At 45.3% G+C, this 143012-nt stretch overlaps 4 protein-coding genes across 6 annotated transcripts; 3 read left to right on the top strand and 1 right to left on the bottom strand.

Moving 5' to 3' along the window:
- Positions 1-12710: 12710 nt before the first annotated feature.
- PTDSS1 (phosphatidylserine synthase 1) lies at positions 12711-47762 on the bottom strand. 2 transcript variants are annotated; one of them, XM_068395950.1, is made up of 13 exons: positions 47420-47762; positions 42013-42104; positions 40401-40445; positions 38011-38135; positions 34785-34943; positions 31134-31285; positions 29001-29142; positions 27981-28093; positions 26394-26459; positions 19085-19184; positions 17926-17994; positions 17330-17399; positions 12711-16135 (listed from the first exon to the last, which is right to left on the bottom strand). In XM_068395950.1, the coding sequence occupies exons 1-13, from the start codon at positions 47596-47598 to the stop codon at positions 16026-16028; spliced, it is 1422 nt and encodes a 473-aa protein (XP_068252051.1). In that variant the 5' UTR covers positions 47599-47762; the 3' UTR covers positions 12711-16025. The 2 variants fall into 2 exon arrangements, with proteins under 2 accessions (XP_068252051.1, XP_068252050.1); XM_068395949.1 differs by having other exon boundaries at positions 12711-16138.
- Positions 47736-66977, top strand: MTERF3 (mitochondrial transcription termination factor 3). Of its 2 annotated transcripts, none has more exons than XM_068395953.1 (8): positions 47736-47886; positions 48537-48888; positions 51823-51975; positions 52999-53188; positions 58006-58153; positions 59420-59491; positions 64302-64463; positions 66721-66977. In XM_068395953.1, exons 2-8 carry the CDS (start codon positions 48558-48560, stop codon positions 66913-66915), a joined length of 1251 nt encoding a protein of 416 aa, XP_068252054.1. In that variant the 5' UTR covers positions 47736-47886; positions 48537-48557; the 3' UTR covers positions 66916-66977. The 2 variants fall into 2 exon arrangements, with proteins under 2 accessions (XP_068252054.1, XP_068252053.1); XM_068395952.1 differs by lacking the exon at positions 47736-47886 and adding an exon at positions 47962-48014.
- A 3261-nt stretch (positions 66978-70238) lies between these two features.
- Positions 70239-78704, top strand: UQCRB (ubiquinol-cytochrome c reductase binding protein). Its single transcript, XM_068396443.1, has 4 exons — positions 70239-70323; positions 71599-71670; positions 77147-77313; positions 78467-78704. Exons 1-4 carry the CDS (start codon positions 70305-70307, stop codon positions 78542-78544), a joined length of 336 nt encoding a protein of 111 aa, XP_068252544.1. The 5' UTR covers positions 70239-70304; the 3' UTR covers positions 78545-78704.
- A 37303-nt stretch (positions 78705-116007) lies between these two features.
- GDF6 (growth differentiation factor 6) lies at positions 116008-127232 on the top strand. Its single transcript, XM_068396981.1, has 2 exons — positions 116008-116344; positions 126364-127232. Exons 1-2 carry the CDS (start codon positions 116008-116010, stop codon positions 127230-127232), a joined length of 1206 nt encoding a protein of 401 aa, XP_068253082.1.
- The last annotated feature ends 15780 nt before the right edge of the window (positions 127233-143012 follow it).

Genomic DNA, 143012 nt, shown 5'->3' on the forward strand with positions numbered 1-143012 from the left:
CTGTCTATCCTCTCACTGGAGGATGTCTTCCCTTTGTGCTCAACAGTTTAGAAGAACAATTTTTTTCCTCATTTGCATTTCACCATATTAAATGAGCAAAACTTGCACAAGAGTTGAGAGGAAAAGAGGATACCCCATATCCCAGGCACTCACTCTTTCCCACACAGCCTGGCCACCCTCCTGCACTGTCCATCTGCCAAGCAAAATTTAACATCTCAGAGACAAATGGCAAGGGGAAAGATTTTGCATGAGAAATGGTGACTTTTCAGAGCAAATACCATATTCATATTTATCAGGAACAAAAAGTACAGTTTACAGCCACGTGTGGCTGAATATAAATCAGTTTGCACAGCTGAGTTAACCTTTATCCCTGCTGGGGAGGAGGAGATTTACCTTAAATGAGAAACACCTGGTCAGATTTCTCCACCTGTAGCCCCACGCAGTCCTGTGATAGCCCTTTCGGTCACACTACTGCAACCTGCCACTGGCCACCTTCATAACAGAGGGGTTTGTAAAGAAAACACCATACTTCAGGATCAGGGGAAAGAAATACAGTTGAGGACTTTTCATAGAATCATAGAATGGTTTGGGTTGGAAAGGACCTTAAAGATCATCTAGTTCCAACCCCCCTGCCACAGGCAGGGACACCTTTCCTCTAGACCAGGTTGCTCAAAGCCCCATCCAACCTGGCCTTAAACACTGCCAGGGAGGGGGCAGCCACAGCTTCTCTGGGCAAATTCCACCACATTGTTCTCCAGACCCGAATCCAAGCCCGGCTGCATCTGCAAACCTACCAGGAAAGCTCTCTGTGCTCTTACTTATCCAGGCTTCATCGTGATTCCATGAAATTCAAAAACATTGTCCGAAAAGTAGGTCAGGGTGACCCATTTGAAACAGGAAGGGTGAAGTCAGAGGGTGAGGCAGATCTTTACAATGATAAACAAACACAATTGCGACCTTTTGTCCCATTTCCGAGTCAGTCTCTCAAGGTCTGTAGCTTCTTGTCTGGAAATGTGGCTTAAAGATCCTGCTTCATCCCAACTGTTCATGTAGGCATTTCTGCTGTCCTTTTTGGTGGAGCTGGTGTCCTCTCTGGCTACTCTTAGCTGTACTCATCCAGCGCTCACAGCATCACTGTACATCCCTAGAGGTAGCTGGCTCTATACTTGGTGGACACAAGACCCTGTTTCTTTCCTGCAGCCTCTGGCAGGTTTGGAGAACTCAGCTCTGGTTTGGGGCTGCCCGGTAGGAGTTCCCATCGCTGACAGGCTGGGGAGAGACTGTCTGCCTGCGACAGCGGCTGAGCGTGCTGCTCGCTGCCACCCTCCCCTTGCGGGGAAGGTGAGGGAAGCCCAGGGGTCTCTCTGATGAGGTCCAAGCACCGCAACTTCCTTCATCATTTGGCGAGGACCAGCTGGAGATACTCAGGGCACACTGTGAGAGGTGGTTAGCTGATGTGGACTTGCTAGCAGTCAAACAGAGGCTGCCAGAGGAAAGATTAGGGGATAGAAAAGAGGGGGAATGCTGTATGTCTGGGATTTGTCCTCTTTCCACCCCATGCATGTTGCTCAAGTTGAATTTCAAGGCTCAGTAAGTGTGCCTGGCCACCAGCTGAGAGCAGGAGCGGCAGCTGAGCCATGACATCCCACAGTGCCGGTGGCGTGTGAGCTCCACAGCAGCGCGGGAAGAGCAGGTCCTGAAATTTCCCGGCATGGCTGGCTCCTGCGCTCCAGATGGGCCGTCTCAGGAACGCAGCGGCTGCTCTGCAAGGAAAAGGCATTTACGTGGATGTAGGCTGGGGGAGCTGATTTAGTCATAGAATCATAGAATCATAGAATCGTTTTGGTTGGAAAAGACCTTTAAGATCATCAGGTCCAACCATTAACCTAACACTGCCAAGTCCACCACTAAACCATGTCCCTAAGCACCACATCTACACGTCTTTTAAATACCTTCAGGGATGGTGACTCCACCACTTCCCCGGGCAGCCTGTTCCAATGCTTGATAACTCTTTCTGTGAATAAATTTTTCCTGATATCCAATCTAAGCCTCCCCTGGCACAACTTGAGGCCGTTTCCTCTCATCCTATTGCTTTTTACCTGGGAGAAGAGACCAACACTCACCTCGCTACAACTTCCTTTCAGGTAGTTGTAGAGAGTGATAAGGTCTCCCCTCAGCCTCCTTTTCTCCAGACTAAACAACCCCAGTTCCCTCAGCTGCTCCTCATAAGACTTGTGCTCTAGACCCTTCACCAGCTTCATTGCCCTTCTCTGGACTCGCTCCAGCACCTCAGGGTCTGTCTTGCAGTGAGGGGCCCAAAACTGCACACAGTATTCGAGGTGTGGCCTCACCAGTGCTGAGTACAGGGGGACGATCACTTCCCTAGTCCTGCTGGCCACACTATTTCTGATACAAGCCAGGATGCTCTTGGCCTTCTTGGCCACCTGGGCACACTGCTGGCTCATGTTCAACCGGCCATCGATCCACACCCCCATGTCCTTTTCTGCTGGGCAGCTTTCCAGCCACTCTTCCCCAAGGCTGTAGCGCTGCATGGGGTTGTTGTGCCCCAAGTGCAGGACTCAACACTTGGCCTTGCTGAACCTCACACAGTTGGCCTCAGCCCATCGATCCAACCCTGTTGTAGTCATCCCTGTTGAGCTGGTAGGTTTGATATTGCTGGAGATACTGAGCTGCGATATCAGTCAAGTGTCACAGGGGCCAGGTGCCAGCCTTGCGTTAAGCAACTCCCCTGCAGTGAGAAATTGGTGTTTAAAAGATTTGGGTACCCAGACTGTCTCCAGTATAAGGCAATGTTCTAGGTCATTGTTTGAATCACACCTAGTAAATCATAAGCATAAATAGGTAACCTGAGTAACGTGGCCTTAGATTCACTTAAATGGATGCATGGATCCATCTCTGGTAAAACTCCCCCAGCTTTGGTGGCCTTAGCCTCGATCAGCAGCTGCCTGCATCTCATTCCAGCTCAGTGACAGTGGGAAAGACTGAAACAGGCTGGGACAGAGGAGCTTCTCAGGATCTTCAGTCTACCCACGGCCACTGGAATATCAACCAGTTGCTGAAAGTATGTGCAGTTCCTGGAGGGAAGCGGGAGCCCTGGGCTTGGCAGGGGAGCTGGAAGGCAAGTGTTTAGTCCTCAGTCCCTAAGCAAGAGAGTAAATACAGGAAGGCAAAGAAAAGTTTTCCACAGGAAAAAAAAAAACGGGGAAAAAAAAAGTCGACTTGCACACGATTTTTATATTGAGATGCACTTGTCAGGACCTATGAAACCAACACTTCACTAAAAAAGCAAAAGCCATGAAGGGCTCATTTGCTGACAGGCTCAGCCTCCTGTGGCTGTTGAACTCAAGACCTACAGGGAAGTACAATCATTTATACTGTGCAAAAAACCACTGGGCTTTATCACAGCCTGCCACGGGAATACAGACGTCTACAGATCTGGGGGTGTAGCTCGAATCAGTGGGCAAGATTAGAAAGGTGGGAAAACTTCCCCAGGGGAACTGAAAGCAAAACAACCCCCCAACCTTCAAAGGCAGCTTAGCAAGAGGAACAGATCCCTCAAGCTGATTTCTGTAGGCACTGCTTATCATGCTGGAGGTTTCACACTTTAAAGGCTCACTTCCTCTACAGTGCTCATACAACATCAGTATAATAATATTTCCCCCTCCTCCCCAGTGTTAGTCATTATCTTCCAGCCTCCCATATGTCTTACCCAGTTCATAAATGCTGTTTGTGGGCTCTTCTGCAGTGTCATCCATTCACACGTAACATCCAAACAATAAATAATTGCAAATCAAGGTTTGTTTTCCCAGTGCTGTCAGATTTTTTTAAGACTCTTTACAAATACCAAGTGCAATGAATGGTCCTGAACCATGGGCAGTGATGCCCATAGCTCACGGCGAGGGAGCTGCTAACTGCAGCCTGTGCCTGCTGTTCTCTCCTCTCCCCTTCCATCTGCTCAGGCCTCTGGCTGTCTGTCCGTCTGTCCTGCCATGGTTTGTCAAGCCGCATCCTCTGGCTTTCGGGCAGCCAGTGGGCTGGCAGAGCTGGCATATGAAACCAGGCAAAAATCATGCTCTTCACCCCTTCACACGCGTCCCCGTGCATTCGCACAAGCAAAACAGGACCAAACACAAATACTAAGTGAACCCTTATAATTTAAGGCTGTTTTTTATCTGGTGGTGCATGTAGTAGCACTGATATGTTCCCTCTTTTCAAAATGTCCACATGGAAGTGTGCAGTTCTGCATGTCTGTAAGTCACTCTTCCATTAAAGAAAGTAGAAAACCCACGGCTTTGTGTGTTATGTGCAGAGACAGGCAGAGCAGACTGGGTCCTCTGCAGAAAAAAAAAAAACACAAGAAAAATGGTAATGTTTGGGGTGATTTTACTTAACCTATTAAGAACTGTACTTCTGACAAAAGATAAATTGCCAGCACCTGCAGGTGGCATAACAAAGAGGACCTGAAATGTCCTGTATTAGCATGTACGTTGGCTCAGTAAATTGTCTTTTTTCTATTTTTCTATCTTTGGTCCCAGCCTATTCACTACGTTACCTTATACAACAACAAAATATTTTCTAAATAAAGCTCCAAGCCCAAAGACCCCCCACTAGATAAATTAACTGAAGTAAACAAGCAAAAGCACCTAAGTGGAGCTAATTATATATCTGCCAGCAGCCTTGCTTTAAAGCACCTTAAAGGTGAACATTTTAATTACTTAATGTGCTCTATTGTTCTTGAATTAGATACGAGAAAAATAACATTGATCCAATCCTTTTTTTATTTTTACGCACCAGAGTTGGAAGGCGAGTGGCTTTGTAAGGGGATTATGCATGCATTAATCCTCCTTAGCTATGATAAAGTTCTCTGCTTCCTAGTGAGATTGTTTAACCCTCTTCTAACAGCTGCAGCTAGCTCCTAAAGAAAGAAGCTGGGGAAGATGAATTACAGCTTGGGAGAGTTGAGAAAAGAAAGAAAGAAAGGTTTGTCTCTTATCTTTTCCCATGCGGAATATTGCTCTCATACTAGCAGGAAAACAGCCTTAAATTTAGCGGGTCCTGTAAGAAAGCAGGTGAACAGGTTCATTTGGCCATGGATCCCTTTGTTTCCTTTTTGACCCTGTAACGGGCTCAGAGTATCAACAGCACCCTAAAAGCACACTGTGCCATCAGGAAGAGGGGTGACTGAAATAATTGCCATCCATTCAGATGGGAATTATCTGTGGCTGGAGTACAGCATTTCTGCATTTGGAAAAGAACATCACACTGTAAGGACTAACAGGGAAAAGAGATGAATGGCTCCAATCAACAGAGCAACACGGGGCAAGGGCCTGGACTCACCCCTTGTAATTTAGGTGCTTCCAGGAGGTGCTGTGATGAGAAGGCTGGTGTAGCTACATGCCTGCTGCCAGCAGTGGAGGCTCCTTCGGAGGTCACCTATGACTCCAGAGGGTGACTAAACCATCTACAACCTGCCTTGCTCTTTGAAGGTGCCTACTGAATATTATTGACTGGCAAGGAAGCCTACGGGGCCTCTGCACCTAATTTGGGCTCTCCCATCGGTCGTCTCATGTGGAAATGAACACAGGCGTCCTGTCCCGCTGCTGGAAGGCGAGAGGCTGGCCGCTGTGTGAGGGAAAGCAATATGGCTGCTGTGGGAGTGGGGTAAAAAATAACTGCGAGTGAAGCAGCACAGAGGCTGAACCAGACTGTCACCAGGACACCTCTGTCACCCTCTGAAAGCTGAAGCCTTGTGGGATCATATTAGATGTAAGGATAGAGATGAGCCAGGAACCCAGCTCAGAAACAAAAGCCGTATTTTGATTCCTTTTTCTTTTCACATTAAAATGGTTGGCATCCTCCTATTGAGTTCAAGAAGTAATTAGTCCTTGATGAAAGATGTCTGACATGTCAAGGCAGAAGAGCATGGCTGATGGAAGCAAACACCAGGGCCTGGACAGGATTGAGAACAATATTTAAAGAGCAGAAATTAAAACTCTTTAGTCTGGTACAAACTCACTTGGGTCATCAGCTCCTTTGCTCTTGCTTTAACAAAGCAGGGAAAACAGCATGAGGCAAAGGAGATCAGCCCACCCAGCAATTTTAATAAATGCAAACCCAAAACCACAAGGGCCTTAAGGTCCTGCTATTAGTGGCAGGACTGTGCCAAATCACCCACTTCTGCAACTTACAGAGTTTCCTCATGCAGGTGCAAGAAGGCAACGCGTGCCTGGGCACACAAACCCCCAGCAAACAGGTTTCTCTACAACAACGTGTTGTTGTTCATTAGAAAAGAAGAAAAAGTCTAAATGTAAGTGGTGGCCAAACTCCCACCTTATCCCAGCTCTAGGCTCTGCAGACATCGAGGTCTTCAGAGAGGTGACTGATGTTTCAGTGGTTGGTGCTCCAAGTGATTTATAGCAGTGTATTTTTGAGTCAGCAGTTGCTTGGAAAAACCGTGCTGATTTGGCATGGAGTTGTGGCCCAGGTACGTAGCCTGGGTTTCATGCCAGTTTTAGCAGCCAGTGGTGCACAAGGAGTATGCATAGCCATCTCCATTACCAAGATAACGGTAGCTAAATTTGAAAGATTCACTGCTGAGAGAGGCACAGGACTGTGCTCGCAGCTAATCACAGCAGCTTTTCTCAGAAAGATCCTCTGGAAACTTGCTAGGGGCCGGATGGTCAGATAAGCAAGCAGTGAGTGATGGTCACTGTGGAGTCTCACAATAAGGACAACCTTGCAGTAAGCTGAGAGACAGAAGTGATTCTGGCCCGTGAGAAATGGACACATGTGAGAGAAGTAAAAGGTCCAAAATAATCTCACACCTCAAGACAGATGTGGAGCATCTCAGTGGAGAGTGCAGCTCTGCAGGGAGAATGGTTACAGCACCTGCCTGTGCCCAAACAAGCAGCAAGGAGACCATGAGACCAAAACATTGTTTGTAATGTTATTTATTTTAGAACAGTTCCAGCTGTTATTTTTTCATGTATGTGGGGGAACAGTCTTCCAAATTACTAAGAATTCCCTTTGAAATCGGTTCTGAATCAAACACAGGACAAGAACTCCACTCCCAACCTCTGGCTGTTGTCCCTTTTGCAGCCCTGAGTCAACCAGGATCACGGGACTTGGTGAACTGTGAAGGTGACAAAACAGCCTGCCTGTGTCATCCCATGGGAAGTCAAATGTATTGGGCTACAAGCATTATCGAGAAGAGCAGAGAGCTGCCAGGTTGGTTCAGAACCGTGGTGCTCCAGCATGCCTTGGAGATCTGAAGATCTCCTACTTTGCCCTACACGTGTTGACCTGCCTTTAGCAAACACTAGTTTTAAATCAACAGATGAGGTATTGGTCATGAAAGCTCACTGGAAAAGGTAGGTAAATTGAAGTAAGCCAGAAAAATAAAATGAAGACCAGAATATATGAATGGAGGAGGTGCGTCACCTCACTCCCGTTCCCTCTTTGCGTAACACAGCATGTTTTCGATTTTAGGGATTAAGAGACGCGGATAACATTCTCAGATTTACTACAAAAGTCCTTTTTTAGCAAGTTCCACGATAATTTTCTGGTAAGAGCATGGGAACTGAAGGTCTGGGATCTTACTCTTCTCTTTGTCTTCAGCTTCCTGAGGAAATGTAGACAAGTCACTTACACTTAGTCCCCATTTCTAATCTTTAACATGAACTTTTTGTTCCCTCCCACCCCCAAATCAAGTTTGCCATGTCCTATGCATTGTTTCAAAGAAATTCCTTCTACATGGAAGCGGTGCGAGAAGAAAACTCTACAGCATGAAAGATCATTACTGATAATCATGTTACCGGCCCTGTGAGAAGCACTGGGACTGAATGAACGGCATGTGCTGCCGAAACCTGAAGTCAACAATTGGAACACCTCAGCCTGAGAGATGTTTTGGCATGTTTAGAGAGCATGTCACCAGGAAATGGTAATTCAGCTCTATCTGGTTGCTCCACCCCAATCTCTGTCCTGCTGTTCCAAATGCATTTTAAATGTGGGCAAGTGGAATGCGCAGATCCAGATTTGGGATCCAAATATGGCAAAGTCAGCAAACGGGCAGAAATGAGAATATTTAAAAAATTGTAAGCATCATTATGCATCACCTACTGCTCTTACACCACATACACAAGGGAAAAAAAACCCCCAAACCTAAATGTCTGAGTTAATTTAATAGAAGGCCTTGGTTTTCTTCCAGATTATTTATTTGATTAATGGAAATATGTTTCCTTTAGTGGTATTTTTCACTGTTTTTTTTTCTCTCCAGTAATAGTTTTGTGAGAGCAAGTACTGAAGTCAGGCTACAACAAAACCAATACAGGTTTCTACTGGTGGTGACCCTGTACAGAACTGGATTGAGAAAACCAAGGACACCGTGTTTCCTCCTGCAAGGAATGAGGGTTGCAATTTCTTCTCTCAGCTGGCCACATACAAGTTAAATGATCTGGAGGTTTTTTTCCTAAGCCAATAGGAACATCTCAGTGTTAAGAGACAGAAGTCATAGTAATTGGTACAGATCAGGTGCCCTGTTGAGGTTTGTGAATAACAGGATTTTCCAAATCTTAAAAAAAAAAAATGCTCAGTGTCTCTTATTGGAAAAATGGGAATTCTTTGCAAATGGTATGAAGCTCTGAACACTTAATGAAACATACCGAACCATCCTAAACTTTGAGCCATATAAAGACATGAAGCAATAAGAATCCACACATGGTGGCTTTCCTTTCTGAAATGGGACAGCAGGGATGAGGGACAGGCTCATCTGAGCACGCACATAAACTCACAGCTTCACTGCTACAGCCAGAAACTCAGGCGAGCGTGCAGCGCTGGAGACCGTGGCCTGCTCCAGCTGAGTTCCTGGGAGCAAAAACCAAACAACCTTTTCAAACAGCGGTCACCGTGTCCCATCCTGATGTCCTACACAAAGAGCAGTGGGAACAGGAGGAAAGCCAGAAGGACCCTGCCCAGAGCTTCATCCCAAAGGTCTCCTGGATAGAGTAGTGCTCCCTTCAAACGGGGAAGGTACTTAAACAACAAATTGGTAGTCTGTGTGTTTGGTAGGAACCAAAATAGAAGTCTTTCACTCTTGCTCTCCAAAGACTAGAGCTATCATTTCAGATTTTAATTAAAAGCCTCCTCAAAGCTACTCATTTGATTTTATTTTGCTTTGGTTGTTCTGCAGCAAGTTTGACAACACGGGCACTTTGCAGGCCTGTGTGTACAGCACATGTAATTAAAGTCAAGAGGAGTTATGAAGTCTTTAAAACCAAGCCAGGGTGGCTAAAGCCAGTAGCCCAAAATTAGAAGCAACATTTGAAAATCCAGGTCACGTTCTCCGTGTGTTTGTGTTACAGCATCACCTAGGGGCTGCAGTGAGCTTCATGCCTGCTGTCCTGGACATTATAGACATACACACAGACTTGGGTGCTTCCCAATGTCCAGGCGCACAGAAGTCATTGTCATAGAGACCACAGTCAACCAGGCCCTGAGCATTTTGATGAGAAAGTTCATCTGGTAGATATATATGTGTATATATATATACATACACACAAGTATTTGATGCGTTTTTTTAAGCAAGAACCACCGAAATACTGAATTGGAGGGTACAGCAGTTGTAAGACATACTTTGGATCATGGCCATAGGAATGCTACTGCTGCAAATTCCCCTACTCTAAAAAACATTAAATAAGCCATCCAGTTATTTCATGATCATCTGCAAACTGAGATCCATGAAAACTATGAAAATTAAACCCATGTGTATGCTTAGTATAGTCTGGCACTTACATTGTTGCTGATTATAGGAATTCAATGTTTACAATTTACATTCTTTCCCAGACTTTCTTTTTTTTTCTGAATTGAAGTTAAAACTCACTTGGTTTTACCATAATATAATTTAGACTGTTGAGGGCAGCAGGACTGCTCCTTTGTGAGGCAAGCCTGCAGCTACAGCATCGATAGATGAGTGATCAGATAACAGACCGTGCATCTTGTTGGGCACAAGCCAGCAATCGTGTTGTCCTTGTGCTTTCAACACAGTGTATGAAGAGCTTGTGGCTTTCTAGCCCCACTTTCTCTGAATAACAATGTATGTTCTCAATTCCTGACCAGCCATGCTAAACCAAAAGCAAGTGAGCAATGTGGGGGATGTCTTTGTCCAAAACATGTTTCCACCCAATTGTGAAACTGCCCCTGGAGGGAACTACCTTAATTTGTTAAAGCAGGACCAGTCCCTGCCAGGGCTCCAGAGACCAAAACTGTGCGGTGGCAACAGGTAGATAAGGCAGCAGAGCAGACCTTGAGGAGAGGGAAACAGAATACTGCAGGAGGCATTTTGAGTGTACAAGGCTTAAAATCAGCTCAGAAACCTCCAGTTAAACCCCAGCCCATGATTGTATAGCCCTTAGTGCTCCAGCATGGTAGGATGAAGAAATACCAGTGGGAAAAGAGTGGCTCAGGAGGGTAGTGCCAAGGCCTATGGGGATGTTATCCGGATGTAGCTGAATATGAGTGCTCAGACATCTGAAAAAAGGAGCACTGTGCTCCTCTCCCTTTTCCAAGGGGAAAAGTAAGCTGAAGCAGCAGTTCCTCAAGCACACCATACAGGGGAGAACTGGTTTAGTGCTTCCAGGGTGAATTTCCATACCAGTGACAAAAACTGAATGAACTGCAGGTATCAAAGTAGGCATGGACACCAATACCTGTTTCAGTCAGTACCATACCAGCTTTTGGTTCTAGCTTCCAGTCTGTGCCAAATCACATTATCAAAATAGTGCGCAACTTGCACTACAGGACGATGGAGCAGAAATGTGGCTGTCCAGGTCACTTGCTACCCTGACACTGCTGCACGCACAGAAGCAACTACCAAGACACAAAATAAGGAGTGATCCTTCAAAAGTAGCAGAGCCTCGTGCTTACAAAGGAGCACATTTTTCAAGTGTTGCTTCTTAAAGGAAGTTTCTTCTAACACTTCAGTTTTTTCCAGTATTTTTAACTACAACCTCAGAATTTATGGGCTGTCTATAAATTAGTATTCAAATAGATAAGTCACATTGGAGAAAAGCCCTTCCCAGCAAGGCAGAAAGTCCCAGTATTCACTGTCTGTAGAGAGAAGGAACTGAGGAAAAAAGGGACTGCCATGCTTCTTTACACACTAGACATCAGACCAGTGCCAACAGCAGCAGAAGAGGAATCAACAGCTCACAATCAGTTTTTAGTATAAAAACAACTGGAAACTGCCATTTGGAAACTATGGCAGCAGTGGAAGCCAAAGTGCTTCTGATAGTCGACACCTTTTTACTGACAGAAGTTCACTTGCTAATAGCGCATCTTACAGTTCTTCTACAGGAAGTCTCATTTCTTCCTTCAAGGTCTGTCATGAGACCATCTTGCAACTCAGTGTATTGGGTTTGCGTGGCAAGGTTTTGGTAGCAGGGGGGCTACAGGGGTGGCTTTCTGTGGGAAGCTGATAGAAGCTTCCCCTATGTCCAAGAGCCAACGCCAGCCAGCTCCAAGACGGACCCACTGCTGGCCAAGGCTGAGACCATCAGGGACGGTGGTAGCACCTCTGGGGTAACATTTAAGAAGGGGAAAAAAAGCCCTGGGCAACAGCAACTGCAGCTAGAGAGAGGAGTGAGAATTTGAGAGGAACAACTCTGCAGACACCAAGGTCAGTGAAGAAGGAGGGGGAGGAGATGCTCCAGGCACCAGAGCAGAGATGGCCCCGCAACCCATGGTGAAGACTACGGTGAGGCAGGCTGTCCCCCTGCAGCCCATGGAGTACCCCACACCAGAGCAGGTGGATGCCTGAAGGAGGCTGTGACCCTGTGGGAAGCCCATGCTGGAACAGGCTCCTGGCAGGACCTGTGGCCCCGTGGAGAGAGGAGCCCATGCTGGAGCACAGCCGCTGGCAGGACTTGTGACCCCGTGGGGGGACCCATGCTGGAGCAGTCTGTTCCTGAAGCACTGCACCCTGTGGAAAGGACCCACATGGGAAGAGAGTGAGGAGCCCTCCCCCTGAGCCCTCCCCCTGAGGAGGAAGGAGCAGCAGAGACAACATGTGATGAACTGACTGCAACCCCTATTTCCCCTCCCCCTCCGCCACTGGTGGGGAGGAAGTAGAGAAATCAGAAGCCCGGGAAGAAGGAAGAGGGGGGGTGGGAAGGTGTTTTAATATTTAGTTTTATTTCTCATTATCCTACTCTAATTTTGATAGGCAATAAACTAATTTCCCTGAGCCAAGTCTGTTTTGCCTGTGATGGTAATTGGTGAGTGATCTCCCTGCCCTTATCTCAACCCACAAGCCTTTCATTATATTTTCTCTCCCCTGTCCAGTTGAGGAGGGGGAGTGATAGAGCAGCTTGGTGGGCACCTGGTGTCCAGCCAGGGTCAACCCACCACACTCAGTTCTCCCATCCAATAGTAAAATAAATCCAAAAAGAATAATTAAGTCTAAGGCAAGACTTCTCCTGTACACTAGGGAAACTTCGGAAGGCACAATATAACTGTTCATATTATCAGATCTGCTGCTCTGAAATAATAAACTACAGCAAAACCTTAGTGTGCACTGCTGGCTGCTCGTGAACCGCTGCATTTGTCAGCATGCAATTACATAGAATAAAATGCAATAGCTTCTAAATGCAGTATGTAATGATTTCCTATGCCTTGCAGGTAGAGACAAACACACATACTGGTGACATGGGTTGATTTACTGAGTTATTGCAAAATACAATACTTTGCAATCAATACAGAGCAAGTCTATTCAAAAACTATTAAATACATGGTAACATCTGTGTCCTCTTGTGATAACAAAGTAAAATATTCTGAAGTTTTAACAGGTGGAACATCAAATGATCTTCACAGAAGAGTAACAAAAGCACTGGTTGAAATCACACTCCAAATATTTAATTAGATGCAGTGTATGATCTATGCAGCAACTTCAATACTGGAATCCAGTACTCAAGGCTAGCTCTGGTTCACTGTATACCTGTATTTTAAAACTTTCCATTTTTATTTAATCCACTACTTAAAGTTCTTGCCACTACGCTCTGCTTACACCATTCTGCCCCAAATTAGCCTCCCTTCAATGACTGACATCATTGATGGGCAGCCTCTGGAAGGCCAATTCAGATCTCTCCATAGCAGCAGGGGAGATCACTAGAGGACAGAGAAAGGAAAGAACATCAGAAGCAGGAAAGTAGGAATGAGAGGCTGTGACAGAACAAGTAGTTAAAAACAGCACAGTGCATCCATGACTGTTACAAAATACTGTTCAAGCAGCAGAATTCACACGTGGATGCTTGTTGCTAAACAACTCAGTGATTTGTCATTGTAGGTGTTACACACATACAGAATTCAGCAATAGCACAGTAAATGACACAGCTGGGATCACTAATTTTACAGCAGTGATCAAAAGCACCTTTCCAATGCCTGCCAGTGCAAAGCTCACGTCCAAAGACAATGGCGCTGAAAATACAGTTGTCAGTGGAGGGCTTGTGAGAACACATGTGAATTCCAGCCAGAACTGCTGACAGAGAACACAAAGTGCCATTTTCCAAGCAGCACTTGAATAGTTTACTTAAGTTTCCCCTCTCCCTAGCCATCTCTCTTTTAAAGTAGTTAAAAAAAACAAAAAACAAAAAAACAAACAAAAAACAAAAACAAACACAAAACCCACAACCCAAACAAACACAAAAAAATTGAAGCAAAAAGACTTCATGGGAAAGGCTTTTAAAGGTGTTGTCAGACAACGTTTCTTCAAGGCCTAGCTGTTGTAACAGCATACAGAAGTCAGCTTCCAACAAGATGACACTTCATATTTGCCTTTCCAATATTTTTAGGGTGCAATTCTGCAGTGTGAGCACCAGGTCTGCATTTACAAAATGTGTGCTTGTCCCCACAGGCAAGTAGACCTTGTACTTCAGCATCTGCTTACACACATAAGCTTTGCATATGTAGTTGGTGTGTACACACCTGACAAGTACAAAACAGGCTCTCACCTTTGAAAACCACAGTACTTAAAGCCATTAGACTTCCAACCTCTTGCTTTGGTATTGAATCAATAGAAAGTTTACAATGCAATTCTTCAGTCTTACACAGACTGAGTTATTAATGAAGAAAATAAAAAAGTAACAAATCTGAGTATCCAAAGAAATCCACAAGTACATTCAACATGTAGTACATTACAAATAAGGAGACAATACATGGAATTGCTATAGTATGAATGAAAACCAAGTAGTTGTAGGAAAGCCTGGAAGTCTTCCCAATGTTTCTCATGTAACATTTAACGTCACTGTAGCAATAATGATATAGCAGCTTCTACTACATTACTTCCCAAGTTGTATACTTTATGTTTGATTGAAAAGGGGGAGGAAATGAAGGGCCTCTGAGGAGTTCAGCAGCAACACTTAAGTGCATTGAAAACACTGATAATCTGTGGCACATAGAAATTAATGGATAACAGGATACTTTTTTCTGTTTACAGTATCATACGCTTGTATAAAGTCTCTGCTGCATTTTTTTTTAGCACTTAGTCTGTGGCAAATCACAGTAACATTATGCATAGAAAAAGGAAATCCCATTTTCTTATGAAGACTAAGTGACTAATGGGTATTACTTATCCTTGCTTAAGCTATCTACCCCTCTGAACCCCATGAATCCCAAAATCTAATTGGCACAAAAACATTTTGATAACTTAATATAGAAACTGATTGCTCTTGATTGTTTACCTCTTGACTTGATCATTACGTTCACTGCTGGAGAATTATCCACTTTGCTAGAGGTCAGAGTTAATACATTAAAAAAAAACCAACCAACCAACACCCGCCCCCCCAAAACCTGCAAGAAAGAGTGACTTTGCTGTCCTGTATCTGACTGCATGATAGGAAATACCAAAGCAATGGTGTACATCACAGTAATACCATGCTGCCTCTCATACACCAAAGAGTACAGCAAGTTTTCACAAATAATTAGGTTTATGGAAGTAGTAAGCAACTCAGCTTCAGCAAAAAACTGCCTTATCACCAGGCTTCTTAGGGCATCCAAGCCTTCAAAGCAGTTTCTGATATCAGTCTGAAGACACTGGCATTTCTGGTTCCAGCTGAGACAGAGGCAAATTAGAGGGGAGTGGGAAGGAACATTGTACACAATGTGACACGGCTGAAAAAATGACATATTTGCACTTGAAGATGCAGAATACACTGCAGTAAAGGAGAAAAACAACTAGATGACATGACACCTGCCTCTGAGGGCAGGAGGCATGGCCCTCTACTTTGCAACATGTTTATATATAAGTATTTTAAAAACTCAAAAGAAATCAGATATGTAACAATCATGCAGAAGGACAACGCAGAACAAAAGAACCATGTTTGAAAGTCAATTTTGCATCCTTTACAAGAAACCTGGACCCACTTCTTCACTGGTAAAACCCTGTCAACAGGTCTAAAGAGCCTTTACATAAAAGCAAGCAGACAAATACAAGTATGGAAATTCTAAATACTTACTAACTGTTGTATAGAAAAGTTTAGTTGTGAAACTGAGGGGCAGAGTTGCTCTTAGTCAAAGGATTGCATACTCTTTAGAAAAGAACAAAAACACAGTAAAACAAAGCAAAAAAAAAAATCCAACCAACTATGTCAACTGATTATCAGTTTACTAACCTTTATGTTTAAGTCCTCAACTAAGACATTAAAAATGCACTTGCAACATCTGAACAAAAAACAGGGTGTACCTGCTATGTCAAAATCATTTTTCTTTCCAGCATACTCTCCATTAGCTTTTGGTGCCACATGCTGAAGAAACTAGATTTAAATCAGTGAATGGCAAGTGTCAGCAGGCAATGATTTGCACTACACTGGTGGCTCCATCTTGATCATCCTTTTCTTCAACACCTCCTTTTTTAACTTTTAAATTTAAAAATCAATCTTCCATTTGGAAATTCAGAGCCAGGTCTGGTTTTCTTTGTCATCTCTGGTCACACTGTAGGATATCTTCAGAGACCATTCCTACTTCTTGCCGATTCCATTCGTTACTTTTGATTTGGAGTGCCGATTCCTCCTTCTAGATGAATGGCTTTCACTATTGACTGAATGTTTTGGTGGACTATTGTCAGCACCTGCTGAGAAATAAGTATTTTTTTTACGTATATACATACTTGACATTGTCAAGCTCTTATCTAAAAGACAGTAAGGGTTTCTAGAGCTACAACGTTTACAGCAGATTATTTCAGGCCAATACAAACTGGCTGATACTCATACCCCATCTAGTGGCCTGTTTTGTAAAAACAGCAATTCTTAAGACTTCTGTAAAATTCTCCCTCCTCCAAAAAAATTCAGGAGTTTGCTATAGCAGAATATAGTGGTGAAACATCCTCCATTTTAAATGACTCTGAGAAAGCAAAGGGAGACAATGGGGACTGAAATAAGAATTCAAGAGCAAAACATGAAAGAGGCTGAACTTCATAATTAATGAAGTAACAGAAAGACAAAGATTTGCTTGGCCAGATTTCTCCAGCATATATAAATGGGAAAAACATTTTGAGTGCAAGAAATTTTTCTCCAAAATATAAAAATCCACAAATTTACTAAACTGAGAATAAATTAATGTCAGCATGACGAAGAATCATGTATCAAATATAAAGGAGCTTTGCTGTAGATGCTTTTCAAGCATATGATAAATAAATATTTTTAATGGTACAAACCTCTAGAGCATAAACTCTGACAGAGACAACTTCCAGGTGTGAATCTTGATATTTGTTCAATAAGCAAAACCACACTAAAGAGTTAACAGAGGAGGCAGGTAACTTAACTGACCTCTAGTGTAGGGAAAAAGAAGTCAGAGAAGGAGGCTGCCTTTGCTTAGGACAGAGAAAGCTGTCTATGACCATCAGCACTGCACTGACTAGGCAAGTGTCAACAAGAACACAAGCTCCAGGGCACATTTTTGACTGTTTCTTAACAAAGCAGGAATAAAAGCACAAGTCATATGTTTCAAATCAAACATGCAATGTTCAGAGAGAAAACCTGTCCACAACAGTTATGAAATGCACAATGCCCTAAAACTACAAGAATAGCCTGAAATAACGGCAGAAAAATTCAGTTGCTTCATTAAAAAGATAAATACATTTCCAAGAGTTAGAAGAAAAAAGGCAGTAAAGCCAAACAGCTTTGCAGATGATTCATCTGTATAGCTCCTGCAGGGATGTTTAAATAAGTCCAGTTGTCTCCAAGGTAAGTTTCTCAAGCCTCATTTCCTAGTGCTGAGCCTTAATGCTACCACTTTGAGAACATATGTGCAGAAGTGCCAATACCTCTACTGAATTTAGAATGAAGCCAGGAAGCATCTGGACTGTACGGGCTGTCTTCGCTTTCTGATAAGGTCTGCAAAAACAAGGACACAAGTCATTGGGATGCTAGTTCTTGAGATCAGCACTTCTCCTGTTTGCAATTAGACCTGTAAATTTAAACTGTGGCAGAAGTCCTCATAAAACATCCAGCCAGTGCTTAGGTCTTTTCCCTTCCTAGTTAGGAGGTACAACATAGATGATACAATAACAACTCACCACTTGCCACGTGATCTGTTGTGTAACCAAGTATTCTTAATATTCCCCTAACATTCCACCTGTACAATGGGAACATTAGCTAACCATTCATCCCTGAATGCTTTGCTAAAATTATGGCCTCATTCTGAGTAACTAAGAGGGCAGCATTCTTTAGAAACCACAGTGTAATTTGGGAACTGTCCAAGGCCCGCTGAATTCAGAGTTCTTTCTACTGACTTCAGTTAGACTCTGGACCATCCCCCCTCACCCCCATTTATACCAGCTCTGGTAAAGAATTCTAATATCTAGGAGCTTTGCAGTTGTAACTCAGGTATAAAACAAAAACAAGCCTCCTAATAAAGTACCTTTTCTCGGTGGCCGTAGTATTCTGCATACCAAACCATACCGTATAAACACAGGAAAGTTGTAAAGGCCTAAACAAGAGAGAAGAAGAAAAAGAAAAAATAATATGTAAAAACTTTTACCAAATTCCTTGCTGGTTCAAGCTCTCAGAGTCCCTGGAGATTCTGCATTCAGAGACTTTCCTGTACATATATGTTCTGCTACGATGGGGTATGCAGACCAGTTCTCAATGGGAGCATGAGAATACATATAGATCACCCACATACATGCAGGATACACTGTCAGGACAATTTTTGTCCTCGCCCTGTACAGTCATCATACAAAGGCAGTTGGTAGGCACTTGTAGGTGTATTATTCAGAACAACCAGTCTGGGAGAAAAAGAATTCTCCTTCTCCCTGCCCCATGCTTCAGGCAGGGTTACGCTCTGATCCGGGAAGCAATTCAATACTTTAGTCTCTAAAGTTTCAGGAATAAAATTGTAATGCAAAATAAGAGAACAATAAATTCAGACTCCCTATCACCTGTTCAAACTGCGTTCCCAACTAAAGGGAGAAGTATTTATCTGTCAGCCTATTATAAATGCCTTACTTTTCACTGACCATTAAAAAATGTGTTTGGCATCAGAGTTAGAAGTCTGGCAAGACAAACATCCATTTACTGTTGTAAAACGGGCATTTCATTCTGCATTTGCAGCAATCACACTGAAGTACAGAAAGTTGCAGGCTGAGTGAGAATGATTTGCCTGATAAAGCAGGGTTGTTTATGTAGTTGTAAGACTTCAGTGTGAAACAAATGCATTACTTATTAATGCTATTCATTAACTCCCATTCCTTTCCAGTGGGCACTACAGGTAGCACCTCCAAAGTTAGCCTCAATCGAACTGACATTTTCTCTCATAAAGATAAAATATTTCATTGTTAAGCACTGGTGAAGTGGCTATATTCTGCTATGTCAAGAAATAAGAAAAAAAAAGTTATTCCAGTCCTTTCAAAGTGTGTTCTAAATGATCTCGCATTTGCTTTTCCTAGGACGTGCACAAAGCTTTTTACCAGCATTTCCCCACAGTGATCCCCTGATGCCAATGTTCCAGAGAGGAAGCTATTTAGATGCTTTAAATGCTTTTGCCATGTTTTATGTTTCACATGAGAAATCCCACTTACCACACAGAGAAGCCAAAACACAACATACAGTATTTGTGTTTTGGAAAAAAGATCCTGTCCAAACTTTATGCACACAATAGCTTCAAGGAAAGCAATAACTCTGTGGGTAAATGAAAGAAAGAAGGGGGGGGAAAAGTGGTTACAAACACTGAGGATTTAACTCACACATTCACAACCCAGATCCCAGACTGTCAGCTCTAAACAAGCACTACTCTCTAGTGAGCACACACCTCCCCAACACCACCATTAACTAAAATTCTTTGGGAAACTTATTTTTCTTTCTATACTTTTCTTCATCACAAACAGCATCCAAAAAGTGATGAATTGGCAGTTCACAATTCCACGAGCCTCTGCTTGTCCAGAGAACAAGCAGGAGTGTGTGCCAATAGCAGAGAATTTCTGTTTATACCTACCACTGTGATTCAGCCCTCACCAGATATAAATTTCTTTTCCATGCTGAACAACCAATAGGCTCCCTGTTGGGTAAACTAGAAATGTGCTTTTGGTATTTCTCTACTGGGTATAAATTCACTACAATTCTAAATAGGCTACTTTGATTGCTTCAGATGAATTTTAATGTGAAAATTAACATGCAACAGCATTTCAAAGTCTCTGAGAAACCACGCATTTACTCCAGTTTATGTGTAAACTCAGGTCCACGTTACAGTATCAGAGGATTTGGGAAGAAATGTGAGAGGAAAAATTGCAATATTTACTTTCCTCTATGGCATTATAAGAATCAAAACAAGTATCTCCAGCTCTCTACCCGTTACCAGGTGTTTACATATTTTCAGGCTCAAAGCTATGGAGGCTTGTCCACCACTTGGTGTGGAACAAGAGGTTATGAATCCAATGCTTCCATCACCTGCCATGGAAATATATTAAGTTTGTGTAGGTCCTGGACACAAAATTACACCTTTTTAAGAAATACAAGTGTAGAAACGTCACTGGTGCAGCAAAAGTGTAGAAAATTGAGTCTTCTCAAGCTGAAGCAAATCATGAAAAAAACTATTAAATTTACAAAGGTTTAATACTTAACATGTTCAATAGTGACTTTGAGGTTGTACATGAGCACATGCATGAACACTCCTCTTCAAACACATGCAGGCACACTTAACATCAGGTCAAGCATTCCGGTCTCCCAAGCTCGACACTGCAGGACACATTCCCTACCGGCACTCTCCACAACCAGGGAGCTGCCAAAAACAGCTCTACTGCCTGGCAGACAGGACTCAGCTCCCTCCGTGAAAGAGGGAGGAAAGATGTGTGCATGACTTAACCACTGGTATTGCAGAGATGGTCCTGGTGCAAATAATAAATTACAGCTTTCTCTGTACCATCTAATGTGACTTGCAGCATGGTGAGTGGAGCCAAAACTTAGAATTGTGGAAGTAACACCTAACTGACCAATACTGCAAATTAATGAGGTGCATATTAGTAAAAACTTGAGAGCAGTGCTACTCTGTTGGGTCACCAACTATTTCTCTCTCTTGGTTTTATATTATTCTTACTGATCCAGCTGCAGATTAAAAAACAGTTAAACTGTAACTACAGCAGTGGGAACAGAAAGACCACCATCAGGAAACAAACATATGAGGGTATGATATACTCGAAGGTATAAACAAAACAAAAGGCTATTTTCAACAAGGACTCAAAAAATGATACAGCTGTTTGTGCTGCATTTATATATTCTTTCCATTACTCTTGTCAAGAATACTTGGGTTAAGCGCATTGTACAAGAGGACAGCTATTACAGTTAAAGTGGTAAATCAAAAGACAGAAGAATGCTAACAGTGAAGGGTGCTAGTGTCCTACTCAAGGGTGATGAGAACACTCAATAGAACTAAAGACACTTAAGTTTTTATTAAATCAAAATGGTCTTGTAATGTCCTAACAGATATTCCTTTTTGAAAGGCTTCATCTTAATGAAAATGGTGCAATTTCCAGCAGATCTGTTTTACTGGCCTTGTTCATGCCTTACATCACTTAGTGTCCATCTGTTCAAAGTGATGCTACAGTGTATGTCAAGTCACAGAGAACACAGTTTCATACTAAAGCAAGGCACTAATTTTAATTATTCCCATGGTTAGGCTGTTACAAATTCTCTTTGTGCCTTTAGAAGTGTGTCTTGATCATCATAGATATGAATATTCTGTATACTTGCTTTTAATTGCCTCAGAAATTATATTCTGTAAAGTTAAATTACTGGAAGAGTGCTTCTTTTCCAACAAGCAACAGGAACTCCTAGTGTTGCTCTGTTTTTTCTAGCATACTACAGAAGCAAGCAGTCTCAAGGAGAATACTTACTCCATGCACATTTCCCACAATTAGATCAGACTATAGATGAATGTTCTATTGCAGTTCTTGCTATGCGATCATAAAGAGGTATTTGGGCATCTGTTTATTGACATATACTACATTAATGTGTTCAGTGAGAGCTTTGAACCAAGGACGATGGTTTCGGTAAACCTTAACAATTTTTCAGAGCCAGAAGGCAAACATTCAGCATCTTATTACCCTTCAGTTTGCAAAAGAATATGGTTACATTCTTTCTCTCAGATGAAGTTCATCTTTCTTTCTTCATAATGCAGAACTTGAAAATTCTTCCCCCAAAATTATAAAATTGTTTAAAATGTCTCTTCTATAAGACTGTAAAATTACCATCTATAGTTGAGAAAATTTCCTTTTTCATATAAAAATCTCAATTCCTAAATCATTTAAATACAGATTTCAGTAACATGTCTGTATTAAAATACACGTCTCCAAAATATTAATACAGTTGATCTGTAACTACGAAGATGTTCATGCACAGAGCAAGGTTATTTGATTCTAACTGTACATTAAGTAGTCATATTAACTGTATGATTAATTAGTTATCTTCAGTACTAAAGCACCATCCACACCAAACCCAGAGGGACAGGTTACTCTGCTATGATCATTAAAAAAATCCAATGCCTTTTTAAAGACTGTGTATGTTACAGATTCCCTTTAGGAATCATAATGCATGTTTTGAGGAGTGAGATCCTCCCTAAGTAAGGAGGTTTAGGCTTACAGAAAATATTATCAACTCCTACTCAGCACCAGTAAAACTAAACAAGAACAGAGTTACTACCTTTTGTATGTCCATTGGATGTTACACTCATGAGTTGAAGACAGTAATAGATCCATCCAGGAATCACAGAAAGTTAGGGATTGGAAGGAACCTCGGAAGATCATCTAGTCCAACCCCCCTGCCGGAGCAGGATTGCCTAGATCATATCACACAGGAACGCGTCCAGGCGGGTTTTGAATGTCTCCAGAGAAGGAGACTCCACCACCTCTCTGGGCAGCCTGTTCCAGTGTTCAGTTACCCTCACTGTAAAGAAGTTTTTCCTCATATTTATGTGGAACCTCCTGTGTTCCACCTTGCACCCGTTGCCCCTTGTCCTGTCAAGGGATGTCACTGAGAAGAGCCTGGCTCCATCCTCATGACACTTGCCCTTTACGTATTTATAAACATTAATGAGGTCATCCCTCAGTCTCCTCTTCTCTAAGCTAAAGAGACCCAGCTCCCTCAGCCTCTCCTCATAAGGGAGATGTTCCACTCCCTTAATCATCTTCGTGGCTCTGCGCTGGACTCTCTCTAGCAGTTCCCTGTCCTTCTTGAACTGAGGGGCCCAGAACTGGATACAATATTCCAGATGCGGCCTCACCAGGGCAGAGTAGAGGGGGAGGAGAACCTCTCTTGACCTGCTAACCATACCCCTTCTAATACACCCCAGGATGCCATTGGCCTTCTTGGCCACAAGGGCACACTGCTGGCTCATGGTCATCCTGCTGTCCACTAGGACCCCCAGGTCCCTTTCCCCTACGCTGGTCTCCAACAAGTCTGTCCCCAACTTGTACTCATACATGGGGTTGTTCTTGCCCAGATGCAGGACTCTACACTTGCCCTTGTTATATTTCATTAAATTTCTCCCCGCCCAACTCTCCAGCCTGTCCAGGTCCCTCTGAATGGCTGCGCAGCCTTCCGGTGTGTCAGCCACTCCTCCCAGTTTTGTGTCATCAGCGAACTTGCTGACAGTGCACTCTATTCCCTCATCCAAGTCATTAATGAATATATTGAATAGTACTGGTCCCAGTACCGACCCTTGAGGGACTCCACTAGACACAGACCTCCAACTGAACTCTATCCCATCGACCACCATTCTCTGGCTTCTTTCCTTCAGCCAGTTCACAATCCACCTCACTACCCGATCATCCAGACCACACTTCCTCAGTTTAGCTGCGAGGATGCTGTGGGAGACCGTGTCAAACGCTTTACTGAAATCGAGATAGACCACATCCACAGCTTTACCATCATCTATCCACCGGGTTGTGTCCTCATAAAAGGCTATCAAGATGGTTAAACATGACTTCCCCTTGGTGAAGCCATGCTGAGTGCCCCTAATGATCCTTGATATGCCTAGAGACAGCACCAAGGACAAGTTGTTCCATCACCTTTCCGGGGATGGAGGTGAGGCTGACCGGTCTATAGTTACCCGGGTCCTCCTTCCTGCCCTTTTTGAAGACTGGAGTGACATTTGCTTTCCTCCAGTCCTCAGGCACCTCTCCCGTTGCCCACGACTTAGAAAAGATGATGGAGAGTGGCCTAGCAATGACTTCCACCAGCTCCCTCAGCACTCACGGGTGCATCCCATCAGGGCCCATGGATTTATGGATGTCCAGATTGCTTAATTGGTCCCTGACCCAGCCCTCAGCAACCAAGACAGATTCCTCCTCTATCCTGACTTCCTCTGGGGCCTCAGGGGTCCAGGGCTCCTCAGGACAGCCTCCAGCAGTATAGACAGGGGCAAAGAAGGCATTCAGTAACTCCGCCTTCTTTTTATCCTCTGTCTCCAGGGCCCCCACCTCACTCATCAGTGGGCCTACATTGCCTCTAGTGTTGGCTTTACCTGCAATGTATTTGAAGAAGCCCTTTCTGTTGTCCTTGACCTCTCTTGCAAGGTTTAATTCCAAGGAGGCCTTAGCTTTCCTAGTTGCCTCCCTACATCCTCTGACAACAGACTTATATTCCTCCCAAGTGGCCAGCCCCTCCTTCCATGATCTGTACACTCTCTTCTTCCACTTGAGTTTGCCCAGCAGTTCCCTGTTTAACCATGCAGGTCTCCTGGTACCCTTTCTTGACTTCCTACCTGTTGGGATGCTCTGATCTTGAGCTCGGAAGAAGCAGTCCTTGAATGCTAACCAACTATCTTGGGCCCCCTTACCTTCTAGTACCCTGTCCCATGGGATTTCCCCTAGCAATTGCTTGAAAAGGCCAAAGTTGGCCCTCCTGAAGTCCAGGGTTGTGATTCTGCTAGCTATTCTGGTCCTGCCACATGAGATCCTGAACTCCAGCATCTCAAGGTCACTACAACCAAGGCTGCCCTCAACCTTCACCACTTCAACCAGACCCTCCTTGTTAGCGAGAACAAGATCCAGCAACGCTCCTCTCCTAGTTGGCTCATCCACCATTTGCATCAGTAAGTTATCATCAATGCACTGGAGGAACCTCCTGGACTGAGGATGGCTGGCTGAGTAGGCCTTCCAGCAAATATCAGGGTAGTTGAAATGCCCCACGACAACCAGGCCCTGTAATTGCGAGACTGCTCTCAGCTGCCTGTAGAAGGCCTCATCACCCTCCTCATCCTGATCCGGTGGCCTGTAATAGACACCCTCAACAGTATCACCCCTGCCAGCCTGCCCCTTAATTCGCACCCACAAACTCTCAACTCGCTCCTGATCCGCCCCTGGACAGAACTCAATACATTCTAGCTGCTCACTCACATAAAGAGCAACTCCACCACCTCTCCTTAGCGGCCTGTCTTTCCTGAACAGGACATAGCCATCCATGACCACATTCCAGTCATGCGAGTTGTCCCACCAAGTCTCTGTAATTGCCACTAAATCATAGCCCCCCGACCGAACACGGATTTCTAATTCCTCCTGTTTATTCCCCATGCTGCGTGCATTGGTGTACAGGCATTTCAGGGAGCGAGCTGAGCACACCGATTTCACCCTAGGGGGATGGGATGGTGATAAGTCAGCGAAAGAGGTGAATATCTAAGCCCAGCGAAACCCAAGGAGACATGTGTCATGTTCTCCAGGGTACATTTAAAACAAGAGTAGAAATCCCTTCAGTTACATTGCAGCATGCTCTGCTCTCATCTCAATTAAACGTTGAGAAAGGCGTATTCTTTGTGGTGGGGAAGTGCACCTGGAAACATGACTTCCAGTCCAGCACTGTTCCTAAAACTCTGCAACATCCCTGAGACTTAACAGTAAACATGAGATAAGTTTGCCAGAGCACTGTCTCTAAATTAGATCTGAGTATTTTACAGCTCATTGAATGCTACTCCAATTTAAAACAGTAATAGATTCTTCTATTAAACACAAAAATGGTTCAGACAATTCTGGAAATAAGACTTACACTAATCTTGACAAAGAGAATGAAATCGCTGTTTTAATTTAAAACCATTGCCATAAGAAATTAGCTTCTTGAATAGTTTCTTAAAACATATATTTTTTTCCTTTAAGACATGATTTAGGATCTTTTATGTTTTCTCATTTGTAAGCTTCAAAGTCATCAATCAAAAGGGACACTACTACGCTGCTTATTTACAAGAAGCTTTTACAACACTACAATAGCACATGCTTTAGGTTTCCAGAACAGCACATTTCAGTCAAGCCATCTAGAGAAGGAAGTTCTCACCAGAAGCAATCATGCAAACTCTTCATTTAAAGGTCTCCTCCAACAGACACGTTGAAAGAGATTGTAGCCAAGGGAACCATTGTTCATAGCGTTAGTCTTTTCCCTCTTTGATAACAGAACAGAAATAGTTGGTAACTGGTTTGTTTCACTGTCTTCTGTTGTGATACCGCTAACAGCAGCAATGCCCACCTTGACAGCCAGGCAAACGCTGCTCCAATGACAGGCAAGTGGTAGAGGCAAAAATATTTATCCTTCTCATCTGACTGAGAATATGGTTAGCAAGGCCAACGGTACTTTGAAGGAGACTAGTTTTATCCAGCAGTTTCTAGTTCTTCTAGAAACTTCTGGTTCTTCTGTTCTTCTCCTTACTCATTGCATCACTTCCCATGTTCTACCTCCAAACCCAGAATTTTTCTTTCCTCTGAACTTGCAAAAAAGAGGAAAATCTCTCCATACTGTTCTTTATACCTAAACCAACACAAGATAAGGACTGGCTTCATGCAAAGCCTGTTCCTGTGCTGGACTCATAGTTAACACTTGTCCAAGTGCTTCAAGAATGCAGCAAGCAACACTTACCCGAACACCCAGCACTGAGTTCCCACCCTCTTGCACTGCGTATCTGTGAGGTACGCATAGTATTGCCTGAGAAGGGAAACAAGAAAATTCTTCAGTGAAGTTGAAAGTTCCCAGAGTATTTACATTTAGAGAACAAGTTTACGTTACCAATGTATCTGTACTGAAAATGAAGTGTTGATGGTTAAAATCACATGCAGTCATGCTGGATGTCTACCAGGTGGTTTCAATTTCAGTAGGACAGATTATCAAATAGATTGAACACTTGAAACAACACAGAAAACAATCCTGCGAGCAAGGACTGGGAAAGTACCCAAACTAGTAGGCTAACAAAGCTACGTATTTGTCTCTTGCCTCTCCACTGAATCTCCAATTCTTTTAGGCAAAGTGCAACAGCCTCAAAAGAATTAGAGAATCCCCCACTTCTTCCACAGTTTATCTTTAATTTATTAACAATTGCATTTTCTTGAGACGTGTGGGTTTGAATCTTGAAAGAAACTGAATATGGCTATTCCATATCCTGGGTGAGTGCTCTAACCACTGACATGTTTTCCTCTCAAGAACAGAGTAGCTTTTCTCACTATTTTGAAAACAGTCTGGAGACCATTCTGCTCTGCTCTTTATGCTTCTAAATTTTAAGAGTTTAGAGAGTGGAATTCCAAAGAAGTGGGACCAAAGTTCCTTTTCTCAGTCTCTGATTTCCACTGATAGATGCGGAAGGCAAGTGTTATTAATTCAACAATACTAGGATTGTTTGAGAATAAAGACTTCTACAGGTTGGCAAGTGTCATAAAAATACTTAAAAGCTCACCTATACAGGAGCTTATAGGATGTTTAAGGTGATTTAGTTAACTGTGAAATCACTGCACATAACTTGAGACACTAACAGCTGTATTTTAGGAATAAACCAACGCACAGCTGCCATTTAACTGTCCAAAGTAATGTCACTTTACTCATGAATAGGAAATTCCCTGCCTCTAACTTCGAAACCGTAAGCATTCTCTCTACCTCCAGCTATGTCACAGGAAAAAAAAAGGGGGCTCTGCTAACAAGGTGAAATACTGTGCATGACTAAAAGCAGGTTAATGCTTCTACACAACTGTTAACACTGTGTATATATACTGTTCTGTTACTCAGAATACGGTAATGCTCTATCTTTTCTTACGACATGCTAGTATTTCCTGTAGACAAACAGAATAAGGAGCTCAGTTAGAAAAACCAACAGCTCTATTTTTCCTCATCTACACTTTTGTGAGCATCTGACGCATCAACTTGGATACTTTCACATGCAGTCCTCAAGTATAACATATGCAGCTAACTCACAGGCAGATGCTATACAAATAGAAGATGGAACAGACTGGTTCTGCATCCCTATGGAAACACAGATGTTTATACACATTTTACCTTATTAGCTTACTTGGCAGGAAATACACTTTATTGAAAAGTGATGATTGTTTTGCTTTTCATGGTAGCAAAAGCCTAAATTTCTTGAAATGTGCTGTAGTTATTCACAAACTATATGCAGTTCTTGGGTGCCTAGAAGTCAAGCTACTTTAAACATAAGAAAAAACACCATGGCAACAAAATTACCTTACAGTGGGTGCTGTAATGATTCCTATGAAGAGAATTCTTCCCCAGCTTAAAGGGTGGCTTGCTTGGAACACAAAGATATGTTTCAAAAAGAATGTGTTCAGCTCAGTCAGCTTAAAAAAAAAGAAAAATTAGTTAATAGTGTTCAACTTATGTAACTCTTAATGGGCTACTACAGAAAATGTACAAAGATTAATATAGAAACTAAAACACAGAAGGAAAACTACTTATGTTCTACTATAGCCCTTCTGGTTAGCTTGAGGATTTAAAGAGTCTAAGATTCACACTCTAGGACAAGCAAGGAATATACTAGTAAAACAGAGAATTCTCCCCTAGACACCTCTATGAAAGTATTTGCTCTCTTTGCAGAGACCCATTAAGGGACCAGACAGTAATTCACACTGAAGAGGTCTTCTGACAACTTTCATACCCTAAATCGGGCATGAATGACTAAGGCAAATTTGGTAGAGAAGTAGAAGAGATCATATTAAAAATATATATATATATCAAACACTTCTGGTTCTCCTTTTAAAGACTAAATTCAGCAAATTAAAAAATAACCCCCCCAAAAAAGGTTTAAGTTTTAGTGAAGTCTGCTAGCATTTGCATGATGAAATACCAAAGCAGTTTGGACATACTACAGAGTCTTGCTGGGTCAAGGCCAGAATTCTGAGTATCAGTGATCCATCCAACAGTCATTGGGAAAGAAAAAAAAAAATCCCAACAAAACCCACCCAAAATCCCACTGTCTAGCAGTTTTTAAAACTGTATCAATTGCAAAGAGCAATCTGATGGCCAGTACAGCAATCTGCATCATTTGTATTTTCCCACAGATTCTGTAATTACACTCCTGAACTATCACGTAACTCCCGTGAACAATGCCCTGACCAATTCCGTATTATCAATTAACTGTGTATTTCAATGACAGACGTACATTGCGTTAGAATATCTTCTAGCCAAACACAGCCAATAAGTAACTGAGCTGATGGCAGCTTTGATTTCACAGAATTTATTTCTTACCTGCCAAATGATCATGAAAAGGTAGATTCCAGCCACTCTTTGAAATGAAGACTTAGGGTCAAACCAGCGGACATAGGTCCAGCTGGCTGGGGTGAACTGTAATACAGCTCTTTTGATTTTCCCTGTGGTCGTGTGAATGTCTCTAGAAAAAAAGAGAATGGCTGGAGTAAATACAAGGAATGTGCAAGGAAAAAAAAAAAGCAACAGCCATGTTACTGATGTTTCAGAACAATCACAGTTTTTTGCTGGGCAGCAAAGATCTTCCCAGACACAACTGTGTACCAGGCAAGGGTGAATTAAGAAATATAATCTATTAAGCATTTCAGTCAGGGTGCATTCTGCTATTAAAGCCCATCCTCCTCTATCCTCAGTCAGTAACTAACTACAACACACATCTATCATTCTCTCCACAAAGGAAAGAAACAAGGACTGCGATTCTGCAACCACCTTGGAAAATCTAGAGGATACTTCTACCTAGTTGTATGCTGCCACTGCTCTTATCTCAAAGACTCCTTGTTCTAGAGCTCACTGACATCAATCCTTCAAGAATCTGTTAGATTCATTATTCATTAATTGTATACGGGGCTGGCTCCACAGGTTTGAAAATACTGTACTTAACAGCATATACAACCCCTGCTGTTCTGATATTAGATGCATGCGAATCTTCTGGAGAGATGTGACAGCACTGTTAAAAGCTAGAAGGCTTTTAAATTCCCTTTTGAAAGGGGATGTGAATGGAGGTTCATCTGACAGATGTGTTACTGGTTCTTGCTTTTGATAACATTAATTCAGATGAGCAACAGTATCCAAAGGACAGTAAATTGAAGAAAAACTCAGTTTCCTTTTCTGAAGGAGGACTAGCAGGGCTAGAAGTCAGTTTGCACCCTGTTATTTCCCTGGCCCTTCTGGACAAAAAAGAGGAGATTCAGAGTTGACGTTCCTGATACTTGTGTTCTTTTAGGCTAGTGGAATCTTAAGTCAGGGGAAACCTTCTAATCTTTAAGATCCATGTTTATTCAACAAAAAAAAGAAAAAGGGCACAAGCAAAAGCTTCTCCTTCTATGCAGCTCCTCTTCATATTAAAGGTCAAAAAAAATCTACTCATGCATTTAAAAGAACGTGAGGAAAAATTATTCCACAAAGAAAGTAAAGACTAGTCCTGCCATAGATATTCTTCTGTTTTAACTTTCAGAGAACTCTCTAAAAACAGAGGGACCATCAATTCTATAATGTTCATTATTCCTCCTGAATTGAAATGCAGGAAAATTAAATTGAGACTAAGGGCTGGATGGTTCTCAGAGCAATTAACAAATTTGTGAGTAAGAAGAGAAAGCAGCACAGGGTACAAATTTTAAAATCAAGATTTGAGGTCCTTTTCCATCTCTCAAGGCAATTTGGCAATTTATTGTACTTGATCCTGTTTCATCTATACCATTGTTAACGTGCACATAACCGTGCCTACCACCAACTGGCAGTGAAGAAGGCAGAAGAAGGGCAAAATGCTATGGTAGAAACCGTACCTGGACAGCTAGTAACTGACACTTACTAGGCCGCAAGCTGTTGCCCTTTTACACAACAAATGCTAATTTATTTTGCAATTACTTTATTTATTTTAGAGGTGCAGCAATGGGGTAAGGCAACTCACAGCACAGGCACAATCAGCCTGATTCCTCTTCTGCAACTGCAACTAGTGCTGACAGACTGCCACACTAACGCCTCATCAAGCTGAGCCCAAATCTAGTTTAAAAACATTGTATGATTACATTATACAATTACAATTCATTTTGTTCACTGCCTTCTTCAAAGTTTAAATTGTATAAAATAAACTGAAAATGCAAACAGCTTTACTACTTTGTATTTTCATTTGGCATCAATGCTTGTAACTTAGATTGCAAAGGAACATGATAGATACATCATCATATTTACAAATATATGATGTACAGTAGCATTACTATGAGGTGGACTTTTAGCATTTATAATAAATTTACAGCATTGTTAGCATATTCAGATGAGATGCTATTTCTATACCACATGTGTTCCACATATCCAGAAAAGAAGGTCTAGTTTCCAAGGAAATGAATTTAGTATTATAACATCAAACATAATGTTTATCAAGCTTTAATTTCGACCTACTTGAAGCTTGCCCAGTGATAGGTCCTCATCTCCAAGAAACGACAAACTACCATGCCCAACCAGATGCCACCCCCGTTACAAAGCAAGATGTCCAAAATAACTTGATCCCACCAGCATTCAGCAAAATTAGGCAGAAGGTGCATGAAGAAGAGCTACAGAATACAGCAAAAAGATTCTGGGTGAGAAACAGCACAGAATTCATACAAATTCACTTTTTAAGTACACATTCAAAAATCAGCTTTTCAGTACATGTCATACTTCAAGAACATGAGCCCCAGTCACTGAAATCCTTCCATTAACTTCAGAAGGCCTTGGACAGAACCACACAAGACAGCAGAGGTTTCTTTCTCACCGTTCCCTGCTGGGGCTATGCTGTATATAAAGATGTCATGCAGCTCTTGGCCTCTCAACGACAATACACAGAAATGCACGAAACAAGCAAAACTACTGCATTTCTTGGAGGAAAAAAGGTGTTTTGTGCTTTAAAAAATAAATTGAAGAGAATGTTTTATTTTTGCTAAATAGTTTTAAGAAGTATGTTTTCTAAACCAGCAACAAAATGCAGTAAGTAGAATGGATGCATTTGTAACAACTGTCAGTACTAAAGCATGTTGGACTTCAGGACTTAATACTTGTTCTATTTCAAAACTATCTTTAGGAAATTTAGTGACTGTAGTGACTGTAAAAATATTAAGAGGTCACCAGTATTTCAGATACCACAAGCTTTGCTGCTATACTTGATCCAGAAAGGCTCAGGAAGTTAAGAGGATATTCCACTCTCCCTTCCTACTTGGTCTCTGGTAAGCACTAATGATGAAGGTATGTTTACAATGAAGATACTGTAAAATAGGCCAGAAACAAACCAATATCAGACTGAAATGCTGACATCATCTGGAAATATCAAAACATACTCAGACCCTTAAAGATTTGCCCTGGAAAGCATGCAGATCATTTACATCTGAAGCAATCTGTTCCTTTCTGAATCTTCAACTTAACTGAAGACCACTTGCATTAGTAAGGCAATTAAATGTATTTACACATACATTTGGTGAGTTTACACTTTTGATAAGAGTGAAAGAGGACAACTGGTGAGAGTTAAGGCAAAATATAAACATACTTTACTGAGAGCTAGAAATGGATTCAGTGCCTCTCATTCTCCTTTAAGATAAAATAATTGAATTCTTTATTCTACAAGAAAAATCACAGCAACACAAAAAACAGACTGAAAAAGTTATGTGTGGACTGGAAATCAAGACAGCCATGTGTTAACCAGTCCATTTGGAATACTCAAGGAGATGCTTAACAAAACACATAACTAAATAATATTCTTACCTCCACAAAAACAGTACATTTTTTGTCAGTTAATACACCATGTCTGTGGAAGATTATTGGTATGATTTTGTAATGAAGTACTTTTTGTTAACAAATGCATAAATAAAATATTGAAAATATCAGATGTGGGAAAAGGAAAAAGAAGAACGTTTTCTGTATACAGCAAGAATGAATACTAGTCTATTTATAATAAATTACAGTGACTGATATTGACAATGACAGTTCCTTTGAAAACTCTTGCAAAAGTATATCAAAGCAACTTGTTTTTCTTTGACAAGGCTATGGGAATTTCAACCTATAGAAAAGAAAACTTGAATTTCTCTTCAGGACCCAAGTTATACCATGTTGCTCGTTATCCCGCTACAGTTTCCCTTTCGCATTTTAAATTAATTTAAGCTGAAAGGGGCACTAGGCTACAAATCTCAATCTGCAATAATCCAGCCAAAGACACCGAAGTTACAAATATAGTAAGGCAGCAAAAACCAGAGCACAGGTGTTAGCCAGACCATCTCTGAGGTGCTAGCTGTTTTCTCAGGACAAGAGACCAAGGGCTGAGTGCATCCCAACTTTAATCCGATAGTACAGAGCATGAGCCAAGTGTTCCATTTCAGAACAGGGAGCCAGCTGAAATCCATTAATGCTAATAGGAGATGCACAGCTAAATCCCTATGTAACTGGCCTGATAACTTCTGTAGGTTTCTAATGACTCTCCTGAATTAACTAATTCATTAAAAATCCATTTCAGTAGTGATAACCTCTCTATATGTTGAACCTTACCCAACAGATCATCTGTTCCAATAACCTGCCTTTCAACAGCAGGGAATACTAGACACCCCATGCAGTGTCAAATTGAAGAAGATGGTTGTGTGATGATCAACTGAACGATAAGAGCGTATGTGAAACAAATCCAAATTTCTTCTTTTCCAGAGGGAATAAATTACTGCAATAACTAGCAAATTTGTTTTTTGTGGATGGGTACTTGTGAAATCGCAATCTTAAGTGGTTTCAAAATAGCTTAGAAAACAGCATATCCTTCAAAGCCACAGAAAAAAACATGTTTTCAAAAGGAACTCATAGCATCAGTATTTTCAAACTGAGAAGTTTAATTTTAGACAATTAAATCCTTATCTACGTTTCTGAATTACAAATGCCTTGTCAGATGAGCTAAGCATTCTCAAGATAGCAAGCTCTACAGAGAACTATGATTTAAAAGACTAAATTCAGGTGTTTACATCTACAGTTAGTATTTTAAGTGTGACAGGTTAGACTATGCTGTCCCAAAAGCTGATAAAAATTGGATTTTTCTTTCTTTGTTCTGAATCATCTAATCAAATAATAAAATGAGATTAAACTCATTTTTATAGACACACATCCTTGGATTTTAGGTGACACATATTCTACGAATCAAGCTCTAAGTTACATGCAAATGAAAATATTTAGCGTGCCAACCGATCAGCTTGAATTCTTAAAATAGATCTAACAATAAGGACCACTAGTCCAAGCAACAGTCAACTGACTGAATCAAGTTAAGTATCTGTATTTTTTTTTTCAGCCAAAATAGGATTTGAATGTGCCAACAGTCAAATGACTTAAGCATGTGCTTGGGAGAACTGTTGTAAAGTTGGATAACAAAAACGAGTCAGTGGTCCTCCAAACCATTGAGCTGGGAACTAGCTTAGATTCAGGTCTAGTAAAAATCACATTTTTGTGTCAGTGAACATGAATAAACTAGGCTTGTGGGGTATGATTTAACAAAAGAAGTAGCTATGCACTCAGGCCTCACGACAGAAAACACCACACTGAATGGTGTCTTGCCATTCCGTATAGACTTCTCCTCATGGGTCCTCACACCTTCCTCGGGGATACCTCAACTCCGTTTCACTGTACAGTACGCACGACTATACACAACGTGTAATACTGTTTTATTTGGGGTAAGGGGATCATGACAGTAGATCACAGATATTGCAAGGTGAAAAAGGAGAAAAATTGCTCTGAATCGGGGAATATTAGTCAACATCTGAAGTAGAATGAGTGTTGACTCCCACAACAGCAGAAAAACAAAGTATGTGTGGCACCAACAGGCTGACCTAGGCTTTCCTCCTATTCAAGTAGTAGTAAGTCACTTACCTAAAACCCCATCTTGCTGTTGTCCACTAATGCAACTGCACCAATTGCTCAGCATCTGGCTTATAAGGCTTAAAATGTAAATCTATACTGAGAACTAGCGAGTCATCCTTCTAGTAACATTCACACTTCCTCCCCCAAGAACAATTCAAGTCTCATACATTTGTTTACAATTAAGATAAATGGGTGGCCTACCTCAGTGAGCTCCCAGGTGATGCTAATAGTCCAGCACAGCCCATAGCTGCGGATCAGCAAAGCCTTCATAGCCCAGCCCCAGAAATGCCCAAAAGCAAATATATCAAAGTGGCTGAGGATTCTCTCCCAGGTGATAACATGACAGTTCACAGCATACTCCTGTTAATGAAAAAAAATAAAACCAATAAAAAACCTCAATGAACAGGCAGCTTCAGAAACATTAGAATGAAGAAACTTCTTTCTAACCAGTATGACAAGACTGAAATGATAAGGATATCAAAGTATGCATTATTCCACTTTCTTGTCCTTCTGAACACTGCAGAAAAACTTTCAGTACTAAGACTCAGTGTCAGCACAGTACAACTGTAATTTAAAGGGAGGCAGAATAGACCTTGGTGCCTGAAGCAGCATGTATTTCTTATGTGACAGAGGAACAGCAGGAGCAATAAAATCAATAATAATAAAACTAGCAAACAATACTCCAGAAAATAGTTATTTGCTTTTCTTTGGGGTCTTGATTTGAAATAACCACCTTTCTGCATTTTCACACTGTCTGGTGTTCAGATGTGGCTCATCAGTGGCTAATCCTCACTAGTTTGTGATGTTATGTTACTCATCTCAATGTTCATTTGAGTATCTTTAGTGTCTTATTTTCCTCACAAAAGCAATTTCCCAGAACATATTCATATTGAGAAAGTTCAATCACAGGACTGAATTTAAAAAAAAAAAAAAAAACCACAAAGGGAACTTGCAACTGTTCTGTCACAGACAAGTGGCAGATTCCTTAAGAATATTAATTAATATTCTAGTTGTCAATAACAAAGGAAATGTGTTCTCTCATCATGTTCTACAGCAAGTGCTAGAAAACACTGCCCAACTAAAAAAAAAATCTGTATGCCATCAGGAGTCTGCATCTGTGGGGTTCTGTCTCCTCACTGGGCACAAACCAAACTATTACCGACTGGAAACACATTTACAAAAATCTCTGCTCTCCAATCCTCCTCAAATATACATTGCCACCTGCAGGTGACAACACAGCACTGCTCAGTGCTGCTGAATTAAGAAAGGATTCTTTTTTAGGCCAGAACTATTGCTATTCCTGCACAACTTGAAAAGGGGATGGCAGAGAAAGGTTTAAATCCTCGTCTCCATAAAGAGAAGAACACAGAATTTCACACAAATACTTCTATCAGAAGGCAGTTAAGTCCCACTATGAAACTGTAAGTAACCCTTACTGTTTGTGCTCGTTGAAGTGAAAGCATTGTATTGCTTCTCGCACATGCCAGTGGTGCTGGTCATTCAGAGAAAGGCGCACCACCTGTCCTAAGGACAGCAAAGCTGCAGCTTCAGTGCATGTATCCAGAGAGATCTGAAACTGGCTCATTTGCCAGCATGAGAAGCACTGAATGCACAAGGGAATGTACAGGCTCCTAACTACACCATCATATCTGAAATTCTGTGATGAGTGAACACAATAAGGTTACTCCAAAAGTAAGCTTTTTTTACAGGGCTCTTGCTTTTTTGCTCTTATTTTTACCGGGGCTTTTTCCCCCTCTCTCTCATCTTTCCAGCTGCAGCTCTGCCAGTCATACAGTGAAATGTGTTGAACTTCCTTTTATACTCAAGGAACTTTGCCAGTCTTGTGCAAGAGACCAAGCTGCAGCCTTCATTATAGTTCCACTTCAAAAATTTACTTCAACTTTAAGTGACAGTATCAGGACTGCAAAGCAGTACAGAGTAAGTTTCTGCTGACTGCTACAGTCAGGGAATCTGCTGTACTGTGATTCTGTGCCAGTAGTAATACTAGTCCTCCCCTGACTTGAATCTATTTATTTCTAATTTAAATGACAGGAGAGCCAGGTGAATCTGACTTACCAAGAGACTCCTCATCTCAGCTCCCTTTTGTTGCTCAGCAACACCACTAACCCTCATGCTCCATTTAGCAATGTGCCCTCCCACCACCCTAATGGCAGACTGTCCACGCCTCACCACCACCACACATCTGCAGAACAGAAAGTCACAGACCTACTCTGGATGCTGGAGTTGCACTGGTCAACAGCCCTACTCTGGATGCTGGTCAGCTGGGATGCAACACCTGAAGCATCCAGTTTTCCATGTAAGGAGCCTGTATGCAGCCCTCGAGATCAATCAACTAATGTAAACTTACTGCAAAGATTTCCACTCCCTCTTATGTGCTACAGGGCAGGAGATTGCAGCCACTGCTGATTAGGTGCTTTGCAGCAGTTTGCATATGCAGTAAATTGCTATTTACCAAAGACAATCAGTGCATTTCCTTACTATTGAGGCATGAGTCAGATAACAGCACCTACTACACAACAGGTGACCATGGTGCGCTGATGCACAACCCAAGGGCAAGGAAGCATGATGATCAGGCGGTGGGCAGTAATTTGTTGCGATAGTGAAGAGAACAAGACTGGCAACTTGCGCCTCTCCATGCAGTAACTACTTGGTGCTCAACGGCTCACACCCTCTTCTGCCTGCCTCCCAACACACCTCACATGCTTCTCCCAGGCCTCCTTTTACTACCTCAGCTCCCTCTGCTAGTGTCCTCACCTGGAGGGGAATGCGCTCTGTACTGAATACTCTTTGCAAGCTGCTTAACAGGCAGAACAAGAAGCCTGGCTTTCCATGACACTCCAGATCATGGTCTACGGAAGTAATTTCTCAGTGGTAACAGCACCAGTGCTTAGCTGTGTGACTGGAAGGCAGCAGAGCCCTGCAGTTGCTGTTCCTGGATTTCCATATACTCAGTAGCATGCCAGTCATGGCATGGCATACTAAGCTCAGAACAATAAGACAAGAGCAAAGTTCTTTGAGCGCAGCATTGTAGCAACAAAAAAAAAAAACCCTGATCTGGGGGACACACACTATGCAGGCCTCATTTAGATTCTACCTTGCTAAGTCTATTTTCAGTATCCAGGCTCATATCTATCATGTAAAGGAATCCAAAGCCACCCCAGTGCAAACATATCTCACACTTCCGACTGTATGCTCATCTGAACATCTGCATTAGAAAAAACACACAGAAAAGACATTGATTTTGATGGAAAGAAATAGTAGTTGATACAAAAGGCTTGCTGACTCGGTCAAGTATAGGCACAAACTTGCACTGCTCAAGCCAGTAAATTCAGATTTATCCCTTCCCACTCATGTGAAACATGCCTAAAGTAGCCAAAATGTACAATAAAGTGCCATGGATACATACCATAATATCTGCTTCCCTTGTGGCATATCGAAGATTAGGATCCAGCCAGTACATCACTGCTTTTACCTGCTCAAAGTTAAGGAAGAGCACGAACACCAGGAACAGAAAATAGAGCACACTGAGACCTGCAAAAAGACTCAGCTTTAAAATCATGTTCACTCACAAAACTCCTTGGGACACAGACAGTCCAAAAAGCTGCTTTCACACCGTTGCTCCATAGATGCCCAGTTTGAACAAATGAGTTTTCTACATACAGTGGCTACATGCAAAAAAGCTTGAGAGACACAAGTCAGATGGCAATCTCTGAGCACTCAGCCCTTCCTACCACTTCCTGTTTCACGTGATACAATATGTGCTCATCTGCATGTACCCAATCAAAACAAAATCAGTCTAATCACTTTAGACACAAGTAGTCCAAGGCTGTGATCAGGAAGCTCTTTAGTAAGAGATACCTTAGGACCCCAGGATTGGATTAGGTCTGTCCCTTTGCTTTAAATATTCTTGGTCTCACTAATGCAGGTCCCTGAACCTATATGCAGATTTCAACACAAAGATCAATTTAATAATCCCACCTGGCAATTCTGAGCTATGCTGGCAATAAAGAATAGTTATAAATATAAACTAATACCTGCTTGAGTTACTTTTGTGAGCTGGAATATTTGCTCTTTGAAACTTTAAAGATAAAGATGATTATGATTTGTTTTCACACTATTATAAATTATGAAACACTACTGCATTTGGGACTACCGCCTCTCTCCTCCCAATGTCTGAATACGGATTTTTTAAAAAAATTAAAACTTGTAAGAAGTTAGGGGTCCTAGGTATAGATCTGTGGGTAGATGAAGCTGCTGCTGGGAGCATATCTTTACATTATTCACAAGTTCACAGGTATCTAAGCCCACGTTTGGAAGATGCATATAAATATTAACACCGTTCCCATAGCCTAGCACTCAAACTTGCTTGTGTCCTGCAGCAATGTCATGGAAGGCAGAAAGATTAACATGCATAAACTTAGTATCTGCCATCCCAAATAAACTACAGCAATTCTAAAAAGACATTTTAAACTATAACCAGAACTCATGTGTTATTAATCCCCAGTGTATGCTGGAGAACAACTTCCATTCAAGTACACACACACGAACAGAAAGCATACATACTGTCCTCCGCAGTACATCTTAAAAACACATCAGGTAAACAGATACCGAACTACTACAAGAAGTAGAGCCTGCAGGCAAGGGTGCATCCTGAAATCTTGAGAACACACTACTCCTGCCTTTCAACTACTGTACAGGTCTGAGACCTCAAGCGTGGCTAAATAAGCCATGCCAGAAGAAGAAGAATTACACAGGGAAAAATGTTGCTCTTGATTGTGCGTGCAGCCTTTTCCCAAAAGTACAGGAGGTCAATCTCTGACAGCATCAACACTGAGAAAGACCTTTTAATTTACATTTGCTGAAACCTGAAATGAGCAGTAGGACCTGTGTTTCCCAAACTTCAGAAGGAGCAGGATTCTTTAACAAGTACTATCTAATCAGCAGTATCCTCTCAATGTCAACAGATGAGTAATCAGCTACTTTGGGAGGCTACTTATTTTTAGCTATATAAAGTGGCAGGAGAGAGAAACATTCAGTCCCCTTAAAAAGAAACAGACCAGCTTTTAAATCAAATGTGCCTAATTCTCTGCAAATGTGCTTAAAGTCTAGGATACGCTCTGTGAACCCTGAATTATTTCAAAATAAAATTCCTTATGTTTTTGCCATGTAATTCAGATATTTAAGGAGCAGGATTTCACTCAGTAAGTTTTGTAGTTAATAGAATTATTTTCCAAACTATGAATGCAACTAATATTTACGGGTATTTTTGCTGAAATTACAAGTTAAGGATATGAATATATACATGTTATGAATATTAATAAATGTATGTTAAGCTATACAATGATACAATTTAATAAACATATAAAGTAATAGCATATTTTGCCAATAATGAAAAAAAACACTCTACTAAACTGGATTTAGTTAGAAGTTAGATAGTATATGCAGTAGCTATAAAAAACCCAAACCTTTTTGGGGTGGGACTAGATGGCAGTAGGAAGGGTGTGGGGGAAGGAGATCAGGAAGCACAAACACAAAACAGGATTAGAACAGAATATCAGAATGAATTATCCCTTTCTGATGATTTAATTTACACCATCCTGACACAGAGTAACTATGACGACATTCCCAAACGTAATTAAGAACAGATTATAAGCAACTGCTCAGAAGTTGGAAGGAAGAGACATTCACACAACTTTGAAGCACAATTATGTTTCATGACAATTCCATTCATTTGAAAGTTAAAATGGCTGGTCCTGCAGAAGCACCGAAAAAGTCAGAAACACAACTTAAACTTACCAAAAACCATTCTCCATATTGCAGGGTGGGGACGTGTAAAGGGTCCTGTGGACAGTAAATGAAAAGCCTATTAGAAGACACATCAATAAGAACCACATAATCTATTTTTGAGGATATCTCACGTGAGGATTTGGCACGAGCATGGATCAGTTCTCCTCCAAACTATGTAATATACCTGAATGTTGGGGCTCTATGTTAAAAAAAATGGCACCAGCAGATTTCAGAGAGGAAAAGACGATTGCCAATTAGTAGGGCATAGACAAAATTTTAAATTATTTTAATGGAGTTGTTTCCAGAACAGTAACATGCTGTTTGCTCAGCAGACACCCTATCTCAGGTGTCACCTGAGGAACTCTTGATCTGTTTTCTAAACCGCAGCTCACAAATGGTTTGCTCCCAATGAAGTAATCAAATACAAATTTCTGTGTGTTAGCAAAGAAACATGGTGTTTAGCCTTCAAATGACCATGAAATTTTAGCAAACCAGCCTCCTAAAACTTCCAAACTGAGTAGCATATATCTGACAAGTAAGATACCCATGCTCTTTACCAGTGTCAATAGTATTTACTGTAGAGCCAGTGATTAAACTGACTTTATTAGATTAAAAACCTCTCATTTAATGTGAAAAGCAGAGAAGGTAAGTCTAGTGAAACTGGAAAACCTCTAAACATGAATCATACATTCAGGTAGCAAGAAGTGGCTGAACAAGTATTTTCAGCACACACTGCAGACTGCTCTTTCACCACTGTATGCATAAAGCTCATTTTTCTTTGGCACTCAGTTTTTCAGGGAGTCCTTTGTGAAAAGCATGGATTAATGATTTTTAAAATACAAGAAAAATACATCCCAACTCTGAACTACAAAGCTGCCCTGAGCACAATCACTGTTCTTTCCTGAACACTGCCAGTCCTGAGACAGGTTAGACTTGACCCAAGAATCATGCTCTTGCTGACAGAAATAAGTAAAAACTAAAAATAAATAAATAATATATAAATTAAAAAAAAAAAAACACTGAACTAAAACCAAACAGTAAGACTGCATTTCCTCCACAGAATTGTCACACCAGGGTTTTTACCTTTTTGCACTTTCTGCTCCTCACACATTTACCAAAACTTTTGTCCAACTAAATTTCTACTCCGCAACTGTGGTTTTACATTGTAATGTGACTTAGATAATTTCTAACTATCACTAGCTTCTCGTAAGGTGATTTATGTAAGGTGTTATATCTCTGACGATTTGTAAAACGACGCTTCTGTTAAAACACACTGAGGCAGACTCCTTTTAAACTTTATTTAAGGATCTGGCAGCACCATTACTTAGCAATCTGAGCTGCAATTGCACACCTGCAAATAGAGACACCGATTCTGAAAACCTGATTTCCTTGTTAGATACAGGCAAGCTATAAATAACTTGCATTTTACCATTACCTCCGCTCAGTATGATTGCAACCCATTTTTAGACTGTTCTTTAACATAAAGGAATTCAAAAGAGTAAATCAAAAAAAATACATTTAAAAGTGGTACTTTAATGAAAACCAAAATACATATAGTGGCAATAAAGAGAAATCCACATGCTACGAAAAGCCAACTATAAACAGTATAAAACTTACTCACCATTAGGAAAAGCTAGAACACTGATGATTAGAAAGAAGAAAATCACAGATAGGATACCCCTCCAAATATTATCCTCTGGGACAGAATCATCCCTGAAGAGACAGACAACATCAAAATGTTAAAGTGCATTACAAGGACGAAGTCGAAAGGCTCTGAAGATATCATATTATTTAAATAATGACTACATGGAAATAAGTATAAGAAATAAGCATCCTGGTTACATAAGTCAAGATAGCAACTGCGCTGAATGATTTTCACTCTGCAATTCTGGGTATCCCTTTCTTACAAGACAGTTAAACATATAATCAATACATGTGAGCCACAGGCAGTTAGAAGTCAATGCAGAAGCAATGACTAAATTTAATACAAGGTGAAAACATTTTCCTGCTTTAATGTTCATGGAAACATCACCAAAAGTACTTTCCACAGCAAACAGAGACCTAGACCAAAAACTGTGAAAGCCTGGATGCAATTCCTAGCTTTCCCTCTGCTGGTTTGGTGCTGCTCACAATCCCCTTCGCCTCCCTTGGCCTGTTCCCAATGTCAAATGCCTGAGGCGAGTGCAGAGAGGGGGGAAATAATGATTACAATCAGCCTTTGGAAATAAAGATTATACAGCTTAGAATCCGTGTACAACAGAGACAGCAAAACTTAAAAGAATCAGGGAAAAATATCAACTTGCTTATAGCTCTATTAAACTAAAGCTCTGAATAAAATACCATGCATTATTTGTGCTGCTGTCCTATTATGGCCAGAAGAGAGACCTAAGAATTCAGTTTGGAATGCCAAGGCAAACTTGACTGAGCTCTTCTTTCTTTTCAGGCAGGTAGAACATAGTGAACAGCACTGAGATTAACTAAAAAAAAAAAAAAAAGCCTACCCAACTCTTCTAACCAGCAGTCAGCTTCTTGGATACTTCAATAATACAAACAGAAACAAACTTCAGACTATCATAATACGCACAGCTAATATTTCATAATGTATCACCCACTACAGCTCAAATTTAAGTTTTACTGTCTGGGTAATTTCATGTACTTAGGATCAGTTTACCTATTTAAATCCATTCCTTTATTTATTCCCAACCCATGATACCCCAAAATTCCCAGCAAACTTCAGTGGGATAAAGCTCCTCCTGGCAGAGCATCTGTCACATTTCTGGATGGTTCAGCAAAGAATCTGTGACAGCACAAACTCACTCCACATTAGATATTACCTGCAGTTATAAAATATTTCTCACTTTGCCAAATTATTTCCCTTTCCTTCAAAATTGAACCTTAACAGCTCCACAGCAGACTTTCATCATTGTGAGGCATTTAAGCACTGTGTTAGTTTAACTGTATGGCAGGAAAAAGTACATTAAACGCAAATGGTTTCTCTGCAGGCCTCAGTGACTCCCCACAGTATTTTTTTTAAACTGGCTCAGTCCACATTTACCAGTCATTTTCCAGCAGCCACGCTGCAGAGGCTGACACTTTACACCAGCTATGAACCCCAAGTTCAAGAGCTTAACTCTGGCTCCCTCGGCAATCTCAAGAGCCTCACACCATCCAGCACGCTTCCCAGCCAGAGCCTCGGGCTCTGATGGCTCAGACAGCAAAGCCATATTCCTGTTTCAACATCTGCAAATAACACACGCGCACATGCTATCACAGGTGCCACCAAGTAGGGGAATTTCGTTTTTTTTTTTTTGAAGAGAGAACAGATTCCTAGTGTAACATCACTGTACCATTCAGCCTGGCCAAGAAAGAAGTGAAAGACACTGTGATCCCATCACTTAATTGTCACGCCAGCTGGGCTAAAGGGTCCTCACCTTTGTATATCAGGATTCTGAGTACTACAACTCAGCTTCAGGAAAGCTGTCCTAGTCACGTTGGCACAGCTTCCCCCAAAGATCAATAACAGTGTTGTATGCAGTGTTAAACTGCCTTTCATTCCAAGTGAGTGGTAGAGGCATTTCATTTTGGCTTGCAGATAACCTCTCAAAAGGGATAGACACACAACCTTCTTGCCAGAAGCAGGTAAAAACAGGTGGGAGCAAGAGACTTGCTAATGTGCACTGGTTAGGATAAGAATTATAGTGTTTGCCTGGAAGAACTATTTTGGGGAACGCCAAAAGAACCAGGGAAGCAAAATAACTGTTGTAGGAAAGACACAATCACAACAAGCTGCAATCAGGAAAATGTGCTAAATCATCTCCTCACTTAGCCTTAGGAACTTCGATGCTGACTTTGAAATATAAGCATTCATGCAGCAAAAATAAGATTTCTAATCCTCGCGTGGGAGGACAGATGAAAATTTTCACAATTTAAACCCACTTTACCAGTGCATTTTTCAATTCTGTGACTTTTTTTTTTTGGAGAACACATAATTAAAAAAACAAAGCGCATAATAACTGCATAACCTTTTTCTCTCTACTGCTCTTCTCCCTGCTCCAGAGCACTACATCACACTGGCACATAACAAAAATGTAAACTAGTAAGTTATTACACCATGAATTTAAAAAAATGAGGATACTCAACTGAGGAAAAAATAGCTAGGACACTAAATTTAGAGTGTGTTTGGGGGGAAAAAAAAAAAAAAACACAACTTCCACAAACTCTCCAAATCAAACCTAAATGCACAATAATCCAGTTTAATCAACTCCATTAATCAAGGGATGTGAAAGACAACAGCTCTACATCCTCACATCTCTTACTCCTGCTTCCATAAACACCTGCAACTTCACACCAGAAGCTACCAATGTGTCACCTTCCTCAGTCCTGATGTTGCGCTCCACAAAATATCCCCTCCAGCACCCACCTGTCCTCCTGCCGGTTACCTCCAGGCTGAGAAGGACACATCCCTCTCTCCAGGGAGGAAGAGGACAGGGAAAGCTAGACCCACTCCACGCCTCTGCTGCACGGCACAGCCTGGAAGCAGAAGAGCCTGTGTCTGGCTCATTCAGCAGGAAATAACCAAGGCAGCTGCAGCCATTGTCAGAAGCACTAGAAGGATGTATTTAAAAAACAGAATACCCTCTAGTCCCCACTTTAACATGGTAAAGTTAAACACACATTTCTTTTTCTGGATTATTATTGCTACCTGAAGATTACTGCTATTTGAAGTTCCGCTTCACCTTTACCTGTCAGCTCAAAGACAGTATGAACTGCTCCCAGTGATCCCAAGGGAGACCCCACATTATGGCTTGGTACATCCAAGGCAAAAGCATTTTCTAAGTTTGTCTGAACCCCTCCATATTTCTGACATAACACAATCATAGAAGAGACAAGAAAGCCTTCAAGGGAAGCAGAATTTCCTCTGCCTATGTTGAAGTTCCTGAAAAAATAAATTTTACTTAACATCAGTATGAATGTATCATAGAAAATCCCCTGCTTAATAAATTGACCAGGAGAGCTACGGAACGATTGAGAGCACAGCGGAAGCAAAGAGTATTTGTCACACCTTACTGGGAAGTCTACAGTGCCTTGTGCCCACGAGGTGGAAATACTAACACAGTCCCTGAGACTCAATGAAATAAACTGATGGGAATAGGAAGACCAGACCTGGGAGCACATACTGTAAGCTTGTGGGGAACCACCTGCCCCCGCCCAGTTTCTCAAAGTGTACATATGGTTTGGGTAGTGTCCCAAATAAAGCGACAGAGGTAGCGCCCTGATATCACCCAGGAGATTCAGGAAACTCTTGCAATAGTTGGAAATAGCAGAAGGGGGGTGGAGGGAAGAAGTAGCTTCCACAACCTGAGAAGGGGAGAAACAGAGAAGAGTTAAAGAGAAGTCAATGGGTATTTAAACACAGGAAGTGAGGCAGAGTAGACACAGACAGGGGAAAGAAAATGAAATTGAAGAAATCGGGGTCAGAAAGCTAGCAAGACAAATGGAAAGAAAAGCTAGGAACCCTCTTGGAAAAATGCAAACAAACATCCCAGAAGTGAAGCAATATTCTTTCGGCCTAGAAGACTCCATAGTTCTGAAATTGCTGCTTGGCTTATCCTCTGCTTGAAAGAAATAACAGCAAAATTCCTTTCCTCCCCCAAAGGTGAGCAATCAATTCCATTAACCCTTCAGAACCCTGCCTGGATGACAATGCCTTAGTACCTCACAAGTTTGACCTAAATTAGCCCTGTAGTGAGAAAAGTGATCGAGCAGGGAGAGACAGGACATGAGGAGCACTTGTAGCAAAGGTCTCTAATTAAATATTTCACCAAACCACAGAAACATGTCTCTGACTTAAGAGTTAAGAAGGGATCCCTGGAACATTCTACCTCAGCTTAGATCTTGTTACCTAAGCAGAACAAGGGATGTGTTCAACAAAAATATCTTCCTTGGGGCCACACACAAGTTGAAAGAAGAAAAGGCACACCTCAGACCATTTGCAGCTACACTATTCTATGTTTCCTTCTACTCCTTTCTCAGCTCAACCCAGGCTTGACCATTATTTTCACAGCTTACAAAAACTATATATTTGGATTCTTAGAATAGGACAGATTACACACTGAATTGTATGTCAGGTCTAGGGATAAATAATCATGTTCTGTCAAATGTAGAGTTTAACCAACAAGGCCATTGAAACCTGTGATTGTGTACCTACAATGTCACAAAAGTGGGAATGAGCCCAAAACACGATGCAGAGCTCAGCCAAAACCTCTCAGGAATCACTGTTTGCCCAGAGACTGCACAATTTAGTAGGAGGCAATAAAAAGTATGCACAACTTAGAAAAATACTGCAAGACTGAACTGCTATAACCCTTTGTTTACAAATAAGGCTCCTGAAAATAACAGTTTCCATTCTTAGCTTTAGTTCTATGAATGACGGCATAGTGAAGTCCACAGAGCTGTTCCTGTGGTGAGGAAAGGATGTGGCTAAGCATATCAGTACTGGGGCCTAAGCCAACGTGGGAATGGCCCAAGACAAGGTGTGTTGTATAAAAACGATGACACAAACCAGCCACTCCTGTCCACTGAACACTTGAGTGATGTCATTGCTGGGCTTCTTGATAGTCTAATAAAAGACATTTTTGGCAACCGCTTGAACCACACGCTCATTTTGGTAAAGACTTTAAGAAAGAGCTATAAAACGATCAACAAGTTCCCAAGGAAATACAGCAGAGGAGCACAACCGCCCTCGGAAAGAAGGCCCCCCGAGCAGAGTGCTCCCCAGCTCGCCAGCGATGCCGACGCCTGCCTGCACAGCACGCAGCACGTCACGGCCCGGTGGCAAGTCTCCCGTTAACCCGCCTCCAGCGGGAGACACCGCCCGCCGGAGCCGCGCTGCCCGTCCTCGCCCCTGGGGGACCGGCACCGGCCCCCTCCCCATCCCCCGCCCCGGGGCCGGGTACCAGCGGCCGCGGCGCTGCCGGCACCCAGGGGCGGTGCGGGGGATCCCCGCGGCGGTGCCGGGGGCCGCGCACCTGGTGAAGGCGAAGGCCATGAGGCTGAGGATGGTGAAGCTGAGGAGGGTGATGGTGTGCGGCCGGTAGAAGAACTCCAGAGTGATGTCCTCCACCTGCTGCTCGTTGATCATGCGGAAGTGCAGGCGGTAGTTCACGTCGTCCTTGCTCAGGGTCCGGCTCCCCACGCACGACGCCATCTCGCCCCCTTCCCCTCGCCTCAGCGCAGCTCTGGTTCTCCCGGGGCGGGGCGGGGCGGGGCGGGGCGGCCCGAAGCGAAGCGAAGCGAACCGGCCCGGCCCGGCCGCCCGCGCCGCCTCTCGCTGAGGCGACGCCGCTAAGGGAGAAGCGCCGCGCCCGCCTCGCCGAGGGGCGGAGCTCCCCCTGCCGCTCCCGCGGCGCCCCGCGCCCACGCGGTGAGGGAGGAAGGAACGAACGACTCGAGGCGGGGGGGGAGGCGGAGCCACACCGCCCCCTTCCAGCAAGAGGTAAGAAGGATTTTTTTCCGCCTGCCCCCCCTCTCCCTTCTCCCGAGTGGTCTCGCCCGAGTTGGGGGCGGGGGGGGGGGGAATACGCACGTGGGCTGGGCCGCGCGCAGGAGCGGCGTGAGGGGCAGGTGAGGGGTTGGTGGGTCCCGAGGGCCCCCGGGGCTGCCTGCCGGGATCGGGGCTGCCCGCCGGGGCGGCCACTCTCGCCCTCCCGCGGGCCGGGCTCGCTGCGTACGGAGCAGCACGCCCTCACGCAAGCGGGACGCAGAGGCCGCCCGGCCTAGGGCGGCCTGCAAGGGGCGGCGAGCGCGGCCCGCTTCCCCCCGCCCTGTGGCGGGGTGTGAGGTGACGGCTTTTCGGGGAGGGTCCCGTCCCTCGGGGAGGGCTCAGGTCCCGGCTTGAGCTTCCCCTGTGCTCCCAAGGGAACGGCTGTCGTACCGCGCAGCGGGCTGTGGCGTTCAGAGCCGGCCTCTCTCCTCAGCTGTGCCTCCTCCGTTTGTCACGCGGTTAAAGCCTGGAAGCAGCTGCCTAACGCTTTGTAGCAAGTAATTCCTGCTTTAATGCTCAAGGAGTTAACGCTCACGCTCCCGGCCCTGCGGGCGGGGTGAGGCAGCGCCCGGGTTATTCCTCGGCCCTTCTTCTCCCGGCAGGATGCTGCGCTGAGCTGGAAGATGGCCTTGTGGGCCCGGCAGGTCTCCCGCTGGTGCTGCCTGCTGCAGGCGGCCCGCGCTGCCGAGCTTCCTCGGGGGCTGAGGGGCCGCAGCAGCACCGCGCAGGCACGTCGTGGGTTCGCCCCTCTGGCTCTGCCGCCCTCTAGAAATGAAGTTCTTCCGTGGAGATTGCAGGCCTACAGGCACGTACCTGTAGGAAGCTATTCTCCACGTGACAGTGCCAAGGATGGATCCTTTTCATCTCCCGAATGTAACTTGCCTTCACTGGTAAAACAGGAACAAGCAAAAGCAGAAACATTACCTGACCTGAGTGCAAAAACACTGTATGAAGGTAAGAGGCCTTAGGGATACTATTTCTCCCAAATCTCCATGCTTTCAGTATTACCCTTGGTTCTCCTTTTTTGGCCTGTTTATCTAAAATATTTATTTGAAGTTCCTGACTTTCGCTTGTTTTTAGCCCAATAGCTGATACAGAATTCCTGTGGTCACTCTAGCATATAAAGAATACATTTAAGCGGAGATAAAAGATACAATGTTTTGGGTAGAAATGTTGGTCTGGAGCTACTGTCTGAAGGGCTTTTCTTTTCTCAACTACCTGCAGCAGCTGAGCCTTTCCCTCATAATTGTGCTGATACAAAATGGAGGGTTTTGTTTGTTGGGTTTTGGTGGGTTTTTTTTTAGCAGGGCGGGGGAGGCCATCCCTGAAGCAGCTCGCACAACACATCTGTTCAAATGAGCAGGGATGAACAGGAGTCAGCAGAGTGTGAAGCTTACTTAAGCACTGCCCTGATGAGAAATGCTGGTCCAACTGTCTCCTGACAAAATGCGATAGATACAAGGTTGCCTTGGTGTTGTTGCCCTGAGAAATTGCCTCATTTTTCTCTGCTTTTATATCTGAGGATAAAAAAAATACCACCCTCTGAAAATAATTTTAGTATGCTGAGGAAACTTGCTCTGGATTACTAAGCAGTCTTGTATGTTCAGATTCAGCTTTGAGCTCAGCCAACTTGGATCCTACAGAGCTTATTTTTGGGGTGGCTCAGAGCTGCAACTGAGATCTGTGTTTGTACAGCTGGTTCTGGAAACAGTGCTGCACCAGAACTAACAGGTCAGCCAGCTCGTATGTGTCTGCACCTGCGGTGCAGTTTATTTATGTGCCAGATTTTTATCTGCCAGCAGAGTTACTGTTGTGTATGTGTGTGGAGCTTTTTGCCTAGTTGGCAGTGTGTATAACGGAATAAACATAGTTGCTAACTTTTTGATGGTTTATTTGGTGGTGTTTTTTTTTTTCAGTAACTTGAGTTGTGTTATATCCACCTGATAGGAGGTTTAAAGAACTTAGAGTGGCAAAAAAAAGGGCATCTGCACTACCTAAATGGACCTTGGTGTACATTGGTTCGGTCCTCAGCAAGTTGAAAGGAAATATTTGATATCCATATAGAATCCTAGAGAGTTCTTATTACTGTTTAAGGTGTAAATGTTGCTAAAAATGTTTTACTATGCTTTTGTTTCTGGGGCTTTGAGAAAAAGAAGTGGCAAGACCTTCAACAGCTATTGAGCTAGTCTATGCAACTCTTCCTGGAACATTAGGATCATTGTACTTATTTTGGAACTTGTCTTGGTAGTTCTGGTGTGGCTTTGTTTTCTTGACATGGAAGAGTGCTACCCCTAGGAAGTCACTCTGCAAAGGTATAGGACACAGAAAATCCCCATCTCCAAGAGTTTATAATTAGGGCTATTGATCGGTAATCAGTTTGATAATTGAGGTGGATGCTAGCAGTCAGCCTGCAAAACAGTAATCTTGATATAGCTGCTGTGAGCTCCTGTCAATGGAAAAATAGATCAGTTTAGAGAAATATTTTTTAAAAAGACACTGAGCTTTGTGACTTGGAACACTTAAGTGGAAACAAGCATGGTGATGTTCACTTGGAAACCTTAATGTGTAGGAAATGGAGCTTGATTTCTTTAGCTGTTAGAGGTGGTGTCAGTCAGCAGCCATTCTGTAATGGATAAGACATGATATCTTGGTTGGAGTTGGCTGTAAAATACCTTGAAAGTTAAAACAACTGCAGTTCAGGCATCAGATTCAGAAGAGGCACAAAGTAGCAGGCTTGTCAGGTTATGAAAAATTATCTTTGTAGTAGCCTTTGATCTGGATGTGATCAGGCATGAATGCATTTGTGAAGACATGAAAGAAGATTCTTTTTCAAGAAGGTGATGCGATTTGTTGCTTGCAGTGATCAAGGCAGCAGACTGAAGGCAGGCTTGCTGGGTGCTATGCTTAGATTTGGCCACATGAGTAAGAGCTGATGGGCAGTGACAAGGAGATGGAACCGAGACAAAAACTGGGAGTACAGTCTATGTTTTCAAATAATAATAGATTGGCTGTTCATCTCGTGCACAGTGTTCTTGAAGTGGTTTTGAAGAGATCTGTATGGCATTTGGTGGGAGCAGCTTTGTCTTTCACAAAATGCATTTGGGTCTTCTGTATTTGTGACATCTCTTTTTCTCTCTCATATTATCTATCCTCCCTCTCTTTTTCCTTTTCTCTCTGTTCTCAGTGCCTTTAGAAACCTAAGACATTTATGACCGTACTGCTTTCCCTGTATTAATAAATTGTTCTTAATTCCATACCAGTTATTTGGTGTCATTTCACCTTAATTTACTCCAAGGGATTCACGAACTAATTGCAACCAGGTTGTAACAGCATCTGCACTGCCCTGGTGAGGCCACACCTGGAGTACAGTGTCCAGTTCTGGGCCCCCCAGTTAAAGACAAGCAACTACTGAAGAGAGTTTAGTGGAGGGGTACAAAGATGATCAGAGGACTGGAGCATCTCTCTTATGAGGAGAGGCTGAGGGAGCTGGGTCTGTTTAGTCTGGAGAAGAGAAGACTGAGGGGGCAACTTATCAATACTTACAAATACCTTAGGGGCGGGTGTCAAGGGTATGGGGCCAGACTCTTCTCAGTGGTGCCCAGCGACAGGACAAGGGGCAACGGGCGCAAACTGAAACACGGGAAGTTCCATCTGACTATGAGGAAAAACTTCTTTAGTTTGAGGGTGTCAGAGCACTGGAACAGGCTGCCCAAGGAGGTTGTGGAGTCTCGTTCTCTGGAAGTATTCAAAACCTGCCTGGATGTGACTCTGTGCAACATGCTCTAGGGGAACCTGCTTTGGCAGGGGGTTGGACTAGATGATCTTTCGAGGTCCCTTCCAGCCCTAACCGTTCTGTGATTCTGTGTGATTCTGTGATTTGTTTCTTAGACTGGGATGACATCCCACCTTCATCTGCTTTGGAGGAGATTTCTGAGGAAGAAGCTGTGCAGATCATTGCAGAACCACTTCTTCCCCTTCAGTCTTCCACGCTCAGAGATTATGTTGATCACTCGGAAACCCTGGCAAAACTTGTCCACCTAGGTATGTGTGATTTTGTTTATGTGGTTTGCCTGTATCTGGAGCTTTGGAGATTCTATGATATGTGTTTTGATCTTACTGGTCGCCTCGTAAACTTGAAAACAGGAACAGTGACCACTGGCTAAGGGCAGTAGAACATTATCCAGGGTAAACAGAAAAAGAGAGGGGACTGCATGACCCACTAGCGATGCCGTGTTAGTTGAAGACAAGACTGGCTAGCTTTAGGCCCTTAGTACTGTGGATGCTAGAAGGAGGCATCTCCCACAGCTTCCGGAGGTGGAGAGCACTTTGTGTAACCTGACTGGTCTCTCTCCTTTTGAGCTGGTTAAGGATGCTTTAATTTGCTGCAAAAGAAATTGCAGCGCTCTGTCCTTGGAAGGAAAGAAGGAGAGCGGTTGCCGTGCAGAACCTTAGAAGTGGGGCACAGTAAACTGGAGAGGCAAGGAGGAAGGAATGGAAAAGAACTTTAGTTCTCATCAAAAAGCACGTGGGACTGTGCAAGGATAGCTGAGTTCAAGGTTGCTGGCTGCCTTCTTGTTTCCCAAAAGTGCAAGAAACACTAGAAGGAGGTTGCAGAAATAAATATTTGAGCGGGGGAGATCTGTCCCTGTGCAGTAACAAATTGCTATGTGTGAGCCAGTATCCAAAGGCACTTCACTGCCAGATTGTCCCCTTCCCTTGTATAATGGAGTTGGGAATTCCTTGCACACATAATTCTGTGCAACAAGAGTAGGTCTCTGCATGTGGCATGTGCTAGTGTACTTGATTTCTTACATGCAGGATTCACTGCAAATGTCTTCCTTCAAAAAATAAACTTAGAAAAAGTGTCTAAAATGACTGCTTGTTTTATCTGGAATCTTTCCACAATATGCAAGGTGTTGTGAACTTGCCATGTTGTGCATTTGAAGTATGCTAAATCAGTGCAAAAAAAAGTAGTCCTATAAATTTCAACATGTCTTCCTGAAACGTTTATAGGAAGTAGGGTCTGTGCTTAATTAAAACAATATCTAATTTTCTTTGTTGTAGGAGTTGACTTATCCCAAGTGGAGAAACGTCAAAAGGCAGGTCAACTCTTACTGACTTTGGACTTTGAAAAAGATATAAGAAAAATACTTCTGTTTCTTAAGGATGTCGGTGTAGAAGACAATCAGCTGGGACCATTCCTGACCAAAAATCCATACATCCTTGCTGAAGATCTGGAAGCTTTAGAAACCAGGTAACCCTTTCAAATGCAGCAGGGTGTTAAGGCTTGAATATCTAGTTTCCCAATTGGCTTAACCTTGTCTGAACCTGTGTTGCTGCTGTTTCCTTTCTCACTTGATGCCTGGCTCCATGTTCCTGTGTCTTCCCATCAGTCAGCATTAACATGTGGTGGTATCATAAGTTGAGTCAACACCCTGATCCACCTGAGAACTGGCTGTTAACAAATTTTACTGCTCATCCCTGTCTCTCTGCCACAGAGGCAGCAGCTTGCCATCCTAGGCCACTTGCTTTACCTCTGTCAGCTTAGATTCCAAAATATCGGTCCCTGAGGCTTTACCTAAAATTGTAGTCATGCTTGCATGTTCAGTCATGCTTTGAAACTGCTCTTCTAGAGGATATGGCTACCCATACCTTGTGAATTCTGCAGTTCAAGAAGCAGACCAGATCTCTTCTGTGTTTACTTCTAATAGCAACAGACGGTTTTGGTGACTGTTTTTTTTTTACTGCTGTCCAGCTCAAACTGAGCACAAGACTAACATGAACTAATTTTTGTGTGTGTTCACACTTGTATGGCCCTAGACTTTTTTCCTCAGTGTCACCTAGCTTGTCAATGCACAAGAGTAAATACTGGTCTCTTTAGAAGATTTCATATCTTAGACCAAAGCTTTAGTTAGCTGCCTTGTGGAGTTTGGGTGGGTTTTTTAAGCTTATTTGTGTGTGTGCCAAAAACACCAAAGGTGGAATTCTTTTTTTTTTTTCTTTTTTTTTGAGAAAAGTCATTATGTTTATGGGTCTTTCTTCTGAGACTGTAGGGGAAACAAGCTGTTTTCTCCATTTACTGCCAAACTTTTGTTTTCTATATCACCCTCTCCTACTCCTCTCTGCTCTTTTTAATGTCTTAAATCTAGATGCTGTATACTGCAGACTGTACTTCATGTAGTCTAGCTTATTAGAGAACACTAACCTCAGAAAATGCTGCATTCTGAAAATAAGGGCTACTTGAATGAAAGTAAGCACTGAAGAAATAAGATAACTATATACACATATTCCTCTTTCTGCAGCAGCATGACTTGGAGAGTGGTGGGATTTGTGTCAGTTGACTGAAGTCTGCCGATTTCAGTAATTCGAGTGTGGTCTGAATCGAACTGTGTAATTGTATTTCTTACTCTCCTCCAACAGTGGGACTTCCTCTTTAATGGTAGTTGTTACTTCATTAACAATTCTTTGTCTGGCCAGCTTTAGAGATATAATGGGATAATACTGGTATTTAAAGTAGCTTTAAAAACCTGTAGCTGAGTTAAAGGGATAAAGGTGGTCAAAACAAGAATATTGAGGAGCTCTGGCAGGTCTGCCTGCCATGGTCTAATATGTTACTGATAGCAGCTGTCCATTCTCCCTGTGTTGGAAATCAACCGTCATACTATTTTGTCACACATGTGTGCACCTTTGCTGCTTGAGTGCAGATTTTGGCTGTTTCTTCAGGGGGCTTAAGCTAGGATGCTGAACTTCATCCTGCAGTGACTGAGATACCTGTGCTGATGCTGGTCAAGTTGAGGTCTTATGGTTGTAACTGTTATCTGTATCTATTCACAGAAGCCTGTCCTTACTGTTTTTGTGTTGTTAACTTTGGAGAACTAGTTCTAGAGCTTTAAAGAGGAGGTTTGTGTTTGTGGCAGAAAGCCAACTTCTAAAGAAAAATTTTCCTAAAGTTAAGTAACTGGAATTAAAATATTCAAGATCTTTGAAATAATCTATTGTAATGATATAAATAATATTTTTTTTTTAAAAAAAAGTTATTCTTAATTCTTCATTTGTCTGAAATAACTGAATGTAGATTTTGAGCCGCTCTCACTTTTTGAAAAGGTGCTTTGCCCTAGGAATGATGTGGTGGTTCGTAACTGCGTTCCACTCTTCCTTCTTGATGGTTTATGGATAAAAGCATCTTCTCTCTATTCCTTTTCTTTAGTATTTCCTTCCAGATTTTTGCAGGTGGGATCCTGTTAAGACATGAGAGACTCAAAGTACCAGCACCAGACTATGGGGTTGTACTTTTTTTTTTTTTTTTGACTTATCTGTGTCTTGCAGTCATAGACATCCTAGCTCTCTTTACTCAGCTGTATTTGTTTGGTGTGTACCTGTAAGAAGTTTGATTCTGAAATGGAATTACTTTATTCTTCTGATTCATACTTCCATTAGATATGTTGATTATAGAAAAAAAAATGCAGGAAAAGGGACTTTTAGTCTTAAAATTACTCCAGACAGGCTTGCATTAATTCAGCAGTTCTTTTACAGAACAACTCCTGTGTATGTGTGCACTTTGTAATGAACTCAAAATGTCTTGGTCTTTAAAAACTCAAGAAAAGAAAGTCTTGCTGCTTGGCTCTTGCACGTAGTAGCTGTCCAAGACAGGAATCTGAAAGTACGGCTTTTTGGAAACGGGCACATTAGTAGACTCATGTCTAACATAGACCTGACTTTTCTTTTTTCTCCTCTGTTCTTCCATACTCCTGTTCAGTAAGTGGCCTTTCAGAAACAATATCCAAAAAGAACCTGTGTCATTTTTCAGCAGTAGTTTTGAGTCTAGATGTCAAAGTTGCTTATACTCTTCTGAAGAGAGTATTTTTTTTCTGATAAACATTCTAACTCTCCTGTGAAGTCAGATTTGCTGTTCAGTGACTGTCCTGTGCCACTGCGTGGTTGGTGAAGTAAGGGCTGAACAGGGTAATCCAATTCCTTCATTTTCTGCAGCTTAATTTTGCAGTAAGTTTATCTCTGGCATTGGTGAATGCTTTCCTGCAAGCTTTAAAGTGTTCTGCAGAAGGTGTGTGGCAGGCTGTGAAGTGAATGTGTCTCAGATAGCTGTCTTTTGAAAGCTGAGTATCACCTTTGCATAAACACTTCGGTGCAGATGGACATGGTATTGGTTACCTCACTCTGGAATGTTTTATTGCTATGGATTCCATGTTGCCAGGAAACAAAACACAAATTTCAATAGATTTGGCACTTGACTTCAGATAAACACTGTAAAAGTCAAAACATTCCATAATTCATAACAATTCTGACAGTTGCAAATCAGTGTCTGTACTGCAGCTGCACCAGATGCTTTGTTTTACGGTGTTGTTAATGATGACTTAAAACTGTTAACGTGCTACTTAGAACTGCTGACCCCTGTAGCAGAACGTGGGCTAATCTTGGTGCCAGCACTCACAAAGTTATCTCAAACCTTGGTCAGGTTGGAAGATGGTGCTTCTTTAATATACAAGTTTCTAGAGTCAGTTTATTAGAATCTTGCCATCCCTCTTTCAAGCTTCTTTCCTTTCCAGGATGCGAAGAAATGCTTCAGGTATGAATCTTAATGACTTATTAACAGAAAACAAGTAGAGGGGAGTCAGGACAACCAAAAGGTTTTATTTTTAATCTGCTCTTTTAGCTATGTTTCTAGGATGCTTGGCAGTTGTGCCCTTGAAAAGCTGAATGGAAGAATTATAGTGTAGCCAAGCGGCAGCATTTAAAACATAATGGGATGATTTTTGAAGGGCCAGTTGTTTATTGTTGTGTTCTGCATTTCTCCCCCTCCAAACCACTCCTTATCTCTGAGGTTCCTGCAGGCAGTTCCATCACCATTATCTGGGGCCTAGGCTGCTACCTTCTGTGTTGGTGTGCCTGCTCAGCTAGGAATTGGTCCTCTAGAGCTTGTTCTTAGATCTTCTGTCTAGAGGTTTTTGGCTTGTGATGACTTCATTTTTGAGGGCTTGTGGAAAGAGGGGGAGGTTGTAGTGACTGGAAGGTATTTTTATTTTTTTTCTCTCCACAAGACACAATTTAACACACAGCCCATCTTTTGCTGAATATCTGTTTCTGCAGAATACTCTGCAATCTATTTAGTATCTTAATTGCTGCCAGATAAATGCAGTTCTTTAATGCTCGAAGTTCATCTGACAGCAAATACTTCTGTATATGCTTATCTATAACCAAAGGGAATCTCCTCAAATTGTAGTTCATTTTTTTTGTAAACGGTGTGTACATGGGTTAATCATGTCTCTATTTTGCGTGCTATATTTCCCCCTCCATTCCTTTTTATGGGAGCTATGGTAATAATCTACTGCAAGTAGTATGTGAAATAGGATTTTACTTTCACTGAATTCAACAAAGTTTGGAAAAAATTTTGAGTTGGAAAGAAAGCAAGCAAGCTCTGTTAAACATAAAAACTTTAGTCAGCTCCTTGTCCTGACAACTGAGTGTTTTGTAACTAAGTCCTTGGACCAGTGACTGAAAGTAGGGACCTATTGTAACAAAAGTAACTTCAGCTGATTTAGAAATGTCTTTTTGGACGTCTCTACAGATAGCATTGTTGTATGGTATTTCTACTTCAGTGCTATTGGCAAAACAGGGATGTATGAGGTGTACTACTCTTTTCTTTCAGCAGTAGAAATGGAATTCATTAAAATAGCAAAAGGCTGTATATATCTTCTTGTCCATACCCCATGATGATCTATTAATGTGTTTGCAATCTAGGAGACAGGCTGGTAGTTAAACGTAAGTTAACATAAGTTATCTGCTTAAGTACAGCTGGAAGGAATTAAAATCTGTCTTCAGTATTGACATTCTGCTCTGAGGTTTATTTTACTTCTAATTAATTGGAAGGGATGGTATTTTGCTTTTATGATAACTGCAGATTTCCCCCTAATTATTTTTGGCAGGGTTGCATGTTAATGCTAGAACATCTGTCCATTTATAAGATACCACTGAGGAATTTAAGCAAGTACTGAATAACTGGAGGCAATAAAATTTTCATCACTGGATTTTATTTTGTTTTTGTTCTCTTTGTAGAGTGGCTTACCTAAAATCAAAAAAATTTGGTAAGGCAGAAATTGCTCAGATGGTCTCAAGAGCTCCGTATTTGCTGTTGTTTTCAGTGGAAAGACTGGATAACAGACTGGGTTTCTTCAAAAACGAACTTGGCCTCAGTGTAAAAAAGGTAAAGACTATACACTGAAGACTTCAGGTACTTTGTCAGTGACAACTGTAAGGCCTTGCAACATGAATACTTCAAGTGTTTGGAGGTTATCCACAAGCATTAGTGACATTACCGATGGTAACACAGAGCGTTACAGGAAGATAACATGATTTAACTGTCTATAGAAGTAATATGGACATCTAACATTCAAAGGTCTTGAAGTACAGTTCTTGAAAGTGATCTGCTGCAGGTTATTGTCAAACAAGCATGTGTGTGTCCAGTTTTATTATCTGAAGTGGGTCAGAGGACTGAATCCATTGCTGAAACAGCAAGCACCTTTTTTAGCTCCTAGAAAACTAATTGGCTCTCTTCATCTCTTCAAGGTACTGTAGCATACTTAACTCATGGGTGAAAAATAGTCTAATCTGTGAATATCTTATCAAACTAAATGCCAAATCATATGCTCAGCTCACCAAGAGTAACCCCTGGGTTCGCTCCTGAGAGTGCTTGCCACATTACGTGCTTAGCAGGTATTTAGCACCGTGCTTCGGGATCTTCACGAGGAGGTAGTAGCTGGAGTTTCCTGGAATAAGCGGGCAGTGTTAGTTTTTTCCTGCAGTAGCTGGAGATTGCAATAAATGTCAAGTTCCAAGTGGAATCTGGTGTTCTTCTGTTGGCTTCTATTTGCTGAACAGTCATAGCTGTCACAGTGCCTGTTCCTGGCCTTTCCATGCTTGAGGGCAAGAGATCTCTCTGGAAAAGGGTTTAGTCACTGCCTTGTACTCATGGCGGATTAGAAGTAATCATATGGTTTAGTAATTTCTTGTATTGCCGTAATTCTGTGGTCTAACCAAATCCTGAGGTAGACAAATACCACTGCAGTTGAAAAACCCTTTTATAGCCTCTATCAGGTAGGGTTTTGTTTATTTTTTTTTTTAAAAAGGTGGGAAGAAACAACTTGACCACTGAGAGAGATTGGGCACTTGAGCATGCTTTCTACTTTTGGGGTATGCTTTTACTCCCTCTTCCTGTCTGTTTTACAACAGCTATGCTATTTTTTGTTTTCCAAATGAATGTATTTGAGTAACTTTTTGCATCTTAATATATTGCTGCCTCATGCAAACTCATCTTTGAGGTAGAGATAAAATGAAATGCAAGTGAAAGTGCACCTCTCTTCCAACTGGAAAAAAAAAAGTTTATAGGAGTTCTCTCTCTTTCTTTAACAGATGGATTCATAAACAAGCTTTCAGTAATAATCTTGCCTTTGTGTGTTTTCCCTAACTGTAGACAAAGGATCTGGTAATTCGTCTTCCAAGGCTACTGACTGGCAAATTAGAGCCTGTAAAAGAAAACCTTCAGGTGAGCTTATTAGTGGATATTAAAAGTGTATTGTGTATCCACACAGTTTAAGAGCTGACAGAAGATAAAATTCCTGGAGGAGAATCCTGCACAGAAAGAATTTAATGAAATAATTTTAGTGAAGATATAAAGTAACTGAGGATTTTATTAAACAATTTCTTTTCCTCTATAGCTTGCAAGCTTACAGCATGAGTGGAGCAGTATCATATTCTGTCTTCTGCTCTTATGTAGGTTAGAAACTTCATCTGGGTCCCTTCCTGCCTGTCCTGGTTTGGCCTAAACCAGGCCGATTTTCCTTTCAGTGATTTTTACTTTCAGCTAAGTCTCCTCTAAGTAACTGCACTTTCTGAAACTAACTGCATGTTTTGCAGACAGTGTCTGCTTCCAGGACTGATAACGCTCGAAGTTTGTAGTTATCGCTGAGGCACCGGTAGGGATGTTGTGCAGTAAGGCTCTTGCTGTACTTAGTCTTAGAGAAACCAAGGTCACTGCTGAATTCCTCACTGCTTACGAGTGAAGAGCCGAAGGGGGGTCGCAGCTGCAGGGGGGAGCAGACAGGGCAGGTGACCCAAAATTGACCAACGAGGGTATTCCATCCCATACACGTCATTCTCGGTATAAAGCGGGGGGATCACAAGGGTCTCGTTCTCTTTCTGCTATGGCCGGTGTCCAAGGAGGACTCCGTCTGTTTTCCTGCTGCCCCCGATCCCGATCCCTGCATTCCTGAATTCAGCTCTCGACCGTCGCTAGGCCCAGCCTGGGCCTTCCCGGAGCCTGCCCTGCAGTGCCGGTGGTGACGTGGCTGACTTCAGGGGAGCTCGATCTTGGTTTTGTATATATATTTGTATATATTTGATTATTTCTATTATTATTATTATACTCTTTTCCATTATTATAGTTTATTAAAACTGTTTTAACTTTCCAACCCGGAAGTCTCTCTCCATTTTCCCTTTCCCTTTGGAGGGAGGGGCGGGGATAACAGAGAGCATCTGCCACAGGTTTAATAGCTGGCCCAGCTTTAAACCGTGACACTGCCAAAAGTTGCTATCTGATGACACAAATTGTTATCCGTTTCTTTATGAGTGAAAAATAGGGCCTGCTTGTTACCTTTTTTTCCCCCTTAATTATTATGTTTTTTTGCTAACTTGGATTGTCCATGAGGATTTAGGAGCAAGAAATGTGCATTTGATTATTTTCCTCTTGGCAGGTAGCTAGTCTGCCAAAATGTGCATTTGACACCTATTGTCTGATAGCAGATGGTCGTTATTAACAACTGTTGGGTAAATAACTTCAAACCCACAGGGACTCCTTTCCCCTTTGAAAGTGTAACTATGTATTGGTTTAATTATTGTGCTATAAAGCCATCTAGGCCAAACAGCATGATGTAGTGTAACAATTTGAGAAATCCCATTATCCTATAATGCATAACTATGAATTAAAATATATAATTTTCAGACAGACTCACTGCTCTGAAACTATTAAACACTGGGAATCTTGCAATCTGAAATGTGTGTGTGGTAAGGGAGGAGACTGGAAAGTAGCAGACTGTTCCAATTAATAGTGCTTTCTTTTTAATGAACATTGTTTCCACAGGCTAGGGATTCAGTATATTGTAATGAATGTGTTTTTAAGATCCTCAGTTCTGTGCTACTATCTCATCTATCTACCAAAAAGCGTATAGTGTAGCATCCTTACTTTTAACGTGTTCTAGAGAGAGAGGAAGGATTTTTAGGTCCTCACTATTAGAATCTACTGATATTTAGAAGCTCCAGCCTTTCAGGAGGTTGTATGTCTCAGATTCAGAATCTGGGTTCAAAACTGTATGTCCAAAGCTAGTGGTGGGTAGGCAGTACTCAGAAAGTGAAATCATAGAATGGTTTGGGTTGGAAGGGACCTTAAAGATCATCTAGTTCCAACCCCCCTGCCATGGGCAGGGACACCTTTCCTCTAGACCAGGTTATACCAGCAGTTCAGAAGTGATCTGGTGGTATTCCTCATTCTCAGAGGGCTGTTATTTAGAAACAACTGCTGCAACTGTTGTCAAAAGATGCCAATCATGGACTAGATGAGCTGAAGGATGGCTTATTCCATCCTCCGAAGGTTTCATCAAGCACAATTAGAGATTCACTGATAGGGTAAAACTGGAAAGCTTGCATTACCACTGCCTGTTATGGGAATCATACAGAGCATGTTGCATATTGCTGGGGCTTACACAGTAAGGATATTAGCATATGTGGTCTAGAGAGTTACTGAATGTTAAATATGTTTGCTATCAAAGTGAGTGCAGTTAAAGCAACTTACACTTGAGCTCACCGTTCACGTCAAGAGAGAACTGTTCCATTTCACAGACTAGGAAAGACAAGCCCAAGATTCTTGCCACAGTTACCTCTACAGTGGGGCCAGCTGTACGTCGCCACTGATTTAACATCAGGTCTTACTCTTGGTTGTGTATCTTAATGCAGTAAGCTACCCCTGCCAACTCAGATCCATGGAAGATACCACTAAAGTGCAAACATATCTCTTCGTGCTTGAATGCTGTCTCAGTTGATTAGTATTTCCTGTGATACAGAAATATTTATAAAGTAGATGAGGAAGAATCAGGAGTTGAAAGACCTGATTATAGTCACCTCCAGAAACAATTCCCTGTAAGGATCTGGAAGTCCTAAGGTAGCTTCAAAACCCAGATTCTAAGCCCTTCCCTTTGTATTTGCCAGGCAGTTTTGGAAAAGAGCTGCAGTCTTGGCACATCTAACTGGGAAAACAAAAGCACCACCTTTTTGCCAACTGAAGAAGTACCTGAGTTGGATTTGAAAGTCTGGTTATGTCGACTGGCAAGCACACCCACTTCATGACTGAAAACAAGCTGCTTGTAAATGTCACTGGAGGATAGAAGAAATGGCTGAGTTACCAGACACTCTTGTATGCTGAATTCCTTTCTCAACAACTCAATGAACTGCTTGCCATTCTGCACTGTGGAAGGAGTGCTCATGATTTTATTGAAAAAATGTGTTTTGTTTTCCTTTTGGGAAACCAAAATTGAAGTCAAGGCAGTCTCTGAAAAAGACATCTTACTTCAGACATTAACCGACTGTTAAATAAATTGAATACACTGCATATTCTACACATCTCTTTCAGGTTCAACAGACTTCAGTTGAAGACTGAAATTATACTCCCTAATATAAAAATATAACTTGGATACATTAGCAAAAGAAATAACACATTAACAAAAGTAGTCACAAGCTATTTGATTGCTGTGTTTTACAGAGCTCAACAGCTCCACAACTAGAATCACAGAATCAATCAGGTTGGAAGAGACCTCGGGGATCATCGAGTCCAACCATTGCCCTGACACCACCGTGTCAACTAGACCATGGCACTAAGTGCCATGTCCAGTCTTTTCTTAAACATGTCCAGAGATGGTAACTCCACCACCTCCCTGGGCAGCCCGTTCCCATGTCTAATGACCCTTTCTGAAAAGAAATTCTTCCTAATGTCCAACCTGAACCTCCCCTGGCGAAGCTTGAGGCTGTGTCCTCTTGTCCTATTGCTAGTTGCCTGGGAGAAGAGGCCGACTCCCACTTCACTACAACCTCCCTTCAGGTAGTTGTAGACTGCAATAAGGTCCCCTCTGAGCCTCCTCTTTTCCAGGCTAAACAACCCCAGCTCCCTCAGCCGTTCCTCATAGGTCAGACCCTCCAGACCCTTCACCAGCTTGGTCACCCTCCTCTGGACTCGCTCCAACACCTCAACATCTTTCTTGAAGTGCGGGGCCCAGAACTGGACACAGTACTCAAGGTGTGGCCTCACCAGTGCCGAGTTCAGAGGGACGATCACTTCCCTAGACCGGCTGGCTACACTATTCCTAATAGAGGCCAGGCCATTGGCCTTCTTGGCCACCTGGGCACACTGCTGGCTCATGTTTAGCCGGCTGTCGATCAGCACCCCCAGGTCTCTTTCCGCCAGGCCGCTTTCTAACCACTCTTCCCCCAGCCTGTAGCGCTGCATGGGGTTGTTGTGGCCCAAGTGTAAGACCCGGCACTTGTTCTTGTTGAACCTCATGCCGTTGGTCTCGGCCCATCTATCTAACCTGTCCAGATCCCTCTGTAGGGCCTTCCTACCCTCCAGCAGATCAACACTCCCACCCAGCTTGGTGTCATCTGCAAATTTACTGAGGGTGTCATCTGCAAATTTGCTGAGGGTGCACTCAATCCCTACGTCTAGATCATCTCTAAAGATATTGAACAGCACCAGCCCCAGAACTGAGCCCTGGGGAACACCGCTAGTGACCGGCCGCCAGTTGGACTTTGCCCCATTCACCAGCACTCTCTGGGCTCGGCCATCCAGCCAGTTTTTAACCCATCGAAGAGTCCACCCATCCAAGCCCTGGGCAGCCAGTTTGTCTAGGAGGATGCTGTGGGAAAAAGTCAGAAAGTCAGTCTCTTTTGACAGCTTGGTATTGAAACTGATAAAGGATTCTTAGGGGAGAATTTTTATGCTTGTAACTGCCACACATACTGAGACACAACTTTTTGTTCATATCTCAGACAAGCTGAAAAACACATAGCATTCACGGAAGTCATCTTTACTTCAGGGATACTCTATAAACAAATTACCCTTTAATCCAGAACAATAAATAATTTGAACTGTCTGACTTGAGAAGAACTGTAGTGGTAGATATTATAGTGGGTTGCTTTCTTGTTGCTGTGTGACAAAGGGTAGAAGAATTTTGCATTAGTTTATTTCAGTGGCATGTTGAAATAAGCTATTTGCTGTAGCTGACTTTTGAAGATAAAATTGTGCTCTTTTTCAGGTTTGTCAGATTGAACTTGGTTTTCAACGTAATGAAATTCAACAGATTGTGTTTAAAACCCCCAAGATTTTAACTGCAAGTAAGAAGAGACTCAAACAGACATTTGACTACTTACACAACATAATGGGTATTCCCCACCACATGCTTACTCGCTTTCCTCAGGTGAGCTGTTAATCTGGGAATAAATTGCAGGTGCTTTTTGCATAGGTGCTTCACTAGTTTGGTGCTGAAGGTGGAGCCTCACTGTATGCAGGACACGCGTGAGTTCTTCAACTTGTCTGTGGCTTTTACTCTAATTGGGATAACTTTTATTAGCAATTCAGCAACCATTGAGGATTCCAGTGTGGCACATATGACACCACCACCCCTAGTCTTGTGAATTTTCAAGTTTTCAACAGAAGTAGTCATGCTCATCTCTCCTGGATTCATGCCTGCTTAGGGATTCCTTGTCCTGAAGTCTTACCTAGCTAAGAGACACAAGGGAAGACAGATCATGCAGAAGATCTGTTCATTAGATAACATATATATATATATAAACATTTCTTTCAAATTTGTCTAGTTAAAAAATAAATTTTATACATTCTAGGATCTGAAAATATAGTTTAAAGGTAAGAGAAGGTCTGTCCATTAGGCAATTGGATTCTCATTGATCTTCCTATTGCTGCAGCAATAGCTACAAAATCACAGGAGGGAAAATAGATTAGTTTCTTGATGACTATTTGTTTTTTTCTATCTCCTCATTACTGTTATTTCCTCAGAAATTAAAAGTTGAAAGCATTAGTCACTTCATCCAATGCTGACATGCGGTTACACTACCTTCTTACAAGGAAAAAAAGAAAGCACAAATTACAACTTCTTAACTGAAATGGTTTTCTTCCTAAAGCATGTCTAGTAGGGAATCTAACTGGCTAAAAAGCCAAAATTATATGGGGAAATAAAACTACTCCCCAGGATTTTGATTACTTGTCTTGCTATTTAATATATCTCTACTTAACAGGAATGCTTGCCATAACTACAATCCGTGTGTCACTTTTGCTGTCCTTGACCTGTAAGTGACCACAAGTCTTGCTTACTTCCTTCTCAGTTGTCTTATTGTTGGCTTCATGGTGGTTCACCTCATTATTTCTCTTCCCTTTGGAAGGCTAAGTGGCGAGTTTCCTCTATTCCTTGTTCTTGGTGCAGTCACCCTCTCTCTTCCCCGTTCTTCCCTTCCATCCTAAAAACATGCGAGTTCAAGGATATTGCTAGTGCAGCTCAGTCTGTATGTGGTCTGGCCATTAACTTGTACATTCACAAATGCATGCTTGTCTCCATCTGTTCTTGCTTCTATCCTGAATGACAGTAATGCTAAAAATAAGAGGCATTCAGGATTTTTTTTGTCAAATCATCTCTGATGTTACAGCTGCTGTTGTAACCATCGTTCCTGTCAGCCAGTTCCATAAATGGTGGTTACGGTTTTTTCCTCTGTCTTCTGACTCCCCTTTAAAATTCAAGGAAGGCAGAGGAGAAACAGTAGTTTTGCTTTCTGTCCTAGTTCAAATTAGTTTGCATTCTCATTAAGTCCTTCCTTCAGTGGTCTCTCCTTTTTAGTAAAAACTCTGCTCGCTTTCGTTGCTTGAGCATTCATGTTTTCACCATCATCTTCTCTAAAGCACCTTCTCTCTCTTCAGCTGTACTGCTCAGAAATGCAGTTAGATCTCTGCTTTTAAGACTTCTTAACTGTGCATCTCTTGTCTTCCCCACCTCTCTCTCTTTTTAGATGTCTTCCACTGATTTCTTTCATGTTTCCCTTACCATTGTTCTCACCTTTGACTGTCTACAATGCTTTTTGTGACGAATATCTTCGAAGGTCGGCATTGCTGTGCAGCAGAAGACAAGTGGTTGTTTTGAACCACTGCACTGTGCCTTCTGGCTGTGTTATGACACCCACCTTTTTCGTTGCCACTGTGCAATTCAGGATTATGCCATGTGATCACCAGTTCATTTCTTCCTTATAACAATGCTCATCTGAATCTGACTGTATAAATAAACACTTCTGATAGTATAGGTAAAATGCTTAGGTATTCTTGCTCCCAGTTTCTGAATGTCTCCTCTCCACTTTCTCTGCTGTAATTACACAAAAGTAACATAGTTATCATATATAAACATATAAACTCTCATGTGTAAGAGAGTTGTATTACTCCCTGATTTCCCTTGTGTATGCACCTCAGTATATTGTATTGAAACATTTACTTATAATTTAGATAATTTATATATAAATATAACCTATCTGGTGTTTGACATAAATGAGGAGAAAAGATGGAAATTATTTGCTTTCTTCTTAGATCTTCAGTTTGTCTAAAAATTGTTCTTATTTTAGATTCATCAGAGTCCGAAATTTAGAGAACCTAAAAGATTCTTCCCTTTCTTTCTTTCTTAGGTTTTCAACTCGAAGCTATTAAGAATCAGAGAGAGACATATGTTTCTTACATTCTTGGGAAGAGCCCAGTATGACCCAACACAACCCAGCTACATCTCACTGGACCAGCTAGTATCCTTGCCCGATGAGGTGTTTTGTACAGAGATTGCCAAAGCTTCTATACAGGACTTTGAAAAATTCTTAAAAACACTTTGATTAGTAACACATGTAAAAAGGAATAGAACAAAGTTATGAAATAAACATATTTTATAAAACTACTCCCCTTTATGGTCTCTTAACTACTTAATTACTGGTTTAAGAAGCTGTTGCTTATGAAACGTTTGGAGGATGTAATGGCTCACAGTAATATTCTTTATGGTGACTTAAAAATCTGTTTCAGAAGGATTAAGTGAATATATGTTGTTTACTACTGATGCAATCCTTGTAATTAATTGCTAACTTAATTGAGAGTGAATGATGCAGCACACTAACAGAAAAGTAAATTAAAGTGGATTCTTTTTTTTTTTTTCCTTTCAATAATTTTAGAGTTTGGGGAGATGGAAAAACTGGCTAGTGACTTACTCCCTGTCTCACCCTCTTGTCTCCTCCCCTCACCCTCCCTCCCAAAAATTAGAACAACAAGCTAATGTGGTAGTGAAGAGGTTACATGATTATCTGCTTTTATCTTAATAGTATTCTTTTCCTTGTATGGTAGAAAGAAGTAACACTGTTACATACTTGAAGCCCCTCATACAAAAGGTCATTTTTCAACAGGTTAGAAAAGTGTTTCTTTGTGAAGCTGGCTGCTGCAGTTAATATCCTAAAAGATGTGCAGTGAAACTTGGTTTGACGTATAAAAGAAAATCAGCAAACTGAATCTAGGCAAATTACAAAAAGAAAGTTAGCTCCTCCTAGACTTCAGGGACATGTAGTTTTATTTTAAGTCACTTTTCTCTTCCTCTTGTTGAGGAGGGGAAGCAGTTTTTCCCTACTCCAATGAGATTTGTATGGCTTTAGTATACAAGTAACCATATGAAAAGAGACTGTAGTATATACTTGGATGACAGAGTTCTCTTGCTCAGTTATAACAACTGAAGTAAATGCTAACATTAGGAATCACAGGAGTATTAAAAGTACTTAATCCTATCAGTAAACAAATGGCATGAATACAGAATTATCAAATGCTTCACAGTGTATTTGGTCAGAGTGAAGAAACTGACTAAAGCCAAATGCAAACTGTCTGATAGTTTATTGTTTAGAAGTTTCCATTCTTTCTGTTGAATAGTTCAGGAAACTGACATCCAGATGTTTTCATTTGGATTTAAGCTTATTTAATGAAAAAGTCTCAATGTTTTAAAAGCTTAGTGTTGGGGCTTAAAATACCAATTTGAGTCACAGAAGTGTAAGAGCCTGAAGAAGATTTTGTATGCAGACAGAAGAATAAAATTCAAAAGGTTAAATTCCCCTACTAGGTGGGAAATACAGTAAGGTTAAAGAGACATTTAAAGAATGAGAATAGTAGCGATCTCTGGATCACAACTTGGGTCTTTTAACCAAAATAAAAATGTGGATCATGACTTGGACCTTTTACCTAAAATTAAAATTTGGAATTTGAATTGCAACACCCAAGAAAAGGCATGTTGTCAGAACAAGCAGGGTGCAGAATGATTTACTGAGTTATCTTCACTTGACACACAGTAAAAAGCCACATTCATTGTCTGTAATATATATCTGAGATGCTTTCTTTTGTCTTTCGTTCTCATGTTTCCCACTCTATTGGCCTGGGAAGACCACTTGAAATCCTCTATTGAGTAGACTGTTCTTGGTGGAGATGCATAGTTTCATCTGAAGTGGTGGCTGAAATGCGATGGCTAAACACTTTTCCCATTCCTTCTTTTCAAATAAAAATATGTAAGACTAATTCAATATGCTTACTTAGATTTTAACTGTATTAAATGCTAATAACAAACTCTAGTCTTCGAACAATCTAGTAAAAATTAATGTTTCTAGTAAAAATAAATGTTAATAGAAAGTATGCGCGTTCATGATGCCAGTTTGCTTTTGCAGATGTCCTTTGCTGTCCTTGTCACGATCTCTATTATTACCATGTGACAAACTATTGTAATATAAACTATATTATAGAATATGTATGATATTTTGAACGTCTTAAATTTTGAGCTTTTAATTCCTTTAATATTTTTAAAAGTAAAAATGATTGCTGCCAGAGCTAAACCAGTTTCTTTGAAATGTTAAATGTGTGAGCTTATGCCAAAATAGCTTCCCAGAAATACCGTGAAGAAAGGAAACAAAAGATTTTATGGGAGTGCTAAAAGGAAAGGGGAGAGAGGATATAAGAGTTTTTTGAGAATCATGCCAAATACTTTTGGGCTTTAAGATGAAAAAAAAAATCTTTAGAAGAAGTGTTTGGCCTAAAATTACCAAACTTATTCTAGTCTGCTGTTCTTGATAAGGGCTAGCAGCTTTTGGTTGAGCATGTTGATTAATTGAGGCTTGCTGGGTACAATATGGCAAAGACGCTTTGCGGTCTGCTGACATGCAGTCTGAGCTGTGCTGTTTGGTTGCATATCACATTCAGCCGCAGGCTTTTCTGACTGAAATTGCCTACTGTACCAAGATTTCTAGAATAATTCTACATACTTATTTTATTTCTTTAAAAATTCAGTGGTCTCTGTCTGAAGCAATTGCTGGGGAGAGGCAGTGATCTGTGTGTCAGAAAACCGAGCCACTCGTGGCAGCTGCAATACCTGAGCAGAGGGAGGATTCTCCTTTCTGTGATTGACTTGGTGCTTTGCTTACTGTGCTTTTACAAACAAACGAATTTTTAGCAAATATTCACATTTACCCCCTGTTTGCGGTTACTGGTCTAAAGTGTTTTCACAGCACCCAGTTACACCAGTTCAGCTGCCTTGAGTGATGGCTGGATTACCGTGAACTGAGGCCAGTGGTTGTTCACAGGCACGTTGGGGGCTCTGCGTTACCGCCGTGGCCACGCACGTTTGCTGGTGAGAGTGCCGGCACCGCTAGCGAAGGCCGCGGCTGGGACCGTGGGGGCAAAATGTTTTGAGTCTCTGCCCGTTCGCAGAGGCGCTGCGGTGCACATGCACTGTGAGGAGACTGCGTTATGTTGTTCTGATATAATTAATTAATCTTGGCTTAATGACCGATTCTCCAACACCTTGAGTGTTATTTAAAAGCACCATAAGGGTCATGGGCTTCACCGTGCCCGCCTCGGCCTCTTGCGCCTCTTTCCTCCCCGGGCTGGTGCCTCGGAGCCGCCCGGCGCCCCGCGGCGGTTACGGCGGGGCTCCCGCGCCAGAAGGCGGCCTGGCAGGAGGCCGAAGCAGGAACAGGCCGCCACGGCGGAGGCCGATAGGGCGGTCTCCGTCCTTGGGGATGTTCGCCACCCGTCTGGCTAAAGCCGCGGGCTACCAGACCTGTGCGGCTACCGGCACTGGGCCGCCGCCTCCGCCTCTTGCCCCCGCCCGGGCGCATGCGCCAGCGCTGAGGCGGCATTGGCGGGCCGGCCCCCGCCCCTGGGGGCGCCGCGGGTTACCCAGAAGGCAGCGCGCCGCGCCGAGGTCAACATGGCGGCGAGGGCACCCGGTGAGGTGGTGGTGGGCGGCCGGGGGTGGTCGTGCGGGGCCGAGCCCGTCGCCCTTGCGGTGCTGGGCTCGGCCTGTCCCGCGCCGGCAGGCGAGGCGGGCCGTGAGGGCGACATGGAGAGCCGGTGGACGGTGTGTGGTGTGTGCCCTTGACGGGGGCAGCGCCCGCAGCTAGCGTACCGCTGCACTGCCCTGGCGGGCGGGTTTCCTCGCCGTCCCTCCCGAGCGGCGGCCCCTCGGCCTGGGCGTCAGCGGAGGGAGCCGGGCTCCGGTACCTAGGTTTTCTGGGAGCCGTGGGGCAGAGGGTGCTCGGGAGCACTGGAGAAGCCCTTGGGCTGCCCCGGGGGGGCCTCGGGCATCGCTGTCCTGCCGGTTACTGACTCCAGGCTCAGCTGGTTTAACGTTATTCCTTCTCAAGGCCGAAAATATGAAGGAATGAGGCCTGATGAGGTAGTGTGCTAATGGTATCACACGTAGCACTGGTTTTATGGGGTTAGTAAGACAACTGACTTAAAATCATGGAAGATAGATTGCCCTGACTGCATTGCCCATATTGGGCTGTTTCTGGATTCCTAGACCCCTTGTTGAGTTACTTCAATGGTATTTGGTACTGCATTGTACTTGATTACATGTAAAAACACCTTTGCTATCCAAAATCACAGTTAAGGAAAGATGAACATTCTACAAGTGGTGTGTTTTATTTTTTCTTTTTAAAGTCAGTGATTTTTTTGAGGTTTCAGTGTTGACTTTCCAGTTGACTTTGGCAGCTCTTTGAAAAAAGGAGGCTCTGGAATAGTACTTAAGTAACTGGAGAGGAGAGCAGAAGGTTAACAACATAATAATAAGCTGGCCTTGAAATTGAATTAACCCATGGTGAGAGCTGTGGAACTTAGATAAATGATTTGAAAAGCACGATAGTTTTGCTTTATGTAGAACGTCATGTTTTTAGCTCAAGTAAGAGTTATGGAGCCTACAAGTGTTGGTGCTGTCTTTGACAATGAACTGTTAGCACTCTTCAAAGTCTTAAAGCAGTCTAATATTCAAATTTAGTGAAATAGATCAAATTATTGAACGTAACAAGCACTTATTCTGCATGTTGAATGTCAGTTAAGGGATACTGAAAAGCAGAGAGGCCATCATATATGTTCAAGTTCAAACTTGATGTAATGTTGCATTACTGCACGAGAAGGAGGCCAGCAAATATTTGCGTACTGTCATAGTAGCACGTAAATGTTGAATTTTATCTTGCACTGCAACTGATGATGGTCATTTTCAGTTGCAGGAGGTGGTCGCCTGTTAGACAGGATTCGCAAGTGGTATTATAATGCAGCTGGATTCAACAAACTCGGTAAGTGTTTATTTATAGAGTTTTAAAATCTCTGCAAATGTAACAAGGTTCAAACTAGTTATGGTTCATAACGTGTATGTACGTGCAGTTTGGCATAAGTCTTTTTGATCAAAATTGGCAGCTACTTTTGTGGGGAAAAAGTTAGCAATAGCTTCAGTCATCATGATTGCTACCTAGTAATGAATCAGTGACTTTTCTGTTATTTCTGTGTTTGCTCTTGTTTTCAGTGAAATAACTTATAACAGCTAAGGTTAAGCTGGAACAGTTGAAAAAACTTTCACAAAGCAATCCTGAAAGCTTGATCGTTTATCTTTTCCCACCAAGTCACTTTCACTGGCCAGTATTTTCTAACCCAAAGGCTGCCTTTGAAGCTGGTGAGGTTCCCACTGATAGCGGTCAGTCTGTCTGCAATACGTATGCAAAGTATCCAAAGTACAAAAAGGATTTAGTTAGTTCTGCCCTTTGTATCACCATAACTTCACTTGGTGTCTCTCTGACCTGTGCAATGGTGAAGCAGGTGTAAAAATAGTGTTTCCTTAAGTAGAGGAGGTTGCCTTGATGATGTTGTCTTCAATTTGTTCAGGGTCGTTACGAAGTTTGTTTCAACTATTTAGATGGCAGAACTGTTCTTGAATGACAAGAGAATCTGAATATTCAGAGGCTGTAATTTACTGCTGACCACAATATGAGCAAATCATTTAAAGGAAGTTGACGTACCTGCCCTGAGGAAGTTAGAAAAAAATTGCAAGACAACTGTAGAGAAATAAGCTTAGGTCTTTCCTCCAGAGATGCAGTGCTTAGCCCCTCTTTTTGTATCTGTCAGCTGAATTCTTAAAGGCATTAATACTTTTTGCTGCTTTTCTGGGAATGCGACTAAAAACTAAGGAGAAACACTGAATTTAATCCAGTGATTAAACTAGCAGCCATGCTCTGTGTGCCTTTGAAATAAATTACAAACCTGAATTCAAGAATATGTGGCTCAAAAGAAATTTCTGTCTTATTGGGAGACTACTGCCAGGTCAGTCATATGAGATCAAAACCTTGAACCACAAGTCAGTAGGTATGCTCTTGTAATCTGCATCAGTCTTGGAATGTTACAGGAGTAACATTTTGTTGTTAATACTGAAATTTAAAGCAGGATTGGAGGCAAGTCTATGGCCGTGGCAAAAGGTGAGTGCCCTCCTTGCCTACCTTACCTCCACAGGTGCCTCTGAGCAATAGATATGAAGCCCTAGTGGAATACAGCCGGTCCAATGGGGATGTGGTGGAGAGGCAACCTATATCAGAGGTCCCACCACAGTCAGAAAAACCTGATGGGCGTATAGCTACCTCCTCCACAAGGAAGAAGAGAAGAGTTTTAGTGGTTGGAGACTCCTTCCTAAAGGGATCTGAGGGCCCAATATGCAGAGCTGACCCCCATCACAGGGAGGTCTGCAGCCTGCCTGGAGCCCGAATCAGGGATATCACCAGGCAACTCCCCAACCTGGTGAAGGCCACAGACTACTACCCCCTGCTGATCTTCCAGACAGGTGGGGAAGAAGCTGCATCCCGTAGTCTGAAGGGGATGAAGAAAGACTACAAGGCCCTAGGACGGTTGGTGAAAGAGTCTGGGGCACAAGTTGTTTTCTCCTCCCTCCTTCCATTTTCAGGTGATGACGTGGGATGGAATAGTAGGATTCTCTCTATTAACGCCTGGCTACAAGACTGGTGCTACAGGCAGGGCTTTGGGTTCTTTGATAATGGCTGGTTTTATAAGACAACAGGCGTGACAGTGATACATGGGAAAGGTTTATGTCGTAGGGGCAAAAGGGTTCTGGGACAGGAATTAGCAGGGCTCATTCGGAGAGCTTTAAACTAGATTCGAAGGGGGATGGGGTAGTAGCTGGGCTTGCACCACTGGGGCAACGCTCTAGTGTTGAGGTAGACCAGGAGGCCTCCCATCCCCCTGGGGTGAAATCGGTGTGCTCAGCTTGCTCCCTGAAATGCCTGTACACCAATGCACGCAGCATGGGGAATAAACAGGAGGAGTTAGAAATCCGTGTTCGGTCGGGGGGCTATGATCTAGTGGCAATTACAGAGACTTGGTGGGATGCCTCGCATGACTGGAATGTGGTCATGGATGGCTATGTCCTGTTCAGGAAAGACAGGCCGCTAAGGAGAGGTGGTGGAGTTGCTCTTTATGTGAGTGAGCAGCTAGAATGTATTGAGTTCTGTCCAGGGGCGGATCAGGAGCGAGTTGAGAGTTTGTGGGTGCGAATTAAGGGGCAGGCTGGCAGGGGTGATACTGTTGTGGGTGTCTATTACAGGCCACCGGATCAGGATGAGGAGGGTGATGAGGCCTTCTACAGGCAGCTGAGAGCAGTCTCGCAATTACAGGGCCTGGTTGTTGTGGGGGATTTCAACTACCCTGATATTTGCTGGGAGGCCTACTCAGCCAGCCATCCCCAGTCCAGGAGGTTCCTCCAGTGCGTTGATGATAACTTTCTGATGCAAATGGTGGATGAGCCAACTAGGAGAGGAGCACTGCTGGATCTTATCCTCACTAACAAGGAGGGTCTGGTTGAAGCAGTGAAGGTTGAGGGCAGCCTTGGTTGTAGTGACCATGAGATGGTAGAGTTCAGGATCTCATGTGGCAGGAACAGAATAGCTAGCAGAATCACAACCCTGGACTTCAGGAGGGCCAACTTTGGCCTTTTCAAGCAATTGCTAGGGGAAATCCCATGGGACAGGGTACTAGAAGGTAAGGGGGCCCAAGATAGTTGGTTAGCATTCAAGGACTGCTTCTTCTGAGCTCAAGATCAGAGCATCCCAGCAGGTAGGAAGTCAAGGAAGGGTACCAGGAGACCTGCATGGTTGAACAGGGAACTGCTGGGCAAACTCAAGTGGAAGAAGAGGGTGTACAGATCGTGGAAGGAGGGGCTGGCCACTTGGGAGGAATATAAGTCTGTTGTCAGAGGATGTAGGGAGGCAACTAGGAAAGCTAAGGCCTCCTTGGAATTAAACCTTGCAAGAGAGGTCAAGGACAACAGCAAGGGCTTCTTCAAATACATTGCAGGTAAAGCCAACGCTAGAGGCAATGTAGGCCCACTGATGAATGAGATGGGGGCCCTGGAGACAGAGGATAAAAAGAAGGCGGAGTTACTGAATGCCTTCTTTGCCTCTGTCTATACTGCTGGAGGCTGTCCTGAGGAGCCCCGGACCCCTGAGGCCTCAGAAGAAGTCAGGATAGAGGAGGAATCTGTCTTGGTTGCTGAGGGCTGGGTCAGGGACCAATTAAGCAACCTGGACGTCCATAAATCCATGGGCCCTGATGGGATGCACCCGCGGGTGCTGAGGGAGCTGGCGGAAGTCATTGCTAGGCCACTCTCCATCATCTTTGCTAAGTCGTGGGCAACGGGAGAGGTGCCTGAGGACTGGAGGAAAGCGAATGTCACTCCAGTCTTCAAAAAGGGCAGGAAGGAGGACCCGGGTAACTATAGACCGGTCAGCCTCACCTCCATCCCCGGAAAGGTGATGGAACAACGTGTTCTTGGTGCTGTCTCTAGGAACATCAAGGATAGGGGGATTATTAGGGGCACTCAGCATGGCTTCACCAAGGGGAAGTCATGCTTGACCAACTTGATAGCCTTTTATGAGGACATAACCCGGTGGATAGATGATGGTAAAGCTGTGGATGTGGTCTATCTCGATTTCAGTAAAGCGTTTGACACGGTCTCCCACAGCATCCTCGCAGCTAAACTGAGGAAGTGTGGTCTGGATGATCGGGTAGTGAGGTGGATTGTGAACTGGCTGAAGGAAAGAAGCCAGAGAGTGGTGGTCAATGGGACAGAGTCCAGTTGGAGGTCTGTGTCTAGCGGAGTCCCGCAAGGGTCGGTTCTGGGACCAGTTCTATTCAATATATTCATTAATGACTTGGATGAGGGAATAGAGTGCGCTGTCAGCAAGTTCGCTGGTGACACAAAACTGGGAGGAGTGGCTGACGCACGGGAAGGCTGCGCAGCCATTCAGAGAGACCTGGACAGGCTGGAGAGTTGGGCGGGGAGAAACTTAATGAAATATAACAAGGGCAAGTGTAGAGTCCTGCATCTGGGCAAGAACAACCCCATGTACCAGTACAAGTTGGGGGCAGAGCTGTTGGAGAGCAGCATAGGGGAAAGGGACCTGGGGGTCCTAGTGGACAACAGGATGAGCATGAGCCAGCAGTGTGCCCTTGTGGCCAAGAAGGCCAATGGCATCCTGGGGTGTATTAGAAGGGGTGTGGTCAGCAGGTCGAGAGAGGTCCTCTTCCCCCTCTACTCTGCCCTGGTGAGGCCGCATCTGGAATATTGTGTCCAGTTCTGGGCCCCTCAGTTCAAGAAGGACAGGGAACTGCTAGAGAGAGTCCAGCGCAGAGCCACAAAGATGATTAAGGGAGTGGAACATCTCCCTTATGAGGAGAGGCTGAGGGAGCTGGGTCTCTTTAGCTTGGAGAAGAGGAGACTGAGGGGTGACCTCATTAATGTTTATAAATATGTAAAGGGCAAGTGTCATGAGGATGGAGCCAGGCTCTTCTCAGTGACATCCCTTGACAGGACAAGGGGCAATGGGTGCAAGCTGGAACACAGGAGGTTCCACTTAAATATGAGGAAAAACTTCTTTACGGTGAGGGTGACTGAACACTGGAACAGGCTGCCCAGAGAGGTTGTGGAGTCTCCTTCTCTGGAGACATTCAAAACCCGCCTGGACACGTTCCTGTGTGATATGATCTAGGCAATCCTGCCCCGGCAGGGGGATTGGACTAGATGATGTTTCGAGGTCCCTTCCAATCCCTAACATTCTGTGATTCTGTGAATTTCAGAAATTCTTTGTTCCACAGTGTGGGGATGTTCTTGGCTTTGAGAAGACTAGGTACTTCTCCCTGATTTAACTTCTGATTTGGGGCGGCATGGGATGGAACCAGCTCACACACAAACACCTAGCTTCAGGTTTGCATAGCTTAATGTAGTCATGGAGATCTAGTCATTATGCATAGTGGAGTTTAGAGAATAATTCTTCAGTACTGAAGTAGTCACATTGGTGGTTGACTGACTCTAATGGATTCAGAGCTCTTAAACCCTTACCTAGACAGTCGTCTTAAATACAGATATAAAATGAGATGAGCACAAGTCCACCACTCAGATCCAGAATAGTTATTGGTGTGTGTTTATGTGTGTGTATATATACACACTCTTATGAAACACATTGAATTAAATACCCATTTTCCCTATTCTTCCTTAAGAAAAGGGGTAAAAACAAGTAAATAGAGTATGTGAAAGCCACTGTTTAGAGTTTGTTGTCCGTGAGCATTTAGTGGTTCTCTTCTCCTGGATCGGTTTGTTTGTTCTTCATAGTTTTGCTTTGGAAGAGTTTTGCCCATGTTACATAAAACCACCTGTGTCAATCCTAAATCTAACTTAAGAACATTTATTCAGGATATTGTAAAATCTTCTTGGTACAGGATTAATGCGAGATGATACATTATATGAAGATGATGATGTAAAAGAAGCACTGAAGAGACTTCCAGAACATCTTTACAATGAAAGAATATTTCGCATAAAGCGAGCGCTCGACTTAAGCCTGAAACATCAGATCCTTCCAAAAGACCAGTGGGTGAAATATGAAGAGGTACATGTACAGAGTGTTTCCAAGGTGGAGGTCTTAAATGGCACTGCTAAGACTGGTCTTTGGGATTTTCAGTCTCTGAAGAGAGACATGCTTACATGTTCTTTATGATGAGTAAATGAGTGCATATCTTGCAGGATACCTCTGGAAAACATTGCTTTTGATTGCTGTTTAATAATCTCTATTTTTCAGTGGAAATTAGAAGATTTTGCTCAAGATGACAAAAGCTTAAACTACAGCTCAGAGCCGTAGCACATTGTTTGTATTCAGACAAAACATTTCTTCTAAACTATCAGATAAAGAAAGACACTGTAACTAGCTTGGAAATTCTTATAAAAGGTCCCTTGCTTTTTCTGATGAACAACTTAATTTTATAGAAAATCTTGAGCCAATGCTTTTGTTCATGAAGATGCCAAGGAAGAATAATTTAAAGGGAAATCTTGCATTACAATAAGTGTCATCTTGTAATTTGAAAAACAAACTGCACCTTCATTTTCAGATGTAACTAAAGTTTTTTTTGTAGTGGATTGATCACAGACTTTGCGTTACTGTTTGTCTCAGCTTTCTCCAAATTACCAGGCAGAGAGGAATCTTATCACTAAACTTTTGACTATAGGATAGTATAAGGGTATTACGCTTCTCTATATAAGCAGAGACTGTTTCTTGTGGTGTTATTGATCATATTGCATTGAATAACTGGTTGTGTAGTTCTGTAGGCAGCAGGTTTTTTTGTGTTAAACATGCTCGAGGTATTCCATCGAATCCAAGTTTACAGTGCTGTTTAGAAGTTAAGTTCAAAATTAGTTTTATAGTTGGACTTTGAACTAATTAAAGTGGATCTTGTACATTTGGGTATCTGCCAAGAGAACATTGTTTCTAAAGGTATGGCTGGAAACATCACTTTGCTTGTTAATGTTGGCGAGGCATTAGGAATTAGTGGTTGCTGCAGTAAAGAACTTGTCATTGCAGACTTGGCAGATACAAAGTTTACCTTTTCAGAGTAAGTAATGTTCGATTTTTTTTTTTATTTTTTTTTTTTCTTCTTAGGTTGAGTTTTAGTCAAATCTGAGGAGGAATGAGAGACAAGTAATCTGTAGGAATGGCTCGATGTTTCTTGACCTCCCTATAAGTTTAAATATATTCTCTTCTTTTTCAGGATAAGCATTATCTTGAACCATACCTAAAAGAAGTAATCCGTGAAAGACTTGAAAGAGAAGCATGGAACAAGAAATAACTGTTGAACTACTTCATGCAAATATCCACATATTTCTGATTTTTTTAAACATTTGGTTATAGAAGTCTACAGGGAGGCAAATGTGAGGCTGAGGAATACTGTTTCAGCTTGTTCATTGAATCTGTTCATCCAACTAAAATAAACATGTCAAAATATAAAATCTGCTTGGAAGAGTTCTTTGTAAATGTCAACAAGCTAGTGTTCAGATCTTTCCTATGAGCATATACATTACATATTAGCTTAGTGGTATGCAGTCTTCATTCCAACTTTTTGATTCTTACTCTTCTCATAGTACAGCTGTTTTCTGCAGTTGTTAGGGTTAGGTAAGAAACATGCAAGGCTGTTGGTGCTAGTTGCTCTGTTTAATTAAAAAGGGAGTGCTTATTTCCTTCTTCACTTCTCTCTGGAGACCGCAATACTGCACTAGTGCTTGATGTTACAATGGCACTGTGAGACGGCAGAATGTAATATTCTGTGCATCTTAAGCATATATGTACTACAATAATGGAAACTATAGATGATTCCTGAATCACAGAATCAGGAAATGTTTCATTAGCTTTTTATGCCATATACATTGTTAATTCTTGAAAGACTTTACATATAAACCACAATGACTGTCTTACTTCAGCTTTTTGAGACTTTTTTTCCTTTTAAAGTGTAAAAGTAGTATGTTCATGTGCTTTCAACAGCATAATTAACTTCCCGTATATTTTTTTTCATGGCCTAAAGCATGCTGTTGTTTACGGTGATTGGTATCAAGTCTTTTAAACTATCAGTCTTAATGACATTAGAGATACATGTGGAATTCAGGCTCTGCTTAAAAACAGAAGGAATGCAGTTGTATCCAGAAAATACAAGCCATTTCTGGCTGAAGACCTTGATTTTAGTCTTCCATAGTTTAGTGGTAGTGTTCATTTGAGACAGATTTTGGTATTACATGTGAAATGCAAAGCCTATCACACAGCCCTCTGAAGTACACAATCTTGTATGATGGTCCCAAGGTTTGTTTTTTTTTCTTCTTGTTATGCATGCTTGTCTGCCAAATGCAAGAATCCATTGACCAAAAGCTAGAGCAGATTAGAAAAAAACCCAAAGTTATATAAATATGGAACAAACCATGTCTGTAGTTTTGAATTGGTATGACCAGATAAATACAATACTGGATTAGAAGTTTGAATGGAAACTGTCTTTTAGGTTTGCTCATCACTCTGTTACTAACCCTTACCTGCTTCCTTCAGTTACTTACATCTGTAAGATGGATACAGTGATCCCTGGGTGAAATATTTATTTCAAGACTTCACAGCCTGATGCGGTAGAACACAATGCTGCAAAAATATCATCTGCATCACCAGTATTCCTTAAAAGTCTGTGGGGAGGTTATATTAAGAATGCAAGGTTTCTTTCATCTCCCATAGTCAAATCTTTATGATTGAAGCATATATAATTTGATGTATTTTTGAGAACTTTCTGATTTTCTTCCAAGAGACAAATAGGGCCTGAAGTTTCACACTTGTGTTGAAGAATACTTATTTTTTCTAACGGAATTAGAACCATTTCATTATCTGTTAGAATTATATTAGAAGGCTTAATTATCTAATGGAAATAGCACTTGAAAGGCATAGCTGGTCAAACTTCTCCAAAAGCTAGGATTTAGTAGAAAGGCAATGTCTGCTTATTTGACCATAGGTTTGGATTAAGATTAATGTGGTTCAAAAGTCTCTCAAAAATTACTTGGTTTAGAGAACAGGGTTTTGTTGACATCAGACACTTAAAAATAGGCTGCCCTTTGAGTGGAGTGCAAAGCAGCCATGCTCCAATTGGCCTAATACAACTGAAATCACTGACGTCTTTACGCTCAAATTTAACATTTTAAGAGTCAGAGGTGAGTAGTAGAAGTTAATAAAAGAGTCTTTACAGGTGATCTTTATAGCAGTTCAAGGGGAGGAGAGGAAAGGAAGCCATTTTAAGAGCTTGCCTGTTCACTGAGGCTGCGGTTGATTGACAGCTTTCATTTAGAAATGTTTTCAGATGCCTCTGACTTGGATTGATCATTTTTAACTTTAACGTGCACTAGTCTCTTGCTAATTTATTTTGAAAAAGTTAAGGGAATACTGTTTAGTCCTGTCTTAGAATGATGTTAAGGAAAATGTATTTGTTGTTTTTTGGCAGAGATGGGTGTGTGTTCTTTGAGACGTTTAGGAGAATCTAAAAATAGTGAGAAACAGGGAGGAAGGAGATGGTGTAAGAGAGGGCTATCTGTTGCCTGGGAGCCAGGAGCTGTAGCAGCTTTGTGTTAGAGACTGTAAATGCTTACCTAGAATATCTGATGTGAGATTTGGGTGCTTGTGCTACAGGCTAATAGACGGGTAACTTGGAAGACATTTCATATTTCACCTTCCGGTGTTCCTCTCTGTGCACACTGAGCTACTACCATTAATTACACCCCAGAGTGATGAAGGAACTGGCAAATGAACTTGTCAAACCACTCTCCATTATCTACCGGCAGTCCTGGCTAACTGGAGAAGTTCCAGCTGACTGGAAATTAGCAAATGTAACGCCCATCTACAAGAAGGGCCGGAAGGACGATCCAGGGAACTATAGGCCTGTCAGCCTGACCTCGGTGCCAGGCAAGGTGATGGAACAGATCATCCTGAGTGCCATTACACGGCACATGCAGGACAATCGGGGCATCGGGACCAGCCAACATGGATTCATGAAAGGCAGGTCCTGCTTGACCAACCTGATCTCCTTCTATGACAAAGTGACCTGCTTAGTAGATGAGGGTAGGGCTGTGGATGTAGTCTATCTAGACTTCAGTAAGGCATTCGACACTGTCTTCCACAGCATCCTCCTGGACAAACTAGCTGCCCGGGGCTTGGATGGGTGGACTCTTCCATGGGTTAAAAACTGGCTGGATGGCCGAGCCCAGAGAGTGGTGGTGAATGGGGCAAAGTCCAACTGGCGGCCGGTCACTAGCGGTGTTCCCCAGGGCTCAGTTCTGGGGCCGATACTGTTCAATATCTTTAGAGATGATCTAGACGTAGGGATTGAGTGCACCCTCAGTAAATTTGCAGATGACACCAAGCTGGGTGGGAGTGTTGATCTGCTGGAGGGTAGGAAGGCCCTACAGAGGGATTTGGACAGGTTAGATAGATGGGCCGAGACCAACGGCATGAGGTTCAACAAGAACAAGTGCCGGGTCTTACACTTTGGCCACAACAACCCCATGCAGCGCTACAGGCTGGGGGAAGAGTGGTTAGAAAGCGGCCTGGCGGAAAGAGACCTGGGGGGTGCTGATCGACAGCCGGCTAAACATGAGCCAGCAGTGTGCCCAGGTGGCCAAGAAGGCCAATGGCATCCTGGCCTCTATTAGGAATAATGTAGCCAGCCGGTCTAGGGAAGTGATCGTCCCTCTGAACTCGGCACTGGTGAGGCCACACCTTGAGTACTGTGTCCAGTTCTGGGCCCCGCACTTCAAGAAAGATGTTGAGGTGTTGGAGCGAGTCCAGAGGAGGGTGACCAAGCTGGTGAAGGGTCTGGAGGGTCTGTCCTACGAGGAACGGCTGAGGGAGCTGGGGTTGTTTAGCCTGGAGAAGAGGAGGCTCAGAGGTGACCTTATTGCAGTCTACAACTACCTGAAGGGAGGTTGTAGTGAAGTGGGAGTCGGCCTCTTCTCCCGGGCAACTAGCGATAGGACATGAGGACACAGCCTCAAACTTCGCCAGGGGAGGTTCAGGTTGGACATCAGGAAGAATTTCTTTTCAGAAAGGGTTATTAGACATTGGAACGGGCTGCCCGGGGAGGTGGTGGAGTCACCATCTCTGGATGTGTTTAAGAAAAGACTGGAGATCATGGCACTTAGTGCCATGGTCTAGTTGACAGGGTGGTGTCAGGGCAACAGTTGGACTCGATGATCCCTGAGGTCTATTCCAACCTGGTTGATTCTGTGATTCTGTGATCTGTAGCTAGAAAAAACAGGAGTTTTCTTGTGTGAAAGATCTGAATCTGCTGGTGACAAGTTGGAGGGTCAGTGCAATTCCAGTTTTTGAATCCTTGTGTTTATCCTTAAAAATATGTGGGATGGGAAGGAATGGAATTGCAAAAATTAGGAATTTTCAGATCTGTAGTGTCCTTGTAATGCTTCCATCCCACCTGTGCAGCTCTCTGTGGGATCCTGCCATATTCCTTGTGCAGGCTGTGTGCTGTTCTGTGAATGATCCAGGATTGTGCAGCCATGAGCTTGTTATCTGCAAAATTGCCTCATTTTAAGGGAAAGCTTGATAACCATAAAGGGAGTCAAATTGCCAGAGGCGAAAAGATAGTCTGATGATGAAGGAAAGAGCATTCTGGTTTGGAGAACTGGGTTTTCTTTCTGCTGCTGTCATGAGGTTCTTCTGGCAAAACACTTGGTTCACAGAAACTGACTAAGTATTTTGCTAAACACTTAATATATGGTGCTTGGGACTACATCTGCGGAAGTGCAGAGTGATGGCATCTATGTCTAGGTTTAGTATATCTGTTCTGAAAATATTAGGTGAAAGTGTCAGTACTCATCCATACGCACAATGGATACCACGCGTGGTGGTACCAGGAGTAAATCTCTCCGGGATTCTCATAGATTTGAAAAAAACCTCATAATCCTTTTTCCTCTGATGGTAACTGTAGAAATAAATACTTACAAAGAAGCTGATACCTCTGTGGCCTGTACAGAGTGCAGAAAGCAAGGTTGAGCCGTGCGCTGAAGAGAATTGAAACAGATTTCTAAATGAGAGGGGTTCCTACAGGGAAAAATGCAAACCTGCAATCTAAGGTCATATCATAATGCACAAGGCAATGGTGCATCTTCCATTTCCTAACTTGACTTTGAAATCTTCATTAATGTAGTTTTTTGGATATAAATTCTGTACAGATTCTGTAAATTACTGAGGTCTTTCTGTAGTCTGAGTTCACAACATATTTGGTACATCTAAATTATGTGTGTCAAATTAAGAGAGAGTCTGAGCTGGTACTGCTACTCCTGCAGTTTGGCAACAGTTTTAGCTTGAATTCATTTTCATCACTGTTAAGCGAACCTGTGCTTTGCTTGAAGTTCTTTTATTAAATACATAGTGAAATATAAGAATACTTTTTGATTGCTGAAGATCATGTTTGTTATGGCAGACTGATTTCTTTAAATTTTGAATCGGTCAACCCAGAAACAATGGACTTTTTGCAGGCTCTGTACAAGAAACATATGCTTGTTTTACATCCAACTCCCATCTGAAGGAGAGCTACAGCAGATATAAATCTTGTAAGAATTTTGATGAAACGTCATGCTTGTCATTATAATGGAACTGTTTTAGCATTAATATGGTAAACACATTCCTACTTGAAGCTATTCTCTCTAGATAGCAAAGGTCAAAGATTATCTTCAGGATTTCCCTGCAGTGCTGCTGGGCCCTTACAGTCACTTTTCATGGACTGACCCTTTGGCTGGGGTGAGGGCTGCCCTTGCAGTGCAGAACAGGCAGCAGCAACCTGAGCCACCACTGCTCCGGGGTGAGACCGGGGCTGGAACTCGGTGTCCCACCTGATATGCAGCTGACCTGAATGCCTTGAGTGACTTCACTTCTCTTAGCCTCTTTTAGCTGGTCTAAGGCCCAAAGGGCTAAGATCTTGAAAAATCTGTAGGCAAATATCTCCATTGTAAACAATTTGGGTTAGCATCTAAGTACCCTTGAAGAACTAGGCCTGATCCCAAAACTCAGTTTCCTCAAACTCCTGTGCAAGCCACGCTGAGCTGTGAGCTTCCTTCGGTGCAGTTTTGTAAATCCTTCACTGTCAAACAGTTCTTGGCTCACCCAGGACCTCAGTGGTGGGACTAGGTTACAGGCTGGTCTGACACCCTGGGGTGCCAGAAATCAAGTGCACTTCTGTTTCCCTGGCAAGATGGGTGTTCTCATGGTGTGCCTGGAGAAGGAGCCCTCAAAGCCTTCTGCTTGCTGGTGATTTAATCATGGCCTCAGTTCTTTTTTTTTCCACGAAAAGCTGTGGATTCACAGTCCCCTTCTCTGCAAATGCTTTAGTTCTCTAGTTAGCATGTTTTCTGGAGTGCAAGGGGGCTGTTAGTCTCTTTGGCTGACTGTTCTGCTTTGAAAGGTGTAATTAACTGCACCAGGGAGAGACCTTGACTTGAGTAGGTTGGTTAGAGCTGTTTTCTAAGCTGCATCAAAATAAGGGCAATGCCTGACTTCACCTGCCTGGAGGCACTTACCTGCTTGAACAATTACTGTCCACCAGCTGATTGTCTTCAGTCACAGCTTCTGCCCTGCTCAGCTCTCTCCTGTGGTACCCAAGCCCTGAGCCAGCCCTGGCATCTGGACCAGGGAGCTAAGCCAAGGGCTTGAGCGAGGAACACAGGGCGGGTGAGAGATTGGGATAGACCTAAGGTTAGGAAACCATATGCAGGGATTTGGAAGAAACATAGGGAAAATAAGCTGACCTCACAGAATCACAGAATCAACCAGGTTGGAAGAGACCTCAGGGATCATCAAGTCCAACCGTTGCCCTTACACCACCCTGTCAACTAGACCATGGCACTAAGTGCCATGATCTCCAGTCTTTTCTTAAACACATCCAGAGATGGTGACTCCACCACCTCCCTGGGCAGCCCATTCCAATGTCTAATAACCCTTTCTGAAAAGAAATTCTTCCTAATGTCCAACCTGAACCTCCCCTGGCGAAGCTTGAGGCTGTGTCCTCTTGTCCTATCGCTAGTTGCCCGGGAGAAGAGGTCAACTCCCACTTCACTACAACCTCCCTTCAGGTAGTTGTAGACTGCAATGAGGTCACCTCTGAGCCTCCTCTTCTCCAGGCTAAACAACCCCAGCTCCCTCAGCCGTTCCTCGTAGGTCAGACCCTCCAGACCCTTCACCAGCTTGGTCGCCCTCCTCTGGACTCGCTCCAACACCTCAACATCTTTCTTGAAGTGCGGGGCCCAGAACTGAACACAGTACTCAAGATGCGGCCTCACCAGTGCCGAGTTCAGAGGGACGATCACTTCCCTAGACCGGCTGGCTACACTATTCCTAATCCCCTTTGCCTGCTTTAGGGGTGTATGGTGAGGATGCAATGAGATTGGGGCATTTATGTGTGGACCAAAGATGGCTACTGGGAAGGATGGGAAAGAAAAATGTGGTTGAACACATTTTGGGAAATGGGACCACTGAGTAGGATGGTGAGGAAAGAGAGGTATGTGGTGGTTTGGCAAAGGCCAGGGGGCTTTGCAGGCCATTGCAGAGGGTGATGCCTGTGTGTCCTAGCTTTGGCAACCCCAAGTTCATGGCATTCACTGGGGCTTAAGTTTACCCTAAAGAATATTTAAGTATCATCCATTGAACCAGATCACGAGTGGAGCCCAAGCTGTCCTTGTCCTGCCTCCAGAGCACCTGGACATGGACCTACGTGTCGATGTCCTCTGGCCCAACCTCATCTGTTTCTTTCCATGAAAGCCAGAATAGTTACAAGAGGATGCCCCGACAGATACAGGGCAGGTCTGGGTTTGGGGTGCTCACATGCCTACAGCGAAAGAGGAGCACTGGATCTTTCTCTTCCAAAGCCCAAGCAAGTGTTGGAATTGCTGTTGCTGTTTTATGAGTGTGCTGCTTCAGTTCCTGCGCTGGGAAGGGATCTGGGGCTTGAAACCTGATCAGAAAGAGGTACCTCAGCACAGCTGGGCTGCGCTTTCCTCAGTGGTTCCTAAAGTGGTTCCCCACTGGCCTGTGCAGATCTGGTTCTTTGTGTCTAAATCTTCTGGATTGCACGGGGAGGCTGGATAGTGAGGCATGGAGTTAAACACTGCTGCGCTCAGTATTTAACACCTAAGCCCTTTTATGAAGCCTCATACTCCCGCTGCGGCCCAGCAGATTGAAATGATTGTTTATAAGCAGCAAAGTTCAGAGTCCAAAACTCAGATCTCTTCAAGGCACTTCAGAGGGTTTTTTTTGTCTGCAAGTTGTGCTCCCCGGTGGAGTATTAGCTTAAAAAGATACTATTATGAAATAGTCGTAAGAGCAGCTAGATATGTTTGGTTTACTTCAATTAACTAAAAATGCTCCAAATCCTAAATGTTTCTCAGCTGCAGTCTCTCACCCTGAAGAAGACAAAAGAAAACTACTTTAATTTTCCATCAGTGTATACGCAGGCCTCCACCGATGCTCGACGCCCAGCCTGCCTGCAGGAGCTCACGAGACTGTCATGGCAGTGTGGAGGTGGCTCTGATAAAAAGCAAAATGTGTTCTGCTGCCAGGTGAGGTTTGGCTCAGCTCTGCTCTGTGCCTCGCAAAAGCCGAGGTACCAGAGGAGAGGTGAGATCAGCATTTTGGAGCTTTATGGAGGCAGTTGTCCCTGTCTAGGAGCATTTAAGCTGTAGCAGGGCAAAGTCAGGACCTGGGTCTGCACTGGCAACATTCAGAGATGCTTTATTTTTCTCAAAAAAAAAAAAAAACAGAATGAAAGAAATTCCAGGGAAAAAGTAACACAGCATATTTCCTTTCAGAAGTACAGCTGTCTTACAGAGAGACTGCTATTCCCATTATAGGACTGGTGATGTAATTATGGCAGATTAGACGTTTAGATCTGTAGTTTAGTGTTTGCACGTGGTAGCCCAGATTCACCTGGCTTACCCCAAGGAGCATTGTTATCCAGCCAGTCCAGTTGCCCAGGTCTTGAGGACAACTTCTGCTGGGAGCAGCATCCTCTGGCTGCACAGTTCATAGGGTTGCAGCCATTCATTAGCGCTGGTTCTTGATGCAGAGCCTGGGGTACAGAGTGCCTGGCTTTGCACAGCATCATTCTTATCTGATCACAGGCTTCTGCTGTTTCTCATGGAAAGGAGGGGTGTAGCCACATCCACCCATGGAGCTTTGGGGGATCTCTTTCGTTAATTTTTCTACTTAGCTTTTCATGTGCATATCGAACTCATTGGTGTGGCTGGACACCTCCGAAACACCCATTAAAGCCTTGATACTTTATAGTGATACAACAAGCTACTTCAAAAAGAACATGAGGAGGTATGCTTTGAAAGGGGACTTCTCCAGCTGCTTCCACCCAGCACTTTAAAAACACATAAGACACAATAAAGCACGTGTTGACATAAGTGAGCTTCAAAAAAACCATTGGATTATTTTGAAGGAGTATAAACACACATGGGGAAAGTTATCATCCTTCACCCAGCAAAACAATTACATCAGTGCAGCTTGGAATGGGACCTGCGTTAAGATCTCCCAGATGTTGCAAACGGCACAGTTGCCGATCGGTTGCTCTGGGTAATTATAAACTGCCAAATGTAGGAAGGGGGGAGTTGGTTCTCAAAGAAAAAAACATAAAAGCCTTTTGGGGAATTGAAGAGAAGATCCACTGTTCATAGCTGACATCCAGAGCCATGACAACCTCTGCTTACGCCTGGCTTTGCCAGGCCGGTGTCATGGATGTGTCTCAGAGCCTACCTTGTGCCTGAACTCTGGGGTGCTACATGGAGGGGATGAGCCCTCCAGCAAGGAGCTTGCTGTGGGGTGATCCTAGGGCTTCTCAGAAGTCATGTTGGCAGCATCTCCCAGCCTGTGGTGAGGGACTTGCCACCCACCTCGCTAGCAGAAGCCCATCTGGTCCTGAGGCAGGAGATGCGAGCCCTGACACTCAAATGGGAAGGGAGACCTGGGGAAAAGCTGCAGCCTTGCTGGCACTGGGGGGGAAACAGCTTACCCGGCCCCAGGGCTGGTCCCCTGCTCAGACCTGGGCTGTACAGCTGGAGGAGGGAGCCCCAGACGAGGTGTTGGTGCTGTGCTGCAGCACAACAAGAGTTCAAGATTTTGGGGGCTGCAAGAAGATGGGGAGCGGGTTCCTGCTGCTGTAGCTGGGTGGCTCAAACGTTCAACAGAGTCTGTCCCCCAGCTAAAGGTGCAGTTTTGTGCAGTTCTGTGAAGCATTTGCTGTTCATAGCACAGAGGAGCTGTGGGCATGGAAAGCAAGAGGCCTGGTGAGCTGGTGTCAGGAATGAGCCCCGGCTCTGCTTCTTCCTGGGTGTGGGTGCTACCCACTCTTACCCACGAGCCTGGCACTGGCCTCACGGGCTGTGCTCAGGCCACCAGTGACCCTATGCTCAGCCCTTTGAAGGATGCTGGAAGGTACCAGCACCTTGAAGAGCCTTTGGGACTCACCAGCCCAAGTGCTGGGAGATGCTTCAGCCTCAGAAAGAGAGGGGATTTTGGAAAGCCTCCATGCTGGTGTTCCCATGGGGTAACATGGGTTGGTGAGCTGCCTCTCCAAGGTCCCTTCTGATATCCCCAGCTCACAGTCCCACTGGGGTCCAGCCACGCCATCATCCTGGGCTGTTTGCCCCCTCCCAAGGGGCAATAGCTGGGGTATCCATCCAGCTCCCTGCAGCCCAGGGCATGCGGCAGAGCTATCAGCTTGTGTCTGCCATCTCGCAGCAGTACGTCAGGCTGTGAACGGTGGCGGGTGAAAACTGGAAGCGGTGCCAGGCCACTGCGGTGACATGGCCTCTGGCAGAGGGCAAGGAGGATGGGTGGGCAGTGACCCCTCTGGGTGCCCTGCCCGAGGCGCTGAGCGACAGCCCCGGCAGCAACCGCTCCCCGGTGCTGCGGCAGAGGGAACGCGGGCACCCAGCCCGTGGCTCTGGCTTCTGTTACCAGCATGCTGCTGGTTTACCAGTACTAGCCCACCAGGGCTGCTGACCACTGGCGTGGAGCGGGGCGTGCACCGGGAGGGTGCGATCACCCCCTCGCAGGAGCTGCCCAGTGCCAGGAGACAGATGTGGCTTTCATCAGCACGCAAGGGTGACGAGCTCAGCAGCAGGTCGGCTATGTAAAAATGAACCCCTGGCAACGCCAGTCCCTTGTGTCCAGGCCGGTTTCATCCTGGACACGATGGCAGCAGCGGGGAGAAATACGTCACCCATTCCCAGCATCGCCCATCCCCAGCATTGCCCATCGAGGCCAGCTCACCCGACGCAAGGTGGGGCTGTGCTGTAACAGCACGAGCACCACCAGAGCGTCCTGGCATTGTCTTCTTTTTTAATTTCATTTTTCAGGATGACAACACTTCAGAGGTTTATGACCAACAGGAGAATTTACTACTAAGTCACATACTGATGTAATGAAATCTAATATATGCTGTGTAATGAGTTATGAGATGTTATTTAGTTTCAGGGTTTTATTACTTCAATCAGTTATGACCATATTTCCTTTTATATGATTGCTCACTCTTTAAACATACCAGATGACTGTATAAAGAACACCTAATAAAGTCTGGAGATGTTAAAGTATAAATGTTTTAATTTTTGCCATAAATTTGTTTTAATTCTACCAATGATGGCTCTTGCGCTGGAAGTGGTGCAGTCCTTGTTAGCAGTGCAGTCCTTGGTGGTGGTGTCTCGGATCCTTTATGGGAAGGAGCTGGGTGACACTGCTTCATTATAAGCATAGCTAGTCACCAGTGCTCACCCTTGGTGATTATACACAGAAATGGGGAAAGTTTTTAGGATAAAACAAAGACAGAAAGCATTGATCTGTGATATAAATAATTGTCTAATTATCCTCTCATATTTACTAGCGTAACTGCAATATACTCATCCTGGTTTCTACCAGTCTTCAAGAGGGGAGAATCAGGCTTATTATATATATATTTTTATATATACAAAATATATATTTTATGTATATTTTATATATATTATATATACTTTTATATATATAAAATATATATTTTATATATAATATATATAAAATATATATAATATATATATTATAATCACTCTTCAGCATCAAAAGCAAATATATGAATGTTCTGCCCATGTGCCTTTTGGCAATCCTCCTAATTTTTCCACATTTATACATTGTATTTTAAAGTCATTTGGGATAACGTCATAGCAGTGCAATTATATAGCTGTGAAATAAGATCAGAATCAAGTCTTTAATAAATCAATGTTTAAGCGAGTGAAGGACTGCTGAACAAGTGAAGGAACCAAGTGGTGTAGAGTCCCAGTCGTGATATGTTCGTAGTGAGTGTTGAGTTCTCAAAAATTATTGTAGAACACATTTTATGATGGTTAACAACTCTGCAGCAAGAGCTTGTGTCCGCGTTAATACCGATTGGGGCTATTGTAAGGCTTTAGCTTGCTGCTGCTGCCTAGCAAGCCACCTGCTGTGGGCACGCAGAGGTCTCCAGCGCTGCTGGCTGGGGTCCTGCATGGGTGTCACCTGCCTGGAGGTGACATCTACATATAATACATCTGCGGCGGGCGGCAAGGAAGGCACAGACTCTGAGATCGAGGATGCAAGGGCCTGAAGCCGAAAGGCCTAAGGCTTTTTATTGTTATGCTACTACCCTATTTAACTGCTACAATGCAGGAGCCAGACTAGGCAGTTCAAGATAACATCAACATTCACACACTAAGCACTCATCACCCATTCTGGGAAGAGCCAGTGTTCTGGACTCAAAACATCAACAACCATTCCTTGTTTTCAGCTCTGTGTTCAGAACTGACCTTCCACACATGTTTACTTCTTTCATGCCTCAAAAAGCCCTGTGAACTGGTCTCGGCTCCTTTATCTTAGAAGCAAGCAAAAACTATTCTCAGTGCAGTGTTCCCAAGCAAATCTTATGCTCCCCAAGTAAAGCACAGCTGTTTGCAGACTGAGGGTCTTCCACATACATCTATCTACAGCTTTCTAATTTCCTCCCCACCTCTGCAACAGGCAGCACTCGCATGATTTGCTTTGCCTGATTGAAGTCCCCACTGTCCCGTAGCATGGACTCTCTCTCCAGCATCAGGCTGGGTATTTCTTCCCAGGCCAGGTGCCGGTCCTGACTTGAGGACAAGGTACCATTGCAGAGCTACTGCAATGGAGTGGTGGAGCAGGGGACGATCCCCTCTGTCTGCAAATGGTTGTTACAGGAGGCCCAAAAGCAGCAGTCAACAAACTGTTTCATATGAGACCTTGAAAACAGCCTTTGCAGCAGCGTATGTGTTTCTGCTGTGCTCACACAAGGTGCAGGGCTCTGGTGCCTGGGCTCGCTCCGGCTGCTCGGCAGCACAAGGGAAACCAGCCTGTGCTGTGCTGGGAGGCTGAGCTGCTGCTTTCAGGGGAGAGAGGTGAGCCTGGCTACCGCCTGTATCACTGCCCAAGGATGACTTTGTTTGGAGTGATGATTCCTGCTGCTCTATTGCCAGCAGCAGAAAGATGCCCAAGGCCCAGTTTGGCAGAAGTCCCCTCATCCCCATCCCCATCACCATCCCCATCCCCATCCCCATGCCCATCCCCATCCCAGCCTCCAAGCTCTGTCCCTGACCAGCCTGTGCCTTGTTTCAGCTGTGGTTACTATTGTTGCCATCTGTAAACCCCTCCTTCTGGTTCTGCAAGGCAAGGCAAGGTGTCATCTCAGGATAGTCCTTCTGGACAGTTGCTTATCAAGTCAATATCTTTTTTGAATTGTACGTACATCAAGGTGCTGTACTTCTCCTAGTATTTATTCAATTATTGAGAGAGAGACTAACAGAAGGGAGAAACTTCTAAATGACCCATCTTGCTTCTCCATTCTATTAATATCTCTATCACTAATTGGATAAATTTTAGGAGAATTACAGCAAGTAGTGAAATACAGACTTTACTATTCACAAATTCAGCATAATAATTCAGCCAAAGAGAATCATACATCAAATAAATGGCCAAGCATACTTAAAATATGTCTTTGTACAGTAACAAGGCACAACTTAATCCCATTAAGAAAATGTTGGCAGCGGCTCAGTGTTTGGGAACATGCCACTGAACTGTCCTGCTGTAACCTTGGATGTAGGAAAAGTTGAGACAAAGCAGCGTACTCAGTTTGACACGTCTTTGCCCTTTAGGTCCTTAATGATGCAATGAATTACTAAACATTTAATATTGTTTAGCTGCAGAAACTGTCTCATATGCAGAAGCTAAGCTATAACATGCTTGCTGAATGTGCCCTATCTGCTGCTTCATATGCAAGGTTTATCTGCATCTCCAGAAAGCACAGGTTTCTGAGCTATCCTCAAAAGAGCAAGTCCACATATTTTAATTTGTCATAATTGAATTGTCAGGGCAATGGTTTTGTTAGGGCAACGGTTGGACGTGATGATCCCAGAGGTCTCTTCCAACCTGATTGATTCTGTGAATTTTCAGGAAACAAAATCTTTGTTCCATATATTGTACTTAAAGGATAAAAAGACAGGTAGGATAGTTTCTCACTAACCAAAAATTTAAGAAAAACATTGGGTTTTTTTCACAGGTTTTATTTTTCACCTGGGTTACTCTGCTTTTACTTTGTCCCCAATATTTTCAGTAGGATCTGGAGTACATTTATTTTCTCCAGGTACTTTGTGTGTGGCACTCAGCTGCCAAAGCAATTGACTTCTCTTATTTCTAATTAAGAAGGATTTAATATGTAGAAAAGATAGTATGGCTAGATGCGTTTCTCACGGCCACATATTACATCCTTGGAGTTCTAGCTATAGATCTTGGAAAAAATACCATGTGGATAGTTTAAAGCATTAGGTTTTCAAGATGAAATCACAGTTCGTTCCATATAATCTAAGACCGGCAGCGTACTGGGGGGTCAACATGATGGGGGGATCTACTGATGGGGAGCACTCCCCACTTCTCTGCAGCTCAGCAGGGCGTTGGTGCTGCTCCTCCCCGCACACAGCTTTCTTCCGATCGGTTGGTGTGGCACTTCCCTGATTTCTGTAAGCACGGAAGGAGCACGTGTGTTTTGAGTGTTATTAAAATATGCAAACATGGCGAGTCAGAGATATCAATATTCAGTGCTGTCCACTGATTCTCTACAAAGAAGAGAATATTATTTCTCTTAAAATATCAGCTGTGTGGTTTTCCTCCTCTGTTACTTGCAATATCATGTTGTTGTGGGGAATTAATTATTTTACAAAGCTTTGTGTCTCTTTGTACTGTAACAGCTTCTAGAAAAATTCAAACTGATGGTTCCTGTAGTAAGGCATGAGGAAGTATATCTGAATAGTGCATGTGTTTTATAGTGTGAGGTCAGAGAGTACACATACATCACAGGCTACAATGGGGAATAAGAGGGTAACTATAGATATATGCACAACACACAAACATGAGTGATTAGTTTTTAGCTCTTTATCCATCCTCTGGCATTCGCTGCCAAACCAAAGGAAAAAAAAAATCTGTCCCCTTTCTGTGTGATTGTGGAAGGAGTCTTCACAGATTTAGAAATCACAGAAAGCAAACAGCGTGGCCCATAGCGATGGGCTGGCCCCATTTTTCTTGCATGAGTCGTGGTGCTAAGGAGCTGGTGTGGATGCTCAAAGGGGCTGTGCTCCTGTGCCAGCAGCCCCACCGTCACGGCCAGTATGGGGTGACTATGCTGCTTCCAGCATGTTTCCTTCAAGGAGCAGAGGAGCAGGACAGCTCGGTGGGTTGATGTATCCTAGGTGGGCTCAGCACCAGCTCTGGCTTCTGAGTGTCTCTCTGCCGCCGACAACCTCGCATCGATGTTTTGAGGGCAGCTTGCTGACAGCAGAAGCAATATGACAAAAATTAGGTAGGCAAGAGGGATTAAAACATGTACAAGTGTGCAGAATTTGTTAGGCTCAATTACATGAGTCAGGAACTAGTGAAGTGTTTGAAGACCTGGAAATAATTCCAATTTGTCATATCAGGAGTCTCCTTCCCAGAAACAGGCTGTGGAAGCAGAGGCAAGTTCGCCATATGGAGAGCAGATGTCTCAAGGGAGCTGAAAAGAAGATAGTTTGCTCGTACTAAAAATATTCAGTATGAGGAGGTGATAACAAGTGCTTCTAAAGAAGAAGCAATTAATTATCACTGAGTAGACAGTTTTTACTATTTCCTAGAACACAAACCTATATGCTCGAATAATCCCAAACTGTCGCAGTGAAGAGGCACTGATCCACAGCTTGGAGCAGAAGCTATAATAGTAAGCAGATTGCACATCTTGTTTAGCCATCTGCTTTTTAAAGCACATTTTATCACAGACTGTATCACACTGAAAAAAGGTAGGGAAATAGGTAGGGAAATAGGAAGACAATGAGTTACCGGTGTACAATTGGTTTGATGTACAAAGCAGTATGGTTGCCTTTGCCATCTGCAGCTTTGATGTTTTACTTTTTAGCACTTTAATTAGGAACTGTGTCTTGGAGATTGACTCAATTTATAACCTCAGTACCGTGGTGTTAGTTCCTGTGAGAGCTGCCTCCAAGTACCAAACCTGTTTAAACACCAGGAATGAGGCTTGAGAGAACTTCACTGCCTTCAGGTGCCTTAGGAGATGTGTTAAGGAAGGATCCCACTGAGTGAGGAAGCTCAAGAACAGCTTGAATTTAAGTGGAGCTCCACAATGTCTTGCTCTATAAGCAAAGACATGCAGCTGTGGCTAATGCCTGTGTAAGTACCAGCCACCATGTTACTCATGTCGCAGGTAGATATTTGGGTTTTCCTCCTGCCTGAGCTGCTCTCCTGCCTGAGCTGCTCTTCTTCCTGAGCAGCAGACCAAGAGCTATTGACACAGCTCCCTCAGCTCCTTCAAAACTCCAGCAAATTACTGCAGGGAAAGATAAAGCAATCCCAGCAAGGTAGGGCCATGTGGCTTATTCCCTGGTGCTGAGGTGAGATGAGCTGTAATAGATCGTCTCCGACAGATGTTCATCTAATCTGTTCCTAAAAACCTCTGATGACTGCACTCCCCCAGCCCACAAAGGTAGCCTGCTCCTGAGCTTATCTTTGATTATAGTTGGGAAGTTTGTCCTCATATCTAATCTAAATTTCCCTTGCTTCGTGTTAAACCTATTATTCCTTGTCCCTCTCTCAGTGGACATAAAGGCAACAGATTTTCATCCACTTTACAGTAATCTTTGAAGGCTGTTATTCTGCTCCCTCCAGACCCATCCATCTTCTCTTCACTAGACTAAACAACCCCAAGCTCTTTCAACCTCTCCTCACAGGTCAGGTTTTATAAACCTCTTAACACCCTTGTTGGTCTCTCAGGGCTTTCTGTTTCATTTAAGTCTTTCTTAAAAGGTGATGCCCAGTGCTGGGCACAGCACTTGAGCAGAGAAGTTCCTAGCACCATGAAGTTACCACCCAGCCCTTGGCTTTCCTGTCCCCATGGGTACACTTGTGGGTGTCACTCTGGTCACTCAGTCTGTGCTTACTCCCAGGTCTCTTCTGCTGTCTCGTCGGTCACCCCCTGTTTCAATACAAGTCCTTTTGACCTCCTTGCACTTTGCACCTGTCTCTCTTTGGTTCCATTTGTTGATTCTGGAAAAGCTCTCCGATTTTTCGTCGCTATTTTGAGTTTTAATCCTGGGCCCCAATATGCTCGCAATCCTCCTGGCTTAGTGTGATGGGCTGATTTTATAAGCATACTTCATTTCATTATCCGAGTTACTAATGAAAATATCAAGCAGAAACAGGCCCTGGACAGACCCTGGATGACCCCATTAAAAATGAATTTTCAGTTTGATGGCAAGCCATGATAAGTTCAGCATGTTTTTCAACCACTTGTGCACCCACTGACTAATGATTTCATCCAACCTGTATTTCCTTAGCTGGCCTTATAAGAACATCATGGGGGACATATTCAAATGCCCCACTCTAGTCAAGGTATGTATTGCTGCTCCCTGACTGTCGCCAAGAGAGAGGAAACATCTTTGTTCTTCTGGATCAGATTTGCCTTGGCCTTGTTCTGCCAGGCTGTGAGGAGGAGGGACTCCTGCCCAACTGGTTGCAAAGCATCAGTTGGGGTCAGGGAAGTTTTTGGCAATTGCTATTTTAAAACTGTAAAAAATTGCGTTGTTAAAGACAGCATTTCTCACTGCTGATAGATGCTGCAGTCTGCAATGATCATGAATCATAGATTGTCCTGAGTTGGAAGGGACCCACAAGGATCATCGAGTCCAACTTCTGTCCCAGCATAGGACAGCCCCAGAATTCACACCATGTGTCTGAGGGCATTGTCCAAATGCTTCTTGAATACTGTCAGGCTTGGCGCCATGACTGCTTCCCTCAGGAGCCTGTTCCAGTGTGCCACCACCCTCTGGGTGAAGAACCTTTTCCTAATGTCCAACCTAAATATCCCCTGGCATATCTTCCTGCCATTCCCTCGAGTTCTGTCACTGGTTGCCAGGGTGAAGAGGTCAGCGCCTACTCCTCCGCTTCCCCTTGTGAGGAAGTTGTAGACTGCAATGAGGTCTCCCCTCACTCTTCTCCAAGCTGAACAGACCCAATGACTTCAGCTGCTCCTTGTACAGCTTCCCCTCTAAACCCTTCACCATTTTTGTGGCTCTTTTCAGGACGCTCTCTAGTATCTTCATATCCTTTTTATACTGTGGCATCCAAAACTGCATACAGTACTCAAGGTGAGGCCGCACCAGTGCAGAGTAAAGCGGGACAATCACCTCCCTCGACCGGCTAGCAATACTATGCTTGATCCACTGCTACCAAGCACCCAAGGAAACAGCTAAGAAGGGAAGGAGGAGAGCAAGGCAGCATCCCACACAGGCAGCAGCCTGTCCCGAGGCTCTTTCCCTCGTCCTGCATCTGCACCTGGGTTCATCCATAGCCCCCTCCAAACCAAAACCCAACACCTCTGGTAGCCAGCAGTGAGAGCAGCAGCACCCACAGCCCCGGAAAGGCCAAGGGATGTCATACTGTTGCCATTTCAAGGTAAAAATCATTCTTCTCCTTGATTCAAGACAGGATTAACATTTTCATGCAGCCCTCGCAGGGAGTTCAGAAAATGGAGAGACGTTGTTTTACCCGGACCAAGAAAGGCGACCGCTGCAGGGAAGGAAAGCTTGGGGAAACCTCCTTCGATAGAGGATCCCCCAGAGGGAGGAGAAACATCCTCCTGGGAGAGCACAGGAGAAGGCTGGCAGTGCTCCTCAGGCACAAGCTTGAAGAAGATGCTCCAGGAGCAACAGGACTTTGTTATTCATCATAAGGGAAGAGACAAACAATCTTTAATACACATTTTGGTTGCCCGGGGCTGGGTGTGCAGGGGGTGCCTCTGCAGCCATGGGATCCAGGGCAGAGCCGTTTGTGCTGGTAGTTCTGGCCTATGTATATTGCACCTTTACATTCAATTTGATACTGCCTTTAGCGTGCTGGCCCCCTGCCAGTGCAGCTGCAGAAAGGTTGGGGAGATTTGCCATAATATGCTTGGGAATTCTTGTGGAAAGCAAGTTTCACCTACTGCGGTGGAGGTGGATAGGTTTAAGGGGCTTGGGTTTCTTTTTGTCCTGAAATGCTCATCCTCACTTAAAATCAGAAGTAAAGTGGAGTTTAAAATATTCCAGCTTGAACATACAGGACCACTGGAAATCAGTGTTTAAGGCTGTTTAGAAAATGCACTGAACTCATGCCCCAGATTAAAACCTGCGGAAGCAAAACATTACGTTAACCAAGATCCAGTTGATGTTGCTAACACCAGTGAAGACGATGCTCTCAACCCAGATTTTGATGGACGCCTTCAAAAAGCACTGAGACGGGTGTCCCAGCCACTGCTCAGCCAGCGGCACAACCTCAGCCCGCTGCAGGGCTTGGGGCAGCCTTGCCCACGCGCTGCCTGTCCAGCAGCCAGCCTGCCCCTGCCTTCCAGGAGGGAAATCCCGGTGCAAAAATCTCCTCTGGCACCAAGCGCCCAGACTGCTGCACCCTTCAGCTGCGAGAGGGTTTTATCAGGCCTAGAGGAAGACAATTGTGAAGGTATGAACGATTAAAGATAGGGACACGGCAGACTTTTATCTGTTTCCTATCAGGAAAAGTGTGAGTGATGTTTTAGGTTTTCAAGAATACCCTAATTCAGCGTTTTGCTGCAGCAGGGTGGTCACTGGGCTTTGGACCACAGCCCAGCCAAACAGAATGGAGCTTTTCATCAGTTAAAATTCAAGAAGGGAATAATGATCTCAGAGTTTTGTATTTATCATTGGATTTGGCCCGCTGACCCGCCTAAGGAAAGGCAATGACTTGAAACAGTTTTCACAAAGCCAAGACCTAAATGGCTGCAGTAAAAATTAATTTCATCCTGATATCTTCTTTTTTTTTTTTTTTTTCCCCAAATACACATGTTTCTGTCATTTTTGGATAAATCCTGCCCGCCCAGTTCCCTCAGAACGGTCAATGCAGCTCTCCACGCTCCGAATGTCTATGCTGGCACGAAGATGTGAAGATGTCACTATCTTGGCAGTGACTGGTACAGCCCCGACTGGGGCTATGTGGAGTTATGTGGAGTTATGTGTGATTCAGCAGCAACAAGTGTGAAAAGGCCGAGACTGCTGCCGCTGACCCTTCATCAACCCTTTCATATTCCTGGCACTCGCCGTGAGCATTGCTGGCTGCAAATACTTAAAGAGCAAAAAGAGCAAGTACTGCAGTTAGCTTTTTTTTTTCATTTAGGATTTTCCCCTCCTCTTTATTCATTTAAGCAGATATTTATGCTTTTATGGACATGAAGAGCTTCCCCTCACCCTCTTAGCACCAGCATGAGCCATCTTGTTCTCCCAGCAAGTGCTGCGCAGTGATGAGCAATACTCCTTGTCCCGGCAGCGTTTCTCCTCGGGGTAGGCACTTTTCCCCTCATCCAACAAAACATGTGGGTTTTGCGTAGTGAAAGCACAGGGGTTTTCCATCATATGACGGGAGCACATTCACATGGTGGGGCACAAGCACCAGCTGAAGTGATGGAGCATCTTACATGTTCCTCCTTACAAGCTGCCCCATCCCAAGAGATCTCTGCATTTTTGTCAAAAGTCTGGACATTTCTGCTCCGTGAAAACCTAAAGACCTTCACATCACAAAAAAAAGCATAACATAAAAAAAACTCTGCAAAAAGACTACAGGATTTCCATGCTTCCCAATACACCTATGGAAAACAAAGACTAAATCCCTTGCATGCTACACCTACAAAAGCATGCTACAAAATCCCTTTACGCCTGCTACATCTCAAAGCCCCATGTTTCTTCCTTCTAATATAATTCTTCTGATATGAAATAGAGGGAAGATCTGGGCCACCTAAAACTCAACTAATTTGAGACTTCAGTCTTGAAAATCCACCTAGATTCTAGGCTGCGATTTAGTCTCCAGGGCTGTCTCCTCCCAGGAGGTACCTGCATTCACTGGGCACTTCCCAGGTCCCTGGCACCTAACTTCTTCCACCCATGCATCCCTCAGGCATGATGGTAATTGTTAATTGATGTTAAATTAATTTGGTGGTGAGTGGAGGTTTTGAGGAGGGGTGTTCATAGAGCCAAAACCACTACGACAGGCAGCATTACCTTACATCTGCGTTGGCTGCCTCGGCAAAGCTGCCGATGATTAAACAGACGGAGCCTGATTTACCAGCCAAAGACGGTCTCTCCACGTTCACTGCAAGGAGCACCACTTGCTGCTAAATCCAGAGCTGAATTCACTTTCAGATGAAAACAAATTCACATACGGTTCTGACAGCAAAAGAAATCACATGCTTAAAGACAAATGAGATGCATGTTTGGTTTAATTCTTCTTTCCCACAACATACATGATTGCTGGAAATTCTTTCTTTCCTGTGCACAATCTTTTTAAAAAAAAAATCTATTTATTTGTCCTGATTCGGAGCGAACAGCTGGTTTTACCTATGAGAACCAGCTCACAGACACACTTCAGGATATAAAGCACATTTATGATAAGACACCTGATAAATCCCTTTACATTCCGTATCTTTCCTGTAAAGCTGGGGCAGGGGGAGTAGAGAAGGAGAAAAGACCTGCTTTAGGATGATGTCATAGCTGTTGGGCACATCTGCCCCAAATTAAATTGCCATCTAAAGGGCTTATTTCCCAAACATATTTCTTTTTGGCTTGGAAGGAGACATAAAGCAGCATATCCCTTCAGTTTTCATTTGGGGTGTCTCTGTAAATTTGGGATCACCCTTCACATTATGCCAGCAAGATTTACTAGTGCTGAGTCTCTCAGGTGATGATGCTGTACAAGTTGCATGAAAAATGAATCTTGCTTGGTTCCTTGATTAAGTTGTGACTCATAATAAATCTTTTGGAGACATCAAGCCTGTCTTGCTAAAAGCATGAGGGACCTTTGCAAAGCCCTCTAAAGAAGGTGTGAGGAAGGGATCTCACCTGTAAGAAGAAAGCTTGCAAAAGTGAATATGAATTTTGAAATATCCATTCTCCATGTTTCACAGCAAACTCTGCATGCATGCCAGAATTTGAAGACAAAAATGCAAAAGGCATAGAAATAAACAACAACATTTAAACACACCAAAGAAAAAACACTTGCAAATAGGCTGCTTTGTCTACTGCAATACCAAAAAGAAAGTAACAGGAAAAAGGAGAAAATGCAGGAAGACTATTTTTTTAATACTTTCTATGTGATCTTTCCCTTAGGCACTCTTAGGCACTTAGACTGTACGGCTTCCAGGTGATAAAGAAGAGAGAAATGCTGCACCAGACAAAAACCTCATCCTCTTGCTGCCTATTAGTGCAATCTGCAGGTGTCCCCAGTGTGCCCATTGTGGCAAAGCCCCATGTGACAAGGGAGCCATCTCTTTTGGCTTTGGCATCTGTTCCTGACCAGACCCCATGGGTCCGGTGGCTGTGATAAAGCTGCGCACATGTGTGGTGTGTGCTGCATCGGAGGGAAAGAGCCCTGGTACTGCCCAGGCAGCCCAGACAGCTCGGGCAACCTGGATGCTGGGCCCAATCACACTGGCATCGTTTTACAGGAGCTCCACCAAAATCCATGAACCTGTCATTTGTCTATGGTAGATACTTAGAAGTGGAGTAAAAATGCCCAAAAATGCCTCTTTCAAAGCACCTGACAAATAACATCCAAACCCAGCAGAGATTTTCAACCATCTAGAAACCACGGCCCCAGTTTTGTGCTGATGCAAACCAGCACAGTTGGTGGAGTTATGCTGATTTTCACCAGCTGAGGAACTGTTTCTGTATTTTCACCTGGTTCATGAAGATTTATATACTAATTCCTTGCAAAGCATTATAATAAAATAAAAAAAAAAAAGAATCGCCTAGCTGGGTCCACAAGTCCTATTTCATAAGTAAGTTATCTCAGCCTTGCTGGGTCAGGTCTTACTGAGAGGACGATACATCCAGGGCTGTCATGTAAATCATTTCCTTTTGAATACTTGTGTCTAATCAAGTTCAGACCTTGTTTTGGACACATTGTACATTTCATAAGCTGAAGAACTCTCTCTGATGAAATCCTTGCCTCCTGACCTCAAAATACATCTGAACAAAATTGTCCCATCAGGAGTTCAGATAATTGCTTGGCCTTTCCTGTCAGTCATAAACCAGACTGATCCAACTTTTTTGGACACTTCCCCACACTTTAATGTGCTTTTCAAACACATTCCGAACAGCATAACAGAATAGGAATGGTTGCTTTTATAAATGTGTGGTACTTTATATGCTTAAGCAAAGAAATCAGAGACTCTTTTTGCTGGTGCCATATGTATTATTGTGTGATAAAAATTTACCAGCATGTAGTTCTGCAATTATTGTTCTTACAGCTCCATTAGTCTTAAATCTTATTTATGTGCCGTGCGCTTTTTCTTTCACTGGAACTTCCAGGCTCTCCCTTCTCTTGCGCCAAAGCTTACGAAGCACCGAGTAGTCTAGGCATTATTTGAAGTCTCGATTATTCTCATGCCCAGAGGAAGTATGTTTAAGAGTGATGCCTTTCTGCTCCCACCCACAAACTCCTTAGGGGCCAAAGCCACGCAGCTCTTTGGATCTAACAGCGACGGCCGGTGGCTGACACAGCAGGACACGGGCACCAAGCGAGGTTCACGCTCACCACCTGGCCACGGCAGCATCCGCCATGCGGGGATGCAGCTTACAACAGGGAGAAGCCAAAGTCCTCATCGGGGTCCAAGCTGGGAGGCTGCCCAAGAGCTGTGGGGCAAGATGTCCGCATGGAAGGCACAGCGTGGGCTCAGCAAAAGCCAGCAGAAAGTTTTCTATTGACTGCTGAGGTAGCCATGATTTTCTGTCCCCAGCCCTCCTCGACAGCCTGCCAGTGTGTGCAGGAGAGCTTGGGGAGGTGAGGAAGATTTGCTGGAGGAAGCCCGGCACATTTCTGTCGGTGAATGGCAAGCTGCCCCGTGCACTTGGACGGTGCTAAATCCTGAACAATGAGAAGTATTACAAATATTCCGACATCACAGACAAGGGTTTACTGAGATCACAGTCTTGAGTTGAAAGCCTGGGAATTCCTTAAGGAGAAGGTGTGGTCTGGGGCAGCGCATGTGAGCCAAGAGCTCTCCAAGTGCCTCTGCAGCTCTCAACATCTGATGAGAAGATTAAGTTCATGGGCAAAACATATTGTGAAAATGGAAAGCAGGCTGCTACATTTATCAGCGAGTTGAAAGGACAAAATGTACGTGAATATTAGAAAAGAAAAATCATTAAAAGGCCATTCTACATCAAGAAGAAATCTTTCCAAGGAGTGGAAAACAGGGACCTGCAGGGCTTGGGTGCCACAGAGGAACCTCACTTCTGCACCTGAGTCCTGGCTGCGCAAGCAGAGGTGCAAAGCCACACATGTCACCTCACAGACCATTAGGATGCTAAGCCTGTATATCTCATGGTTCCAGCGGACAGACAGGCTCCGTTAGACATCACCATACCTGTTTGAGGTGTCAGCCTCTTGGTGGTTCACTGGAAGTCATTGCTACCTAGCAGGGGTGACAAAAATGAATATAATGTGACTCTATCTGCCACAGTTTAGAGTTTAGCACTTTACAACATCAACAAAGAGTAATCTGGAAACACAAGTGGTGTTTCTGACACTGGTGGGTGACACACAGGGCAGGGTTTTGGCTCCGGCATAGCCTCATGAGAATATGTGCTCATGGGTTTCAGGTCTGTACGTGTTACAGAACCACTCCTGAAGCTCACGCTGGCTTTATCATTTTGCAGCGTACCTTTGTGAGCCTGTAATCTCAGGCACAGTTCTTGCGGGGTTTGTAAGCAGTTCTTTGAGGACATGCAAAAAAGCATGAATCCTCAGAAAGTTTGTTTTCTCTGCAAAAGCACCTGCAGCAAAGACCACAGGAGTCCCTTGGGTAGCTGTAGCACCCATCAGGTTGACAACGCCCATGGACCAGCACATACTGAGCTGCTTTTCCCCAAAATTTCTTCTATTTCAGGATTTACTCTAAGTGTAGGAAAATAACTTTCAATTATTCATAGCCCCGCATTTCTCCTCTTCATTATTGTGAGAAAAGCTCTTATCTCGTCATTCCCCTGCGCTGTGAATGGCTTGCGTGATGTCCAGGTTGGATGCCCGCTGTATCAGACTTTACCCCCTTGTTTCCTCCCCTCGGATGCTCTCTGTAGCTGCTCCGTGTCTCTGCTGTCAGCCCTGTTGGATCCTTACGGTGCGCAAGGCATCATATGGAAAAATCAGTCTGCGGGATGCTGCTTCGAGCACAGAAATGAGCATATAGAACAAATGAACACAGAAGTGAGGTCAGAGATTTCCGTGAGGTCAGGGCACTTCAGCGGTACAGCCCCGTGTACAGTCCCCGCAGGAAATACCAACAAAACCAGTGAACGGTCCCCGAGCAGAGCGGTGTCGCCGCCGCGGAGGCGTTCGGCAGGCACTCGGGTCGGTGTGTGCGTGTGCCCGTGCGGCAGCAGAAGCCTCACGTCAGGGAGAGCACACGGCGGGGTGCGGGCGGGGGCTCCGCCGGGGTCCCCCCCGGCGCCGGATCCGGCCGCAGCGGCGCGGCTCGCTCGGGCCGCCAGGTGGCGCTGTCGACCCAGCTGTGCCGCCCGCCGCGGGGAGCGGGGAAGGGCGGGGGGGAGGACGGTGCCCCCGGGGCGGCCGGCGGCGGGGGAAGGGGCCGGCCCTGCCCTCCCCTGGCCGCTTTCCCGGCCGGGGTCGGAGCACACCGGGCTCTCCGGGCTGTCTGTAAGCGGGAGGTGCGAGGAAGAGGTCAGGAAACACGCGAGGAGAGCCGTCACGCCGTGTCCCCCTCCACAGCCCAGTGCACCCCCCGGTGCGAGGGGCCGTCCTGGCCTCAGGGCAGAAGGGTCTGCTCGGAGCCTTCAGCGCTACCCCACTGATGTCTGGGACACTCTGGTGACCTGCATCAGGTGCGAGTACAATCCGTATTTTCAAATGAACACATCCCACGGGAGGGTTTGCTCGCAGCCTGCCCGGGTTTCTCACTTGGGTTCTGTCAGTCCGGTTTAAGTGATGCGCGGAAAGGCCCAGGGGTTTTCCCAAGGACCCTCTGACCAGCAGCTTCTCTTGGAATAGAAGCAGCTTCTGAAAGACATCACGTAGTTCAACCACTGTGGTTTGGTCCTACTGTGAACTGGTCTTCTATAGACAAGCATGCTGCTTGGCTCTTCCCTCTGATCATTTTATTCTATGCTGGTGGCTCTGAGCTCCCATCTCTGCCCAAGACACCTGCAGCAGCTTCACGTTATCATTTAGCAACGGCTCGCTTTAGTGCAGAGACTTTTGGTATTGGAGCAAGCACACAATTCAGAAATCCGGCACAGTACAGACATGTTCCCCCAAATTCAGAGACCAGATCCCCGTCCCAGTTCTCAGCCGTCACCGAGTCCAGCCAGCGTTTGGTCACCCACCAGTTGTTTTCTCCACAGCTCACTGCTACAGGCACTGCCAGATCTCCCTGTGATGTGCTCCGCTCCCTACCCAGGCACATCGGCAAAGGGCAGCCCATGACATTTTTCCAATCACCATCTGGTGATGTTTATTTTGGCCGTCCTACAGGTATTTCCAAATGACTTTTGTGGGAGAAACATGGAAAACAAGATCTAGGGCAATGCATTGAAGGAATTGGGAGACTGAAGGTGAAAATTCCCCAGGCTGACATCTGCTCTTTCTGCAGCTTCAGTGCTCCTGCCTGCCTTGCTCTGAGCCCCCGTACGAGCATGCAGCGGTGAGTCTCTCGGGAGAGACAAGGGCCATCCCCAGTTCTCAAAACTGGGGCTTAGGAGTTTATCCAGAACCCAACCTCTACTCTGGAAAACCTGTGACTTCGGAGACAAGTGAGGTTTGGACAGGCTAAAAATGCAGTGAGAGCAACCGATTTTCTTCAGATGTGTGGATGCAGTTGTAGGCTTCATGAGGTGTCGGTAAATGAAAAATGAAATTATTTTAATAAACAAACATTGACATGTAACCATTGGAAGGTGCAGTCAGAAGTTTGGAGTTGGCTTGCATTTTAACAGACACGGAAATAACAACAAACTGAGGAAACATGCTTGTTTTTAAGGCTGCCTGAGCAAAGCCATACAAGTCAGACTGAGAGCCATCAAATTTACTTATGCTGAATAATATCCTGTTACTCCCTGAATGAATAAGGCAGTCCTCGATGGAGCTATCAAGGAACGTGATTCCAGTAAGTTATATACAATTCTGGACTTGTTTTCCACACATATACATTATTTTTTTTTGGTAAGAAGCCCATTACATTATTTTTGGCCAATGCTCTCATGTTCTGTAGCTCTGATAAAGCTCAATCTGTGAAATATTTCTTCAGCTACCTCAAAGCAAGTGTTGACATTACCAAGAAGGAAGCAGTGCTAGAGTAAAAGAAATTCATATAAGGGAAAGCCCAGGCTGTGGTTACCTGTGATGAAATGGAAGACGCTCCGCCAAACAGTAAAGTGTTTCTACTGACTTAGTCCTTTTGCTGAAGAACTACTGTGGGACTTTAGGCACAAATGAGTCTTGATGAATGTTCAGGCAAAATTTGATGCTGATTAATTATTGGGTAAGTTCTGAAAATGGTGTACACGCTGGGGAAGTCTCCCTATAACGAGCATTTCTCTGGTTTCCATTCCTTGTCGTGCTGCTGTTGGGGATAATTGAACACCTCCTGCTGTGGAATCCCTGCCCCGGGAAGGGAACGACATCGGCCAAGCACAGGCAGGGCTGAGATTTATAGAAAAGTAAAGACAACTTCTGATATTAAGCAAAGAAAGCTGAGCTGGATAAAGAGTTTCCTCGAGTAAAATGAAGTTTTTCCTTTTTTTTTTTTTCTCTTTCTTTCTTAAGCTTAACAAAAAAGGAAAATGGAAAAACCCCATTGATTGCATCCAGCTGTTAAAATTTTATGATACCAAGATCCCCAGTTGTCATGACCACTTCATGTAGTTTAATATGCAGTCATATTCTTTTCAGTTTTATTTTCTTCCCCAACTTTAGTTAATAAAACACCTTTCAGACAGCCTGTTCTTAGCAGTTATAGAGTACCTGGTCTTCTTTTATAAAGAGGAAAAATGCGTGCAGCTTTAAGAACTAATTCATATACACACACCCGGGCCGTTACCTGTGGGATACCTTGGCATGTGAGGAAGTTAAACTGCAATCATAATTCCCGTTAACATCAGAGAGAGCAAATTTGTGTGTTTCCCATGCGAAGGAATCGCAAGCTGAATGGAAGCAGCTCTTTTCCTATCACCGTAGACCAGCTCTGCTGTAAAAAGATCGACCCTCTGCCCAAGCCAATACTCCTCTTCCCTGCGGATGGCTTTGGGCTGAGGCACAAAATGAATAAATCTCTCCGGACTTTGGAAATTCAGAGGCAAACCAGCACCTCCTGAAGTACTGCAGTTTATCTGCAGCAAGCATAGGGGTTGTTACCTGCACTGTTTGCACAGTTTCAGCTTGGCTTTCCTAAAGGTCTTTTTCACTGCTCGATTGGCATAAATAAAATGCCCAGGATAAAAGCAATGCCCACATTTTCTGCTTTTGAATGCACTAATATTTTTAGTCTGCCATCACTCACGATTCCCTCATGCCTTGCTGACGTTTGCCCGTGCCAGCAGCCGTGCACAGGTGGTGGCAGGAGGGGCAGGAGCGTGATTCCCTGTGCCAGGGCAGCGTTGGCATCGGTGGGGAGGAGCGATGCTCCAACATCCCCTTCTGCTTTAGAGCACTTTGTTTGCTACGGCACACTGCCATTCCTCTGGCTTGCTACCACTGCTGCTATATATATAAAAAAACCTCTACATTAAGAAAGAATGAGTGTACGCATCAGTAGCTCGAGGATTGGACCAGCTGATTTAATTAATCCCAGAACAAGCATTTCAAATAAGGGAATCCAGGATTACGATTAAGCTGCAAAAGAATCAAAATATGCTATAGGCGAGAGGTTTTTGCTGTGCTCTGGCTGGTGAACGCTTCTTTTTCAGCCTTGGCATTCTTTTGTATTAGTCTTTTGCCCTTGTGGTGTTGCAAATCGTTTGGGGAATCTATTTAATGATGCAGTTTTGTGTCAAAGGTAACCACATCACTGCACTAAATATAAAGCGGTCAGAGGAACTGAACAAAAAAATGGTTTGGTTTCCTAAGAAGTAGCGCTGATGATAAACATTTTGGTCAGCCAATGCATTTTGTGGACAATGTTTAAGGAAACACTAGCTGCTAACATGCTTAGTTTGAGGAAGCTTTATCCTCCCTGTGCCAGTATTTATAGTCATAGTTTAATAGGAAGCCTCTAACGATAACATCTTACTGCTTGTTTAGTCATCTTTTACTCAGCAAAATAACTGACTTAATTTGGGACTGAGAAAGGATGTGAACACCATGGCTTGCCCAGGCCCAGGCATCACTGGTCTGTGTGCCAGGGAAGCTCTCGGTGGCAGCCAGCTCGGCGTGGGGCTGCGTGCCATAGCACTGTCCCCTTGGAGAAATACTTTAGATGTTTCCCCAGGGAAAGTCAGCGGCTTCACTTTGCTGTGCCCATCTCTCACACTGTACCAGAAATGGGGAAAGTGGGTTTTAAAAATATCAGTTTTTCTTAAAAAAAAAAAGGGAAAAGCAAAGGGAAAGACATACTTGCAGCATGTGGAGATGTTTTCTGAAACAAAGGTGAATTCACACTGAGGGTGCCCCTCTATTTACTGATCTTCTCAGTGGTAGGGAGGATCCAGCCGACAGCCAACCTTTTGATATAAAACCACTGCCAGCCTGGCTTTTCCTCTCCTTCCCTGATCCCCTCCTCTTCCCTTCTACAGTTCACTCTCTCCTCAGTAAACTCAACAAAAAAGAGAATAGGGGGGAAAAAGTGGAATTAACATGACAGCTGTCACCAGCACACGGTTCAGTCTGTGTCTCCTCTTCCTCTGTGACCGTCACTTCCACAGATCAGGACACATCCTCAGCCTGGGGACTGCTGCAGCATGGCTCTTTCCGATACTAGAGCATTAACGAGGGTCAACATGAATTTTTTACTCCCCAGGAGTGGATTTCCTTTGCCAGAGGCTGCTTGTTTGGCACTCCCTGGTTTGGATCTGTATGCGATGAGACTCCTACACTGCTCCTAAAGGGGTTTCTTTAGGGGAAATGGCTGCAGGGCACTGCCGAGGTCCTTGCCCAGGATGGCAATAAACAATACCCAGCAGGCTCAGTGAAGGTGGCACTGGCAGACTGTGATGAACTGAAGAAATATGAGGAAAAATTAAATTTTCCCTAGCAAGAAAAAAATTAAATAACAGTGGTATGGTGGGAAGCAGCCCCTGTCCTGAAGAGTTTGGAACTGAAACAAAGAATGCGTCAGAAACAGCAGCAAGGAGAGATGGAGTGAAACTCCTGAGGTAGTGTGAGTGTGGATGAGATTGGTACCCACATCTTCAGGGTCTCAGGTGAGCTGCTCACCTGCATCCTGACACTGGTAACAGGACAGTAACTGAGACACCTTAAAGTCATCTCAGGGCCTGCGAGAAAACCTGTCTGCCGTGCTCAAAGTGCCCACACAGTGCTGAAGTGACAAGAGGGAAGCGAGGGAAACAGGAGGAGAGAAAAAGGAATTGTAAAATAAAAGGATGCAAATAAATTCCTTTGTGCTGTTGGGTCAAACTGTGATGATGCAGCTCTTTGTACAGACTCTTTCATCTTTTTTTAAAAAGGAATTTGTTGTATGTCCCTGTCCCTCTCCAGCCAGAACATGTGGTTTTGGTCATTCGTGACAGTGAGCATCGTTTCATAGCACCAGCCTGAGTGAAGCCAAAGCTGGAAGCCTGAGTTGGGGTAGTCACCCCTAAAAAAACCCACAAAACCTACAGTTAAATCTAGTTTATCAAAAATGTGAGTATCCCTATGTAGAATGTAAAAGTGCAAGAAACTTCTGCAAATTTTTCCACATTTTTCTAAGATCAGAACTCACTGTGCATATACGAGCTCCTGCACTCATTGCACTGAAGCAAAGAGCAGCCCTAGAGGTATGGCCACTAAGTATTAAAGACAACAAATAGTATAATTCAGCCCACAAATGGAGGACTGCATCCTGCTGGGGCTGAAGTCCTTTTGTGTCCTACAAAATTACGAATTGTGGATACTCAGTGCTGAAGAAGAAATGCCGAGTATCCTCTGGGGCTGGGTTCACAGCCTAGTGGAAAGTCAGACCAAAAAGAGAACAATAAATTAAAGTGCCACCCAGCTCCTCAGAAGAGACAAAACTGCATCGAAGCAACAGCCTTTCACTTTTAGCCCCCCAAGAGCTGAAATGAGCAGAAATGAGGCGGTAAGTGGTTCCCATCCTGCCACCGGCAGCAGGATATACATTATTTGGAAATAACAGAAATTGTCTGAGTTAGCAGCGTAGCTGAACAAATTAGAAATGATAGTAAAACTGGGGGTTCAGTTTATATAGCTGGAGCTCTGAGACAGAAATACAGATTATGACAGGTTAATGGGGACTGTGACATTCCCTACACATGTAAATAAACACTGAATTTGAGAACCTCTGTTTTCCCCAAGCACTAGTAAATAAAAGTATAAGAGACCTCATGTAAAGTAACCATATGCTTATAATTATACAAACATTGTAGATCCCCTGTGCGAAATTTCACATCTTTATTGCTTCTATTTTAATGTTTACAAAGTTAGCAGTACTTTTTTGAAACAAAATCTATCCTCAACAGGAAAGACAATTTCCTATATCATTTTAATTTTCTATGCCAGCACGAACAAAAGAAGAACCGCTCTTGCAAGCCTCTTCCCTTCCTTTCTCGTGCTCTATACACCGCAGTTTGTTTCCCCAATGTCAGGATGTGTTTTGACACACCAAGAATGCAGGAGTGGCTTCACTCTTCGTGCCCATATATTAAGTTTTTAACTGTGAGTGAGAGACAATATGGTTCTAATCTAAGACACTGACAAAAATGCAGAGAGCTTGCAGAGAAGCAACGTTGCCACTGGTTCGTGGCAAAATAAAACACTGTAAAAAGCAACAGTGGCATGAAGGGTTAGCCCTGCTACTTCTCCCGACTTTTCTTGTGAAAAGACTGACTGCCAAAAGCAGGAGCAAAAGGAAGAGAAATGGGAAAGCCCATCCCTGCGCTATGGGTCTGCACAAGCCTCTGCCGAGCTGGAGCATGGGGGACTTGCCTGGAAGAGCCCTGCGGGCCGTGGGGCACTGGGAGAGGCACAGATCCCTCGTAGGGTGCTTGGAAAGTGAAACAGAACTTTCCTTGGAGGGCCACAATGCGGGAGCTTGTTCAGACTCTCCTAAAGCGACCCTATTTATTTGGGTACACTCCTTCACCTCCTGTTAGTTCCCATGCCGTAGTTTTGACAGTTAAAATTCTTGGTCCACTTAGACTTTTGAGGTTTATGTTAACAGTTTGGAGAGTAGGCAGGCTGAAACAAATATGCTGAGAAAAAAATGGATAGTTTGCTGTATTAAGCAAAAAAAAAAATTATATGTTTGGCTAATGTGATGATCCAGGATGCAGGCAGCAGAGAAGGGAACTTGGTGCTCCCTCCCCGAGGATGCTCTCAGCCGAGAGCAAGGCAGCCCAGCAAGGAGGGAGGCACGGAGAGGAGCTGGTGCATTACCCATGAGGGAAGGTCCTTTTGGGGAAGGGGAAGCAACTTCTGGGTCAAAACCTACCTTCTGAAAACAAATCTTCCTGCTAGTATGGAGCACTGAAAAACAACATTTTCAGGAGCACTGCAGCAGAAAAGCAGTTGTGCTAAAAATGGTTACACTAAAAGCAATGGGAGTTTAATGCCTCAGATACGGGGTCTTTGAAAGACAAGTCCCATTTTCAAAGCTGAGGCTTGTGGAGGCTGGTGTTTTGCTGAAAACTAGCGCGTATGGACTACATGGGCGTTTCAGAAATGTTAGCCTAACTGCTCTGCCAGAAGGAATTCCTACCCCGTGATTATGTGGTGTGAACATGGCCTTTTCGGAGCTTTTTGTGGCAAAGGGGGAAGAAGCCCATATGTTAAGTGGGTATATTTTCTAGTCTTCCTAAAAGAGAATGATTTTGGTTTGCAGAAATAAAAACCCTGCAATGGATTGTTCATGTTAAAATAAGCCACAACCTCGCTGTAAAAAAATAAAAGGGATTAAGAGGGACTGTGTACAAACTGATCAGCTCTGTACTAATGCTACTTATGCACCACAGTAAGTCTTCTGAAAGGCCACAAACAAGAGGTGAAACGAGTGATGCTTAGGCCTTGGCTTGACCACTTGTGCAGGGATATATTTTAACCTCTGACACTAGTCCTCAACATTGCTGCTCATTTTATGGTTATAACAAGACAATTTTCCATTAAACTTCCAGGGGGAAAAAACTTACATTTGATTTTGGCTGTCTCGTGGCTTTCAAATTTGCCTCTGATGATTTTTCTTTTCCCCAGAACAGCAAATTCACAGAAAGGAAGAAATTTGAAAGATGTCAATACTGTGTGTGCTAGCGCAAGGAAATTAATTAAACTGGTTTTAAAACTGCAGTTTTGCAGTGCCTAAATTGCTTTAGTTTGGAGAAACATATTTGAAACTAAAAAATTGTTACAAAATATTTATAATGCAATTATAAACTGAAATCTGGCCAACCTTTATTATTGAGAAAACCGGAAAGGAAATCATTTTAAAAAATGCTATTCTTCTTTTCTGGTGGCTGCTATTATTTTACTCTTCTTATTGTTGTTGCTGCCATTATTACGCCCTTTGCCGAGCTCCGAAGCCAGGATCCCAAGTGTTTCACAGGCACTGATCCATTCTTGCACTGCCCCATGAGGTGCCTACTCCTCCCTGCAGTTCCCAGGTCCAGTTCCATGCCATTTTCTCAATGCCAATCAGAACTAAAACTTCTTATGATGGTTTGATATATTCAAGTTCCTCGTACTGATCTGACAGTGTTAGCTGCATAAGGCGCCACAGTTCCTACATCTTCTCGGTTCCCTGCGCTCTGTTGTTCCCTTAAGTGACTGTCCTGGCAATTAGCTGTTTTGAACAATGGCATTGTCTTCTGAAATGGCAAGGGGACACCCTGAGAAATGGGGCCTAATGCTGCGAGAAACAGGCATGAGAGCAGCACTGCCTATTTTATGGCTGTTACTACTACCTGCGTACGCTATCATCGGGTGAGAGTCGCTGTCTTGGGGTGATAACAACAGGGCGTGTGCATCCCCCAGCCTCTTCGCTGCCTGGAAGGTCGCTGGGGCCAGGGGAAAGACCCCCGTTGGCTGCAGAGGGCTTCGAGTCAGGCCCCCCATAAAGAAGCGAGGGTGGAAAGCAGCCGTCCGAGTCAATTTTAGAGAATGCCTTAAAACGTAATTGGGCTGATGGAAGTTGCTCTCCAGACCACTCGACCCTTGCAGCTTTGCATTAGTATGAAACCACCTTCCCTTGGGAGAGGAGGAGGCCAAGGGAGGAAAAAGCTGAGAACAAAGAGGGAAGAGGAGACGCAGACTGAGAGACAAAGGCAGGAAGGGAACAGACACTCCCGGAGCAGCAAGGGGACCCTGGAAACCAGCGGGGTGGGAGTGGGAAAAGGCAGCCGTGCAGCAGCAGAGCTGGGGACCGCAAGGAGGGGATGTGGGAAGTGGAAACAATATCAGAAAAGGAAAATAGGACAATGAAATGCAGCAGGGGAGAAAAGAAAGAGCCTGGGGAACTAGGGTTGGGCAGAAGTTGGCGGAGAAGAAACTGGAGCTGGGCAGCTGATTGGAGATAGCAGGCAGGAGCGTGGAATAAGTGAAGAGGGCACAAAAGGGGCAGAAGGAAACAAAAAAGTGATGATAAGGCTCTGGAAGGAACTGGGTCATGGCAAACAAAAAAATAGCCAGAATGCTAAGTACAGAGCAGAAAGAATGGGAGCAGGAAAGAGGACCAGAAGTAACAAAAGTGAGGAATCAGAAAAGTAAAGCCAAAGGGACAGGAGGAGGGGGGGAAGGTCCAAGAGCAGAAAGTAGATGATGAAAAGGGAGGGGAACGGTCAGGAGGGCAGCCGTGAAGCCAGGGGATAGGCAGGAGGAGGGAAAGCACAATAAATAAAAGGGGGTGAAAAAAAAAAACCATGACGGAGCGATGTGGGAATTGGTTTTGCAGAACACTTGCCTCATTTCTGCACTGTCACTGATACTCTTTTGTAGCCCTGTTTCTTCACAGTTCATCTGCCAGCACCTCGCAGTACATCTATCCTACTAAAAAGAAGCCAAGGCTATGACGGGCCCCATTCTCTAATCCAAGCTATACAATGTGTCCCACATGCACATGTCACATCCAAATAGCCATCTGGGGATGGTCGCTGGCACAAGCTGTAACTTGTAACAGGCCTGGACAGTGGCTGGGAAAGTGCTAGCTGGCATGGGCCAAAACCACGCCAGGGAGCTCGCTAAGCCATGTGTGGAGGGTTGCAGAGCAACATGTGAGCCCCTGCCTTGGAGTTATCTTCTTCCCTAGTGGAGATGCAGCCTGGGTCACTTGGAACCTGAGCCCCTCATTTGCTTTGAATGTCCCCTTCATGGTCCTCATCTCCCCTAGCATCTCTCCCCAAGAGCTGGGGAGCACTGTGGGACTGAGCTCGCCGAAGGCAAACTGGGACCTACCAGGATAGATGCCTGCTCCATATGCCCTGGCTGGGTCTGCCTCATCCTGCTGATGCGTGTGTTGCACTGAAAGTGTGCCAACAGCCCAGGTGTGAGTTGCCCTCTTTTGGTGGAAAATGAGAAGGGGGAAGAAAAAGACAAGCAAGTCCAGTGTACAACTCCATGGCCCATCAAGAACAGCTGCTGATGAAGGAGCACGGTCAGAGATGTCAGATTCAACCTGGGGTGAAAGCCAGATTCTCTGTATTTGCTATGGACTGAGCTTTCACTGCTAAACACGCACAACCCTCAGGCTGCAGCATCTCTGGCTGGAATGAGAGGAAAATCCACCAGAGGCAGAGCTGGGGCAGGAGAGGTAGGAAGAAGTGGAGAATGTGGGACAGCGGGGGAAGATCAGGAGAGGAGAGCAGGGAAGCTCAGCACAGGGCAAAGGAAAGCAATGTGGGGAAGTGGAGGAGGGTGGCTTGTGGCTGCCAGCAGCAGCAGTGCCATGGTTCAGGCAGGAAGATGAGAATGAGGTCGGGAAGAAGCAAGGAGGGAACAAGACAGGTAGAGTAATGCAAGCTTGTTGCCATGCTTTGTCCGTGGCTGTGAACCCTAGATAGGTGGTTGGATTAAACCATTTGGAGAGCTGACACAAGTCTTATGGTGGGGGATGCACCTCTGAAAAGCCAAATGAAAAGGGCTGGATGAATCCTCTTGCAGAAGACAGGTCCGCTGCTGTCTTCTACATGACCAGCACCAGGAGGATCTGTGCCACACTTAGAGGATGCTTTCCTGCCTGCCAGGCTGCCCCACTTATGTTGCTGGTGCTGCCTGCCCATCACTGCATTTTCCCAGGGCCCAGCCTGGCACCATGCTCCTCTCAGGCTGGTCCCCTCTTGGTGGGTGTGCAGGTTTTGAGAGAAGGAGAATGGACTCTGGCTCTTCGCTCCTGTGCTTTCCCTTCCCTCTGTGATGAGTGACAGGGCCTGCCTTTGAGGCTGCCCGCTAGCTGGGCCCTGGAGGATCCCATGGCGAGACCCCCCACTTTCTGCCAAACTCTTCTTCTTGAGAGACCCCTGCTTTGTGTCAAGCTTTCGACAGGCACATAACCGTGGGAATACGGAGAGCCTTGAGCAAGATCATTAGCACTGCGGGAGTCTGCCCACACCGAAACCACAGCACCCGCGGCACCTGAACGCACCACAGCGTTGCCCGGTTGGCGAGGAGCGGTACCCGGAGGGTGGTGGCAGGACCCGCAGCATCTCTCCCCGGCCCTCGTGTCCGCTTCCCGCGTGGAGTCCACAGCGAGGAGGGAGCAAAGGGACCCCCGAGCACCCGACGGCGGGGTGTCCCGCCCCGCGGGGGTGGTCTGGGTGCCCCCAGGGGCGGTCCGCGGCGGGGCGGTACCCACGGGGCGGGGCGGGCTGCTGCGGGCCGAGCCCGCCCGGGTGCAGTCCCTGCTCCGCGCCGCGCCGCCGCGCAGTCCCCGCGCCGCTCCGTGGGCCGCCGGAGCCGCACGTCGGGCCGCCCTCCTCTTCCTCCCCACCGCCGCCGCCTCTCGCTATGAATGCACGCCGGGCCCTGCTCTCTGCCGCCTTTCTCGCCAGCCTCCTCTGGGATTTACCTTGCTGTCTCTCGGCTTCCCTCCCCGCCGCCTCGGAGCTCGCCGCCTCCTCCAAGGGCGGACGGGGCCGCAGGGTGCCGCGGTCCCCACGGGAGAACCGCCCGCGGCAAGAGGGACACGCCGTGGGCCGGACGCTCTCACGGGCGGAACCCCACGAGTACATGCTGTCTCTGTTCAGGACTTACTCCATCGCGGAGAAACTGGGCATCAACGCCAGCTTTTTTCAGTCGTCCAAGTCCGCCAACACCATCACTAGTTTTGTAGACAGGGGACGAGGTAAGTTTTGCCCTCCCCGTCCCGCGCCCCTCATCGTCCCCTCGGGGCTGCGGACGCCCCTTCCCGCGGCGCTCCGCCGTGTGCGGCTGCCGTCCCGCGGAGCCTGACGCTGGGGAGGCGGGGAGCGCGTTGCTCCGGTCAATGGTGGTTTTTCCCCCCACTCGGTGTTGCAGAAAAGTGGATCTTTCGGTAAATTGTGGATCGCGTTGTTTTATTTTAAAGCAAACTTCCCCGCCGCGTTAAACCCGGACCGCGGGAGCCGCAAATGCTGCGTGCGAGAAACACGCGTGTTCGCCTCCGAATCATCACGGGGTGGTGGGAGACACGCCCCAGCTTTGCAGGCGCACTTTGAGTGTAAATGCAACCTTGAAAAAAAAAAAATCGCTCTTCTGGTTTCTTTCCGTCTGCCGAGGAAAGGATCGCTCTTATCGCTGCGGCCGTAAGGCAAATAGAAAGTTCAAACTGACCGAGGGCAAACATATGCTGTCTAAAGCTGCTCTCGCGTAGGGTCGCTTTATCGGGGTTACCTGGCAGAGCACCAGCCCCGTTTGAAAGCGCTGGGGCTGGGACGCAGCCGGCTCCGCTTGCGGGGGGGCAGCCTGAAGCCCAGGTAACTCCCGGCCCCGGGGCTCAGCAGGGGCCGCCCGGAATCGCCGTGTGCTTCGGAGCCGCATCCTACGTCTTTTAAGCCTGGTGTGTGCGGGGCCGGTCCTCACCCATCCCCGGGCCGGGGTGGCAGCAGGGGCCGCTGCCCCGCGGCGGGGAGCCCGGAGGAGAGAGAGGACGGGGCGGGCGGCGGAGCCCGTGGCCAGCCGGGCCCCAGGCCTTGCCTCCGCTCATCCCGGGCAGCACCGGTGCCGCGGGGCTCCCGGGACCCCTTCGCGACCTGCAGCTCCGGCTGGGGCCCTGCTTTGCTTTTCTCTCGTTGTTTTACCACTCGCACCCGAGGCGGCGTGTGGAGGCTCCTCGGCGACCCAGAGAAAAATTTCCCTTCCCTCAAAACACCCCCTTTTTTTGTTTTTACGTTACCCTGGCTTGCGAGCCATTAACGACAGACTAATTAACAGGTTCTTAATGAAGGTTGTGCATTCTTTCCTTCTCGCCCCCCCCTCCCCCGATTTGAAGACCCTCCCCTCCGTTCATGCCCCCCCTGCCGCGGGCCCCTGCCTGTGTACCTGCCGGCGGCTGGCAGCGGCGCCCCGCAGCTGCCGGGAGCCGGGGGAGCTCGCCCACCTCCCCACTTCCGAGCCCTTTCAGGGCACAACGCAGCGCCGGGAAAGCCGCACGGCTCCCTGGAGCTACGGGAGCCGCTCGCTCACCAAACCAAACCGAACCCAAACCAACCCCCTCCGCCGCCTCCCCAAGCCGGTAGCCTCTACCCCCCTCCGCCCGGCACCCACGGCTCAGCCCCCTGCTCCATCGCCTCGGGGACTCGAGGGGTCCTCCCCCGCGGAGGGGGGTCGGCAGGGCTCTTCCCTTCCCGACTCGGTGCCCGTCACGCCCCTCTGGGCTCGGGTGGGTGCCGGGAAGAGCCCACGGTGGGTGTCCCCCGCGGTCGGAAGCGCCCAGACGTTTCCGAGGGGAGAGGGGACACGGGGTTTTGCTTTCCGCCTTCGCTTTATCGGAGTTGTTTTCTTCGTCGCTGTTAAAAGGGGGGGTAGGGGGGAAGAGGACTCGCTTTCTAGAAATATGGCTTCGAAAGTTCGGCCGTCAGAAAGGAGCTGGCCCGCTTTCCCTCCCAGAAAGGAGACGGGGTGCTGACTCTGCGAGCCGCTGGGAAACAGAGCGCGCTCAAGATCCTCTTATTCTTGATAATCAGAAGAAAGACAGTTAATTTAACAAATTTAGCTCATGTCGCTGCATGGCAGATTCTACTCCGGGGGAAGTGATTTGCTAACAGAAGTCCTGGTTTGATTAAGGAAAAGCCTCACTTTTCCCCACTGATTCTGATTTGATGTGTCACAGGCTGTGACCTTCTGCTGGACCTTCTGAGGGTTGCTTAGCATCAAGCCACTGATTGGAGTATTTCAACTCAGTGATCTAATTGAGTGTTCATGTCATAACATATCAAATATTGTCTAGTCTCCCATAATGAAGCGGACCAGCCAATGGCACATCACCAGAAAACTTCAAGAGAGCTTCCGTTCCTCTGAAGTGGTAGCTATTTTATTGCCCACCTCCCCGTGGGCTCCTAGCCCAATTAATTGGCGAGCTGGAGTTGTGCTGATGATGAACAGTCTTTGCTCAGGGAAAGCTGGGGGCGGGGGATTTTCTGTCAATTCATTTGCAGACAATATAGTCGCCCAAATTGACCCAATTGGATGGGCTGCTCTTTACCTAAGCGGCAGCTCCGGGGGAGGCGGCGGTGGCCGTCCCTCCTGCCGCACGGCATCCCTCAGCGCAGGATTTCGGGGGGACAGCAGCCGAGAGAGAAGCGCGAAGCAGCTTTTAGTCCTGCCGAGAAATACCCTGCCCGCACGCCGTGGGCTGCTGTGCCTGCGTGTCCGTGAGAGCGTCCCGCGGCAAAGGCAGCTCGGCTGCCGGCTCCTGCCCGCAGCAGCCCCCGGCCGCAGCAGCCCCCAAGCCAGCCCGTCGCACCGCCCTCCCCAGCTGAGAGGGGCAGAGCGCTTCTCTGCCGACACCAACAACCGCTCCTCTTCTCCTGCTCTCTCTTTCCTTCCCGCTTGAAGCTAATCAGATCGCTTTCAGGCCAGCTCGAGACAGAGGAAAGCCACACTACTGCGTTATATATATATGTATATTTTTTTTTCCCAGCGGTAGAAAAAGAGCGCAGAAAGGGGGGAAAGGGTTTGCAATTTCGCCTTCTCCACCCCCTCCCGCCCCCCACTCGCTCCCCCTTGTTACGGTCGCAAGATCAGACAGGACTTAGCTGAATGTAGGAAAATTACTGTTGGCACATGAAGTAACTCATTAAAACGCAGATGGTGCTCTCGCTGGCCTCAGGACCCCCAGCATTGGAGCTCCACAGTAAGGCAGGACAATTAGGAGCTGCAAGGACTCCACCAGGCAGGATAAAAAAAAAAAAAAAAAAAAGCGAGAGGGAGCTGGAGAAGGGAGCTATAAACAAGCAAATCCACAGCTAGCAAGAAACGCGGCACGGCTCGGAACAAACCGAAAACAAAAAGAAATAGTCGGGGTGCGAGGGAGCGCGATTTTCAAAGGGATCTCCCGTGGGAAGGGAATGGCACAAGGGCCGGCTGCCGTGGGTTCACCTCGCCTTTCCCTTTTGTGTCTGCCGAGCTGCCCGCAGCCACGGTACCGCGGCCGGGCTCTCGCGTACGAAGTGTTGAGCTCCGCGCCTAAGGGACGGAGAAACCGAAATGGGTCAAGATCGTCTCCTTTTTCCCTCCCCGTTTTCTTTGTGCAGTTTCGTGTTTCAGTTGAGAGGCAGCTGATTCAGACGGGCAGGGGTCCGACCAGGGTTATTTTCCTCTTGCCATTAGGGTCGGGAGGGGTGTGAGGAGAGGGGACAGGAGGAAGGGGAGATCCTGCGTGCAGGAGCTGGAAATGGCCCGGCTGTGCATGCGGCAGAAGGAAAGAGCGTAAATCCCACTTGAAGTTCATCTAGTGCAACATGTTTATGCAAAGCAGCGGGTTTCTGGGTGGACCGAAAGCTGCAATACAGTGTAATCTGTGCAGCGCCTTTGCCCAGGCAGTGTTGTCGTTGGCAGAAGGAAAATGAAATATAAGCAGGGAAGTATTTTAATGGGGAAGGAGGGAATTCACAACTGTTAATTATTTGGTGACCTTGTATTCGATTTGTTTGAGCCCCTTATAAAAACACTAATGCAGACCAGACGGCTGGAGCGCGGCAGCGAGCAGCCGCTCCTCATCCCCACCGTGCGCCCGGGCAAGGAGCGAGCGGCCCGGCCCAGCCCGGCCCGGCGGGGCCTGCGCGCCCGCGGAGCCGGCAGCGCGGGGGCAGGCGGCGCGCGGGGAGAGGGCTGCGGCTGCGGGATATTTAGGGGTTTGTTTCCCCCTCCTCCCCGGGCTGCGGAAGCTGCGGGAGCGAGCCGAGCGCTGCGCGGGGCTGGGGCGCGGGCAGCGGCGCGTCCCCTCGGAAGCCGCGGCCGCACCGCTCGTCTCTCCCTCCTGAAAATCGTGGGTTCCGGAGGGGGGCTCATTTTTTATTAGTATTAATTTTTGGTCGGTTGGTTTCTTTCGCTCTAGAGCGGGGGGTTGCGCACAGAAACGCCGCGGGACAGGGAGGGCGGCGGGGGAAAGCCAAACCCGCAGGCGCCGGGGGACGCAACCCCGAGGCACAGGCAGCTCGGCGGGGCGGTGCGCGGCCGCGGAGCCACTGTGCTGACGAGAAGGAGTAATTAAAGCCTATCAAGCCATTCCGGTGTCTCATTTCGGACCCGATCGTGATATTTTTATTTTTTAAATCCAGAAGGCCCCCTGCGGGGCTTGATAAGAGGCCGCATTTAAATTTTTTTTTTTTTTTTTTTGAGGACGGTAGGACCGAGCTCTCCGCTTCGGGGGTGTTCGGTTTCCGCCGTCCGCGGGGCGATGCCGTACCGCAGCCGTGGCTGGCCACAACCGGGAGCCGAGCGTCCCGCGGGGAGAAAACCCGGCGCAGCCCGGGGCCAGCCCGGCACTGGACACGGCACCCGGGAGGCTCGACCTCCTCATTTTCCTCCTCGCTTCGCAGTCCCCTAGAAAAAAAAAGCCGGCTCATTTCCTTGCGATTTCGGGGCAGGCTAGAACTGAACTTGGGCGTCCTTGCGTGCTTGAAGTCTGGTTTCTGAGCGAAAGGGGACGTTTCAGTCCTTGCTAGTTGTGTCCAGATTTGTATGTTGTGTTGCTGTATCCCGGCGCTTCCACATTATATGGCTCAGAAATATCCTTCAAAGAGTTCCCTCGCTCCATTTCTTAGCTCGGAGCGCTGGGAATATTCAGTCCGATTTTCTCAACACGAATGATTTTGGAGGAATGATTTCTCCTCGATCGAAGTATTTCGGGTAGCGAAAAGGCGGCAAACGGGGAAAGGGAAGGGGATTCGGTTAATGTCTGTTACAGCAAGTAGAAACCCCCCAAGGAAGACCCTCTTCACCTCGGCAATTCTCCTGGGGCGATGCCGACAGCCGAGGGGCCCGGAGCCCCGCGGGACGCCTGGCGGGTGTTGCGGCGGTCCCTCTGCGCCCGAGGGCCGAGCGTCGCTCGTGGGGACAAGGGGACGGCGGGGGGCGGCGGCGGGCGGCGGCGAGGGCAGGCAGCCTTCCCGGTGCAGGTACGGTAAAGAGGTGATCAAAGGTATATTGCAGCCAGGTGCCTCCCCACTCCGGGGGGGAAAAAAAAAGGAACCAGATCCCCATCAGCTCGCCGGGGTTTTGGCAAGACTGAGAACTCGTCCGAGGAAGGTGTGGTCTTTCCCAGTTACTCGATAGCGAAGCGAACGAAACATTTAAATCTAATCACCCGGTGTAATAAAAAACCACAGCGAGGCAGGCGCTGGGAGATGCGGAGAAATACCACACATGGAGAGTCAGCCTCTTGTTTCCACAGCTCGGGTAATGCTCCGAAAGAAATACCTGTCAGCCTTGCGACTCTGCAGACGACGTGTGGGCAGCCCCTCGTAATTACGAGGGATATGTGTTTTAATTTCCAGATTATTGTTGAGCGAGCGCCTACAAAGGGTCTTTAAACTGCAAATGTGCTTTTGGTTTGCGAGTTTAAATACGACTTGAAAGAGAATTCGGGAATGGGAAAATTCTTCTTGAATGTGGTTTGGGTATAATTTGCAGTGATGTAAAGTTAAGATCTGAGCCCTGATGAATTGGCTGGGAGCCCAGTACCTGATCTGCCATGAAAAGGGAAACTTTGTGTAGCCTTCCTTAACCCCCGGCTCGCCTCAAAGCCCAGGCTGCCGCCGGGATCGCGAACGCGGGACGCGGGAGAGGGTTCACATCGGGAGTTAAAGGAAACGTCCCAACCCAGTCACTCATTTAACCTTGGAGATGATAAAACCGCCGCCACCCCACAGCGGAGGAAAGCGGCGGAGGAGGCGGGCGTGGGCCCGGCGCAGCCCCCTCGGCCCGGCCCGCTCCGCGGAAGATGCCGGGGCGCTTTGGGAAGGGCAGAGCGGAGCTCGGCCACCGTCCCCACCGCTGACACACGCTTAAATTCCAAATAGATCTGCTCCCTTCTTCTGCCCCGCTTCCTGCTCCCATTGTTTTATCTTCACCCGAAAAAATAAACAACGGAGATTCGAAATAATGCTAATACTCACTGCGTAACTAACGTTCATTAAATTAACGTTACAAATACAAACCCACCCCTCTGGTGCGTTTTCTGCAATGTGGCTTTCCCCAGTCCGGCTGGATGTGAGATGACTTTGCTCCTCTCTTTTGGTAACGGGAATAAAGATAATGACAACCTCAACTGGCCTGAGAAAACGGCAGATCTCGAGCTGGCTGTTAGAAACCCTGTATTTCACCCCAGCCGCTCCTTGGGTTTAAAGGAAAGCTGAAGAGGACAAGCCCCAAGATGCGTGTGCTCCTCACACGGCGGGAAGAGGGACAGCCAGGGTGTCCCCACGCCGTCGCTGCTGCCGCTCTTTGTGTGCTGGGAAGGCGGTAGCTTCGCTGGAACAAAGGGTCCCCAAACCAAACACATCCCTCCCCGGTTTGCGGAGGCTCCGGAGGTACCGCTTTCCCTCCCCGCCCTCCGCTGCTTTTCCCACCCTCTCGACTGCGCTGGGAGCGAGCCAGTACTGGTTTAGGATTATGTATTCATCTGGAATTATTAAGTTACAAGACTGAATAAATAGCGTTTATCTGATCGGATTCAAAGCTGCTTATTTGAAGCAACCGGCAGCCCTGCCCCTTTCGGGGAGAGGAGCGGGAGCCGGCAGCTGCATGAACCAGTGGGAGTTTTCCAGCGCAGAGTCGGTGCTGCCTAAACCCGGCTCGGAGACCCGCTCGCCCGGGGACACATTTCTCTGCCATTCGTCCGTGTCCCCAGTGCCATGCCGCCGAGCCAGCCGGAGCGGCCGTGCAACGCTTTCAACCTCCGCCAGGCTGGAGCTTCAGAGGGTGCTGCTGGGCAGCGCGTTGTAGGCGCACCCCCCCGCCCCGCCGCATGAGAGGGGTCTGCAGACCCTTTATAAACAGCTTTCAGCAGCGGGGATTCAGCCTCTCCCCGCTTCCCTCCCGTCTAACCCGCACGCCTGGATGTTACCCCCGAGGGGGCCAAGTCCCCGTGCCGCAGCCGCCCGCCTGTGAGGGGCCTCCCGGGGTGGGGGTGTCACCTCTGTGTCCCCCCCATCCCCCGGGAAAGGGCTGTCCTCCCTTTCCCCGAAAGCCCGGGCGGCCGGCAGTGCCGCGCCCCTCCTGCACCCCGGCCGGGATGTGGGGGGCGTAGGGCGGGGCACCAGCCGGGAGTGGGGGGGGGAAGGCAGGCGAGTGGGGCGGGGGTCTGCTCCGGGGGGACAGCGGGCTGGAGGCAGCTCTTCCTCCACCTCTACCCCATCGCGACACGGAGTACCAAACAGGGCGAGCATCTCCCTTTGAAAGCAAACCTGAGCCCCCCCAAGCAGAGAGATGGCTTAAAAGCGGAGCTGTGCCCAGGCCCGGCTCTGCCCACACCCTAAAGCCGGGGATGGGGGCAGAGGAAGGCGCTGATCTGGTTTCCTCGAGGGTCGCTGAAGCCGTTGGAGGAAGGTGGGCGGCAGCTCGGCGGGGTCAGGAGACCTGTCTACGCCGTGTCGGATGCCCGGGCATCTGACAGATGGAAAGCCAAAGGCGAGGAAAGCCAAAGGCGAGGAGGAGCAGGAGAAGGAGGAAGGAGACCCGCGCGTTCTTGCCGAAGGATGCACATCGCCTTCTGTCTGAAGCCCCCAGTCCTGCCCGGGACGCCCTTGAAGAAGTGGACAATGGCCCCAGAGCTCTCCTGAGCTGTCGGACCCCCCTCCCGCAACACAGGTGCACCTCAGCCCCCGGACTCGCCTGCCCAAGCGTGTGAAAGGGGGGAAAAACACCCCCAAATCCACAAGCGACCCATGGGCCAAATCCTGCTCAGTCCTTGCTGCGCTGCCGAGACCGTCCAGCGCCTGCAGGCAGCTCCCGCTGGATTTCACTTTTCAGCACCTCGATAGAGCAGCTGTTGTCGTCATCTGGGGCTGTGACGACATTTTTCGGGCTGTGTGCGTGTTTTTTGCAGAATCCCTCCGAGTCCCTCCCGAGGGGTGCGCGGCCGGCCGGGCTGCCTGTCGGTCCCGGCTGTGCGCTCCTCGCTGGGGAAGGAGCAGCCTCGCCGCGGGGACACCTGCGACCCTGCAGCGGGAGGCAGGGGCAGGGATGCGGCAAGCCTGGGTCCAAATTCCCCGGGATGCCTGAAGGGCCTGACCTACATCCACACCGCTCCCCCCTGGCGTGCAGCCCCCGCGGAGCGCAGCGCGGCCAGGGCGGGGGCGGCTCCGGCCCGTGAACTCCCGTCCTCTCCCCGCCCGACCCTCTGTGCCAGGCCGGGGGGGAGGCGGAGGGCAGCGGCCGTGCTCCAGTCTCCTCTCCTCGGGGGCAGGGCAGGTGTGGGGTGCCCGGCGGACATCCAGCTCCGCAGCCGGGCATGCCGTGTGGGCGGCGGGGCCCCCCACGGCGGGTCCCCGCGGGGCGGGGAGATGCGCCCGGCCGCAGACAGGCTCTGCCGTGGGCTCCCGTGGCCTGGAGTGGACTCCCTGTCCGCGCTCCCTCTGCCTACTGGCGTCTGGGGGGCACACGCTGCAGCGCAGGGCGACTTTCGAGGTCGCTAATCCGCATTGATTAACTGCGCGTTAATCCGCATTGATTTTTACATTGCCGTGGCGCGCCTGAAGGTGTTGGTTTGCATAAATCATCCCGTTGTCCCTCCTGCCCCCCAGGAGGTTCCCTCAGACCTGTCAGGTAGAGACGAGGTTGTGAAATACACTGATTAGGAATCGCAACGACCTTTGAGATCAATAAATATCAGGAGGATGTATGTATATTTCTTGAGTCTCCGTTTTTCCCTCTGGAGTGGGCTGAGCTTGGAAAAGAGACGAGGGGCTGCTGAACAGAGGCTCCAGTGACACTTTTACTATTGAAATCTACACAGGCTTTGCTAGCTTCTGGGGAAACCCAGGGGCTTTGGGAATTTTTGTATTTTCTGTGTTGTAAACATTTTATTGGAAAGCAGCTCAGGGGAATCTGGTTTGCTTTCTGTGCTGCACTTTGTACACCAATGTGTCAAAAAAGAAGTCCAGGTTTTTCTCTTGAAGGAGAATATATATGTGTATATGTATATATGTGTGCGTAATGTACATCAGCACACAAACGTTGCCAGTCCCACATTGCTGGTGGGGCTGACGGGCAGAGGATGTGTGGGGAGCAGGGGCTGCCTCTGGCGCGCGAGAGAGGTCTGTCTGGCACGGGTCCTTGCATACCTCCTCTTCTCTTCTCTTCTCTTCTCTTCTCTTCTCTTCTCTTCTCTTCTCTTCTCTTCTCTTCTCTTCTCTTCTCTTCTCTTCTCTTCTCTTCTCTTTTCTCTTTTTTCCTCTTCTCTTCTCTTTTTTTCTCTTCTCTTTTCTCTTCTCTTCTCTTCTCTTCTCTTCTCTTCTCTTCTCTTCTCTTCTCTTCTCTTCTCTTCTCTTCTCTTCTCTTCTCTTCTCTTCTCTTCTCTTCTTCTCTTCTCTTTTCTCTTCTCTTCCCTCTCCTCTCCTCTCCTCTCCTCTCCTCTCCTCTCCTCTCCTTTCTCTCTCTTCCTCCTTCTCCTTCTCCTTCTCCTTCTCCTTCTCCTTCTCCTTCTCCTTCTCCTTCTCCTTTCTTCTCCCCGCCCTCCCCCAGGCCCGGCTCAGTCCCGGCTCCCAGTGGAGCCCCTGGTCCCGATCCGGGTGCGGACCCGGCTGGAGGGCGGGCGGGGTGAGGCGGACAGGAGAGGCCCTGGCCGGGCAGCCGGCGGCCCTGCCCGCCCTTCGCCTCCTCGGAGACCTCTCGGCAGATCCCCCTGAGCGCAACTAACTGTAATTATTTTTTATCTCGCAGACGATCTCTCGCCCGCTGCCTTGAGGCGGCAGCAGTATGTGTTTGATGTATCGACCCTCTCCGAGACGGAGGAGCTGGTGGGGGCCGAGCTGCGGGTCTTCCGCCGGGCCCCCCGCGGCCGCCCGCCACCCGCCGCCCCGCTGGACATGCAGCTCTTCCCCTGCCTCTCGCCGCGGCCGCTGGACTTCCGCACCCTGGACCTGCGGGCGGCCCCGGCCGCCGGCTGGGAGGTCTTCGACGTGCGGCAGGGCCTGCGGGAGCAGCGGCCCTCGAAGCGGCTGTGCCTGGAGCTGCGGGCCTCGGCGGGCCGCGGGCCTCCGCGCTGGCTGGACCTGCGGGGCCTGGGCTTCGGGCGGCGGACGCGACCGCCGCAGGAGCGGGCGCTGCTGGTGGTCTTCACCCGCGCCCGGCGGCGGAGCCTCCTCGGGGAGCTGCGCGCCGAGCTGGCCGCCCCGCCGCCGCCGCCGCCCTCCGCCCGCCGCCCGCCGCCCCGGCGCCAGCGGCGCACCGCCTTCGCCAGCCGGCACGGCAAGCGGCACGGCAAGAAGTCCCGCCTGCGCTGCAGCAAGAAGCCGCTGCACGTCAACTTCAAGGAGCTGGGCTGGGACGACTGGATTATCGCTCCGCTGGAGTACGAGGCCCACCACTGCGAGGGGGTCTGCGACTTCCCGCTGCGCTCCCACCTGGAGCCCACGAACCACGCCATCATCCAGACCCTCATGAACTCCATGGACCCCGGCTCCACGCCTCCCAGCTGCTGCGTCCCCACCAAATTGACTCCCATCAGCATCCTCTACATCGACGCGGGCAACAACGTGGTGTACAAGCAGTACGAGGACATGGTAGTGGAGTCCTGCGGCTGCAGGTAGCGGGCGGGACACCCGTCGGCGGCAGCCGGGGCTGCGTCTGGCGGAGATGCGACAAGCTGGGACGGCCTGCGCCCGCCCGGAGCGTGGCGGGGGCGGAGGGGACCGGGCGGCGCGGAGCGGGACGGAGCGGAGCGGCGGGCGGCGGCCCCGGCGCCTCTTCGCGGCAGCTGACCGTGGCGGCAGCGGGGGTCGGGCAGCGCCTGCCCGCGGCTGCCGCGCCGGGGATGAGCGAGCGGTCAGGGCAGGCGGCGAGGCCCCCGCCGGGTCCCTTCCCCGCTTCCCTTCCCTACCCTGGGGCTTATCTGGCGATCTATCCTCCTCCCTCCGAAGGTGAAGGCAATTTACCAAGTACAAAAAGAGTCGGGGGAGGGAGAGGGAGCAGCCTGATCCCTCTCTCTGAAGTTGCTCTGAAGAGGGCTGTTTGATTTCTGCCCTCTTTCACATTCCTGCAAGATTACCAGCCAGAAATAGCCTACGGCCCCCCACTCCCCCAAAGGAAAAAAAAAAAAAGAAAGAGAAAAGAAAAAAGAAAAAGAAAGAAAAAAAGAATTACTCAAGATTGTAATTACCAGTTAGGTTTTATTTTAAGACCTCAATGAAAAACTGTGAAGAGCGAAGTGTTACAGAAAGCACAGCCTGGGTGGATTGGAAAGGAAACTCTTTCGGCTTTCACGAACAGTGCAAGGATGCCAGTGCCAGATCTCTAGATAGCCCTAGCTCGGCAGCCCTCGCAACCCGCAGCAGTATTATATGCAAATGTTGTGCTGGAAAAGGCGTTTTATGTAAGATTTCTGTTTCTTTCCCACCTTTGGTCTCAGCTGTGGCTTCACCTGAGGAAAGTGCACTTCGAAGCATGCCTAGCCCTTTCTTAATGTAACATTATGTTCGTAGGTTCAGGCTTTTCCCCACTGATTTCTGGAATTGTTGGCTTATCTGGTTTCGCAGAGCTACAAACTGGTGGAAAAAAAAATAAAAAAAAAAAGAGAAGAGAATAATAATATAAAATGCTAATAAAAAGACTCGACCAGGAGCAATAATTTAAAATGCACATTTTGCTTTGGATGCACTGTTGTTCATATAAAAGTTGTAAATATTTGTTTATTTAAACAGACTGAAAAGTGCAAAATGGAGATGAACAACATGCATTTCTTTTTTTTAATGTACAAAACATTATATGCACTCGAAATGTTATAATTTCTAATATTTTTAAAAGTTTATATTTGAGTTGTACAGAATTAAGCATTAATCAAATATTTCATCCTTACTTAACATTATCGTTTCCTTAAGATATTATTACAAGATTTAAATTCTGTGCTAATAATGGAGAAAAGAACTTTTTTTTTACTGTCTACCTCACTATAATGCAAGTATTTACAACTCTAAAGTTATCTGAGGTAAATTAATATTCAGAACATTTTTACAATACACCTTTACTGGACAATACTACAACTATTACTGTATTATTAAACTTTTTTTTTTTCCAAAAAGTCAGCTTGCTTTTATATGTTCTATTATTTGGTTAAGTAATTCTGAGTTCTCAAGTGAACATTGGCTCCGGTTCTAAAATGCTGCAGAGTTGAGTTGGAGCGAGTGCCACTTCAAGACGTACCTAAAGCCATTCCTCCTATCTGAAGACTTTTTGTACTCTTACAAGATCTTTAGTTTCATCTTTCGTTTATACCGGTGGCATAACGCTGCATTATGTTTCTATGCATTTTATGCGATGATTACTGTAAGTGGGAGAATGCGTTAAGGTGAAAAATTCAGGCAAACCTGTGTAAATCTCATCTGTACTGGGCACATTTATATACACTGTATGATGATGATGATGAGCAAAAGACAATGAATGTTCTATAAATTATATTTATTTTGATGCAGTGGGTAATATATTTATTAAATATTTCCTGGCTATCTCTTGGATAATGAAGAACTATTCAATTAGTAGCTGTTTCAGTAAGAGAAGGGTTCCCCTTGTCTCGCAACAGTGCGTGCGGAGAAGGTGGTGCAGGCAGCATGGGGGCTGTGAGCCCCACTCTCGCAAAAATAAGCCTCATCTTATATGCAGAAGGGCTGAAAGAGCTGCTCACCTTGTGGAATGTGTTTGGAAACAAGGTTCTTTTCATGGAAAGTGGATTTTTTTTACCTTATCTCAAGATCTGATCACACACGTTTTTCTCTGCCCAACTTTCACCCCTCGGACTGATGCTTGAACAAAGGATTGCAGAATCGGGCCCGAGTGTTTGAATAGCAGCAGCTGAGAGACCTGTAGAAGAGTCCAGCCTTAGAGCTGGTACAACTGCCAGAGGAATATTTCTTTTTAGCACTTAATAGTGTTTCAAGTTCATGACTAATAGTAGGTTCGGAAATCGCAGCTTTAAAAAGAGCTTTAGTTTTAGAGCCGGGTTCACTGTTTGCTGCTCTGACTGGTGTAAACTTTGGTTGCTGCTCCGACCACACCGGTTCAGTCTTCTGCTATGGATCAAGCTCCCCCTCTCTTTATGAAGTAAAGGGAATGGGCAGATGGTGCCCAACAGACTGCGATATGGTCTCTGAGGAAAGGTAATCAAGATACGTAAGACATCATCAACTGGAAATGAACACGATGTAAAAATCTGAAATTTTACAAAATTGATGGATAGCGAAGGCTGAATGAATCATCTCTTTATTTTGCTGCCTAGTGAGCAAGTGAATTATCACGTGTACAGACAATGCTTTGACTAAAACCATACGCTGAGATTTTCAATGCAATTTCCTTTCCATGTAAAAACCAATGCAGCTTCTGTGGCAAGCCCGTATGTTGCACACTTGGTAGCAAACTGTACTGTTACTGAGCTGTCCTTTCTGCTTCGCCTCAGACATGGCTTTGGGGAGCTTCATCAGACCAAGTTCAACTGTGGGAGGCCTAAGAAATCTCTTCTCAAAGGAAGTCCTCAAAGTGGTAATGAAGATTTTGCTGGCTTGGATGTACAGCGTAGAGCAGTTTGTACCTTCTCCTATGTTAGCTGAATTTTTGGTGACATCTTTAATGGCCAGAAAACATTTGAAAGTCCTTTGTCTCAAATGTTTGATCTGTGCTTGTTAACCTCCAAGGGAAGTGAGAGGACCTGAAAAAAAGGCAAAAATAGTCAGAATCTGCAGTATCTGCTTTGGAGACAAACCTTTTGGATTTTATTTATTGAAAAGGAAGAAACACTGGCCTTTCTGAGCATGTGCTCTGGATGCTATAGCTAATATAACATTATTGAGCCCATTTTGGCAAGCCTGCTATTCCTAAAGATGGGATCTCTGCTCATTTCCTTTTTTAGGTCTGCAATATTCTTTTATACAAAACGGAGAAGGAGTAGTACGGTGCCGAGAAGAAGTGAAAAGTTACAGCAAAGCTGATCGATGGTCTTTCCTTCCTTGCACCTTCCTTCCTCTCTCCCACCCTTCCCCCAAGAGCTAACCAGTAAACTGAACAAAAAATACCAGTAATTATTTTTTCTACTTTTACCACAAATACTGCAAGCCTTTGTTACAGAGAAATCCAAATATGGAAATTCAGTGGATGTGCAGCTCAGATCTCTTTGTCCTGCCAAAGTAATATTAATTTTCTTTCCCATTTCTCAACTCCCCATGCTCAAAATCATATTTTAAAAGGGGAAACGATTCCTTTTATTATGTTGTTGGCCAGAAGAGGGAGCAGAATCTATGAAGTAGTGGGACTAGACACCAGTGGATGGAAGACAGCTGAAGTCGATCTGACTGATGGTGTGATACCTATCAGCAGATGTTACATGATTCATCCATCGCACTGGCTATGTTGCTCAAACACGAGAAAACCACTGGCTCATCTTTGAATTATAGATGTGCATCAGAACAATTACATTCTGAGTATGTGAATGAAAAAAATAGTGCAGGGCTTAAGTCCTTACCTTGTAAGTACTGCTCCTTTTTGGACCACGGGCTCCCTCTTACACTGATTTATGGGAGGGGTGTATTTTTGAAAATGTTTTTTGTGGGAAAATGCTGGAAACCCTCTGTTAAGTGTAAATCCAGTCTTCCTCTCCATTATGTCCACATAGAGGAGAGGTTGGTCTGTTTACTGAAATATATAAAATAAGCATGTATATTTTTAACACCTCAATATTTAACTTCAAATGTTAGCTGAGGAACAGAGTTGATGATTGCATTTTGTGAAACATTGTCCTTCATAACTTCTTAATCTTTGCTTCAGAAGCACATCTGAAGCTTTGAGGAAATCGAGTGATGGAACTTCACCCTTGTCAGTCATTCAGAGTCTGGGCATCAGGACAGCAGAGTTCAATTGCATGTAATTTGTTCTCTCACATCGCAGCCATGTGCTATAAAGGAGTATACTCCCCTAGAGCGGGGTCCTCTTGTCAGCGTTCAGCTATATATGCAATTAGATTTCCAAATATTTGTTCTTGTTTCTTTGCAGTGTCAGACCCATTGTAAACTGAGGATGTTCCAGCTGTTCGTAATTGTGAGGGAGAAGAGTCAACATATTATCCCTGCTACGCTCATCATCTGCCTATTCATTGATGACTGCAGCCTTGAAAAGTACCACTGTCTTAGTTAATATACATTACTATTTAGTGTATGGTACTGCCAGGAATTAGAATGGGTTCTCCCAAGGTTTTAACCAGAGCTAATTTTGCATAGCGTCAGCATGACGCAGAGTATGAGACCCTATATTTGCCCACGTGCTAGCATTTTGCCCACGTGCTAGGACTTTGACAAAACTAGCATTCGTTTAAACTATGAACGCTGTCAGCCCTCCCTCTGGAACTGAGAAGTCTGAAATTGGACTGGGGACTTTTATCCTGTAAGATCACTCTCCTACTAACACCTTTCTGTGACGTTTTTTAGGAAGACCCTTAGGAGAATCTCCACCCTACAGAGCATTGTTCAATCAGTGAAAAAACATTGTTTTTCAGAACATGAGAATTTTATTACTAGAGAAGAATGAGAGAGAAGACTCCTAGGACACCAGTTTTTGACTGGGTGGGCAGGAAAGACCTCAGGTGGATAAGAAAACTGGGGGTCTGGTTGTCAACTCATTTCTACAGTGGAAGTGGGAAACTGCAGGTGGGCCATACAAGAACAAAAGGAATAACGTAAGGGCAAACTGCCAAACATCTGAGATGTCTTTACACTAATGCTAAGAGTATGGAGAATAAACAGGAAGAACTAAAAGTCTTGGGACACAACAAAGGCTACAGTTTAATCAGCATCACACAGGCTCAGTGGAATAAATTGCAGCACTTCAATATTAGCAGAGAGAGTATAATTTGTGTAGGAAGGACAGGCAGGAAAAAAAGGGAAGAGTATTACCTGGTATATTAGGAATGTGTAGAAAGCCAGAAAGAGGGAAGAAACAGAGCTGTTGGAGATAAAGTAGAGAGGAGCTGTAAAGCTCTACTAAAGATTACTTAATGAGGAGGAGAAGGTCGATGTCATGGTTTTTGAGCAACTGCTGGGAGTGTCCTGAGGATATGAGGTAGTGGTAATCGAGGACCTTATCTAACCAGGTATCTGCTGTAAGAAAAAAAAAAAGAAACCAGCAGAGCACAGACAGTTCCTCAAGTTTTTGGAATGTGTTGGGACAACTTTTTGTTTCAAAGAGTGGAGGCAGTTGCAGGAGACATGGCCAGATAAGGTATGATAGATATGACTAATAAAGAGAAACTTGCTAGAAGGCAGTTGGAGCTCATGCGTCTGTGGAAAAGGAGGCTTGAGAGCAGAAGAGCAAGACCAAATTACTCCTGTAAGGCAGATTTCCTCATGTTGGGGAAGTGGTAGGGAAGATTCTGCAAGGAGGAGCTGAAAGGAGAAAGGAGCTTAAGGAAACAGGCAGTTTGGAAGAAGTCCTTATTTAAAGGTCCCATAGGAAGCTATCCTGCTGGCAAGGAGGACAGCATTGGAAGAAATCAGGGGGTCTGAGTCAGGAGTCGCTTGGTTATCTGACAACAAAAACCCATCATACAAAAAGTGACCAAAGGCACTGTACTAGGAAGAGTAAAAGAGAAGGGCTGAAGTATAAAGAACGCAAAAGGGACCAGAAAAAGCAATGAGAAGAAAAGAAGGAAAAGTAATATCACTTCATGGGGATGGTGAACGAAGGACAAACGACAGAGCAGGCTGAAGTGTGAAACACCTTTGCAAGTAGGGGACACTTGATACAAGAGGCTGAGCACACTTAGAGCTAGCAAGGGAACTGAGGCACAGGCCATGGAAAAGAGGTGAAGGAACATGTAAATAAAGTGCATGTACTCAGAGCAGGAAGTCCTGGGGATGTTTTCTCTGGTATAACTAAAGAAGTAACCACAGTTATTGCTGAAATATTAATAAGTGTATTTAAGAACATACAGAAGAATTAAGAGATACGAAGAATTACAGATCAGCCAACCTGTCTCAGATATCTCAAATACTTTGAGAAATACTGCAAAAAAAAAATGCTTCATGTAATAGCAACTGCAGAATGATAATGTGATAAAAACATCCAACATGAATTTATCCAGAACAAATCGTATCCAACTAGTCTAATGCTCTTCTTTGATAAGAGTGGAATGTAACTCAAGCACTTAAGAAAATGGTTTTCCAAATGATCTTGCTACATTAAAGGGGCAGCTTGACATAAACAGAGTGAAATGTAATAGCAACAAGTACAAAATATTACACATAAGGAAGGATAACTTCAAGCATAAGATGCAAATCTGGCTAGATAATGGTTCTGCAAGAGAGAATCTGGGCTTTATAGTGGAATGAGTTCTGAATATAAGGTTATAAATGATGCTGTTGCCTGGGATATTTCACAATATAATAACTGGGATATTAGATGCCAGAAATACTCCATTGTACTTTGGACCAGTGAGGGCTCAGGTAAAGTTCTGTGTCCAGTTTTAGGGATCAGGCTTTTGCAGGCAATTTTCTGATGTCTTCTGGACCATTGGTGGTCTGCTGACCACAGACTGACTAACAGGGCCTGATCCTTAAATATATCTGGGCACGACAGATGTGTATGTAAGACTGGGCAGGTTGTGGTCCACAGACAAGGTGTTCTTTGCCTTCTTCCTCTCTATGCTCTGAGAAATATTTTCAAATATGTCTAGCAGGATGGGCCCTGCTTGGTCCCTTGCCATCAGAAGAGGAAGGAGTGGATCCAGCTCCCCAGGGCTCAGTGCATGGAGCCCTCTCTGCAGTGCCACAGCGCCTGAGGTCTTTTCATCATCAACTGCCTGAGATTGGGGAGAACTGGATGCCATGGTACTCCTAAAAACTGTCATGCACTCATCTGCAATTAACTCCCTTGAGAAAAACAGGTCTGAATTTTGCTCTTAAAATGGGAAAAAGGGGATTTATTGCGATGCCTATTGTGGCACCTAAACTGGACAGTACTCCTGCTGGGATGTCGTTAGTACTGAGCAGAGTGGAATAAATGTCTCCCATAACTTTATATAAGTCATTCTGTTTAATACAGCCAGCTGAATGCTTCAGAATGAGAGAGACCGTTTGTTCGCTCCCACTCCAGTGGAGTCCTGCGCTGGATGAGAGTCTCTTGTTGCCATCATAAACCAGACAATGGCTCATGGCATGACAACAATGTGCTGTTTTGATGGGCTTCTGTGAATTCACTAGGCATGATCTGCTGTTGATGCTGATGCTGGCCAAAAAAGTTCCAAACCTCAATCTGCCTAAGCCCAGTTATCTCCACTTTCCAGCAGATACTCTGCATGCAGCATTGCTGTGTCCTGCAGGTGACCCCCAAATACTTTTTGGAAACTGGGTCTTGTGTCCTCAAGAGTTTTAATCTGGCATTGCTGTTCTGTTTGTCATTTACTATTCATATTGGTTCAGATGAGAATCTCTGGAGAGGAGTTTTGGACCTTATTATGATGAGGCAGGTAGAAGCAATGGAAAGCTCTGGTCCATCTTGAACCAGAAACCCTGCAGACCTGAGGGGAAGTGGTTCTTGGATGTGCCTGCAGGCTTTCAGCACAGCTGTGAACTGAATACAGCGTACCTGCTAATCAACCCCTTCACGTATGTCTTTCACTAGTGAAGAAGATCAGCATCCAGTATGCCACAGGCTCCCAAATGTGAGTTGCTTTGTTTTGTTATTTTAAAGTGAATAAATCACTACCGTCATCCAGAACTGGAATTCTGTAAAACATACTCCTGTCCCTTTTTGTCTATACCCTACAAGCAGACTGTTTTCATTAACGGTGCTGAAGATGTACTGACCCTTCTCTATCATTCAGTGGCTGTTTCTTTTTGTTCTTTTAGACTAGAGTCTAAAAACCTATTTAACCTGGGATGTACCTCTGCCAAAGGCTGGTCTGCTGGGAGGCAGTGCAAACAAATTCATCACTGACGTAACAGGCAGCAGAACCATCAAACATAAAGCAGCTACAGCAAGTCTGGCTGAAAGGGTTTGAGAGAGAAAGAGGAAATAAAGAAGAACTGTTCATCATTTAAGGAATTCTCCTGTATTTCTGATTTCACATTTCTTCCTAAGGAAGAATGGGCCTCCTTAGGAGAGGATGAATGCCTGAAGGGGTGAGGCAGATAGGATCCACCCTGGGACGGTTAGAAGTGTGGCAAACAATTTGAAAGCACTCACATTTTCTTAAAAAACAACGAAAAACAGCCTGTGCTGCCAGATTGACTTGTCATTGCAGTTAGTCTGTGCAAGGAGAAGCTGTCTTCAACATGCATGAAAGTTTTCTGAATTTTTCTATACTTCTGAGTATAGTGTTAGAAATTGCTGAGACATCTACTCTCTAGCTGCCTTTTAATTATTGCACTGTTACAGATGCGAAAGGGCTAGAGCAGCTTAGAGAAAATCTGAATGATGTACTCCTACATATCATGCTTTGTACAGCTCAGTAGTCCTAGCGTATCTGCTAATATTTCTTGCTCTGGGTTCTGCTCTGTCCACTCAGCAACCACCAGGACAAGCTCCTTGGTGCGAAGGTGGAATTTGTTTCAGATGGCACAGCCGAGTGGTAGTGTCTTCTCCCTACAGCTTTGGTTCTGGTCTTTTTTGCTTGTGGCACAGTCTTCACCAGAAACTCCAGGGTGTTTAGACTCATGGACTAGCAAGAGGGTTTTGTTTCGTGTGAGGAAGTATATGCATTCAAATTCAAAGCAGATTGTTTTATGCAGTGTCAAATTCTGTGCAGATGGAACATGATATGATATGTTGAAGTGGGATATATAGCATATGGCCATAATTCAGGGAAACACATTTCACCAGCTGGATACCTGCTATTGAGTTGGAAAACATGTGTCCTGCATTCTGGTAGGCTTCTACCAGAACAGTGAGAGGACATAAAAGACAGGTCATTTCTGGTATTGAGTATCACCTAATACTTACATCTATCTCATTGGTTTCATAGTGCTGTTCAAAATTGAACCTCCTGTTGTCACAACAGGTAAAGTACAGCTGAAAAAGAAGCTATTGCTGAGCTCTGCACCCCCAAGTACCTACTGAGAAGCCAACGCATGCAAACAGGCTGGACCGCTTTGCATGGCTGTGACTTTGGGCTGGCACAGCCATGCCTTCTCCTTTCCCATCCCTGGGGCAAACGAAGCCCACGCTGCCTCAGAGCGCAGCACTTCTTCCAGGCACCAGCCCCTGGCTCATGGGCTCCGGGGATCCCTAGGGTGCAGCACCCACTCTCAGCCCACGTCTTGCTCGGCCTCGCTGGGATGCCGCAGTGAGCAGCGGGATGGGAGTGATGGGTGTCTTTGGGCAGAGGGGCTGCAGCTCTGCCTGGCTCCTGTATGGCCTTGTGAGGTGCAGGCATCATTTCGCAGCATCCCTAAGCTGGTGGGAGCTGAGCTGTACGCAGCAGACCTATTCCTCAAGGAAAATGAGCCCATGGAGAGGTGAGCTGTAAGTGACTTAAGCTGTATTAATCATCAACTTATGCCTCCTGCCAGGCAGAGGTAGGCTGTGCATGCAGTTTCTTCTGTGGTTCAACTGCTAAATACCTCGTGGTCAGACTCATGGGTAATTACCTGCCTCAGCCTACTTTTAAATAATGAAGCAAGTATAAACCATTGCCCTGGAGTGATCCATCCTTTTCAACGCTGGCGTTCCCTGCCTGCTGATCACCCGCTCTGCTCCCTTGCAGCCGTCCAGGCTCTGACATCGCTCTGCTCTGTCCCAGCCAAGCACAGCTAGTAAATAACCATTCCTCTCCTTTGCTCAGGCTAACAACACTCCCTTCTCACACCCTTCCCTTTGCTTTTCCTTTTGCAGACTCTGTTCCTGTTGCTCTCAGTTTTACTTTCAAGACTTTGTGCAGCCACTTACCAGTCTGGATGTTGTGGTTTCTCAGGGCACAGTCCCTCAGCCCCCTCGAAGATGATGGCATCTGCTCAGTCCTTCTGCTTCTCCCTCTCCCAGTTGTGGCCTTTTCCGTGTTATTCACCCCTTCCTACTCTCAGATCCCAAATCTCTCGTCACATAGCTACATAAATTGCATTTTCTTCAGGAGCACTGTACCCTTGAAATCCTGCTAGTTCAATTCACCCCCCAAGACTAACCTGCCAAAATGCTGATAGCAAAGGTGGAGGCTGTCCCTGGTGTGCAAAAACCCTGTTTACCCCAGTGCCTTTTTTTGCTTTCTCAGTTTTACTTAAAAATAGCTACAAATTTTACGATTAAAAGCTCTTCCCTCCCACTGGAAAAGACAGATTTCTAAGAAGAATAAAAGGGATTTTTATGTGGGAGAAATATGACTGAAAAATTTTCACTGTTAGTATTAAGGAAGCTTTTGGAAGGATGGAGATAAAATACCACTCTGCCTTTTCCATTTTGTCAATACCAAGCGCCAAGCAAAATAAGAAAAGACAAAGCCCTGAAGACTTGAGGTTATTTTTTATGAACAAAGTGAGCATTTTCATTTCATTAGAAACTCAGCCACTTAGCAACCCTCCTCATCACAGTGTAGTTTTGTTTTTTTTTTTTTTCAAAATCAGTGACTGTTCCCCTCTGCACCAGGAGCTGCTGGAGCAGCCGGGATTCTATGCGACCCGGTGGTCTCAGTGCTGCAGGAATCAGGTGCAGGCGAATGTGCTGGTCCTGGTGCACCGTGGGGCTCCTTGGGAAGAGATGGTGGCCCCCGGAGCAGGGACTGTGCCTTCCTGCGCTGAGCACACCTTCCTGGCACGGCTGAGCAATAAGCCTAGGCACCAAGATGGACCACGCTGGCTTTTCCCGAGCACAGTGATGGCTCCTGCTTGACCTAACATGACACAACTTGCACGGTGCAACCCATCCCTTGTTTTCACAAATTCAAAGAGATTCCTCCTAGAAGACTGTGGGGAGTGGAGAAATATGTACGTGACCTGAGGGCAGGCATAGGTGGCTCCCGTGGCAGAGACCTCTGGAGCAGCTCGGTATTTCCCTCTTGCAGATAGCCTGCGATGTGTCTCGATGCGGCAAATGCTGTAATTATACTGAATATTTCTAAAAGGTTTTTCATGCTGCAATAAAGATTGAAAACAGCAAAACAGGCAGACGTTCTGCACGGAGAGTGTGGAAATTGCAATGTGTTCTCTGTCGTTAACACATTGCAATTTGCAACAGATTCAATGCAGTCACATTCCTGTCCCCTTTGTGTACAAGCTTGGGTTCCATGGGTAACAAAAACATTAGATTTAAAAATGTTAATTTTATTAACAATATCAAATGTAAAATTTAAAAAAATACTAAAAAGAGCAGGTAGAAAGCAAATTGCAGAATTCTCATGCTTTGGATTTGCTGTTATTTGTGCTGTGAGGAAAGAGGGTATCATGTCACTTATGTGAGCAGCAGTGGCTCAGCATCACAGCCCCAGTTCTGGATATTTGTGATCAAATCAAAATGCAAAAGCAGTGACGGTGCTCAGATGTGTGTGAGGGACGGAGCTGCTCACAAACGCCGAGTGAGCAGAAAAGGCACAGCATTTGTCATTAAGTGTATTGAGCACTCTGCTTTGGGTTTTGTCTCAGATGCGCCCCTTGAGCAATGCCCGTGGGGTCTCCGTGGGGTCCCTGGGTCATGGCTCTCCAGTGTGTCTAGTCAGTGCGAGATGCTCTTGCTCTGGCGGAGGGCGTTCAAAGAGCTCATTGCCATGTCCCTTTCCTGGCCCTCCCTGGTCCCCTGACCCTACAAACGAAAGCTCTGCTGTCCATTTGGGGTGAGGAGAAGGTGGAAGGAGGTGAGTATGTCACTTCTCTGAGGTGGCAGATGCTCAGTGTGAAGATGATGGCTCATGTGCCAGAGCAATGGAGCAGGTCTGAGGTCTGCAAACAGCATCTGCTTGAACGTGAGGAAAGAACTGATGAGGAAGAGCAATCCTGGATGGAAAGCATGGTGTATAGATCTACCCTCGCATGGCAGTGAAGTGACACTGGGAATAAAATTGCTGCTGGAAGCTGTTCAAAGGCTACTACACAGCAAAGTGTTAACTCTTGTGCGGTGTGGTCAACACGCTGGAGGGAAGGGATGCCATCCAGAGGAACCTTGACAGGCTTGAGAGCTGGGCCTGTGCAAACCGCATGAAGTTCAACAAGGCCAAGTGCAAGGTCCTGCATGTGGGTCGGGGCAATCTCAAGCACAAATACAGGCTGGGCGGAGAATGGGTCAAGAGCAGCCCTGAGGAGAAGGACTTGGGGGTGATGGTTGACGAGAAGCTCAACATGAGCCAGCAATGTGCGCTTGCAGCCCAGAAGGCCAACCGTATCCTGGGCTACATCAAAAGCAGTGTGGTCAGCAGGTCAAGGGAGGTGATTCTGCCCCTTTACTCCGCTCTCGTGAGACCCCACCTGGAGTACTGCATTCAGGTCTGGTGCCCCCAAGAGAAGAAGGACATGGAGCTGTTGGAGCGAGTCCAGAGGAGGGCCACGAAGATGATCAGAGGGCTGGAGCACCTCTCCTATGAAGACAGGCTGAAAGAGTTGGGACTCTTCAGCCTGGAGAAGAGAAGGCTCCGGGGAGACCTTCCTACAGCCTTCCAGTATCTGAAGGAGGCCTACAGGAAAGCGGGAGAGGGACTTTTTACAAGGACAAGTAGTGGCAGGATGAGGGGGAATGGTTTTAAACTGAAAGAGGGTAGATTTAGATTAGATAATTAGGAAGAAATTCTTTCCTGTGAGGGTAGTGAGACACTGGAACAGGTTGCCCAGAGAAGTTGTGGCTGCCCCCTCCCTGGCAGTGTTTAAGGCCAGGTTGGATGAGGCTTTGAGCAACCTGGTCTAGAGGAAAGGTGTTCCTGCCTGTGTCAGTGGTGTTGGAACTAGATGATCTTTAAGGTCCCTTCCAACCCAAACCATTCTATGATTCTATGATAGCTCTGAGTGCTTTCAGCTATGCACAACCCAGAGCAGCTGAGGCCAGGTACAAAAGCAATTTTAGGGTCTTCCACTTCTGAGTCCCCAGCTTGAAATACACTTTGAAAAAGACTTGATTTTTAGCAGCTCCGATGCTCAGAATGTTTTGTGTGTCACTGTCCCTTAAAATCAAGCATCCCAAAAACCAACCAGGAACAACAGGCATTGGATTTGTTCCTTGGAGTTAATGCAGTTAAGAGATCTCAACAGTTTTAACCTTTTAGCACCAAGCATGAAACCTTTCACCTGGAGGAGGGTTCCTGGGAGCTGAAACACACGTTTGGGGTGAGGGCCAACAGACAAGTCTTGTCTGAAGGTCTGTGTGAGACTCAATCCATGACAAGTCATCCTGTGGCCCACTGCGGGGGGCGGGTCATGTCACCTGCACTAGGTGGGAAAGTAAGTGTGGCGCATGGAGAAAACACGCTGTTATTGACCCAGTAAGGAAACACAAGCTTTGATTTCTGCAACCCTTATGGTGGAATAGTGCTCAGCAGCGTTGTGACAGGGAGAAGAGCTGCTTTTATAGGGAGAGGACTATCTGGAATTAGGGCACGTCGGTGCTGTACGAAAGCCCTGGTCAGTACCTTAGGATGATGGAGCTGGATATCTATTCCTACCAAAAAATGGTCTCTGACTAAGGTCTTGGAGAAAAACAGTATTGCTCTTCAATGATAGACAGAGTATATTAATGTGAAGAGTTGACATGCAAGCCAAACTTTGGACAGCTCTGTCTCTCCTGAGCCATGTGTTTGTGATAAGTAAATAATGGCCCACAGTAACTCTGCAGACCTAAACATTTGGCTGCCTGTGTATTTCACAGAAAGTTGCCCTGATTTTGAAAGGTCACACAAATGTAACAGCTTGGCCCAGATGTGAAAAACCCCTGAGTGCTGCGGAAAGCAAGCCACCAGTCACCTTCAGATGCCACAGCCATTGCTCATCTGTTTGTTATGGACTGTATGCAGGAATTATCTCTATGGCATTAGGAAGTCCAGCCAATACATGCTTCTGTACCATTTGTAAGCTGTTGGTGAAAAAAACAACAGGATCTTTTTTGTCTACAACCCTTTCCTCACTGAGGGAGGGGTCCAGGAAGAATCTGAGCCAAGGGGCCTGATGCTGGCTGTGAGCCTTATATAGAGGTGGTGTTTTTCACGCAACACACCTGAGAAGTTCTCAAAAGGGCATAAAAGTCAGTTTAACCAGTCCCAGCGGAATGGGCTGGGGTGTGGGTTGCCCTCCTGGGCACAACGTGCGATGAGGGTGCCCTCACGGGGTGGCCATGATCGGCCCCAGCTCGTAGCGTGCCGGAACACTTATGGCTTCCCTCTGATTCCCAGGTATGAGACCTCCAATGCTGCAAAGACTACTTGATGCTTGTGTCTACTTATGCAAAGCACCTTGCTATTTGGCTTGTCTGACCAGTGGAAGGTGCCTGTGGTGCCAGGAGATCCTTTTGTGCAGCTGGAACAAGCTGTATAACAGCCCCTTCCACTCTGGTGTGCTCGTGGAAAGGGCAACGGCAATGCACCTCCTACCAACGCCTCACAGAGCCCACTGAGCTCTGCAAAAATCAACAAACAAGTGATAGCAGCCTTCAGGTGGCTCGAGGTGACACACAGAGTGGGGTGTCCTGCAGAAGCCCCAGAAAGAGGGGAACTGCTGGTTCTTGCCTTTCCCATCCCAGTATCAGGTGGTCCCATGTGGGCAGCGCTGTGGGGTAGCAGCACCTCTTCACCGCTGAGCTTCAAGAGAGATGGCCCCTGGGCAGGGCTGCCCAGAACCCCTTGTACCTGCAGGGCTGGATCTTAGATCCCGCACACTGGGGTGTAGAATTATAAAGATCTTCTTCCAGGGATGATATCTATGCAAGACCACATGGATTATGCTTCTGCTTTCCTAAAACAGTGAGAGGTGAAAACTGTCCCCATATTTCCTTACAGAGGTAGTTGTCTGAGCAGGTGAGTCATCGACAATTTGAATGAAATTCTGGTGTGATCATCTTTCTTGTATTTACCCTGGCACATGATGTTGGACAAAATGTCAGAGTGAAAAAACAAGGCAAAGGTAGGGAGCTACTGAATCTTATGTTTAGTTTAATATAACAGTTTGAGAGGAGAAGCTGGGAGAACTCACGCATGGTCTCTGCTGGCCTGAGTCCACATCTGCTTGATTTACTGCAGCTGAGGATCTGGCTCTAAACCATGTTCTTCCTGCATAGATGTAGCTGTGGTCAAGCTGATTGGTACATGTCTGTGCAGATGAGCATCCTGTGTAAAAGACAATAGAGGGCAAATGGGGGAGTAAAGTTTCAAGCATTGAATGTCAGCGTTCAGCTAACCCCTGCCTCTAGCCCAAAGCGCACCGAAGTGATGTGCACTTTGCAGT

This window comes from Nyctibius grandis, chromosome 3, assembly GCF_013368605.1.
Source record: "Nyctibius grandis isolate bNycGra1 chromosome 3, bNycGra1.pri, whole genome shotgun sequence".
Taxonomy (NCBI): domain Eukaryota; kingdom Metazoa; phylum Chordata; class Aves; order Nyctibiiformes; family Nyctibiidae; genus Nyctibius; species Nyctibius grandis.

Bases quoted from the DNA above. Each gene is read 5' to 3' on its own strand.
- PTDSS1 (XM_068395949.1), bottom strand. From the start codon at position 47,598: ATGGCGTCGTGCGTGGGGAGCCGGACCCTGAGCAAGGACGACGTGAAC. The intron at 38,136-40,400 runs GTAAGTTTAAGT...GTCTTTTTGCAG, and splicing joins AATATGGAGAATGGTTTTTG to GTCTCAGTGTGCTCTATTTT. The intron at 19,185-26,393 runs GTAAGTGTTGCT...ATTTACCCACAG, and splicing joins ACTCAGTGCTGGGTGTTCGG to AGTTATTGCTTTCCTTGAAG.
- MTERF3 (XM_068395953.1), top strand. From the start codon at position 48,558: ATGGCCTTGTGGGCCCGGCAGGTCTCCCGCTGGTGCTGCCTGCTGCAG. The intron at 51,976-52,998 runs GTATGTGTGATT...TCTTTGTTGTAG, and splicing joins GGCAAAACTTGTCCACCTAG to GAGTTGACTTATCCCAAGTG. The intron at 58,154-59,419 runs GTAAAGACTATA...CCCTAACTGTAG, and splicing joins TTGGCCTCAGTGTAAAAAAG to ACAAAGGATCTGGTAATTCG.
- UQCRB (XM_068396443.1), top strand. The intron at 71,671-77,146 runs GTAAGTGTTTAT...TTCTTGGTACAG, and splicing joins AGCTGGATTCAACAAACTCG to GATTAATGCGAGATGATACA. The intron at 77,314-78,466 runs GTACATGTACAG...CTTCTTTTTCAG, and splicing joins AGTGGGTGAAATATGAAGAG to GATAAGCATTATCTTGAACC.
- GDF6 (XM_068396981.1), top strand. From the start codon at position 116,008: ATGAATGCACGCCGGGCCCTGCTCTCTGCCGCCTTTCTCGCCAGCCTC. The intron at 116,345-126,363 runs GTAAGTTTTGCC...TTTATCTCGCAG, and splicing joins TTTTGTAGACAGGGGACGAG to ACGATCTCTCGCCCGCTGCC.